Source organism: Eubalaena glacialis, chromosome 9 (assembly GCF_028564815.1).
Source record: "Eubalaena glacialis isolate mEubGla1 chromosome 9, mEubGla1.1.hap2.+ XY, whole genome shotgun sequence".
Lineage (NCBI taxonomy): Eukaryota > Metazoa > Chordata > Mammalia > Artiodactyla > Balaenidae > Eubalaena > Eubalaena glacialis.
In genome coordinates this window covers 48,911,318-49,055,496 of record NC_083724.1, presented here as the reverse complement: position 1 = coordinate 49,055,496, position 144,179 = coordinate 48,911,318, and the positions used below count along the sequence as shown (strand labels likewise).

Here is a 144,179-nt window from a genome sequence, read left to right as displayed (position 1 = left end):
ACTACAAGCAACTGTATGCCGATAAAATGAACAACCTGGAAGAAATGGACAAATTCTTAGAAAGGTATGACCTTCTAAGACTGAACCAGGAAGAAATAGAAAATATGAACAGACCAATCACAAGCACTGAAATTGAAACTGATTTAAAATCTTCCAATAAACAAAAGCCCAGGACCAGATGGCTTCACAGGGGAATTCTATCAAACATTTAGAGAACAGCTAACACCTATCCTTCTCAAACTCTTCCAAAATAAAGCAGAGGGAGGAACACTCCCAAACTCATTCTACGAGGCCACCATCACTCTGATACCAAAACCAGACAAAGATGTCACAAAGAAAGAAAACTACAGGCCAATATCACTGATGAACATAGATGCAAAAATCCTCAACAAAATACTAGCAACCAGAATCCAACAGCACATTAAAAGGATCATACACTATGATCAAGTGGGGTTTATCCCAGGAATGCAAGGATTCTTCAATATACGCAAATCAATCAACGTGATACACCATATTAACAAACTGAAAGAGAAAAACCATATGATCATCTCAACAGATGCAGAGAAAGCTTTTGACAAAATTCAACACCCATTTATGATAAAAACACTCCAGAAAGTAGGCACAGAGGGAACTTTCCTCAACATAATAAAGGCCATATATGACAAACCCACAGCCAACATTGTCTTCAGTGGTGAAAAACTGAAACCATTTCCACTAAGATCAGGAACAAGATAAGGTTGCCCACTCTCACCACTATTATTCAACATAGTTTTGGAAGTTTTAGCCACAGCAGTCAGAGAAGAAAAAGAAATAAAAGGATTCCAAATTGGAAAAAAAGAAGTAAAACTGTCACTGTTTGCAGATGACATGATACTATACATAGAGAATCCTAAAGATGCCACCAGAAAACTACTAGAGCTAATCAATGAATTTGGTAAAGTAGCAGGATACAAAATTACTGCACGGAAATCTCTTGCATTCCTATACACTAAAGACAAAAAATCTGAAAGAGAAATTAAGGAAACACTCCCATTTACCATTGCAACAAAAAGAATAAAATTCCTAGGAATAAACCTACCTAGGGAGACAAAAGACCTGTATGCAGAAAACTATAAGACACTGATGAAAGAAATTAAAGACGACACAAACAGATGGAGAGGTATACCATGTTCTTGGATTGGAAGAATCAACACTGTGAAAATGACTATACTACCCAAAGCAATCTAGAGATTCAATGCAATCCTTATCAAACTACCATTTGGCATTTTTCACAGAACTAGTACAAAAAATTTCACAATTTGTATGGAAAAACAAAAGACCCTGAAGAGCCCAAGCAATCTTGAGAAAGAAAAACAGAGCTGGAGGAATCAGGCTCCTTAACTTCAGACTATACTATAAAGCTACATTAATCAAGACAGTATGGTACTGGCACAAAAACAGAAATATAGATCAGTGGAACAGGATAGAAAGCCCAGAGATAAACCCACACACACATATGGTCACCTTATCTTTGATAAAGGAGGCAAGAATATACAATGGAGAAAAGACAACCTCTTCAATAAGTGGTGCTCAGAAAACTGGACAGCTACATGTAAAAGAATGAAATTAGAACACTCCCTAACGCCATACACAAAAATAAACTCAAAACGGATTAAAGGGCTTCCCTGGTGGCGCGGTGGTTGAGAATCTGCCTGCCAATGCAGGGGACACGCGTTCGAGCCCTGGTCTGGGAGGATCCCACATGCCGCGGAGCAACTGGGCCCGTGAGCCACAACTACTGAGCCTGCGCGTCTGGAGCCTGTGCTCCGCAATGGGAGAGGCCGCGATAATGAGAGGCCCGCGCACCACGATGAAGAGTGGCCCCCGCTCACCGCAACTAGAGAAAGCCCTCGCACAGAAACGAAGACCCAATACAGCCAAAAATAAATAAATAAATTTATATATTTTTAAAAAAAAACGAAAAAAAACAAACAAACAAAAAAACGGATTAAAGACCTAAATGTAAGGCCAGACACTATAAAACTCTTAGAGGAAAACATAGGCAGAACACTCTATGACATAAATCACAGCAAGATCCTTTTTGACCCACCTCCTAGAGAAATGGAAATAAAAACACAAATAAACAAATGGGACCTAATGAAACTTAAAAGCTTTTGCACAGCAAAGGAAACCATAAACAAGATGAAAAGACAACCCTCAGAATGGGAGAAAATAGTTGCAAACGAAGTAATCAACAAAGGATTAATCTCCAAAATATACAAGCAGCTCATGCAGCTCAGTATCAAAAAAACAAACAACCCAATCCAGAAATGGGCAGAAGACGTAAACAGACATTTCTCCAAAGAAGATATACAGATTGACAACAAACATGAAAGGATGCTCAACATCACTAATCATTAGAGAAATGCAAATCAAAACTACAATGAGGTATCACCTCATACCAGTCAGAATGGCCATCATCAAAAAATCTACAAACAATAAATGCTGGAGAGGGTGTGGAGAAAAGGGAACCCTCTTGCACTGTTGGTGGGAATGTAAATTGATACAGCCACTATGGAGAACAGTATGGAGGTTCCTTAAAAAACTAAAAATAGAATTACCATATGACCCAGCAATCCCACTACTGGGCATATACCCTGAGAAAACCATAATTTAAAAAGAGTCATGTACCACAATGTTCACTGCAGCACTATTTACAATAGCCAGGACATGGAAGCAACCTAAGTGTCCATCAACAGATGAATGGATAAAGAAGATGTGGCACATATATACAATGGAATATTACTCAAGCATAAAAAGAAATGAAACTGAGTTATTTGTACTGAGGTGGATGGACCTAGAGTCTGTCATACAGAGTGAAGTAAGTCAGAAAGAGAAAAACAAATACCATATGTTAACACATATACATAATCTAAAAAAAAAAAAAAAATAGTTTTGATGAACCTAGGGGCAGCTAGGGGCAGGATAGGAAGACGCAGATGTAGAGAATGGACCTGAGGACACGGGGAGGGGGAAGGGTAAGCTGGAACGAAGTGAGAAAGTAGCACTGACATATATACACTACCAAATGTAAAATAGATAGCTAGTGGGAAGCAGCTACATCGCACAGGGAGACCAGCTCGGTGCTCTGTGACTACCTAGAGGGGTGGGATAGGGAGGGTGGGAGGGAGGCGCAGAGGGAGGGGATATGGGGATATATGTATACATATAGCTGATTCACTTTGTCATATAGCAGAAACTAACACAACATTGTAAAGCAATTATACTCCAATAAAGATGTTAAAAAGAAAAAAAAAGAGCCAAAAATAAAAAACCACAAGCAAAGAATTGTGCCAATTGGCCTGTATGAACCAACAAATTCAAAGATGCTTAAAATATCTATCACAAACCAGGATGTTTTGTGGTAATTGAAGCAAGTAAAAAAAGAAGGATCACAGTGTAAGCCCTTTGGAATTTGGAAAAAAACCATGAACTTTTTAGCAAATTACTATTTTCCTTCTAAAATAAAATTTCTGACTTGGTCCTGGACCCTGAGAACATGGACAATGAAACACAAAGTAATCATGAGATCTGAAATACATATGATAAATTGGGGTTATTGATCCACCAAGCCATAAACTTGAGTGTGCCCAGCAGCACCTCATAATCAACGAAGTTTTATATTTAATATCAGGCTCAAGTACGTCATGAAAGCACGAATAAGTTACATGAGCATATATTTTTATATAAATACTTCTAATATGCCTACTTCTCCTATACTGCCACATATATGACCTGGTGGGAAGCTGCCTTTCAGCAGTTTATCAAAGAGGGGAAAAAAGAAATATTAGCTTGACTCACAAATGGTCTTGTGTTCAATATACTGGCATCAGCCATAAATGGACTACTGCATAATTACAGCCTTAATCAGGCCTGGCCCTAAGGACAGCAGATGGAAAATGCCTAGAGGACAAATGCCTGGGGACTCAGATCTACAATAATTCACAGAAGGTTGTGGCTAATGGTTTGTCTGGATGGTCATGGACTTAAACTGATGACTAGGTATCAGGAAATAAGTATATATATGATATTTTCAGAATGAACCAAGTATTATTACACCTGTATACCAATACTCATCCAAAATCCCCTCCTTATAGCATTGAACAATAATTATGTGGACAGGATGACTTACTCTCTAGATGTCAGTTGGCATCTTTATCCAGACACTTTTCAATAGGCTCATCTATCAAGTAACAATAGTGGCAAGAATGGAAAGCATGCACTGGTATAACACCACCAAGGTTTATCTGGCTAATACCATTGACGACTATCCAAAATTCCAATCACAGAAACCAGCTGCTAGCACCATACCTCTGGGAGATCAGCCAGGCACCTGGTGGAGTGGAGGAAGTAATTTGTCTTCTCTGAAATAGACATTTATCCTGGACATGGATTTGCCTTCCCTGCCACCCATGCTTATGCCAACATCACCACCCTTGGACTCTCTCATTAAAGGAGACCACAAAATATTGCTTCTGACTAATGAATTCAATCTTATAGCAAAAGAACTAAAGCAATGGGTGCCACTCACAGGAGTCACTGATCTTATGATGTCCTCCATCACTCAAAAACAATTGACTTTATTAAGTAGTGGAACTGCCTACTAAAGAGTCATAACATTAGCTGGGAGTTTGGGTTTCTCTTCTACAGTTTGTTCTAAACAAGTAAATAATATATGGCACTGTTTCACCCATAGCCAAAATCTATGGGCTGCCATCATAATGTACCATATAGACTGGGTGGCTTAAACAACAGAAATTTATTTACTTGTAGTGCTGGAGGTTAGAAGTCTGAGATCAAGGTGCTGGCAGGGCTAGTTTCTTCTGAGGGCCATGAGAAAAGGATCTGTTCCAGATCTCTATCACTGACTTGTAGATGGCTGTCTTATCCCCGTGTCATCACATTATCTTCCTTCTATATGTGACTGTGTCCAAATTTCCCCTTCTTATAAGGACACCCATCATCTTGGATTAATGCACACCTTAATGAATTCATTTTAACTTGATTTCCTCTGTAAAGATCCTCTTTCCAAATATAGTCACATTCTGAGGTACTAGGGGTTAGGATTTCAACATATAAATGTTTGAGGGGACACAATTCAGCCCATAACAAGGGTTAGAGGGGTAAAAGTTAGAACGGAATTTCTCAACATTACCTCTAATAAACTCCTGACAAAATTTTTGTTTTCCATTCTTGTGTCTTTGGGCTCAGTTTGTGTACTGATCTTAGCACCTAAGGGAAGGACAACTTTTGCTGGCAAATAGTTCCACTGATCAAGAAGGTAAGAATGCTACCTGATCATTTTGAGTTCCTCCGTCTCCGCAATGTGTTGGAGAAAGGGCTGGGGGAATACTTTGTTGGTTGAGGTAACAGACCCTAATAATCAAAAGGGAAGAAGGTTGTTTCTCTACAATGTAAACAGAGAAGCACATGTCTAGAAGCCAATGATTCCTTTGGATCCTCCTAGTACTGCCATGTTCAGTAGTAATAGTCAATGAGCAACTGCATAGAGACAGGACCACTGAGGCTCAGACCCTTAAAAATCAAAGCATGGGTTATTCTGCCAGGGGTATTATACACTCACTGAGGGTAAAAGAATGGGAAGTGAGAAAAAGAAACTGTTAATGTGTTGTAGAAATGATGACCATAGCATACACTCATATTGCTCAAATATGTTAACTAAGCTTTTCTTTTTAAAAAAATTTCCCTTTCCCCTTTTATTTCATATATGGTGCATTCATGGTAATTACTTTAACAATTTAGTTATGGGATATCAAGACAGGATTACAATTAGCTAGAATAGGGGTCAGCAAACTTTTTCTGTAAAGGCTCCAACAGTGAATATTTTAGGCTTTGCAAGTCATACTATATCAACAGCAATTACTCAACTCGGCTATTGGAGCACAAAAGCAGCCACAGACAATATTTAAACAAATGAGTATGGCTGTGTTCCAGTAAAATTTTATTTACAAAAAAAAATGAGTGGTAGCTGAATTTAACCTGGAAGCTGTTGTTTGCCAAATCCTGAACTAAAGGATAAATGTACATCAAAATATTTGCATTAGGGACTTGCCTGGTGGTGCAGTGGTTAAGAATCCGCCTGCCAACGCGAGGGACATGGGTTCGATCCCTGGTCAGGGAAGATCCCACATGTTGCAGAGTAACTAAGCTCATGTGCCATAATTAACGAGCCTACACTCTAGAGCCCACGAGCCACAACTACTCAGCCTGCGTGCCATAACTACTGAAGCCCGTGCACCTAGAGCCCGTGCTCCGCAACAAGAGAAGCCACTGCAATGAGAAGCCCATGCACCGCAACGAATAGTAGCCCCCGCTCACCGCAACTAGAGAAAGCCCGCACGCTGCAACAAAGACCAAATGCAGCCAAAAGATTAATTAGTTAATTAATTTTTTAAAAGGTATTAAAAAAAGATATTTGCATTAAACTGGTGAGACCTTGATTCCCCCCTTTGGGAGGAAGGTAAGAAACAGTTGCATTACGTTTTTCAAGAAAGTGTTCTTGTTGCCATTATTGTTTTGAAGTTTAATTATAGGTCTTTGTGGACCTAGCCAAAGAGGTACACTGTGGAAGGTATTACAAACTTGCTCACTAAATTCCTAATGCCAAGCCCTTTATCATGCTTTTCTGTGTAACAGAGGGTGGAAAGCTAACACTTCATTTCTATGAATCCCTTTTACCTGGGGCTTTACATGTGACCTAAGTTCTACCAAGAAGACACATTCATTCAAGATCTGAGAATAGAAATGAATAAAGGTAAGTACACAGTACTCAAGGAGATTAGATATTCAGACAAGCACAGCAGCAGGACTGTTTGGTTCTCTTAGGGCTAAAATGGTGAAGATTACTGTGTGGTCCCAGAATCACTGGAGTTGAGCAGAAAGCAGCAATGGAGGAAAACTAGAATAGTTTTTGGCAGGATCGGAGGTTTCTTTAGATGGCATTCTTTCCAACTGTTAGCATCCAAGGTTACTTTACTGCCTTCCAGGAAAGTAGAATACTAAAAACTAATAGTTTTTATTATATGAATCTCTCCTCTTCTGAATCAGAACTCTGTTTTAATAATTTTTTATTTCCCAGAAATTTGTATAATGACTAACACATAGTTGGCATATATTAAATTGTAGTGAACTGAAATTAGTGCCTCATTATTATCCTAAATAGAAGGGATTCTTGCCTGAAGCATGTAGGGCTGGAGAACGCTGTAGTGGTATGCCAACTTTCTTCTCCCCATACCAACCAACTTCTGGGACCCTGGCAAGGGACACTAATGACACAAAAACTTTTGAAATAAGGCTCAAAAGTGGAAGGCACAGATTTTGTTAGGTTAAAACTCCACCTTTCACAAACAAAACAGATCTCTAGAGGTAGCAATGGATATCCACACAACAGCACAGAGCCTGATACATAGTAGGCCCTCAGTAACTATTTCTTGAATGAATGAATGAATGGATAGATGAATGAATGACTACCCTGTGCCAGGAATATTGCTAAACACTTTACCTTAATTATCTCATTCAATCCTCACAACAAACCTATGAGTTATGTCCCTATTTTTAATCCCCATTTTGCAAATAAGGAAGCTGAAGAGCAGAAGTATAATAACTTGCCAAGGTTTACATACACAGTGAGTGACAGAGCTGAGATCAAAGTCTGGTAACTTTCCACTACACCATACTGCTATTACTATGTATTTCAATTAGCATCTTCAGATAGATTTTTATTACCCTTCACATGAAAGTGAAGAATAGGCACTTCAAGACAAGCAAACAATCACAAACATCATTTTATCACTTGTGAAGGCTGCTACAGATGGATGAAAACACAGTATCAGGGTCAGACTTGAGATTGTTTTCACACTTTTATGGTAGGAGGCAAAACCTGGGTATTGCAGAAAACAAACTTTGCACTGTTTGAACTTTAGAAATAGCTCAATAAATCCTACTGTATACACTGAACTTCTATAACACCATAATTTAAAAGAGTGGTCATTTTAGGCTTTTGCAAAAAAAAAAAAGTCACTAAATAAAAAGCTATAAATAGATGAGTGTTTTCCATAAAATTTTGCTTTTCTGGGAAATTATCTTCACCAATTCCATCATCTGGATTACTTACTTGTAAATTAACTTTTATTTATGGATATGTATATATTCAGACAGGATTTTTATGTAAATGCATAAATGTAGGATGCTTTTGTTGTTGTTTGACTTTTTCAAGCTTTTATCTTCCCTCTATACACATCAGCCCTTGTTCCCACCCCAAGGGAATTCACTTTTAAAACTTAGTCCATATCCTTTCATATATTATTTATGCTCACATAATTCTATTTAATCATATATATATTTATACATACACATCTATACATCATAATGACAAGTTTGGGGGGCATTGTTTTACAAGAGGGAGTGCACATTATTTATGCTTTTTGCAAGTTGCTTTTCTCCCTCAGCTCCTCATGGAAATCCCTCCAAGTCCACTGGGATTGCTCTCATTCATTCATACATAGTGAAGTCAGTCAGAAAGAGGAAAAACAAATGCCATATGCTAACACATATATATGAAATCTAAAAAAAAAAAAATGGTTCTGAAGAACCTAGGGGCAAGATGGAATAAAGATGCAGATGTAGAGAATGGACTTGAGGACACGGGGAGGGGAAGGGGAAGACAGAGTGGCACTGACATATATACACTACCAAATGTAAAATAGATAGCTAGTGCGAAGCAGCTGCATAGCACAGGGAGATCAGCTCAGTGCTGTGTGAACACCTAGAGGGGTGGGATAGGGAGGGTGGGAGGGAGACGCAAGAAGGAGGGGATATGGGGATATATGTATACATACAGCTGATTCACTTTGTTATACAGCAGCAACTAACACAACATTGTAAAGCAATTATACTCCAATAAAGATGTTAAAAAAAATAATAATAATAGAAAAATAAAATTAAATGGCTGCATCGTATTCCATGGTCTGCATATATTGTATAATGTATTCAGTCCCACTCCTATTGATAAGAAATGTTCTTTTCCTACCGGCCACTAGAGAGCACCAGTGAAGCAGTGTCAAGTTCGGCAGTCTAGTTTGGGGTGGAGATTTAGGGAGAGATTTGTTATTAAATTTGCCTCTTTATTCTCACTGTCCTGATCAAGGTTTTATTCATCCTCAGCTCAGGGAGGGAACCCAGAACTCTCTGGCTGTCTCCAAGTAGTACCTTACCATTCCACCCCAGGGGATGTAACAAATTCACCAGGATTCTTTTTCAGATTCCCTGCAGTTGTACACAGGCCCAGAGCGAAAACACTCTGCAGAAATACTATAATCGGCATAACCAACAAAAATAGCCACTATCACTGTTGTCACTGCAATTACTACAATTTATGGAAAGCAAAAAATTGGCAATAATCAGGCTAAGACCTTGACAAGTTATCTCACTTTATCTTCACAGCAATCCTATGAAGTAAGCACAACTGTTATCCCATTATACAGATGAAGGGTGGGTATAGAGATAACACACACACATATCCAGACCCTTCAGAGAACCCAGGGATTTTCCTCATGCCTGTGTACTGAGTCTGTCACTGGGTGGCCCCTCCTGGATCTCTGTCTTCAACTGCTGGCACCAACCATCTCAAACCAAATCCAATCCAAATTACCTACAGTTTTCCAAAGGCTGCAGCATTCCTTGGAATTTGCATTTGCTATTACTGCTGTCCTGTAGGCCTTCCTCAGCTTCGCAAGGGGCATCACCAGACCCCAGTCAACCCCTTATCTTCAATGCAAACTCCTCCTCCTAAAAAGGAGCCAGACTACATTTTGCCCTGTCTGGGGAGCTTCCCAGGTAGACTTAAAAAGGTTCCTCGTACCTCAAGATAATGGAAAAAGTTACTTATCTAATTCCCCTTCTAGAAAGAAAGTTCTAAAGCCGAGTTTTACTGTTCTTAGTAACCCTGTGCCTGGCACATTGGCTGGCACGTAGCAGATGTTCAGTATATGTTCATAAATGAATAAATGACTAAATGAATGATCTGTAAGGGTTCTCTCTTAAAAAACTAGAGTCAAGCCCAATTCTTAGCAGCATAAAATAAATAAATAAAAGCCAATAGACTTGGGTCACTTCCTTTGAGGGAGGATTTCTGTGACAAATCCATTTACCAAGCCAATCAGTATCAAATAAAGAGCCCCTGGCTTTTGTTCTGCAGCTGAGCCTGCAGTGCTTCTTTGCCTGTGGATCTAGACAGTTAAAACTGAAGAAAGAAAGAGTGTGTCAGGCTATTCACATATGCCGAGGGTCTACTATTAGTTGCTGCTGAGAGATAAGGCACAATTTTTATTAGAACAGAAGTACTGCAAGCTCCAGAATTACAAAGCAGTTGTTGGGGAGTGGGGGGCAGAGAGAAAATTCATCTTTCATCAGAAAAATTTGTGGTCAAAGTGAGTATTATTTTTCTCTTAAGAACACATGCAGAAACTGGCTTGGTTGCTCTATTTCCTCTTGCAAAAGACTTACCAGTCCTCCTGGGGAAAGAAATGAAGACCTAGCAATGTGAAAGTCACTGGGACCGCTATTAGAAATGTTCCTTTTCATACAGTGTTTTCTTTTCTGTAAACTCCAGATGCCACTAATAAGAACACCCAATTATTACATCTGTTGACCAGGGGCAGTGCTCTTTGCTGCCCAATAATACAACCTTCTCTGGCAGCTCATTCTAATGAGAAACTGGGTTATTGCAGGATTCTTTATCCAGGAATACAGTTGGGAAGTTACAGTCTAAGTTGAATTTGCAGCCACAAATGCATACATTCAGAAGTATTACAAGGAGACGTTTAGAGTTTTTTGCATGTTTCAAGTCAAATCAAGTAGAAATACATATACAGCATTTTTCCTTTTTGTACCTCCAAATTTTAAATGCATTTTTAATATCACACAATCAGAGATTTGGAAGAGGAGCTCTAAACATTATCTGCCCCCCACACGCAAAACTCTACTTAACTCATCAATGGAAGCAAACCACCCACCCCTTCCTCAGGAATATCTCAAAGGGGCATCATACACTGGTGCATCCTGCTATCTCTTGGCACAATTTGCTTCCTTGAGGCTCAAATACCATTGTCTTCATTTCCTCTATAGCTCAAGTAGGAGCTTATCTTTTCCACTGCTTTCATTTCCTCTCCTGCTCAAGTAGAAGCTTTGTTTTTTTCATCGCCTCCAGAGTCACTGTGGGCTTTTAGACTGTAGAGAGAGCTGTCTACAGACAGGTCCCTTGTACACTTTGTGCTGTTTTATGTCTCTGTGTCTTTGTATATACTGTGCCATCTGCCTGGAAATCCTCTCTTTACCTATGATTCACCCTCTCCCACATTAAGCGCTCCTATTGAACTTGCAAGACCCGGGTCCTTTGTGAAGAGCCTCCTCATATGCATGTTATGCCACTCTCCAGTCTAGGATATTAATTACTAGTTCTGATGCTGAAAACTTGGCCTCTGTGCACCAGTGCTGAATCGAATCTCGGAGACAGAGTTTTGGGTGAAGTAGAAAAGGACAGTTTTTATTGCTTTGCCAGGCAAAGGAGGACACAGCAGTCTCCTGCCCTCAAAAACTGTGTGTCCCCAACCCAGGAGGATTTGGTGAGGAATTTTATAGCAGTGGTTCAAGGGCGGGATTGCTGAGAAGGATTAGGGTGTGTGCAGGGCTTGCACTCCTTTAAGCCGGCTTCAGGTAGTCTCTTGAAGAGTTTCTCTGGTTCCTTTAATCTGAAATGAAGAATGCTAACATCTTCCATTCTGGGGGGATTTTAGTTCTATAAAGAGCTTAAAGATGTTAATATGTGTATCCCTTGAGGAGGAACCAGGACCCTGCCCCAAGGCTGAACTATTGTTTCTTGGCTGCTCCTCTCTTGTCTCTGCATCCCCTCCTGAACCTGCCCTTCTGGGACTCAGGGAAGGTCATGGAGGCTGGAGTCTCTTCCCTACAAATAAGAAACGAAGGACACAGAAAGGCTTCTGTGCCCAGGAGCCCCACAGGGTCCTGCGCAATTTCAGTTCCTGGGTGCTACCAACAGCTCTTCTAAAACTGTGCTATTCAAAATGTGGTCCTTAGACCAGTGGGAATAGCATCACTTGGGAGATTATTAAAACCAAGCCTTCATAGGCCCCACTTCTGACCTACTGAATCATTATATCTAGAGGTGGGCGCTGGGAATCTGGGTTTCAACAAGCTTGCTTAAATTTAAGAAAGCACTATTCTACAGTAGTTTAATCTCAGATAAACTTTGGCAATTGTGGATTTAATATTCTTGATTGACCAGAAGAAGGTCCATGACATGGAATTATCATTTTACTGAACAAAATTGGAACAGTAGCCTGTGGAGGTCATTTAGTGAAAAGGAATCTATAAAAGCCCAGACTCTACGTCTCACTGAAATTGTTGCTCTTCACTCTCAATTACAAACATATTTGGGGGGTGGGGGGGTTATATGGCAAATTTGGAAAGCCACAGATACCTCCCTTGAGAATTCCAAGGGTCAACACTTTTGCCCTTTTGACATTATATTGCGATTATTCCTTTGCACGTTTGTCTCATTTCAGCCATAAAGTCTAGATCCATCTCTCATTCATTTCAGAATGAATATGCACAGGCCCTGACACATATATAACATTTAAGACGTTAATTGAAACAGTGAATGAATGAATGTCCTCATGAAGCATTTCTTTCTGAAACTTCACTGCCTATTTTGGATAACACAGCCGCCAAACTTAGTTTTGGTTTGGTGGCTGCAAATAGTTTTGGCTTATGCTACTGTTTTTCAAACTGAGGTCCCTGGACTGACCAGCTGCATCAGCATATGGGATGTATATCCTGTGCAGATTACTAGACCCACCCTATAATACTGTAGCTGAATCTCCAGTTTGTGGGATCTAAAATCCAAGGTGATTCTTACGTAGACAAAGTTAGAGAACCAATGGATTATGTGGTTACCCTAACTTGTAGCACTCTAATATTGGTCACTAACCATGAAATAAGGGAAACACATCCCTAACCAGAAGGTTCATTATCTAAATTCAGCATGAGGAGGAGTCCTAATGGGATAGGGAAGAAAGCAAGAATCCCACAGACAAACTTCATTATGCAAAGATGCCAAACAGCCCCATGAGTTCCACTGTATGTTTGGATTGAAATCCATACCTTTGTCAACAGTTGCTTTGGGAAGTGGGAAAAGAGTTTAAGAAGTTTCTTTTGCTAAGCCACCTCTTACATAAAAAAAAACAGTGAAATATACTCTCATGGAAGGAAGGAAATCAAGGAAGGAAAACAAGTGGAGGAAGTAGGGGAATTGTTTAAAAAAAAAGAAAGAAAAGAAAAAGAACTAAACATAGAGTTATATATTCTTCCCAAGCCCCCTTTCTCAAAAGAGTCTGATGCAAAGGCCCAATAAATACCAATTTACCATGGTATGATTTCAAGGGGTTGAAAACTTGATACCTGTTCCCTGAGAGCTCTGGAGATGTGTTTTCCTGTTCTTTAATTTGAGATAATACCTAAAACATAAATATCCTGAAAAATAATACACTGGCTTAAATTCAAAATAGAATATAGGAAGACAGTGGTGAGAGAGTATAGTTTTTTAATCTCCCTGAATCGCCCCATAAAAACAGAGCCAAACCAAAAAGCCACAGACAATATCTACAAGTTAAGGAATAAATTACTCTCATGAACCCAAAATAGGAATAAGTGCGAACAAGTCACAGACCCATATAGTATCAGCATCTATACAGGAAGAAGCCAAGGAAAGTAAGGAGGCATCTATTCTCATGAACCCAAAATAGGAATAAGTGCGAACAAGTCACAGACCCATATAGTAACAGCATCTATACAGGAAGAAGCCAAGGAAAGTAAGGAGGCATCTAACAGATCTGAGAACAAAATAACTCCAAAACTGCCAACATATATTGACTGGAAAGCATGGGTAGCCAATTTGAGGACTGCAGCTGAATTGGAAGGGGTGTTTGCAGGTAAGTGCACTGGGATGGCAGTAAGAGTTTAAGAGGCTGGATTAATCTGAGACTTACAAACTGTGGAAATGAATTTGCCGAAGTGTTCTTCCAGAGCAAAGCTCTACACGAGGAAGAAACTGCTGGGAATAGAACCTAAATTGACCAAGAGAGGGAAGAAAAGAGCAGGTCCAAAGAAAGTGGAGACGAGGAACAAAACCAGGAGATATCCAAAAGTATGAGACCATGTTTTTGAACAAAAACAATAATTAGCGCTTGCCTGGTGGTGCAGTGGTTTGGAGTCCACCTGCCAATGCAGGGGATATGGGTTCGAGCCCTGGTCTGGGAGGATCCCACATGCCGTGGAGTAACTGGGCCCGTGCACCACAGCTGCTGAGGCTGCGCTCCGGAGCCCGCGTGCCACAACTACTGGAGCCCGTGCTCCTTAACAGGAGGGGCCGCCGCAGTGGGGGACCCGCGCACCGCGGCGAAGAGTGGCCCCCGCTCGCCACCCACGTGCAGCAAAGAAGACCCAGGGCAGCCAAAAATAAATAAAATAAATTAAAAAAAAAAAAAAAAACAATAATTAACAGAAAGACAGAACTCCACAGCAATGGAGCTAGAAAAGTTATCCTAACTCATCCCTTCTTCCTAAAAGTTGAGGAAAACTAATCTCATGTAAAAAATAAGCAACAGAAAAGAATCATAGTTGAATTCTATACAATACTTTTATAAGAAATAGAAAATTAGGTGCAAAAAAAATCCCTATAGATAATTAAAGCACTCCAGAAAAATGACCACAGAACAGATGAAAGCTGTAACTTAATATTTTTCAAATTAACTAATGGAAATTTTTTAATGATAAATTATATGAAATAACAGCATAAATCAGAATTAGAAAAACTCAGAAATTCAGTGATAGAACTAAGGACAAAATAAGAAATTTTTTTAAAAAATCATTTCAAAATATAACATGAATCACACCACAAAAGACATCCAAATGGCCAATAATAATATGAAAAAAAGCTCAGTGTCATTCGTCATCAGAGAGGCAAATTTAAACCACGAGATATCCCTACATACCCATTAGAATGCTTAAAATTGAAAAGACTGATAATACCAAGTTCTAGCAAGGATGTAGAGCAACTGGAACTCTTATACACTGCTGGTGGGAATGTAAACTGTTACAGCTGCTTTAGAAAACTGTTTGACAATTTCTAATACAGGTAAAAATGCATCTGCCCTATGATCTAACAGTTTGGATCCTAGACATTTTCTAAGATAAATGAATGCATATGTTCTCTCAAAGGTTGATAGAAGAATGTTCATCACAGCTATAATTTGTAACAGCCAAAATCTGGAAACAACACAATGTCTATCAACAGAAGAAAGAATAAATTATGGTATATATATATATATATATATATATATATATATATATATATATATATATATATTTATATGAACTGCTGATGTACACTACAATGGATATTCTATTGGATATTTTGGATATATTGGATTTTTTAATGCATTTCAAAAAACATTACCTTGAATGAAAGAAGTCAAACATGAGAATCATACTATTATGGTTCCATTGATTTGAAATTCAAGAACAGGCAAAAGCAATCTGTGGCAACAGAAGTCAGAAAAATGGTTAGCTCTTTTTGGAAGTAAGGGTTTTTACTGGAAAGAAGCATGAGGAAACTTTTTGGAATGATAGAAATGTTCTATATCTTGATCTGATTGATAGTTACACAGGTGTAAACATATGTGAGTCAGGGGACCACAAGACCACTCTCAGTTCAATGATTTGCCAGGAGGACTCAGAGGACTCAGCATAAAGTTAGACTCATGCCTGTCATTTATCACAGAAAAAAAAGATGAAAAGTAAAAGCAGAGAAAAAGCACATGAAGCAAAGTTCAGAGTAAACCAGGAGCAAGCTTCTAAGAGTCCTCTCCCAGTAATGTCACACAGGATGTTCATTCCTGCAGCAATGAACTATGAAATTCATTTCATAGGCTATGTTGTCGCCCAGGGAAACCCATTAGAGACTCAGTGCCAGGGTTTTTACTGGGAGCTAGTCACAGAGGCAGCTTCTGCAGAGCATGTACTAAAACTTCACACTTCCAGAAAAAAAGTCAAGTGTTCAGCATAAATCTTATTGTTCGCATGCACACACAGTGAACCATTCTCATCAGGGAAACAACACAAACCCTCCTGAAATTGAAGTTCCTAGATGCCAGATGAGGGCCAACCTTACAAGCAGGGCTTTCTAAGGATAGAATTCAGGCCTGCTATGTTAACTCTTTACTGCACAATATGTAGGAAAAAACCGCCAAGCTGTACATTTAAGATTTTGGCATTTTACTGCATGTAGATTATGTATCAATTTTCTTAATTTAAAAACATAGATAATATGAATGACGGGTCCACAGATTCTCTTCTATGAGCAGGTTGTCATGAGTAGTTAAAGTTAAACCACAGCAACTTTTGAGGCCTTCAAACAGGGTGAAGTGAAGAGGCACAACCTCCCCCAACTTGTTACAGCTCAACCCTCTATGGGGCATGAGTAGTTCCTGTTCCTGTTCTTAAGCTGCACAATGTAATAGAAAGAACATGGACTTTAGCATCAGACCAAACTGGCTTTAAAATCTGTCTCCATCATTTGCTGCCCGGGAGATAAGTCAAGATAGTTCACTTCTCTGAGCTCCAGTCTCTTCATCAGCAAGATGACAATGTTCATATTTTTCACGGAAACGTTTTAAGGATTAAATGAAATAGCACACGCAGCTAGCACTCAGAAAACATCAAGTTCCTTACAACAAGAGCTAAACCTCTAGAAGAAAAGATAAGATATATATATATGAAAAATTATAAGATAAGAGAAAAATGGGTAAGAGCCATGAGGGTTGTTCAAAGGTTCAACATCTATAGGAGGCCAGATGGAGGAGTTCCTGATGGCCTGAAATAGAACTTTATGAAAAAGGTAGAATCTGAACTGGTGGTTAGATACTTGGTAGGATTTCAAGATGAAGAGGAGGGCATTTTAGGACCAAGGAAGGGTACATTCAAATTAGCAAGTTGGATTTGTCTTGGGCTTTTGCCATCTCAAAATTTGCTGAAAGAACTAGTATTTATTTTATTTACCTACATGACTTGCCATGACCAGGCCATTATGGGCATCAAATAATGCTATGCTGAATGGGGTGACACAGTGGGATCTTCCAGTCTGGATCTAAGGCAGATTCTACTTTTTGCCTCTTGACACATAGCAACATGGAGCATGAGTATGACCTCAAGAAGGAACACTACAGAATCCACAAAGCAAAATGATGTCTTCTAGAGAAACATCAAATACATGCACAATTGTCCCGTTGTTTGTTACAGTCTGGTCAGACTCTTTTTTTTTTTTTTCATTTACTCAATAGATATTTATTGAGTGCGTAGTCTGTGCTAGGCATTGTGCTACATCCCAAGGATGAAATATAAGGGTCCCAGCCCCAAGAACTTCACAGACTGGCCAGAAAAGCTACATGCAAATGCATGGTTTTCACTACAGAACAGTAGGAGCTTTAGGTGAGAGATGAACAAAGGACTTCAGGATCATACAGGATAGGACTGAGCCCTAGTTTGATGCATCTGGTTTCTACTTTGACAATATACTCACTGCTGACTGTTAAACTGAAGAATGGATATGATAAGCTAGCTCTTTTCCAAAACTGGGCAAATGAAAAAAACACTGGGCTCTAGGTAAGGTCAGAGTGCCCTCTGCTGAAACAGAAAGCTGGAATTAGAAGACAAACTACTCTGAGTTGGTCTATGTAAAAACACTCTCCATACCCTTTTATTTGAAGAAATGAATAAATACCTTCCTCTCCTAACAATAATCCATCTTGAGCATTGTTGGATTCTTATGTTTATTGAGTTGGGAGGCAATAAAAGAGAACCAAACAACATCAAACAGTTCTGAACATCCCAATGGCAAAAACAGACAGGCAAACAGGAACATAAAAACTTTCCAGATTGACTGGTGGGTTATCAAAATCCAACGTGTGTTAGCCTAGGGTGTTTTCACAGAATGACCACAACACTGGAGGTCCAACTCCTGGCAAGCTACCATGTGTTTTCATTCTCCCCACCCCAACACAAACAAAAAGAAATGTTTACATGAATAAAAAGAAATTCAGCCAGGAAAGACATGAAGGAAACTTAACTTCAAATTACTAAGTGAAAGAAGCCAATGTGAAAAGGCTACATACCATTTTACATTCTGAAAAAGGTAAAATCATGGAGACAGTAAAAAGGTCAGTGGTTGCCAGGGGTTGGGGGAGAGGGAGAGATGAATAGGTGGAACACAGAGAAATTTTAGGGCAGTGAACACTACTCTGTGTGACATTATAATGATGGATACATTTGTCCAAACCCATAGAATGTACAACACCAATAGTGAACCCTAGTGTAAACTACCGACTCTGGGTGATAATGATGTGTCAATGTAGGTTCACTGACTAACAAATGTACCACTCCAGTGCAGGATGTTGATAGTCAGGAAGGAGGCTACGTGGCAGTGGGCCTAGGGGTATGTACATAGGAACTCTGTGCTTTCTGCTAAATTTTGTTGTGAATATTGCTCTAAAAGAAAATCTATTAAAAAATTAATTCTGGCTAAATTCATTCTAAAGGCAGGTCTCAGAAGGCAAAAGAGGTAATCTGTCTTGCCATATAAAGGGGCTGTAGATAGGGAGAGAGGATGTGTGTGATGGAATGTATGGTAGTATGAGCTTCGAAGCAAGCCACCTTACTTCTTTCCTCTTGCCCAACCTCCCTACAAAGCAGCAAGTCCCAGAGATAATGACCATCATTACATGTGGTTTAAATTCCAACTCATTTAGTAGAAATGGAAGCATTCGCTCCAAAGTCACAAGGATTATAATCTTAACTTTTATTTTTAACATACATCTCAAACTGTAGAACTCAAACAAACATTCAGATTAAAATGTGACACCAAAAGAAAAGTGACTTGTGTAAGGACCCACCTCCAACAACCTGGGAGTGCCTGGCCCCAGTGACTGGCATGTGCTAAGGATACAACATCCATGTAACAGAAAAGAAGGGGCAATCTTGTGCCTTATAAAAGTAGAAGATCTACAATAAGTGACTCTTCAGCAAATGAGTTACCTTATAACAGCAACAGGGGCTGCTAAATGTCAATATCTTTCCTTTGGGTTGGATTATTTGGTCTGAAGTCCTTTTTCTACTCTGAATTAACTTGCTAAAGTGGATCTCATATTTTGAAACAGTGTGATTAATAAATCTTCAAAAATATCCCAAGAGGAGCTCTATAGTCATTTACTTAACTGGCATTTAAAGTAATTAACACTTTTAGAAATTTCGTAGCCTCTTTTATTATGTTGTGAGACTAAATATTTTGTCACTCCTGCATGATTAACATGCTAGAGCACATGAAAAGGTAAGGGGGCGGGGAGGTCTCTTTGGACAGGTGTTGAATACCTTACTTGCAATAAACATCTCCAGCCAGTTTGGATATCTGGTAGAGATTTTGTAGTGCTGAACATCTAGAATTCAATTTGCTACATGTAATAGAAACTCCTTCCACGAAAAAAACAAAAAACAAAAAACTCTTCTTTATTCAAAGTAATTTGCAGTCTCTTAAAATCCACTCACACCCCCGACCCAGCACCTTGGAAAAAAAAGTCTCCACAATGCCTGTTGTTGAAAACCCTAGGAGTTTCTTGGCTTTCCAAAATGGTAACTTAATGCAGTTCAAGCAAGGTTATTCCAGTTCTTTCGCCCTCATTTCAATCCACTGATGAGCTCTGGCTTTATAATTAAAGTGACCCCTTACAACACTTCAGCTTAATTAGTCAATGCTGTCATCTATTCCATAGCCTGTGGATTCAACAACACGTATGAAGACGTGTTAAGAGGTGTGGGGAAGAAAGGCAGCAGGGAGTTTATTTGTGTTTACTGCATACAGTGTTCTTCTCCTGTGGAAATGGGGTTTTGTGACTGTTCTTTTCATAGTTCATTAGACCGCTTGCTCCACTGCAAATGACTGCTACCAATAAACACCCTTACTTTCATTTATGAGACCCAACCACCATTTCCGGAGATAAAGATGGCTTAGATTTCAGCACAATGTAAAACATATTCCAAGACATTTCTTGAATGGAGTCAGGATATTTAAAGAAAACCTAACAGACAGACTTTACGTAAGATGGCTCTTCCTCTTTTATTTTTTGCCATCCTCAAATGCGGGGCAAACCCACCTCCAGAAATCAAGAAGGAGCCTTAAGATAACGTCAGCCTCTTCTTCAATCTCAAGGGTGACAGGCTGCCCCACAGGATGAAAGGCTAGAAGCTGACATTTAGATCCTGATTGTGTCTTTCCCAATCCTTTCTAAACTTGGCCTATGGGCAGTTTCATTTGCAATATAAGCCAAAAAGTACTTCTCAGGATGATTTCCTCCTCCATTGAAACAGATCCCAAAAGGAAACGTTAACTCTGACTGTTCCCTCAATTATCCATATTCAGCATTTCATTTCCTACCATCACTAACACCCATCTCATTAAATGGGAACTGTCCTCAGTTATGGCTGTTACAAAAATTTTATGTTCCATTCTTTCATCTATTTCTCCTTATAACAAATTTTCTCTTTAGAGCTAAAATATCAGATTCAATCTGCTGAAGCCCTTATTATTTTTTTAATAATTGAAACATGAATTAATTGCCTGTGAAAAACATGTTCAATCCAGAAAAACACATCCCTGTAACTGGAACCTTTTGAAATGTAAAGTCATATGGGAAATATACAATATGGGAACAGTTTAAGTGGGTTTCTCTAAGTCGGTACCAGATGAGCTTCCCGTAGTCTTTAGCTTTAAAACAAAACGAAACCTTTACTCAGTCCTTGGCTGAGTAAAGGAGGACTTGTGGTGGTGGGTTTTGTGTATATATATTAGATTGGGAACATATGTTTTTAAGGAAAAGAACCTTGACACAGTGAAACCTTTTCACATGACAAAGGAAGGAAATCGATCTGAGTGTCTTGTCTGTAATGTGCCATTTGCTACGATCAGTCTCTCATCCAACCCTGATCTCTGGTGTCCCTGTTTGTATTGGAGCCATTTCCTGAGTGATAGTACATTCCTGTTTGACACACCATGCCTGGGAAAAGGCAGTATCACTTACCCCCACCCAGCAAGCACAAGCTGTAAGACGTCATCAACCCTCTCTGTTTCCGTTGCTGGGCGTGGGTTATTCTGCAGGGTTTGCATCTTTCTCTATTTACTTCCTGCTCAGTTAAGGGAAAACTATAGAAGTGTCCAAAACTTGGTTTCAAAATGAATTGACAAAGCTCAGAAAAGGAAGGTGAGAAGGAGGAGGAAATATATTTCAAGGGTCAAGATTTTATAATCAGAATTTTTAAGCCTATAGAATTTATCTCTTCCTTGCTACTCAAATATGATCCATGGACCAGCAACATCAGAATCACATGGTTGCTTATTACAAATGCAAAACCTCAGACCCCACCGAAGACCTGCTAAACCAGAATCTGCCTTTTAACAAGATACTCAAGTAATTCATGTGCATGCTAAAGTTTGAGATGCATTGATCTAGTTCAACCCTTCTATTTACAGATAAAGAAACTGAGTCTCAAGTAAGTAGCTTGTGCCAAACCACACAGATGTACATCAGAGTGGCTAGGACTAAAACCTTAATATGAATGTTCCGTCTAGTCTATTTTCATTGTGTATGAAAAGAAGACATGCAGCTCAAATGCCCAGGGACAACATTCCTTCAAACTGGTCATCTTTCAACCCACAGGCCAAACCAATTTCTCCTTACCCATCAGAGGCTCCTCACTTCTCTCCTCATCCATCTCAGATTCCACTACAATCCTTCTCCTGTAAATTCCTGGACTTCCCTAGGACCCTTGTCTCAAAGTACCCACCCTGAGTGAGTTCAACCACTCACTTGCCCCATTCCTGCACCCAAACAGCTGAGCAAAGCTAGAGAAAAATCATTCAGCTTTATAGATTGCTATCACTTTACATTTATAATCAGCAACATCAACTGAGCCCTCGAGTGCCCATTAATCTTATTATTTTTCTCTAGTAGTAGCTTTTCTATTTTATACCTTTTCAATTTCCGCCAACTCCCATACCCATTCTCAAGTGATGACTTGTCTCCAACTTCCCTGAGATAATAAAAGTAATTAGCTATCAAACCCCTCAACTTCCTATCACTGATTCTAAATATATATACCATCCTGCATCTACCTGCACCCACCTTCTCCTTTTTCCCCCTTTTACAATAAATCGCCTACCTCCTAATAAAGGCTAGTTCCAAATGGGCTGTGAAACTCATTAACTCTACTCTTCTCTTGATCCATAGATCATCTCCCTAAATATGCCACATGCACACATCCTTGCTTCTAAATCCATTTCATCTACATTCAGATATATTCTAGTACCTCTCTTGTTAAACAATAAGCAAACTAGCAAAGTTTTAGAGAAAACCTCCCTGGTTTCATTCTATTTCAATTCTCACCTTCATAGTTAGCTTCTTGGGAGAGCGTGTTCTCTACACATGTAGTATGTACTTTTTCATCTCCCATTCATTATTTTTCAGAATGACTTCATTTTCCATGATTTTTTTTTATGTGAGCAACAGGGGGAAAAAATGAAAGAATAAAATCACCAGAACTCTCACAACCCCAAAATAATCATCTCTTTTCTCTTTATAACATTTTTTCTATTACTATATACCAACAAGAGGGTGGATAGATAGGGGGAAAAGAATGTAAAATAGAATTGTATTGTAAATGCTGTTTTTTAAGTAAAATTTAATTGTTTTTGAATTTAACAGAAGAAATGTTTAGAGTGAATGAACTGAAAAGATTGACTCTATACTTTGAACAATAAGGAAGTTAGCCTTTTATAATTCCCTTCACATTCTTAGTTTTATGAGTTATATTGTGGTTTTAATGCTGTCAAGATTTTTAATACTTAAAATTTGTTTTGTAATTATAATCCTCCAAGTGTTTACCCTTAGTTTTCTATTTAAATGTATTTGATCCTCAACACTGATCATTTTTACCATAGGTTTTCCATTCCTGAGTATATTCAACAAATATATTTGAGGCATCTAGACACTGGGGAGATAAGACTGAAAAACAGGTAAGATTCTTACACTCATGAAGCTTACCTCCTAAAGGAGGAGAGAAAAAATAAACAAAACACGTAAGAAAAAAGCCCACAATAGTTTTCAGATTGTGTGTGATTGGTGCTATGTACATAAGGACACATGGTAAATAAGTGGCGAAAAGGCTATTTTAGCCAAGAAAGACCTCTCTTTAGATGTGACATATGAGCTGAGTCCCTGAATGATTAAAAAAAGTCAGTCAGAAAACTTCTTTAAGGGGAAACATTCTGCATAGAAGGAACAGAAGATGCCTCAGGCAAAAATAAGTGTAGCATGTTTGAGTACCAGAAAGAAGGCCAATGTGGCTAGAGTTTACTGGAGATCAGGAGAGGAGAGTATACGGTTGGAGAGGTAGACAGAGTCATTTCACACAGGGAATTTTAGGCCAACATATGAGATTGAGACTTCATTCAAAATATAATGTAAAGACTTTAGAAGGTATAAGCAAGAGGAGGAGAGAAGGACATGAACTAGTTTACATTTTTAGAAGACCAAATTTTGATTCCTGTGTAGAGAATGAATTGAAAGAGATGGTGGAGTGAAAAAGTAGAAGTAGGAAGTCCAGTTAGGAGATTACTGTAGTAAGCCAGGCAAGAGATGATGATGGCTTGGACTAGAGCAATAACAGCGAAGACATAGAAGAGTAGCAGATTTGGGATACACGTTACAAGTAGAGAAGAAGGGACTTTCTAGTGAGATGGAATTCGAGGTGGAGGAATGAGAAAACTGGAACCAAGGACAAATTCTAGTGTGTGTTTGCTCATTTGGTTGGTTGGTTGGTTTTGTTTTACTCGAGCAACAAGTTAAAATTAGTGCCACTTATTTTTTTTTTTTAGCATCTTTATTGGAGTATAATTGCTTTATAATGTTGTGTTAGTTTCTGCTGTATAACAAAGTGAATCAGCTATACATATACATATATCCCCATATTCCCTCCCTCTTGCGTCTCCCTCCCACCCTCCCTATCCCACCCCTCTATGTGGTCACAAAGCACCGAGCTGATCTCCCTGTACTATGCGGTTGCTTTCCACTAGCCATCTATTTTACATTTGGTAGTGTCTATATGTCAATAGTGCCACTTATTGAGAGGGGGGAGAGGCTGGAGAATAGGTTGGATTGGGAACAGGAGTTCAGGAATGTCTCATTTGAGATATCTGTTAGAAATCCAGTAGACAGAGCTATCTATATCTAGTCTAGAGTTCAGCAGAGAGAGAAATTTAGGAATAGTCAACATATGGATGGAATTAATACCAAGGGGGAAATCACCTTGGGTAGACAGTGGTCCTTAGTCCTCCCTCTGCAACAAAACCACCTGAGATGCTTTAAGAAATACTTGTGCCCAGTTCCCTACCCCCAAATAAATGAGCGTATGTGAGGATGGGATGTGGCATCAGTGTAGGTAGAGAAGTGGACCCAGGACCAAGCCTTTGAATACACTCACATCTGAAGTGGAAGGAGGAGAATCCAGTAAAGAAGACTGAGAGAGAGTAGCAGGGAGGGATGAGGAGAACTAGCAAAGCCCTAGAATAGAAAGTGTTTCATGAAGGATGGAGAGGCCACTCTGCTGCTGAGACATTAAGAAAGATAAGGACTGCGTAAATATGAAGGAGGAAGTCAAGTCACCATCTGTTTGCTTTTATCAGTCATGTAAAGAGAAAACATCAGCTAAGAGAGTGCAGAAAGAGAGGGATACTAAAGGTTGGAGGAGAGAAAGTGTGTAAAGGTTATTTTGAAGAATCAGAGAGTAAAAAGAACACACAAGAAAAGCCAGGAAGTATCAAGTGCTCTTTTGAAAATTATGAGCACAAATTTATAGTGGGACTAGTCATTCCATTTGTATTAGTAATTTCAACACCATTCAAGTGCTCAGAGTAGAAGATAGTTGGGTTTAATCATGCAGGGTTTTTGTTTTGACTTTTAATTTTTGTTTGTTTATTCGTTTTGCCAAATGAATATAATGAAGGGAGAAGAGGGGAAAGGGAGTTAAACTCCTGGTTTCCCAGGGGCTGACTGCAGCAACAGACCATAGCATCAAAGCTTTCAATATGTGAAATCTTTTGCTCTAAACCAAGCACCATCCATAACAGAAGGGCTGTCATTCCAGTGGGAATTTGCCAAAAAACAAAATAAAAAGCATTATGCAGATTTTCAAGGAATGTGTTTTTAAGTAAATCTAAGCTGGATAAAGAGGAAATAAGACTAGACAGCTTGACGAATAATGAGAAGTGGTAGGATCAATGGACCGGGGATCCCAATGAGGTAGAATTCGTAGAATGTGAACATGAGCATGAGCAGAGGACCAGTGGCGGTGAGACTCTTTGTTCTAATTGCTTTCAACTCTTGCATTTTTCCTCTGTGCTCACCATGATTTCCTCCAGCTTTTTCTGTGTGTAAGTAATCTGATTTTCAGCTGTGTGTACTCTGTTCTTTGTTGTCTCTAATTTATGTGTAAGTTTGGTAATGATGTTGTTTCGGTTCTTAATTTGTTCCCTTAGCTCTGAAATCTTCCGCACTTCAGGCTGTTGTTTTGTACCATTCTATCCTTGAATTCTTATTTCTTATAACCCTGTTCTTAATAAGGAATTCCTGTTCATAATTCTTTTATGACCCACACTACTCATAGAAATATGGACTGAACTATTCATCTGTGTTTTGCCCAGTATGTTCCCACTTCCTTCCCTCCTTCACCCTCTTCTTTCCTTCCTTTTCTTCTAGTCTGCCTTTTCCTTCCTTCCCCCCCTCCCTTGCTTTTTCCTGCCCTTCCTCCTTCCCCTTCCTTCCCTCCCTCCTCTCTTCCTTTCTTCCCCTTTCCTTCTTTCTTTCCCTATTATCAATCTATTTAACACTGCGGATTTTTTTTTTTTTTTTTACACAAGCTTAAGGTAGACAGCTCTAACCAAACCTCTCTTTGCTCTGACAGAACGCAAATCAATTCTTGGTGACACTATTTGCAGCTCATCTGAACCTGCATGGTTTTCTCCTCTGACCTACAGGTTAAAGAGAGATTATTGTATTAGATTCATTTTTCTATAGTCTGTGGTGCAAGGGGAAGGGGGAAGCTCTGCTGGGGCTCTGGGCAATAGCCCAGAACTCACGGGCTATTGAGTGTGTTCTAGTTCTTCAGAGATTCTCTTAATATCTTATCTGAGAATTCACATCACATAGTTGTGGGTGCCATTCCTCTAAAAATATTCCCATGGGTCAAGGGTGCCCAGAGTCTTCAGATTATTGTTCAATTTATTTGAAGCCCTGGAAAATGTAAAGCTCTGGAAGCCCTTCTTTTCTCTACTGAAACCCTGTAATGATAGTTAAGGGTTTCTCTTGACTTTTTCCAAAGCTGCCTACTGCTAAGCCTAGCCATGCTAGAATCTTCTGATTTTCTTTAGCTACCAGGTTTTCACAGTTCGAGAGTGAGACTGTAACTATTTCCTTGTTTGATCACTGCTGGTGAACTTACTGCTGGTTTCAACTATATTTGCTGTTTGAGAGACAGATTTTTGTGATCCTCTTTCACACTACGGTCTAACCAGGGAGCACCAAAAATGAAGTGTCTGTCTTCATGGAGCTCACATTCTAGTGGAGGGAGACAGACATTAAATAAATACGTAAACAGGAAAGTTTCTAAATATTTCAACAGAAATAAAATGCAGAGAAAATAGCATTTCTTTAGAATCCTCTCACTAATTTTAACCTCTGTTACTCCCTGGATCTACCATTCATAGGGATCTAGCCCTACAAAGAGCACATTAAAGGCAGTTCCTTTGGTTGGATGCACTGAAGCTTTAAGTGAGGCTGCTCTTAAGTGAGTTGTGATGTAACATTTAATTGAAACTTTGTTATTTGGGATAATCAATGGGAGCAATGACAGGTCAGACACACTAAACCAGTTCTGTAAACCGGCTCTCCACAGGTGGAGGGAGCCCTCACTTACAGTGTTTGCAAATTCCTGTGATAAAAGTACTTACACCATGCAATTTCAAACTATTAACAACTTAATAATCAGCTTGGAAAGTCCTCAATATTTAACAATGGGCTCTTGTGAGCCAATACAAAACAGGAAAAGGCAAACCTTTCAACCTGTGACCACCAGGGCTGCTGCTCCCGAACCCAAGCTCCAGTCCTTATTTTCCGAGTGGCCTTGAACAAGTTATTTGGTCTTGTTCAAAGTCTCCATACTTTCATCTTTATTAAAGGATCAATGATATTTAACTGATGGGAATTTGTGAAGGTTAAATCAGATAATGTTTAGTCCATAAAATCTTCCTAATTCATCAAGCACATACATTGGGGGTCTATTGTGAGCTGAGCTCTGAACCAGACATTTTGAGAAGCCTCATAACAACTGAAGACAGGTTTCTGCACTCAATCTCTATAATAACTCAGTGGCGAGGGTGCATTTCCCTCTCTTGGGCCCTCTTTCTCATACACATAAATATCCAGTTTAAGCCACCTGAATGTCCAGTGGTAGAAACTCAGCTTTTAGTGCTGACTTCTTTGGGGACTTTGGACAAGTTATTCTGGCTCTTGGCCCTACCACTTCCCCATGTGGAAGGGGAAGCTCATTCTCAGCACTCATACCCACAGACCTCACAGAGAAACTTTCCATGGTAGGTGGTATTAAGTAAAAATGTTTACCTCCCTCCATAGCCTCTGGTCCATTATTATATGTGACCTTGTGAATCCTTTTCCTCAAAAACTCCCTAATAGGGAAATCTGCAAAAGGCAACCAAGAGGACAGGAGGGAAATGTGTCTTGGCTGTTGTGGCCCAATGGAGGACAAGCCCTGTCTGTGCATTACCTAGAGAGCCAAGCTCTGTCCCTCGAGGCAATAAACCTCCTTCCTGGAAGGCAGAAAGCACTAGGTTTGGATCCAGCAGATCTGGCTTTTAAAAAGGGCTTGGTTTTTCTCATCAGTAACCTGGGCATAATAATTATATAGACTTCATAGTGTTCTATAAACATTAATTGAGAGCATGAATGTAAAATACTCAGTATAATACCAGGTGCCCCTAATGATCATAAATGTTAGCTAAAATTATGATTAAGTGTAGCTTCTTATTATTAAGGATATCTTTCCAGTCTTCGAGAAGTTCTGCCTATGACTTTCTTAAAACATGTGCCCTTAAGTAAATTTCAAACTTGCTGTTTCAGGACTTGTTTCACTATGTTGCTACTTTTTAATTTATCCAAAAAAGTATTCCATGATCCTTTATGCCATTTTGCCTGATAGGAATTTTTCTGTCTTTCCTTTACATGTCAGTTTTGACTGTTTTAAAAACCCTATTCAAGATTTGTTCAACATTCATTTCTAGCTTCTTTGAGAAATCTTTTTATCTTATTTCTATTACTTCCCTCTTTTCTTTAGTTTTATAATGAAGACTGAGAAGCAACCAGCACCATGACAGCCATGGGGAAAGTTCTTTGGGAAGGCTAGATCCATTTATTCATTCCATACACATCTCTTGAGTACATGTCTTATGCCTATGTGCGAGGAACAACCCTAGGATCTGAGGCCACAGAGAACAGAAACACAGTCCCTGGCTTAGGGACCCCAGAGATTAAGTAGAGATACAGACAGGCCAACTGGTAATAAATGTATGGTGTGATAAATGCTAGATCCAAAAATTCTATGATGCTACAGAGCCTGTGGGTCAGAGTAAGCTAAATTGGGAAAGGAGGAGACAGGGAAGAATTTTTGCAGTTTGAAAGTAATAACTAGGTGACTGAGCTACAGTCAGTTAAGAAAGGGGACAAAGAAGTTCCAGGCAGAGGGAACAACATATGCATAAGCACCAAAACATGAGAGAGATTGGTTCGCTCAGGGAACCATATGTAGCTTGATTTGTTGGAAATTAGGAACAAGGAGAGGAAATTCCAGAGATGATGCCTCTCCCATGAGCCAGGTCAACCAGTTTATATTGCATCCTGATGTCCATGGGGAGTGATCAAAGGACCTTAATCAGAGGAGTGAAGAGGCCAGCTTTGTGCTTTGAGAGGTCACTGTGGTAGTGATAAGGAAAAGACTGAAAGACAAGTCTTTAAGTCTTTAAAGAGAAAAAAGCCTGAAGATGGAGAGACCTGTTAGTAGGAGAATGCAACAGGCAGAGAATGAGGAGGGTCTAAGCTAAGGCAACAGCAATGGAATTGCTGTTGAGAAGTAGATAGCTATAAGAGATATGAAGTAGCAAAATCAGTAACTCTTGGTGACCAAACAGACATAGCAGAATGAACTCTTAAATGCTTGGCTTAGGCATCTAGACAGATTATAGTGGCATTCACTGATAGGAAGCATTAGAGGAAGGATATATTTAAGGAGTTAAAAAAATTATCCATTTTAAGTGTCTTAGGTTGAATTGTCTGTAAAATTTCCAGACCAGACAAAAGTGTTTAAGAATGGTACAGTAAACATTTCTCAATATATATGTGTATCAGATCATCACATTGTACACCTTAAACTTACACAATGTTACATGTCAATGATATCTCAATAAAGCTGGGGGGGAATAAGGGTATGCAATATATCTAGCTTGAAGTTTAAGAGACAGATCTAGGCAGGATACAGCTGGTAGTCAAGGACACAGACATACACAGAGAGTGAGTAGAATGAGAAGAGAATAAAGAGCCAAGGAAGGAGGACTGGGGAACACAACATCAAAAAAGGAGAGGTGAAAAGAAAAAGCCAAAGAGATAGGCAGGAAATAAGAAGAGTTGGAAACCACATTAATACTCAAGTTTTAAGACTCGGTTCAGGTACCACCTTCTGCAGAAAGGCTTTCTCTCGGTCTCTCTGAAACTGAGCAGGACCCTGTGGGGCTCTTGGGCACAGAAGCCTTTCTGTGTCCCCCGTTTCTTGTTTGTAGGGAACAGACTCCAACCTCCATGAACTTCCCTGAGTCCCAAAAGGGCAGGTTTAAACAGTTGCTAATCAGGGAAGGGAGGAGATGCAGAGACAAGGGAGGAGCAGCCAAGAAACAACAGTGCAGCCTTGGGGCAGGGTCCTGGTTCCACCTCAAGGGATACGCAAAACAACATCTTTAAGATCTTTATAGAACTAAAACCTCCGAATGGACAATATAGCATTCTTCATTCCAGAGAAGACCACCTGAGGCCAGATTAAAGGAACCACAGAAGCTTATCAAGAGATTACCTGAGACCAGATTAAAGGAGTGCAGGCCCTGCACACACCTTAATCTTATCAGCAACCCCACCCTTGAACTATTGGTATAAAACTCCTCACCAAATCCTCCTGGGATGGAACACACAGTTTTTGAGGGCAGGAGCCTGCTGTGTCTCCCTTTGCCTGGCAAAGTGATAAAGCTATTCTTTTCTATACTTCACCCAAAACTCTGTCTCTGAGATTCGATTTGGCGCCAGTGCACAGAGGCCATGTTTTCAGCATCATCTCCCCACCTCAGCACACTAACTTCTTTTCCTTTTTGCTCTTAAGCAGAGTCATAGCCCAGAACCCATGACATTCTAATGAAGCAGCATTTACCTCTCTCCCCCCACCCAAGCTCCAGCCTCTGAAGCTCTCAAGGGCAGGTCCAGGTCCTACTTATCTCCACACCTCTAGCACCCAGGGTGGCTTCTGGCACATTGTAACTGGTCCATCAATAAATGCATGTTCAACACAATTGAAGTCAAGGGCAGAAAGACGTTCAAATAAGAGGAAATAATCAACTCTATGAACTACTTCCAAGAAGCCAACTCAAAACATTATACTTACAAACAAGATATCAGTTGGCAAATTCCTGGCAAGAGAACTTAATGGACTAAGAGGGGCAGCAACCAAACAACCATGGAAGTCGGTTGAGACAGTAGGGAAAGGAAAAGTAGATCTCTCCTTCAAGAAGTGTGACAGTGAAGCATTATGTTACCTCATGTAATAGATGGTCAGGAAAGGATTTTCACCATAATGGCTCTTCACTTAGCAATAGTTTTCAAAAATGAACTGAAGTTGTTGAGGGAGGAGTAGACGTAGTGGAAATGAGAGGGTCAAGGGGGAATTTTTTTTTTAAGTTAGAAGATAGTTAAGCATAATTACACACCAAAAGGAAACAAAAACACATAGGAGAGAATAAAGACACAGGAGCCAGAGGCACCTATGATAAAGTGATATTCTGAGAAAGTAAAAGGAAAGGAGGTCCACAACACGGATGGATGAATTAAAGTAGAAGAAAGGCCATTTTTCTCACAGAAACTAAGGGGAATAGAGAGAATAAAGGCTTCAGATTCAGATCTGTGGGTCAGGAGAAAGACGGGGAGAAGCTCAGGGAGGAATGCCTACTGACCTCTTTTTCCCTGATTAAATGCTGGATGGTATCATCTGCTGAGAGTTTGGGTGCTGCTGAGGAAGGCTGGATACTGGTGAAGGTTTGGGCAGTTATTGTGGACAAGCCAGAGGTTGCTAATTGGAAATGTGCAGAAACATTACTGGACATTTGTATGTAAAAGATACTGCCGGCTTGAAGCTGCTAACAGCTGACTACTACCTATGGGCTCCTGTTCCTGGAGTTCTTCATGTTTGCACAGCATCTATATGAATAAAAGAGTTGATTTTGGGGGATGGGGGGAATGGGGAAGAATCTTCTGTGTGTAACTGGTTTATAAGAATTATGTATATGAGGGAAAGAACACATTTTTCTCACATATTTTTTACCCATGTTCTATAACCTAAATAAAAATACATGAAAGATTATCTTTTTAAAATCTAAGTATCCAAATATCCAAGTACTTACCACCTATATTTAAAAAAAGTTATTTTTGCCATATTTTCACCATTTGTTTTAAGAAATAAACATGACGTGGTGGTTACCAGGGGCTGGGGAGTGGGGGAAATGGGGAGATACTGGTCAAAGGGTAAAAACTTCCAGTTATAAGATTAACAAGTTCTGGGGATCTTGTTAATATACAGCATGGTGATTATAGCTAATAATACTGTATTATGTACTTGAAAGTTGCTACGAGAATAGATCTTAAATGGTTCCACCACAAAAAAAAAAGGTAATTATGTGACAGGATGCAGGTGTTAGCTAATGCTAAGGTGGTAATCATTTTGCAAAATATACGTCAAATAAAAATACACATGTACACCTTAAACTTACATAATGTTATATATCAACTATATCTCAATAAAGCTAAAAATGAAAGTAAGAAATATGACAGATATCATTGAAGACTCTTGGTACCTCTCACTTCCTCTCTCCCCAGAAATCACCAGATTCTTTGACTACCCTCCATGTTTTCATAATTTATCACCATGGCATGTTATCTATAAATAATATTGATATTTACTTGATACCACAGTTTCTGGTAAAAAAAACATTATATGGAATACATATAGCACTGTTTTGAATGTTTTGTTTAAATAAGTGTCATCTTACTGTACATATTCACCAATTTGCTTTTTTCACTTTACTTTTTGTTTTTGAGATTTACCATGTTAATACATGTAACTGGAAAATTAGATTCAGCATTAGAGTTTTAAGTTAATATTAGAAGCACTAATTTATCTTACTTGAAAAAAATCTTTTTGCAGGGAGGAAGGTTTTAATTACACTTTCCTAATTTAACTGAGCAGTTTTTATATACTGGTTGTATTAATTAAAACAAGAACAGAATGACTAACATAGTTTATTTCTTTCAGTAATAAATGTAATTCTCTATTACAAATATTTGAACAAATGTAGTTTCTTAAAGCATACAGACATTGTCTCAAGTTTACAAGTCAACAGTCTTTGGACAATAACTATTAAATAAACTTTTGCATATTATAGGAAAGTTCTTTGCCCTTTTAAGTAAACAGACTTATGTAGAGACAATTCTGTGGTAACAGAATACAAAAAAAGTGTAGATTTATTTTAAAATATGATTACTGGAATGTAAATATTATTCAGCCTTCTGTGTTATCGTTCTAATCTTCACAAAGAATAATGGTTAACCCAGTGCTTTGGATTCTCAAAATCACTTATGTCAATACACTTCATTGAAGTTTCTTATTTATCACTGAAACATTATAGTTTCTACTGTAGTATTAACTGATGCTGATTCAAGGTATTGGGGGTTAATAATGTTATATAATATATAACATTAAAGAATCTGTAGGCAGAATTTACCTCCGCATAGTACCAATTAATTCTAATTCTTCGGAGTACTCCATTTTATGAAGATCCTACATTTTTATCACTCCCTAGTGAAAGAATTAGGTTATTTCCAGCTTTTCATTATCACAAGCAATGTTTCCAGAACATTTATGCACACACCTCTGTACACACATACATGCAAGAGTTCCTCTGGGTTCCTCGTAAGCAGAACTGCTGGGTCACAGAGAATGTGCATCTTTACTTTGATATAACATGAGGATTATATCCTTATTAAATACAGTCAAATTGTTCTCTAAGGACTGTATCAATGCACCCTCTCACCACCTATGTGTGAGACTTCTGTCTTGTTTCTTCACTTTCCCCACTCACATTTAGAATTATGAGACTTTTAAGTTTTCACCTATCTGTTGGGTATGAATCCATGTCTTAACTTTGTATTCCCCTGGTTAGTGGTGAGACTAAGCACTTTTCATATGCTTACTTGGGCATACTGCTTTTCTTTTTTGTGAATTGCCTTCATATCCTTTGCAAATGTTCTCAGGTTTTGTCTTTTTGCTTTAGATGTTTGCAAAAATTCTTAATATAGTCTGGACATAAATTCTTTTTCAGTTTTATGTGTTGCAAAGACTGTCTTTCTGTCTATGGGTTTAGTTCTACCATTTTAACTTTTGCTTAGCAATCTTTTTCCTCCTTATTCTCTTATGTTTTCTCCTAACCTGCCTTCTGTTGTACTGTACAGTAATTTTTTAACCTATGGTTTTAAAGTTATACATAGTTTCTATTCTATTATCGGTCACCCTTAATTTTTTGATCTACAGAGTCAGCTACAATATTCTTCTAATCAAGTCTGGAGGACTGGTTCTAAAAGTGTGGACCCCAGGCCAGCAGCATAGGCATCCTCTGGCAATTATTAGAAATGCAAATTCTCAGGTCTCACAGACCTAATGAATCAGAAACTCTGGGGATGGGACCTACAACCTGTGTGCACCAAGCGATTCTGATAGATGCCACAGTTTGAGAAACACTGGCCTAGAATTACTTAACATCTCTATCCACCGCCTAAACAACCAAAGTCTTCTTTTTCTACCCAATGAAAAGACCTTGACTCCCACTTCTGCCTCCACCCTCTTTCTTGGTATTCTTATCTAGAATTTTGAGTGTGTGTGTGTGTGAACAATGTCAATGGTTAAACATAACAGCATTTTAAGAATATCAGTTTCTCTTGTTTTTTGCATCTTGATCCTTGCATATGTGTTCATGGTTCTTTCATTGAGGATCTTAAGTGGTAAATTTTTCTAATGATGTCTGATACTGTCTTTATAAGGTCCTTATTTTTGAGTCATAGTTTAACTGTATTTAGAATTCAATGTTTGCAGTTATTTGCTATCAGCACCTTGAAAACATCTGTTGTAATCTGGCATCTGTTGCAGACGAAGAGTCTGCTGTTCATCTATGGGTATTCATTAACAGGAATTCTGTTTTTCTCTCTTGTGGCTTTTAAGACTCTTCTCTTTATGCTTGGAGTTCTGCAATATTACCATCTTGGATCTACATGTGAACTTATTTCTATTTTTCCTTTTCATTATTCTTTGTGCTCTTTAAAATGTGAAGATTTGTGAATTTCTTTAAACTCTGAAATGTCTTCACTCTCCTTTGAATATTTTTTTCACCATCCCTTTTTTCTTTTGAACTTCCTGTTGGATGTATGCTGACACCCTCAATCTGTATCTTCAAGGTCTCTTCCCTGCTTTTCCATATTTTTTCTCTTATTCTCTTTGTGCTGCATTCTTGTGGAACTGCTAATACAACTGTCCAGAGCACTATATTTTCTTCAACTGTGTCAGCCTAGAATATATTGTGTCTCTTATTCCACTGCCTACATTTGTCATGTACAAGATTTTTATTTCATATGCATCTTTTTGTTTCATTTCTGCCTGTATGAAAGTTTTTCTTTCATTTACCACTCTGATGATCCTAAACACATGTACTAAAAGACTTTTTCATATTAATCTATTATTTTAATTGTACCTAAAATGAATGTCTCAAATTGTTGGCTGTCCTTCTAAGACTAGATTTCTTCATATGTTTTAGAGTTTGTAGTTCAAGCTCATTTTGGTAAAATGTCTTTTTTTTCCTTCCTTTCCAGCCACTCCCAGGTATAGCGGCAACCAGCAACTGCTTCTCTTCCCCTATGTCCTTGACGGTATTGCAGATATTAAAGATTTGCCATTGTGTGGGGCTTGCCTCATTTTCAGGTTGTGAATGTGTACAAAGTATCTTTCTTTCCTGGGCACTAAGTTCACAGAAGTGACAGCCCTAAGGGGCTCTCCAGCCTCCTTTCTTAACCAGGAGAACCCCACTCAAGGCCCTAGTTTGAAGAAGCTTCTGCCTGCTTTCAGACATACCTCTCAGCATGGTCCAGCACTAACCCCCAATGATAGCTTTGTTGTTCTGTTGTGCTTCTGGTACAGGGAAATGTTATTCTTTTTTATTAGTATATCTATTACTTTCATTTTCTCTTTTTAAACTGCTATATGTTTCAATCAAAGGTGGAACTTCAAAAAGTAAATTTATAATGGCTCCTTGACACACAAGATCTGACAAGGAATCTGCTTTGTTATCTTTTTAAGACCCAGGAAAGTATACAGAATGATGTGGACTTAAAAGTCTCTGGTCCAGCATGTAAAGAGTTTGAAAGTTGCCATACCATCCTAACAACAAGTAAAATGCTAAAATAAAATTAAAATTGACAATTCTTATATTTATCAGAGAAGTGAGGTCAAAGGGCAAACCACTGCCCCCAAACTGGAGAGACAGACAGGTAGATACAAAGAAATCACAACTTAACCAGAGCAAAAACCACACAGGAACCAATACCAGGGTAGGAAAACCTAAGCTGTAATTGAAAAATTGCTGGAGGCTCAGTCTGGACAAGTCTGAAAGTTAAACCTCCAAGGGGACCCAGTCATCAGGAGGGCCTGACACTTCTGTGAGTTCTATCTACCAGGTTCTCACAGTGAATATTGGAGAAAAATTCTCTCATGCTTCCAGGGAGGGGAAAGGGAGCCATTCTGAAATACTCTATTCTTTTCTTAACAAGGTCTACCCTCAAGAGAAACTATTTGACCAGAGCCTAACAAATTGGGAGAAGGGAAATATCCAACTCCAGCCTACTCTGGCTGTCCTGTCCCACCTATGGGGTAGAGTTGGGGAACTGAGAAGCACTTGTGAAGTTCACAGTCCAGAGGCACAAGCTCACTAAAAGACTGAGACTTAATCATGGGACTATAAAACACTTCCCCTTCCCCCAACACTTTACCACTATACCACTAAAGTCCTATTTCCTGGAGTTTCCTTTACCCAATACATCATGACTGACTTTCAACAACAACAAAAAAAGCACAAAGCATACTAAAAGGCAAAAATCAGTTTGAAGAGCAAGCATCAGAACCAGACTCTGATATGGCAGGAATGAGACCTATTATTAGACTCATTATTATGAGACCAGAAATTTTTTAAAAATTATGATTAATATACTAAGGACTCTAATGGAAATAATTGACAACATGCAAGAATAGATGAGTAACATAAGCAGAGAGATTTGTTTCTAAGAAAGAATCAAAAATAAATGCTAGCAATCATAAACACTGTAACAGAAATGGAGAATGCCTCCAATAAGCTCATTAGTTGACTGGACATGGCTGAGGAAAAAAAATCTCTAAGCCTGAGCATATGTCAATAGGAACTTCAAAATATGAAGCAAAGAGAATAAAGACCAGAAAAAAAATAATAATATCCAAGGACTGCAGAACAACTACAAAAAGTAACACAAGTGAAATGGGAATATCAGAAGCAGAATAATGTATAATAATCAAGTTTGCATCTATATGACCAATCAAATTTCATCTTCTAAGCAGTTCTCTTGGAAGATAAGACAAGTACTCTCACTGTAATTCTTTGTGAAATTTCTTCATAACTAAGTTATAAGCCACCCAAGAAAAGCATCCTTGAAGTCACATCTCATGCAGCACGGACCAATATAGAAAACTGCAAAGACCATAAGTGTAAAGTAGTTTGCATAAGGTGTAAACAAGTGTCGGAAAATGCTCAGCATACACACCATGGCTGACCTAGGTAATTAATTGCTGTACTCTTCCCCACTGTGCCTTGGCAGTACCTCATGACCATTCTCAATGCAATGCACTGGGCAGTCACTTCCAACTTCCTGGAGTTAGCATGCAAAATGAATTCTGTTCACCAACATTTCTTAAGGTGTTTATGGGCAACTTCCTTCTATAAAACATTAACTGGTGAGAATAATAAGGTCAAATGAATTTTAAAATACTGAATCAAAATTATACAAGTTCTTTTTTTGTCAGACTTAACACTATACATTATAAATTTCTATTTTCTGAACTTCCTAAACCAGGAACAGCTCATAGAATTAGTGTTCCCTGAAACATACTTTGAGAAATAGGGCTCCAGGAATATTCATGGACACACTGTTTAGGGGAAGGTAGAAAAGTTTAGCGGTAGAGAAGGGATCGGCAAATTTTCTCTGTAAAATGCCAGATAGTAAATATTTGGGACTTCGCAGGCCAGATGGTCTCTGTCACAACCAATCACCTCTGCTGTAGTAGCAAAAAAGCAGCGATGCTCAACATTGACTGTAGCTGTATTCCAATAAAACTTCATTTCGAAAAAGAGGCCTTTGGCTATAGTTTGCCAACCCCTACTGTAGAGGAAAATGAAGATGCTTTGCCACAAAACATTCCTTCATTCAACAAATACTAACTGAGTGCCTACCATGTGTGTTCTAGGTCCATAAATATTGTTGGATGCCATAGTGTTTAGGGCACAGAGACTACAGAGTCCTGGAACCTTCATAGTTTACATTTACATGTGGTTTTTCACTTGACTTTTTTTTTTAATCAGTATTTTTAGTATCACCATTGCACAGAGGAGGACACTGAGAACTTCTTTTGGTGGCTGAGCCAGAGATGGCATCTAGGAATGGTAGGTGCATAGGCATACCCTCAGTATGGCATTTCTAAGTCACTTATGCTTCCTGTGTCAACTTGACATTGCCCCCAACTTATAGTGTAAGTCCTGCAACTACTGAACCACAATAAAAACATGAAATATTAATTAGCTTTTTCCTCAGGCAGTGGAAATCAATCCAACCCTGCAGTGTTGTATGTTCCAGGATGGGATAGATTCTTGAACTGCTCAAAGAAACTGACTGCATCTTTTGCCACATCCAACTCACTACTCCTCTAACTGAATTCAAAACCTGGCCAGAAGCAAGGAAAGATAGAGGCACCCTCTGTTTTTTTCAATGTTTTGTTTTGAAATCCTGATAGAAAAGCTTTATTTAGAGCTGGCTAGCCTGCAAAACTTTCCAAACAAAGGCTTCACAGCTTGGTTCTTTTCCTCTGTTGACTCCTGTAAATCAAGTTAACTTCAGTCGTCTTTGGGCTTTGTTCAAATCACCAGCAGCCTCCACGTCCATGCCTGTTTCCCATGCCAGCTGTCTGGACTACAGCATTCAAATATCTGCTTCCCCCGGTTACACTCTGCCCTTCCTAGGAAAAGAGAACCCAAGAAGATTCAAGCATTTAGCATCTGACAACTACAGAAGCAAGGAAGAGGAAGCAGTTTATAGTGAAAAGAGAGATTGGCGCCCATGATCACTTTCTCAAGCTCTGTTCCACAATCTTTTCTAATTGTAACCTTTTTGAATAAATGCTAGCCTATATTTGACAAAAGAAAACACTGATGTCCCCACAGCACTACATATCAAGTTGCTGATGTGAAACAATGAGCATTATGTCCAGACATAGGACTCCAATTTTAAAAAGAGCTATGCTTCTTGAAATTCCTTAGGTTTGGCTGCCCTGGTGGCCACAGGCCCAGCCACTGGAATGTTTAATAGAGCAAATGTTGCTCTCTGCCTAAGCCATTTGTTTCTCTTCCTAGGTTCTCTATGGAAATTTTCCTATGAAACAGATTTGAGAGTCAGGATGAACAAAGAACCTCCTTTTGAACAAATGACTTCTACTCCCCCACCCCCAGTCACACCAGATGAAAGCAAAAAGTGTTCTCAGATTGCACAAGTGAAATTTGGGCCTTACAGGACTTATAAGAGCTAGAAAAAGTGGGGGCCATTCTTCACTGGGTTCAAATGTCTGATCTACATGAAAGCAAATTTCTGAGATTCCCTTTCAGCTGGCATCATTCAGTATAGCTGTTCCCAAATAAATGTACTGCTACTACATTGCCTACAGGGATTGTCACCACTCATAAACATCTGTAGATTTAACTCACACCAGAGCTCTAAAGAGTGGGAAATCAGGCATTAATTATTTCCATAAAACAAACCTACCTTGACCCAACAAGGGACAAAAACAAAGCAAAGCAAAACGAAATGACAAGAGACAGGTGTGACTAATGGAAGGCAGAATACAGAGACAAGGGAGAGGGCTTGTTCTTGGAAATGTGTAATAGACAGTAAAGAATGCCTGACCAGCTTTTAGAACCATGCCTTCTTTTAAAGTCATTGAACAAGGAGACCATTAGGCCAAGATGGTTCTAATGCTCTGGTGGCCTACAGAAGCAAACCAAATCTAAGCCTATATTTGCCTCAAGGTTACAAAATCAAAATGCTAAGGACAACCAATCACAAATGGCCAACTAGGCTTTAAGCTATGGCCAATCAGTAATTTCCTTACTTTGCTTCCATGTTTTCTCTATGAAAGCCTCTCCCAGTTCCTGTCAGTGGAGCACTTCTAACCACTTCTGGTTTGGCAATGCTTGATTTAAATAATTATTTGCTCAAATAAACTCTTAAAATTTTTAATATGCCTCAGTTTATCTTTTAACAGTTCTGATGTCAGAAGAGGGGACTGAAGAAGCTCCCCCACCCCACAGTGTCTAGGGAGCAATGGGCAATGAGGCGGAGATACCTGCTGAGTCCCTTCAGCTTGCTGCTTTCTTGCTGCCTCTGGAGGTGGTGGGTAAGTCCCTTTTGGATCCTAACGCCACGCTTTTTGCATTATGAGTTTTCGAACTTTATTTGACAGTTTCCTTTTCTGAACTGGGTCTGACTGAGAAATCACGCTGAGTCTGGGGTCAGACTGAAACCTAGCAGGACTCTGCAGGGCCCTCCCAAGGACAAGTCCCTCCATGTCCCCAGCTTCTTATTTGGCTTTCCCAAGAAGTGAGGCAACACAGAAACAAAGGAAAAAGAGTCGAGCAAGAAACTAATGATAGCTTAAACAACAGTTCAGCAATAAAACAGAGTCACAGGACACCTAGTTCATCCTCAAGGGATATACATAACAGTCTGACCCATATCTTTGAGTAGCTCTGCAGAAACTAAGATCCCCATCCAGGTGGAGGATGGTGACTACATGCTGACCACAAGCACATAGACCCCAGACTAGTTGGAACCAGAAGGTTGATGATTAAGATTCCCGAAACATCACCTGTTACCTCACCAACAAGCAACCAGAAGAATGTCCATGAGCTGATCACACACCCTGCAACCCTTACCCCTAATGTTATCTTTAAAAACCCTTGCCTGAAAGTCATCAGGGAGTTAGGGTCTTTTGAGCATGAGATGCCCATTTCCCTTGCTTGCCAACCTGCAATAAATGCTGTACTTTCCTTCACTATAACCCAGTGTCAGTAGATTGACTTTGTTGCACATCTAACGAGCAGACCCAAGTTCAGTTCAGTAACGGGAGTGGCTCTTGGTCTTGGTGTTAGGGGAAACACTGACTGAAAATGCCCACCCTGGCCAGGCAAAGACAGTAACAATTTGCATGAGTTATTTTACAACAGGAGCTCCTGGTAAGGAACACAGAACTAACAAGCCACCACCAACCAGAAGAATACAGGAAAGGTCAAAAAGAGAGAGGAGACGCCGGTCCACATGTCCTAGCAACCTCCCAGAATCCTCCTCACTGGAATCCATCTTGGCTGAGTGGTTTTACACGCCACCAGAAAGGACCCTGAGTCAGAATGATTGGCCAGAGACAACCCGGAAACTAATCCCATCACCATAAAACCCGAGACTGCAAGCTATGTGGCGGAGCAGTCCTCCTGGGTTCCCTTACCCTCATGCTCTCCGCCCGGGTGCCCCTTCCCAATAAAGTCTCTTGCTTTGTCAGCACGTGGGTCTCCTCAGACAATTCATTTCTGAGTGTTAGACAAGAGCCCACTCTCGGGCCCTGGAAGGGGTCCCCCTTCCTGCAACATTTCGAGGATAGTATCTTCAGTACTTCTTTGGGAAATGCCTCTTTCATTCATGAGGTTGTTCAATACTCCCAGGTATATTTATTGTTTGTCCTGGCTGAAGTCTGACAAGATACTCAAAAAGATTTTTTTTTTAAGTAGCTCTATAGCAAAAGTTAGCCAAATTGGAAACTGATATTCAGAGCCTGATAGGAAGTTCTTTTTTAGGCCTTCTCCCCTAAACTAAATGAAACTATGTACCCAGAGAGAAAGAAAAACATTCCAAAGACAAACAGTTCTAAATCTAGAACATAGGAATCTTTTGATTTCCATCTTAGTTGAAGCTCTCCCTTACATAAAAAAACAAATTAAAAATGTTGTAGTTGAATGAATCAGTCAGCCTTGTTATCATTCAGGTTGCAATTCAATTCTTTGAAGAATTAAAAACTGTACTTGCCTTACAAATCAAGTCTTTACAAGAACATAAATTGCCCACCTAACCTTTTTACTAATCCCAAAACCTCCCCTATTCACTTCAAAATTCTTGTAGGTACTGCAAAATTCTGGATTTAGGAAACAAAAGTCCTTCTTGGAGGAACCTGCATTCTTTCCCTGTGCCTTTGAGATGTAAATGTTCTATCCAGTCTTCTCTAGGAGCTGTGGAACATCTTTTTGACATGCAAATTTCAAGAGGTAATCCTTATCAGAAGGGAAGAAAAAGAAAAAATGGGGAAAGACTATTTGAAAGCTAGACAAATGAAAAAGCTTAACAAAAGCTGAAAGATCTCTGTTTTCATCTGTCTGTATATTTGTGTGTGTCTGTGTACACATGTTATGGATGTGTTATATTTTTCTACCTCTGGATGGTATTGCGAAAACTAATTTAATGTTTTTGTTTTTTTAATTTTTGTTTTATATTGGAGTATAGTCGATTAACAATGTTGTATTAGTTTCAGGTGTACAGCAAAGTGATTCAGTTATACATGTATCTATTCTTTTCAAGTTCTTTTCCCATCTAGGTTATTACAGAATATTGAGCAGAGTTCCCTGTGCTATACAGTAGGTCCTTGTTGGTTATCTATTTTAAATATAGCAGTGTGTACATGTCAATTCCAAACTCCCAATCTATCCCTCCCCCCAACCCTTCCCCGCTGGTAACCATAAGTTCATTCTCTAAGTCTGTGAGTCTGTTTCTGTTAATTTTTAAAGAGCTCTATTTGTTAGGGAACCATGGAATGAAACCACCTGTCTCAGCCAGGTATGATAATAACCACTGGCAAGAGTTGTCTCACAACAGGAGGTCCCAGTAAGGAACACAGTGCTGCCACCGAAAACTAACCAGGAGAATTCATGAGGGACCAAAAGCAGGCAGGAGACCCAGCCCATAATATGTCCTGCCAACCTTCTAGAAACCCTCACACTAGAATCCATCTTGGCTGAGAGAAGTGCGTGCCACCAGGAAGGACCCTTCAGTCAAACCAAACAAAGACAAGATGACTGGCCAGAGACAACCCTGAAACTAACCCCATTACCATAAAACCTGAGACTGCGAGCCATGTGGCAGAGCAGTTCTCCTGGGTTCCCTTACCCTACTGCTCTCTGCCCAGGCACCCCTTCCCGATAAAGCCTTTTGCTTTGTCAGTACGTGTGTCTCCTCAGACAATTCATTTCCAAGTGTTAGACAAGTGCCTACTCTCGGGCCATGGAAGGGGTCCCCCTTCCTGCAACTTATTTAATCGGCTAAAGGTCAAATAAATGCTATATAAATTAAGTATGCTCTCAGAACTATAAACACTAACCCAAACGTTTTTCAAGTGCATGTGATCTAGGATAATCTTCAGTAAATAAAAGCTAGTTTCAGTTTGCTGCTTTAATTAAAACAAGCATGTCTTCAGAATTACCAGCATTAAATTTAATGCAGACATGCAACTTTTATTCTCCCTGGATTTACTAGTCAAATAAGTTATCTCTGTTACAAATTTGCCAGCAAGAAAACAACTTTTAAAAAGATGACGGTTAGCTCTTTAACATCTGGTAGAATTTTCTTGACTTATGTAAACATGATTGTTACAAACGTGTAAATCAAATAGATGTAAGTGGAGTAAAAGTTTATAAAACTTTTCAACAGTGATGAGATTTTATAAAATATGTCTACTTAAAAATAGTTTCTAAAGTCTTTTGGTAACTTGGAAGCTTAGCGTTTCACCAAGTTAAGTGATGGAAATTCACTGACTCTCTAGGTCATTTTCAAATAAGATAAAAATACTGAAACATTGATTAATCAATATAGGTTTATCTACTTCCGGCTCCCTATTACAGAAAAAAGAGCAGTTATAATTAAGTTTGAGGTTTATTTGAAAATTTTGATTACCTATTTCTGTAAAAATTTTAATTTGCATATTTCAGCAATTCTAAGGTACACTTCTTTTTTTTCAAATTTAATACATTGAACTTGGATTTTCTTACAATCCAAGGAGTTGCATTCACAATCCCTGCCAGCCAGGCACCGTCACAACTGAGCTGTCATTGCTGGCATATGCCCCATTGGTCACAGTTGTTCATATGAATGTCATCACCTCTGTTGCGTTATATGCAGTCTGGCACTACAGTGCTGAATTTAACTGATGTCTAAACGTTTTCAAAAATCTTTCACTACGATTCAGCATTTAAACAAAATGTTTGGAGAATGCAGAAAGGCACAGAAACACAGCAGAGGAATATAAATTTGACATGAGTGAAACAAACAGTCTATTGTATACGCAGAAAGACATGGAAACTGAGCAGAAAATATTCCTTGTAGGAAGAATGACCACGCTTCCATATTTTCTTATAAAGGAATAACTGACTGCTTTATAGGAACTAAGAAAAAAGATGTTTACAAGTAGATAATGTTGTATTTCATTACTGAGATGTGTGCAAAGGACTATCACAAGTCAGCGAATACCACTGGAAGCAGGAGAAATTGCCAAACACTCAGAAAAGCTGAGAGACATTTCAAAGCAATAATTGGCTTCTGAACCAATTCATATGGAGTTGTTCCTTTCTTTTTTAGTAGTACATAAAATAATGGTGAGTCTTGCAACTGATGGAATCCTAAAGTTGATAAAATATATCTTCATTATGGCTGAGTATCAAGTAAACATTGATAAGAGTTTGAAGTAATATGTTGTACTGTACTTATGACTCATGCACAGAATCTCTTCCTCTTCTTCAAGACCTCCAGGCCTACAAACCCTCAGAGCCATAACACACACGTCCAATCTTGCAAACCACCTGAAGGGACAGTCTGCAAAGCATATCTGTGCCTAGCCAGCTACATGGGGAATTGTGTGTTGCCTTTCATGCCTCAGGCCTAGAGAGCTTCTAGAAAACAGGTTCAAGTCATCAATCAGGTTTACTTACTTAATGGAAGAGATGAGTAGAACATATCCACCCCATAGCATAGCCTAAATGTCAGCCTGGAAGAGTGTTAGGTGCTACAAGTGAATTCCCCAACCTCACAAATCAGATTAATCACTCTTACTCCTGTGCAGAGTGGCGTAACTGGAAATATTATTCTAATGCTGTTCCCTCTTGAGAAGTGGAGCACAAGTCTGCTATTAATTTTCTAGGACTACTATTAAAAATTACCACCAGTTTAGTGTCTTAAAACAACAGTAATCTGGCAGCGTGGGCCGGACAGAGGCGAGCAAGTGGCGCAGCGCCAGAGCAAGTGGAGCGCTCAGGCCCGGAGGGCAGCGAGGAGGAGGAAGCCATGTCCAGCTCTGGCTCAAGTCTCCCGCGCCCAGACCCGGGGCCCTTGCATCACACCAAGGCCCGGCCAGCGGTGCCCAGCTCAAAGGGTCGCAGGAGGGGACAGGGGAGGGCTGCTGGGTGACCCTGGTGGACAGGGCGACCTGTACAACTGGGAGGTGGCCATTTTCGGGCCCAACACCTAACAGGAGGGCAGCTACTTCAAGGCGCGCCTCAAGTTTCCCGACTACTACCTAACTCCCCCAACCACCACCGGACTTTCGTTTCCTGACCAAGGTGACATCTACAGCGACATCTACAAGACGCTGATATGCGTGTCTCCATGCTCCACACACCGTGCCGGGTGAGGAGCCCCGGGCGGGCAGCTGCCCTCGAAACATCGGAACCCCACCTGAGCCTCAGGACCACCCTCCTGCGCGTCACCTCCCTCCTCAACAACCCGACACCTCCTCACCAGCCGTCATCATGTGCAGGAAGTGGAAAGAGAGCAAAGGCAAGGACCCGGAGCACAGAGGCTGAATCATGCCGAAGCACTTCCTAGGACCAAGGCGGACGCGGAGCGCGGCGGCACGAAAGTGCCCGTCACGCGGGCGGTGAGCGCTGCGTGAAGACCAAGGCGCAGGCGCAGGCGCAGGCGCAGGCGCAGGAGGAGGCTTTGAGCTCTTACACCAGCCCCGCTGCTGCGAGGACAGCGAGGCCGAGGCCAGGCCCAAGGCTGCTAACGGGAGAATGAGGATGACTCCGCAACCAGGAGTCCTGACTCTGAGTCCTCCACCGAATAAACTTACAAGTTTTACCTAAAACAAACAAAACAACAACAACAAACAGAAATGTACTTTGAAAGTTCTAGAGGCCAGAAGTCCAAAATCAAGGTGTCAGCAGCATTGGTACCTTCTGGAGGCTCTGAGAGAGAACCCATTCTTTACCTCTTTTCTACTTTTTTCATGGTTGATGGCAATCCTTGGCATTCCTCAACTTGTAATTACATAACTCTAGTCCCTGCCTGCATCTTCACATGGCTTCCCCCTGTAACCCTGTGCCAAACCTCCCTCCCCTTTCTCTTACAAGGATACCAGTCATTGGATTCATAGCCTATCCTAAATCTTAGATACTCGCATCCCAAGATCTTTAATTTAATTACATCTGCAAAGATCCTATTTCAAAATAAGATCACATTCACAGGTACACATTCACAAAGACTTGGACAGATCTTTTGGGGGAATACTAAACAATCCTTATGAAAGCATGAAAACAAGGATTCTCCCCCTACCTCTCTTTTATTCCAGGAACTGTGCCAGGTACCAGAGATCCATAAATGGGTAAAATCAATTCAGTCCCTGTCCTCATTCTTCACCTTCCCTACTGCCAATGGCCTATTAGAACGGTCTCCTAATTTTTCTCCCAGCCTCAAGTCTAACTGATCTGTCAGATCTGAAACAAAACGAAGCAAAACAAAGAAACCCTATAATAGAAGAAACAGGCAAGATTATGCTGCAATAACCACTGTATCTCAGTGTCTTATAACAACAAAGATTTGTATCTTATTCATGTCTGTGACAAATAGCTGAGGGTTTTCTTTATGTCATTCTCCCTCAAGGACCAAGGTTCATGCTTCCATAAGACCTAAGGCAGGAAAAGACTCAATGGCAAATCAGATAGTGTCTCTTAAAGTTTCTGCGCAGATGTGGCATACATTAGCATTGGTCAAAGTAAGTTATGTGGCCATGCCTAGATTCAAAGGCAGATGGGGAAGTATAATCCTAATATAGGCTTAGAAGTGGGAAGAACTGAAAATATTTGGTGAATAGCTCAAATAACTACCATAATCATTCTACCGTTTAAATATTTTTAATGGATTTATCTCACCGACCAGCTCAAGTTTACACTCTTTAGCGTGGCATTCCAGGCTCTGTAGAGGGATCCCAATCTCAATTTTCAGCCTCATTTCCCCCTCCTTCACTGCCACATATATATGCTCCAGCTACACTAAATTTGACTACTCACAATTCCTTGCCATGCCATGCTCTCTCTAGCCTCCAGGCATTTGTTCACACTGTTCCCTTTACCTGGAACAACCTTTGCCTTAATTCATTCTCCAAGTTTTTTCTTAAAGGTGTCTTCCTCTTTGAAGCTGTCTCCTTAGGTAGAATTAATCCCTCCATCTGCGAACACATTTCATTTTTACTTATCTCATTCCTTCACTGATTTATTTACTCAAGAAGCAAATCATGTGCCAGGCACTGTGCTGCAATAAGAGAAAAGTGCATAGCTCCAGTCCTGGAACAGTTATCATGTAGTGGGGGAGAAAGAAAAGTAACAGGCAATTATAACTCAAATTTGTACGTGCCACTCTAGGAGAAGTATGAGGTGCTATGGGAACCCCTGGCACAGTGGCAGTTTCCCAGAGGATAGGATGGTTAAAATGAGATCAGAGGTATTATAGTTAGCCAAGAAAAGGAGTGGGGAGGAGAAAGATCTGGGTAGAGAGAAAAGCCTGTATGAAGCTCAAGAAGAGAGAACACGTGGTGAGTTTGGAGAACTGAAAATATGTACTTAAAAAATACAGGGGAAATATGTGGCATACACTGTAAAGCAAATTGAAGACTGAACCACAGTTCCTGAATTGGAGAACAAGTGAGTGCCTATTTCCTACTTTTGTGATTCAACATGGGGATTGGTTCCTTAATTTAGCTTCCTTGACCTATCAATTTTTCTAAGAGAGATATTTCTCTTTGTCCCTTAATGCTACCTCCTATCATTATGTTTCCTTCTTTTTTCACTATGCATTTTCTTGCTTAGTATTTTAGTAGTATTCTATTAATATTATTCAATATTAATATTGTTACATCAACTTTTTTGTATATAATTTAGTATATAATTTTCTCTTTTCACTTTTAATCATTCCATATCATTTTGTGTAAGGCATGCCTATAAACAGCTTATATTTTATTTTTTTAACCAGATTTTTTAATCCAGTATTAGAAAAGTGAGTTTAATCTGAGGCTATTTACTGTAATTATTGATATATTTGGATTTCTACCATCTTACTCTATATGTATATTTTTTTTAATTTGGCTGCACCGGGCCTTAGTTGCGGCACGTGGGATCTTTGTTGCTGCATGTGGTATCTTTAGTTGAGGCATGCGAACTCTTAGTTGCGGCATGTGTGATCTAGTTCCCTGACCAGGGATCGAACCCAGGCCCCCTGCATTGGGAGCATGGAGTCTTAGCCACTGGACCACCAGAGAAGTCCCTATATCTTATTTTTTGCTATTTATTTGTACTGTTTTTCTCTTTTTTGCTATCTTTCATTAAACAGATTTCTCAAACTTCTTTCTTTTTGCTTTCCAGTTTGGAAGTTATGCATTTTGTGCTTGTTTTTTTTAGCAAGCATTTATAATATGATGACAAAGCCAATCAGTATCTCTTTTCTCTACTGAAAAAGACAAGGACCTTAGCACGTAATAACTTCCTCTGCCTCATAACTTCCAAGTTATTATGTGGTATTTTATTTCTAGTCTGTTTTCAAACACAAACACAAATATGATTATGCTTGTTACTTTATGGAAAGTATTTTTTAGAATTATATTCTATGTTTTACTGCTTCCTTTGTTTATCATCACTTCTTTTACCCCATAGCTTCACTCTGCAATAATTTTTCTTTTTCCTGAAGTATATAGTCCACGTGGCTATTTAGAGTACCACCCTCAGACTTGGGTATATGGCCCTGATGTCTGACCTAGCACTTTAAAGGGTCCCTCTGGCCCTCCATCCAGTGTGCCCATCTTTAAGAACTGAGGAATCCAGGAGCCGAAGAAGATATACCCATCTGGGCATGTACGTCTTGTTTTCTTCTGGACCATTTTCCAAAGATTCAGGATGCTGGAATTTCCTGCCTGGGTGGCAAATGTTAGGGGCAGACTTTTGGTCTAAGTTTCTGGTCCCCATGGAACTTTAGCTCCTGCTCTTTGTTACTAGTTCCTTTCCAGTTTCCAATATGTTTAAGTTTTCCAGTATTCATTTTGAGCTCAGCTGTGTGTGTGGGGGGGGGTGTATGAAAAATATGTTACTTAATAAATCTATATATTTTGAGTAGAAGGATTGTTGAGGGCGAGGGGACACTGGACTTTGCAAGTGCTAAGTGCACTTCCTCAACCTTAATTTTAACATGTAAATTAAGTGTAAAATTTAAGTGAAGTAAAATTAATTGAATCACATTGATTAATTTTAAAATTAAATTAAATTGCTATACATTAAGTGATCCTCTTACTGTGGCCCAAATCATACCTTGGACTAGGTATGATTAACTGTATGACCTAGGGCAAATTACTTTATCATTCTCAGCTTCAGTTTCTCTTTTTAAAAAGGAGATTGGTATGAGCTGCACATCATGACTTCCTTCCAAAGAGTACAGCATGGAAAGAGGGGACAAAGGGATAACTTTACAGCTGAGAAACCTGACAAACACTATTTCTACCAGGTGATCAAGGTTACCATCAAAGGTGGTAAGTAATGTTAATAATAGGCACTCTTGATACAACGTGATGAGAATGGTACTTTACCTCTATTGTCTTCTTCTCCAAAACCGAATCTAATCATGAGAAAAATATCAGACTCCAATGAGGGACATTCTACAAAATACCTGACCAGCAACTCAAAACTGTCAAAGTCATAAAAAAAAAAAAGTCTGAGAAACTGCTACAACCTGGAGGAGCCTAAGGAGACATGACTGATAAATTTAATGTAGTATCCTAGATGGGATTCTAGAACAGATAAAGGAATTAGTTAAAAACTAAGATAATCTGAATAAAATATGAACTTTATTTAACATATTAGTTCATTAATTATAGCAGATATACCATACTCATAATGTAAGATGTTAATAATAGGGGAAACTAGATGTGGGGTATATGGGAACTCTCTTCACAAATTTTCTATAAATCTAAAACTATTCTAAAATTAAAAGTTCATTTTAAAAGATTTTTAAAAACCAATAAAAAAGGAAAAGATTGGATGAAATAATCAAGTATGAATGATAAAGCAATTTTAGCCTGAATATTCTGATATCAAAATATAAAATAATAAATCTCCAAGGTTAGCAAGAAGAGAAAGAAAACCTCTTGTTAGAGATAGGAAATTGGATCATGCAACTTCAACAATATGTTTGTATCCATAAATATTATGTTATTGTTTCATATGTATCAATTTGTACCTTGTCTACCCAGCATTAGATGTACCTATACTGATACACTAAGACACAATTCATTCATTTTGACTGGAGTATGGTAGTCCCGTGTATGAGTATACTATAATGTATTCATGCAGTCCCTCAATGATGAGCGTTCACGTTCTTCCCAATTTTTCACCTATATAAGCACAGCAATAAATATCTCTGCACGCCTCCTTGCACATATGAACAAGAGATTCATAGGCATATATATAATTAGTATAGCATACACACAAAGCTATTAGATACTGCCAATTTGCTCTCCAGAGTGTTTGTACCTGTTTACATCCAGCCAACGTGTCCAAAAGCTTCATTTGTCTGCATATTCATGAACCCTTTGAATAGTATTTCACTTTTTAATTGAATTCCCCTTAAATAATAATACAGTTAGACATCTTTTCATACATGTATTTGCCTCAGATTTCCTGTTCTATGAGTTGGATATGATTAAAAACTGCCCATTTTCCCCTTGGTTTGCTTTTATTTTTCTTAAATGATTTAGAGACGTTCTTAGGTTTGTGATACTAATTCTTTGCTGGTTATACTTGTTAGAAATATTCTATCCAAGTTTGTGGTGTGTCTCTTGACTGCTTATGGTATTTTTTGTCACACAAAATTAGTAAACTGTAATCTAGTAGAATTCTTTTGTATTTTTTAATGATTTGTGTTTTTCATGTATTTAAGGTCATTCCAACGTCAAAATTATATTCTTCTATATTTTATCTAAAAGTTTTATTTATTTATTTTTTGGCCACGCCGCACGACTTGCGGTATCGAACCCGGGCCCATGACAGTGAAAGCGCTGAGTCTCAACCACTGGACCGCCAGGGAATTCCCACTCTCTAAAAGTTTTAACAGTACTATTTTCCACATTTAAATATTCAATCTACATGGACTCTATTTTTCTTCATGGTATAAGGTAGGGATCTAACTGCATTTTTTTCTATGTGGAAAATCAACTTTTCTCATATTATTTATTGAATAGTTTATTCTTTACTCATTGATTGTAATGCCATCTTTGTTACAAATCTATTTCTGGGTTCTGTGATACATTCCACTGGTTATGTCGCTTATTTAAATGCAGACTTCTGGGTTTTAAGCAAAGATTCTAATTCAACCCATCCAGAATGGAACCCATGAATCCACAGTTTTAACAGTAAACCCCATGGTTCTGATGGAAACAGCCCACAAAATGCATTTTAAGAAGGATAATCCTGTACTTTGGGAAACAATAGAGAATGGCAGAATCCAGGACAGGGATTCCTTCCTCTTTATTTATTTATTTTTAATTAATTAATTTATTTATATTTTATTTTTGGTTGTGTTGGGTCTTCGTTGCTGCCCGCGGGCTTTCTCTAGTTGCGGCGAGCGGGGGCTACTCTTCGTTGGGGTGCGCGGGCTACTCAGCATGGTTGCTTCTCTTGTTGCGGACCACGGGCTCTAGGCCACGCGGGCTTCAGTATTGCAGCACACAGGCTCAGTAGTCGTGGCTCACGGGCTCCAGAACGCAGGCTCAGTAGTTGTGGCGCACGGGCTTAGTTGCTCCGCGGCATGTGGTATCTTCCCAGACCAGGGCTCGAACCTGTGTCCCCGACATTGGCAGGCGGATTCTTAACCACTACGCCACCAGGGAAGTCCTGATTCCTTCCTCTTTAAAACCTGTTCATTTTCTATGTGGTATCTGAAACCTTTTCATAATTCAACAGCCCATTTCAAAGCAATTTGACTCACAGAAGTCTAATCAGAGGGAAAGGTTAAACCCTCTTTCCCTAGCTCTAAACTTAATACCAAGCAGGTGAGTGTATCTAAATAGCTAACTTACCCATGGTAATTAACAGTAGACTTACCTTAACCCTTGAACCACTGACAAAGGCTCTGTCCTTGACCAAGCTTGAATCAGGCTCCTTTGGGTCCTTTTTCTGACGAGGCCCCTGACCTTGGGCTCTGTCCTTGGCCTTTTTAATTCAGTTTTCACAAAACTCCAGTTTAGTGAAAACTCCCCATCCTTGATATCTAATCAAATTTCTCATCCCTCCTCCCTATTCTCAGGTATCCTATTACCCTGGCCCACCTGCTGCAAAACTCCCGTCAAGCCAGCATCCCCCTACCCCTGCTGTTTTCTTAGTCACTTTACATCCACCAATCCCCACCCTGCTCCTTGGGTATAACTCGTCACTTCTCCTTGGTGTATTTGGAGTTGCACTCCATCTCACTCCCCTACTACAGAACTCCATCATAACAGCCCCCTTGAATAAAGTCTGCCTTACCATCTTTAACAAGTGTCCTGAATATTTCTTCTTTAACACCATACTCACAAGTGTAATATTCTCTTTGTAGCTAGCCCTCACCAAAATAATGATATTGGTACAATGAATAAACTTTCAGACATGAGAGCAACACACACACACACACACACACACACACACACTAACAAGGAGGGCAGGATTTGTTTAAAATAGTATTATCTCACTAAGCAAACTCAGAAATTCAATGACTAGATAGATTCTACTGGCTCTGACTTGCTAACTTAAGTATGGAAATAGTTAATGTAAAAAGTTAAAGAAAGCCGGGGTGGAATCATTCTTCTCCCTCCTCATCCTTTACTTCCAAAGTTACTAATCTTTAAGTCTTTCATTGTTTACCCTTATGCTTCATATTCATCATTTACCTTCTGTAAACAGATAAAATAAAGGACCAAATAAAATTTAAAGGAACTCTCGGGTTATTTCAATCAAATAGGTAGCAACCATATAGGTATTAAGTTGATAAATTAGAAGTTGACTGTCCAAAATACCCAACAATTATACTTGTCAATAGATTTTAAATATAATATTTTAGATATCACATTAAAAATTTATAACTGAAATCAACAAATTAACTCATTGCAAGGAATTGGAAATAAGACACAGAAAGTATAGATCATCATTATAATAAAATCATACTCCCACCAGCAAAAAAAAATAATTTGGGGTTTGTAATTGACCTTTTTCCTCTGGATAAAACTGCACAGGAAGCCCCCAATCCTCATGATTCCTAATCTTGTTTATATATCATCTATCCACTTGGATTCTTTCTTAACCTTGCTGGCATATGTTTTCAATATAAAGCTGCAACAAAGGAAAGCTATAATTACCAAATCTCTTCCTTTCAGCTATTGCAATAAGGTGATTTACAGAAATGCAGGACACCATCAACAAAAGGGATTTTCCAGTGCTCACAGAGCACAGCTTCCAGGAAGATGCTGGAACAAATACACTTTTTTGCAGCCAAGACCCTGGGCCTGGAATCCAAATGGATTATATGTTTCAGAGCCAGGTAGAGTTACTCATCTAGTCTCCATGTTCTGAGAACATTGCTTAAGCAGGAGGAAAATCACAGTATTATCCATAACCTTCCTGAAGATGGTCAAAAGGGACTCTATTCAAATACAAGTATTCATATCCTGTAGATGGTAGTGACTCCATTACCCAGGGAATGATTATCCAGTTTGTTAATTTTCCAGATTCGTAACTTCCTCCAGGCTTCAATGGAATCAGCCTCATATGTAGGTGAAGTATGTAGGAGGGCAAAATTGCCTTAAAAACTAACCAGATCAGATAAACAAAACTTCCAGCACCATATTACTTTTAGCATTATGGGCACTGTGGGCATATATTAAATGGCCTTGCTGCCTGAGAGGGAATATGTTTCAGACACGAGGACCAATCTGACTTTGAATTAGTTTACAAAGGGCTAGCTAAGGATGCCGAGGATTGGACGTGGAACACGTGAGCAATGACAGGGAATGAAAGGTACAAAGAGGGCTGGGAACATGGTGTTGCCCAGTGTGACAAGGCTGCAGCAGTGGACCCTGGGCAGTGACGAGGAGGTGGGGGTGTGACTAGAAAGAAACGGGGTGCAGAAACATAAGAAGATTTGTTGCCAAAGGCACTCATTTTCCAAGTCCTCTAACTCAGCTTCAGCTCATCATATAAACCTTCACTCTGAACCATTGCATTGCATGTTAGCATTTTTCCTACTTGGTAAGAAGGAAGAACGAAATGTGGGTAAAGTACTGAGAGAAAACCAGAAATGAGTTGTTTGCATTCCATGTTAGTTTACGCCAAAAAGGATTGGAAGAGGCAAACCATGAACTGCAGTTTTCCCTCACGAGAATGGAGAGCAGGAAACTGCACACACCAGCTGCAGAACAGGGTGCAGCACATGTTTTCACTTCATAGTTGTCTTTCCACATTTCATAGCTTGAGTCCGTACACAGCTGTTTGCTGAGTTACGGTGCTAGTGCAAGGAAGGGCCTAAATGCAAACCTCATTCTGGATGCTCAAACCAATTCACTAAACAAGCACTGCCTGGCCTGAGGGCCTCTCTTCTGGATACAAACAACTTAGTATGGGAAGTGTGTTAAAACTAGGGCAGGAGCTTCCATAGGGCATTCTCAGTGGTTCCCAAATCTTGCACTATCTCTGAAGTTTGTTTAAAAGATACAGATTCCCTACAGCAGAAACTAACACAACATTGTAAATTAACTATACTCCAATAGAAATTAATTTAAAAAATACAGATTCCCTAATCCTTAGCCCTCGAAAAAGACTAAATTAGAATACATGGTGTAAGCAGATAAGGTAGGGGGTCCTGGGAGAAAGAGAACCAGGCATGGCTTTCTTGATATAAGAGAAGCCATTTTGGGCCTGTCATTTTGTGATCTGAGCCTGTCCACAAAGCTTGCCCTTGAACAGGTCTCAAAAATAATGAACTTAAGGGAACAAAAGAACTAACTGTTATCAGGCAAGAGAAGTAACAACAGCAAAGATAACAAGTCAGTTGTAAAAACTCCCAGATTTGTTTCAATGGTGAAGACTAGCCTGAAGCGCTTTCTTGAGTTGTTTTGCAGGAATTAAACCCCTCTCAGGCACTCAACCTAGGTCAACTGGAACCTACAGGACGATGATGTTGACCTTCTCTGACCTTTGTGACTTCAATCAATTAAAGCTGGGGACTCTGTCAGCCGCCCAAGCCTCTTCATGAATATACATGTACCCTTAGCTTAAAACTTCCCCAATTTTGCTGTTGGAGGAGACACTGCTTTGGGAAAGATCCCCAGTGTTCTCCTTACTTGACTCAAGTAATAAAGCTTCCTTCTCCCGATCTTTGGCTTGGTTGTGTCTTTTAGCTCAACACCCAGCAAGAGGCAAACCCAGTCTTCGAGTAACAAATTGCCTGGAAAACTGATTTTCTTTGTAAACAAAGCACCCAGGTTTGTTGGCTACTCTCATTTGACCCCTTTTGTAATTTTACAAAAGTATTAGTAGTCCCATTTTATATATGAGAAAACTGAGGATCAGGAGTAGGAAACTGGTCGAAGTAACACTGCTAGTAAAGAGCCTTAGGTGGCATCAGACAAAACACCCACCATACCTTCAGCAACGAACTGCATTAGACACTTCAATCTGTCTGGAATCTACTAACTACTCACTGAGCCATTTTCCTTAGAAGAAGACTGTTCACATGCACATTTTTGAAGGAAGCAACAAGTTCTGGCATGGTCTTTCCCCTGTGAGAACTCCCTCCTCCTCCCACCCATATTGGAGCTAATGATGTTCCTTGCCTCCTGAGTTTGTAGAGCCGACATTCTCCCACATCAGAAACCTATCTGGAAAAATAAAAAAGAAAGAAAAGAAACCTATCTGACCAAAGCCTTCCTCCCTCAGGAACTAGGTGTTCTGATCAGTGTAAGCTGGTGGGAGAAAGTGGAAAAAGATAAACCTCCCATGCCCTCCCAGAGTGTACCACCCTCCTTCCTGGCAAGGACCAACTTCATTATCCCCCTAAAATCCACCCAACCCCCTCCAACCCCCTCCAAGAAGCTCATGTATTAAAAGGCTTTTGTGTACAAAGCAAATTGCTTATATAAAATAATTCATTCTACCTTAAAAAAAAAAAAAGACCTGCAATTGCCAATCAGTACTTCGATAAATGTGAAATAACTAGGGTGAATGCAGTTCCACCCAAAAGCAAAGAAACTTATGTTGTTAGTCTGTGCAGCCTGATTGTGGCTTATTGTACATTTTCCTTTAAACTCCTTAAAATAATAAAAAGAACTCACAAGGATGGATGGGATTTCACTGTAGGAATAATTGTAGCCAAAGGAATAATTCAAACAGTGAGAATTTCAGACAGTGGAGAGACTTTATCACAGGCTCCAAACTTTTGCCCCAGAAACAGCCAGGTACTGTGTTGTGCACCAGATCCGCCCTGCATTAGTGACCAAAAGTTGTGGGGAAGACAGTGTAGATGGAGCTGTTCAAGTTAAAAAAAATAACCTTCACATTTGTTCAGATGTATTGTGTTAAAGAGGGAGAGAGATAACAGGGGCTTACTACCTGCTATGGGGTTCTCAAATGTTACTGCTCATAAGAAACACCTGGGGAGCTTGTTATACAATTATATTCCCAGCTGCAATTCCCAGAGATGCCAATTCTCTGGTCTGAGTTGGGGCTTGGGATTCTGCATTTTCATCAAGTACCTCAGGTGATTCCGATGGAGGTTTTTCCCTTAACTTTTTATTTTAAAAATTCTCAAGCCTTAGGAAGGTTCCAAGAACAGTACAGTGAACACCAGTATACCCTTCACCAAGATCAAGGGTCAGCAAACTCTTTCAGTAAAGGAACACTGTTCAGGCATATGTCAGAGATACTTCAGGTCTGGTTCCAGACCACTGTCATAAAGCAAATATCACAGTGAAGCAAGTCACATAAACTTTTGGTTTCCCAGTACATGTTATGTTTACACTATACTGTAGTCTATTAAGTGTGCAATAGCATTGTCTAAAAAAACAATGTACATTCCTTAATTTAAAAACTTTATTGCTAAAAAAATGCTAATCAACATCTGAGCCTTCGGTGAGTAATCCTGTTGCAGTGGTAACATCAAAGATCATTGATCACAGATCATGATAACAAATATAATAATAATGAAAAAGTTAGAAATATTGCAAGTTATCAAAATGTGAGACACAAAGTGAGTAAATGCTACTAGAAGAATGGCACCGATAGACTTGCTCCACGCAGCACTGCCCCAAACCTTCCATTTGTAAAAAACACCATATCTGGGAAATGCAATAAAGTGAAGCACAATAAAACAAGGTACGCCTGTAAATATTTTCAGCTTTGTAGGCCATATAGTCTCTGTGGCAACTACTTAAACCTGCTATTGCCGTATGCAAGCCATAGTCAATATGTAAGCAAATGAGCATGACTGTCCTCCAACAAGACTTTATTAATGGACACTGAAATTTAAATTTTACATAATTTTCTCATCATAACGTATTACTCTTCTTTTGACTTTTTCCAATGTGTTGTATTTGAAGATGTGAAACCACTCTTAGCTCAAAATTAGTACAAAACCAGTCTGGGGGACAGGTTTGTCCTACAGGTCAGTTTGCCAATTCCTGACTTATCAACTTTGATTGTAAAGTCTAAGCTTTTCTGAGGATGAATTTTAAATGTTATTGCTTTTCATATCCAGACTAATCACAATGTCCACCTTAGAAAATTTTTTTAAATGTATCTATGAAGTTGCCTTCTGACCCACTACTTGTTGGATTTTCAGATATAACATTTTCACATCTTGCTATGGCTGATATTTTTGGATGCCCTGTGGGGCACAGTTCCTCATTTAGAAATCATCATAGTTCAATCAGTCATTCTCTAATTTTATCACATAAAAATAAAGTGGTGTGTGCCCTTCCCTACAACACCAGTGCCTAATTAGCATCCTTTTTGCAGCTTCTCTCTCATACTGAAGATAAATATGAGTAAAAGACCCTCAGTCTTCCAAATGACGCCAAGAGTCCAGCAAGATGTGAACAGCATTTAGTTATTTGTTATTTTCTTGATTTTTTTTCCTCCCTGAATTTTTGTTGAAAATGAGCTCCAATCCAGTGTGTGCTCATATTTCTAAAAGCCTGGGTTATTACCAAGTTAAGACTAACTATAGTGATACAAATCTGTTACCCAATTACTCCCATTCATGGTCTTCACTTCTAGGGGAATTTCTCAAGTTATTAAACATGATTTCATAAGTATCTGAAAGCCAAACAAGAATTCTGGAGGGTAAACTCCAACTCTGCATCATGAAATCAACAAACATTGTCACAATGGAATCTAAGTACTTACCTATTAGGACCAAATGAAACAAACAAACAAAAAAACACAAATTAGGCACATTCCTGCTTATTGAAATGCCTTTCAACTGGACTTATCCAAACATTACTTCATCCCTTAAGGAATGAAAACTTAGTTACCTGAAGTATTCAAGCCTCTATCCATCACTTCATTGCCCACCCCTCCTCCCAAACCAAATACTCCATTTAATAGCATGAGGATATGTTCTCTTCTGATGGAGCCAGAGAACAGAGAAGTCATAAATACCTCCTCCCCACACCCAGGTCTAAACATCAGTTTAGCGGCTGCTTTGGAGTCATAGTCTACAAGACTATGAGCCTGCCTTTCATCTTCTCACAAGCACTCTCTTCCAGCCTCTGAAGATAATATACGGCACACTGATTCAGGTGGAGAGGCAGAAATCTCACAGGAAAGACTTAAAACCCAGGTCTGTCGACATATGAGAAGGTCCTGCGTTTCTCATCAGCTGGCTGATTTGTGCACGGCCACATTTCTGGAGCTCAACCAATTGCCTCCCCTGATGGAAAATGCTTACGAACTTATAAATCATCTTTGAACACATTTTCTCTGTAGAAATAAAACAGATTGCTAGCTCCCAACTGCTGAAATGTGTATATCAGCTTCGATAACCAATTTAACAATTTGAGACAATTAAGGAGTAAAAACTCTATTTGAAAGTTCGATTGAAAGGAGACCATAGCGAAATGCTTTGTTTAGGGCTGGGAATTCTGTAAGTAGTATAGGAACTGCAAATAAAAATAACAGATAATCTTAATTTTGTTTTCCTCACAAAAAAATTATAGACTGAAGTTAAACAGTGGGCCTATTATATTAGTGCAGTGGTTCTTAAACCTGGCTACATGTTATTAGCATCACCCAGAGAGCTTTAAAGAAAATTCCAATGCCCAGGCTGCACCCCACACCAATTAAATCTGAATGTAGGAGCTGGGGGGTGGGGCCCAGGACTTCACAGTTTTTAAAGCTCCCCAGGTGACTCCAATGTGCAGCCAACATTGAGAACCTCTGCATTGGCCTTATGAAGATTACTTAGTTTTACAAAATCTACTTAGTGGAGGACAATTTCCCTTTCTTATGTCTGCCCATAGGTTCTTTACAGCTGGGATAGGGAATAAAAAATGACAGATTGACTGATTGACTGCTTGCTAGATAAATAGAGTCACACACACATATAAAAAAATATACATGCACACATATTTTTATTTATTTAACTTAGGCCCTGATCATTAGCATATAAATCAGAAAAACTGAGTGCCTTAGAACGTACATATCCTCTCCAAATCTTTAAAGAGCCAAACTCTAAAAATCACATGTAAAAGATATTGGTCATAAAACACACACACGCACACACACACAAACAAACTTTAATCACCTTGAGGAACGATGATCCAATAATATATTTAATAGGTAAGATTTCATTCATCGATATACAAAAAAAAAAAAACACCCCAAAACCTAAACTTTGATTAAGACATGTGCCCTTAGCAAGAGCACTTACAGTTAGAAAGGTTTATTGGTAGCACTTTGAGGTAGCATATTTTATAAAGTAATAGAAGTCACAGAGCTGCTCTGCAGTTTCTCTTGGACATAAAAGGACAGGCCATCAGCCGTTGCTCTTGGTAGAGAAAAGTGAATTTGTCTGTACTCACTGCCAAAGTCAACCTGAACATATTCCCTCCCGTCTTGCCATGGCCATCCCTCCACTACACTTCATGCATTGTGGGTTTAGGAAAAGGTAAAGGCATTACAATGCTTCTTTCCTCTTGGTGTGATGACATCCCAGGCTGTGGCACCAATCTTTTGCTACATGCAGTGCTCACTGGCAGGAGATGCATGCACCTAGGGGGAAGAAAAATATGGCATCACAGTGCCTTTTTTTAAATTGGCTCTAACAATTTAATTAAGAGTAACGGATTCCTCTAAGGCTAAAAAGAGGTTTCTGAATATTCCTTCCATGATTCTGGCCCTTAAAAGGCTCTCCCTTTTTTCTCCCCCTGAGTACAATATTTTGGGGGTATCATTAAGCTTTCTGCAATTGTCCTGCCAGGTTGGTGGGCAGTAAAGCTTAAAAAAAAATCCACACACAAAAACAACAAAAAACTGGGTGCAGGAGAAACTCCAAGAACAGACTTCCTTTGTGCAAGTTGAAACGACCCAAGTTTATAGTTCAGGAAAATGGCCTGCTTCTTTTTTAAAAAAATGTAAATATTTAGCTCAGCTCTGCATTTTAAATACAAATATACAGTCAAAACAGGCTAAGGATTAAAGCTGCAAAAATGGTCCCACCAACATCAGACAATGGTGCAGGTCAAATTTTTGCCCAATGGTCACAGATTAAAGGGATGTCTAACCCCTAAAAGCCCTTTGTCCCAATATATTCCATACTTCTTGTTTGAAAGTTGAACCCTTAGAAGGAATCAATATACAAATGAATAAAAATAGCACACGTCCAGGCAAAAAAGGGCATGAGCTGGGCCTGAGTTGCCACTTAAAACTCTACCATTCAGTATCATACCAAATCCTCAAAGGCTGCCTGGAACCAGGGCCCAAGGCATTCCTGAACATGCCAGCCACGCAGGTCAACTGCTGATCCAAAGTCAACAACACAACTGAGCATTAGACTTCAAGTATCCAAGGTGCTACAAGAGCTGGTCCTCTCAAGGACTCAGGCTGACTCTCAGAAGCCCCCTCCCTCCCCCAAGATGTCCCATTGTACAAAAGGTGAAGCACTGCTTATGGTCACTACAAAACACAGGAGTGGGAGGTGAGGAATAAGAGAACTGATCTCTGAAATATACCAGCCTAACAAATACAAATAAATTCTTTAACATTTTGTACAACTAGAAGGTGCGTGAGCCCGTATTCAAGCAATCACTTTAAATTCTTTCTTTTCTCCCCTTTCTGTATCAAACAGGAAAATAGTTCCGTTGGGTTAACAGTGTCATTTTAAAATGCCATAAATTAAATAAGTTAGTTCACATTTTTTTCCCCCAGCTAAGTTACAGTTAGTCTCTAATGTGCTTTTGAAGTTTGCTTCAACAGCTCCAAGTCTCTTCGGCGGACCGTGCCAGCTCTGGGACAACCATATCCATCCAGCTGCAAAGGTATGAATTGTTCAAGCAGCCCAAGGCCCTCTCTAGCAGGACTAGTAAACAGCTTAGTCCATGATGGTTTAAAGTTTCCACTGAATCCCAAAAATATGGTACTCCCTTAAAAAAAAGAAAAAGAAAAAGTTCAATTTGTACCTCTACTAGTTCCATGCAAGATAATGTGGGAGGTGAAGCGGAGGTGAGCAAAACAAAGATGGCTGTGAAACAAAAACAAAAAGAACTGTACTTCCTTACGTCAGAGAATGAACTCTTACCACCCACCTCTTGCCCCAAATAACAAGCCACGTCCCAACACACTTCCTCTAACACTGTCTCCTGATTTAGAAATTATCTTCATGATACCCACCCCAGCCAAACAAGCTCATGAAAACAGTCTGGTAGCTATACTCCACCATAAAAATGCATATGTTGCCGGCCTCCTAAGAACTTCACAGAAGAATACAAATACAAACCTTTGTTATAAAGATTGGCTGGTTTGGCTAATCCCAGAGATACTAACGAATCTGAAATATTCAACCGCTTTATCTCTCCTCTTGTGCTCAACAGGACAATTGACCTGTAAAAGTTAGAAAATCAGAGCAAATTTCAGTAATTCAGCATGTATTTATTGAGTACCGTTCTGAACTAAATACAGTATAGAAATACTAGATAAAAGCAGAACTCAAAAAACAAACACAAAAACACCCCACATGCCTTTTCATCCTTGCTGTTACAAGTGTCCCCTTCAATGCCCCACCTAGAACTTATGTTGCTATTACAAGGGGTCTGTAAATGTAGGGAAAGCAAAAGTCATTTAGGTCAGTTGACCTAGTGGATGGCTTCGGACACAGCTCTGTCATGGAACAAACTATTTTAACAGAGGAGGTTAGTTTTGTTAGTTTCAGATGCTCTATATACCTACTTACGTTCTATTATCTATTTACTAAGTAAATGGATAAATGCCAATTCTAAAAAAAAATGAAATAAAATCTGTTCTCCATGGTTTGGTTTAAATTGCTACTTTTATTGTGAGTATATCAACACACACATTCAGATCTTTTTGTGGATTCTCTCTTCTGATCTCTCTATCCTCTGCCACTACTACACCGGCTTAATTACTATGGCTTTATGGCTTATTTTAATACCTTTTGTGTCTGCCCAACACAAAAAAAGAAAGATTTCTCTCCTGTGTACCTTTGTTCAGAAACTAACAAAGAAAAATGAATCAGACTAGGGCTCCTAAAAGAGAGACTACACACTCATTCACTTAAAAATCAATTTACTCCTGGGGAATTCCCTGGCGGTCCAGTGGTTAGGACTCCACGCTTTCACTGCTGAAGGCGAGGGTTTGATCCCTGATCAGGGAAATAAGATCCCGCAAGCCACGTGGTGCAGCCAAATTAAAAAAAAAAAAAAAATCAATTTACTCCTTTCCAGTCACTTCCAAGTGACCCAGGTGACAACTTCCTATACCACAGTCATAGCACAATGCTGTCTGAGGGTTCATCAGTGGGACAGATGGCTGCAAAGGTAAAATTGTCTATAAAATTATCTATAAAATTGTTTTAAAATGATAATGAGCCTTCTGAGTGCGTTGGGTACCATGTAGACTAACTTAATACTAAAAAGTGGGATAGGAATGATCCAAAATTTTGAGCCTTTCTCCTTCCAAGAGCCTTCCCATCATTTGCAAACTCTTCTAACATCCAAGTCCTCACTTATCAATGACAAGCAACTTGGATCACACAGGCATCAACCTGAGACTAGGAAGGAATCACTATCTTTCAAGAATCCTAAATACCCTAAATGGGTAAAAGGGCAGGTAGACAAACCAAAGCTCAGAGTTAACCAGATGTCATCTTTAAGGTACCTTATCCCTCACACAGAGCAAGCTTCACCTACCTTGGAGGGATGCTTGTTTTTAAATACTCTTCCATGAGACTGACATCAGCAAAAGAGAAAACCTTTTTTTCCGTCAACCGGAAGGGAACACTGCAGGCATCCACAATCAGGAGGAGGACGCCCTCACTTCGGAAGGTAAAGTCAGTGCCGTTGATCTGAGAATACAAAAACATCTGCGGTCATCACCATTTCGGCATTTCCAGGATGACTCGTCTTTCCAGCCCCTTTCCCTCAGTCTTCTAAACCCATGAATCAAATAATAATTCCCAAACTCAAACTGCATATTCCACTACTCTTCCTCTGCCAACATTTGAAATTGAGCCTGTGTTCTCATAGACTTTTGCCTTGACTGGTCTTTTCTGACTGGCTAAGTTGCTACAAGCAAGGCATGGCAGCCCACACTCAGCTGAGCAGGGTGACTCTCTCTGCAGGCTCAGGGCCTTCATTCTTACACACGTACTCTCTCATTGGGGTCAGAGCTTTCCAACTCAGTGATCGGGTGGCAGCCTCTATACTGCATTGGTTCAGGAAAAATACATGTATCTATATGAAATAGATATCTAGTCAGATAGATAGATAAATAGAGAGCATGCTTTAACCCACATAAACCCCCCCATTATAGTTTAGATTTAGAACATCAGAGAAGCCAGATTGCTTCATCTCCTTTGTTCCATATATAGCTCTCCTTTAAAATCAAAATGGAAAAATGGTAACTTTACCAGGATTTAAGCCACAGGGTATTACTATATCTTGTTCACCATTACTATGAACTGAAATTTCCAGTTGTCCTCTTTAAATTAATGGTTGGAGACCTTTTCAAGAAAAAGGAATTCCAGATACATCCAAATCTCATTAATTCCTCAACCAAAAAGGAAGGGAAAAAAACTTACTAGACTGAAAAATGATTTAACACTAATTTAAGTCATAGGCACTGTTTCTCTTTAAAATGTATGAAATTATAAACTATGTTAAAAGTTAACAAAGGAGAGATGCTCTCTTCACTACACCTGTCCTTGCTTGGAGAAGTGATACTTAAATTTTATTTCTAATCACTAATGATCTCATAGGAATCCAAATGGCTTTTTGCCTGTATTTAAATAGCCCTAGTCTAGAGAATAATTCTAGAAGTGCTTGACATAAAGTGCCATTTTATATTTAGAAAGACTGAAAGTGACTCACTTATTTTTAAAAATCCGAATACTTAGAACTGAGACACATTTGATAAAAAATATACATAATGATCCTTAACACACCCAAACTGTCCCCTTGAAAAGTACCCGCCCAAAAACCTGTTACTTAAAGGAAACATAAAATTTTCCATAAAAACTAAAGCAAGGCCATGTCCAGCAAAGACTCTTCAGGTAATGCATGTGAAAAGTATTGGAGGTAAATGTGACAAAACACAGTCCTCTGTGATCTCTTTTAGGGTCCCAGGCACCCAGTGTGCAGCAATGGAGTCAAACAATGTCTACAGACCCAGAGGAATACCCTACCTGAGATTGTCTGGGCAAAACAATATCTTCTTTAATTATCTAGTGAGCTAGTAGAGCAGAGAGACTCAGCACCAACTTGCTTCCCTTTGCAACTGACACCCACCAGATTCCACGCAAGTAGGCTGGGATGGGTTCTTCATGCAGCTGACTGCATTGAGATGTTGAGCTAACAAACTTCATACCAATAAAATTACATCATGAACATACTACAAAATGAAGAAATGCTAATGTAGGGCAATAGGTATATATACTTGAGAAATCTTTGAGTTACATAGGGATCTTTCACTCTTTCTCGCTTTCTTTCTAATTGTGGTAAGAACACTAACATGAGATCCATCGTCAAACATTTTAAGTGAACAATATATTATTACTGACTACAGGGACAATGTTGTACAGCAGATTTTCAGAGTTTATGCATTTTACTCAACTGAAACTTTATGCCTGTTGATTAATAACTTCCCATTTCACCCCCCCCCCTTAAGTAGCAGTATTTTTAATTCAGGGTTGTTAAAAAGTTCTTAATTCAGAGTTAAGTTCTAGAGATGGATGGATAATGGTGATGGTTGCACAACAACATGAATGTATTTCATACCACTGAACTATATACTTAAAAATGGTTAGGATGGTGAATTTTATGTTATGTGTATTTTAACACAATACAAGAGACTGGGAAAGAAAAAAAAGAGTAAGATTTAATTTTGCTCACATATATGTGGATTTGTGAATGTGTTGTCCACCACTTAAAAAAAAACCGAGCTCCTAAGGAGACCACATGAGACTGAGCCCAGACCCTAGCTGGGTATTAGCTGGATGGCTAGATACCTCCTACCCAAAGAGCTGTTTATATAGATGCACTCAGGTCAACTCGATTTTGGACAGGCCACATGCCTAGAGCTGGTTACCTTGCGGGCTAGCTTGGCTCTTAGCCCAAATTCCAGTATTGATATGAGGCTAAGGCTTTTAACTCCCATTAACCTACTTAAAAAAGACAACTAACACTTTGCATCTTCACTTTCTTCATCTGAAAAAAATGGGAACCAGGCAACTTCAAAATAAAATGCCGAGGAAATTTTAAAACCTTCACTTCCCATATTTTAAACAAATAACTGGGGAGCTTCTTTTAAGTTTCAAAATCCAAGGTTAAAATTTCTGCATATTGATTATCTATGACAATTTTTTTAAACCAAAAACGCCTTGTCTCCAACAGAAAAGAAATCTGAATAATTACCTGAATAATTTTAACATTCACCTAAAAGTAATCAATAAACATAATTGACTGAGAAAAAAATTTTAATAAATTTATTTTATTTATTTAAAATGCAAATGTTTAGGAGGTATTTACACCTCTACTGTATTGCTCTCCACTAATAACCAAAATGTGATTATAAACAAGTGAATGTTGCCAGAGATAATTCATGTTACCAGGATAAAATGTAAAACCGAGAAGCTGAGGCAATGTACACACCAGATGGTACTCACAGAAATAACAGACAGGTCTCCACGCTGAGTCTCTGCTTGACTGGGTGACTGGAATTGCACAGGGAGGTAGCTTTTATGAGGATCACTTGTAAACACCACCTAGACAGGGAAGAAGTTCCATATCTATGTCAACTGCATCTTCCTCCAAAAAGATCCTTCAAAATAAACTCAACTATACCAAAGCCAGTGAGTGGGTTTTTGTTTTTATTTTTGTTTTCTCTGAACTTTCTGTACATATTTCATGACCTGGAATTCTATCTTTTGATACAGGCTTTATACGAGAAGTGTATGTTCCTAACTTTCTGGAGCAATCCCAGTTTCAAATCATTGTAATCTTGTTAATAAAATCAGTTCTACAAATGATTACATAAATATGCTTTATATCTAAATCTCTGTAAACATTTCATGCAAAAACAGTCACAAATCTTTTCAAAGGTCCTTTTCAGACCAGTTATCCTGAATTGGGACTCAGTCACTCCAGGACTGAGGAAAGAAGTGTAGATGACAAGGACTACCCTGTTTAAAAACTTTCAGGGGACTGTACATCACCAGGTCTAAATTCCTCCACCAGACCTACAAAATGTTCCACAAATAGAGCCACGTCTTATACACGCAGGACACTATTTCCCACTATTCTATCACATTCAACATGCAGGGCAGTTCCCTCACTTTCCCACAAGCGCTTTACCTCCTCTGCTGCTACCCTGCCTTTTCAGATGCTGTTCCGCTCCCAAGAACACCCTTCCCTTTTTCCTTCTACTCCAAATCACTTCCAGTCTCCAAATCCCACCACCCACCTCCTCCCTAAAGGCTGTCTTTTCATTCAAAAGCACTCTTAACTCTTCACACAATTTAGCACTTAAAAGTATATGTCCTGGGGAATTCCCTGGTGGTCCAGTGGTTAGGTCCAGCGTTTTCACTACCATGGCCCAGGTTCAATCCCTGGTCAGGGAACTAAGATCCCGCAGGTCACGCAGCGTGGCCAAAAAAAAAAAAAAAAAAAGTGTATGTCCTTATAAATCAATGCCAACAAGAGCAAATAATCATGGCAAGAGCAGATAATCATGATATTAAGCATCCAGAAGCTAGACATTGCTTTGAAGTCTCAGGTCTGAAGTCAAAAAATTCATGTGAACTTTCCTACTTATTCCTAATACACATGTGTCTTTGACATTCAAAACAAAAATTCCCCTCAAATTTCCAAGTAAAAGTGATGTCCCCAGATGCATCAAATAATTCTCAACTGCCAGGTCACTTAGTCGATACAGTTTTAAGAAATGAATTCTGATCAATGTTTTAAGCCCAAAGAATAAAGAATGCTAAACGTCAATGCATGGAACCATTTAACAAGATAGGCCCAGAATAGTTGTGAAGATGATTAAATTATTTTATAAATTGTAGTATTTCTTATAATAATTATAAATTATTTGAAGTATTTTCAGTAATGAAGGACTTTCTTAACAAATTCAACTTAAGAATTAGGCTGGAAAATTTACTTCCCCACAAAGACTATCTGAAAATTTCACTTTAACAGTCAAAACATTACATAGGATAGGCAAGGATTCATATAAACTTCTTCATGTACCTGGTTTATTTTTTTGTCTGTTCGTTGGTTGGTTGGTTTAGCTGAATTGGAGAATAGAGGTGGCTCAAGGGTATGAGCAACAAGACTATGACAGTGAGTTGTCATCAGAAACATACTTATCATATATCACGATAGGAAGCATAAATCCCCCTTCCTTTCCCTGTTCTTACTGCTTCCAATGGACAGAAACAAGAAAAATTAGAAATAAAGAACCTGTGCAATGGAAGAATTTTTGTTTTCTCAAATCACTTATAATGATAAGAAATAAAAATAAAGATTTAGAGGTTTTCTCCATATTAATAGTAAGCATTTCTGTGGCAATAAGGACTTTTTAAAAACTCCTCTAGGCCAGTGAAACTAAAATGTGAACATGTATCAGAATCACCTCCAGGGCTTGTTAAAGCACAGGCTGCTAAGCCCCACCCCTGAAGTTTCTGATACAGTAGAACTGGGTGGGACCCAAGATTTAGAATTTTTCATAAGTTCCCAGGTGATGCTGATGCTGCTGGCCTGGGGACCACAAGTTGAGAACCATTCTTCTTTTTTTTTTTTTTTTTTTTAATTTAATTAATTAATTTATTTATTTATGGCTGTGTTGGGTCTTCGTTTCTGTGCGAGGGCTTTCTCTAGTTGCGGCAAGCGGGGGCCACTCTTCATCGCGGTGCGCGGGCCTCTCACTATCGCGGCCTCTCTTGTTGCCAAGCACAGGCTCCAGACGCGCAGGCTCAGTAATTGTGGCTCACGGGCCCAGTTGCTCCGCGGCATGTGGGATCTTCCCAGACCAGGGCTCGAACCCATGTCCCCTGCATTGGCAGGCAGATTCTCAACCACTGCGCCACCAGGGAAGCCCATAGAACCATTCTTCTTGACCCATGTTTGTTTATATAAAGGTTAAAGATCAATTAGGGCAATATTAATTCTGTATTTCTTTTTCACCTGGAATTAGTCTAACTTCCTTCGGAAACCCCATGCCTGATTTTAGCTCATACTTTGGATTTACTTTCATTGCCATGTTTTCTCAAGATCTAGAAGGAGACCATCTCATTAAGAATATGTCACAAGAAGCATTTCACTTCTAGCCAAAGTCAGCTTGTACTTTTAATTACAGGTAAACATAATAGCACATGCTTCAAATTAATGGCTTCTCATCTTGAAGGAAACAATTTTCATACGAGTGCCTTTTCTGAAGATAAATTTCACACTTCCAAGAAAACAAATTATTTTTTGATAACACTGACATGCAAATGTAATAGCGATACTGTAATGGAATCACATCTGAGAAAGAAAAGATGACAACCAATAAATCCACAATCATCCAGGGCAAACTGATATATCACAGGGGGAAGGTAGTTTTATTATAAATTTGGACTGGTTTGCTTCTCATGAGCATCACATTCTAGAATGGGCCAAAATTCAGGAGAAACCATGCAATATTTATAAATTGGCAGCACAGATGTTTCAAAAAAAAAAATGTGCTGATTGCACAGAACCTTTTGACTTTTTCTCCTGGACCACAGACCACTTTTATTCCCTGTTTACCTGACGGGTTCCGCAGCCTTGACAGAGTCCCTTGAGCATGGATGGCATCGGCTTGAGTGCTGATGGCTTTCTGTAATACTGGGGATACGCTTTGGCCATGCAGTTACTGATGTCTTTTGAGTCTGTTGCTGCCTGTATCTTGACTCTTTCGCATCCCTGAGATGAACAGTAACTGTGACCATCCCTGTGGCTTTTGGCTTTTAGATACAAAAACAGCAACCTGCACAAGACAGAAACCAGTCCGACGGGTGTTAGATTAACTTTCAAAAACTTACAAAAATTCCTCAAATAAACTCATGGCCAGAAGGGATATTCCTCCAATAAATTAATTTTTTTTTAAAGAAAAATAAACTACAAAACCAATAAAGTTGTTTCCTTTTCCTTTCTACCCTCCTAGGGTTCTAAGTCAAATGCAATACCACTTTAGAAAATATTTTGATAAACTGATTCAGTAGTTATGGGCAGTATCAAAGTCGATTTCTGGTTTGAATTAGTTCAATAGGTAATTTAGGAGGATGGAATTCGGCTTGGCTCAAAAATTCCTTGGAAAACTTTACACTTGTGTTGAGTTTAGGATTTGGTAAATTAGTGTGGTTTATTCTTTTTTTTTCTTTTGGTTTACAAATTGTTTTGGTTTAAGGCACAAAACTAGAATAATTAAAACAGCAACTGTGAGATTTGTTTGGTTAAGGCCAAGATATGGTCTCAAATCAATTCCTGTGCTGTTTACTAAGAGCAGATGGGCCTGGGGTCCTTCTGTCTGTACTTTGGCCAAAATCAAGCGAAATGAACAGTCCTACCCATTCTGAATTCTCCTCCTACTGCCAAGATGAATGGAAAAGCAACTTTCCAGGCAGTAGTCCAATGTCTGTCAGCAAACCTAGGCCTTCTAAACCAAAGGAAGTCAAGATTCTAAAAAGGACTTGATCAAATGCAATTGATTACTGGAGTTCAAGAGTTCACATTTTAACATGAGGTCAATGAACAACACAAAGTTGTGATGAGGTGAAAATCAGCCACTGTTCCAACATCCAGTAATTTTAACATATATATAAGGAATGACAGGGACTTGATTAGGCATGGGACTTTTGATATATAATTTAAATCATCAAAATGAATAGAATTAAAAAAGAAGTTGAACCTCAAAAGCTGAAGGACTCCAGAAATATCCAGAAATATACTTCCCATCTTTTTACATATCAATCATTAATTCGTGATCACCAGACTGTCCTTACAAATTTGGGCGTTCCATTTATTTTTGTGGAAAGTCAACTGAGAATGTGGCAGTTCTATCATCTATAGAATAAAAGCCCAACTAGGTTGTTGAAGTTGAAATCAGAGATAATGATGATAAAAAAAAGATTTAAGCTGATAACACTGGCTGCTGCACCAGCCCTGAAGGGCAAATGAGTTGCATCTTATTCAGAGGCTAACAAGACACTTGACTGAACCCTAACCTCATTCCCCCACAGTCTATCTTGCCACCCTTCTCTCCAGTAGGAAATTTTGTCTTTCCCCAAACATGCCATGCCATGTTCTTCATGCCTCCATGCATTTATCCACACTGTCCTTGGAACACCTTCCTCGTCTCCTCCTAGTCACTCCTCAAGAGTCAGCCCCAGTGTTATCTTCTTGGGTTGTCACTGGCCACCCAAGGCTGAACCTCTGGGTTATCTCAAAAGGCACACTATAGGACTTGCAGCATTTAAACCTTTCGCCCTCTGATTACTTGCTTTACATGCCCACATCCTTCAATGGTCAGTGAATTTGCAGAAGAAATGTGCCTTATTTACATTAGTATCTTTATAGTACCTAGACAATGGCATAGAGTAGAAATGCCAGCTTAAGGGATGGATATTGAAGGAGCATGCTACTTTCTGGAAGAGTACAGGAGAGAGAGCCTACCATAACCCAAAGGCTGAGAGACTGTAACTGGATAAAAGCAGACAAAGCCAACAGGACCCCAGCTGAACAGGATTAGAACTAAAAAGTGGAAAGATGCAGCCTAGAGAAAGTTGAAAGCAAATATGCCATGGTTACACAGTGATTTTTTTAAACCCCAAGGTCAACTTGAGAGATAGTCTTAAAGGAAGAGAAAAATGAGCTTTCACTAAAATATGAACTATATCATATGGAAATAATCATCTTTAGAGTTGTTATGGAAAACATTATTTTAATTTTCAATTGGGCCTACTGGTTCTTTATTGACAAGGATAATTTCTCTTTCTAAATCGCCTTAACAGGTAAACAGCAAACATCTCACTCGATTCCTACTGCCAACTGTAATTACGGGTCATTCTAGTTCTCTTCTAAACCTCTAATGGTGATGAGCAGAGAATTACCCACATCAGCTGCTTTTCTAAGCAGCCGTCACATCACAATCTATTCTTAGTTACACCGAAGAACTAGTAATTTCACCACTAAAGAAAAACAGCAATAATTCTCATTCATTGGTTGCCCCGAATTACCCTGTGCTGGAGTCAAAATAGAATTTCCTCTCAGACTGTTTCCTCTGCAATTCCTCCAGCGAATGCAAGGGCTCATACTCTTCCATTTTGGATAATGAGCCATTATGCCGCTGTAGAAAGCCAAAGGTAACCTGAAAACTTGTGTTTGACGGATAGCAGAGCCCAACTCGAATCCAGTCATTCCTATAAAGGAGAGACAATAAAAACATGAATTCACATTTGAGCCAGTACATTTTGAGTATTACAGCATATGTAAATTTTAGCCATGGTCTTCTCCTCCTTAAATTTCTGCTGTGTATGGCGCCACTAACAATGAAAGTCCTGAATCCTAACACACTAATGAATCATCGACTTTTACATGTTACCCAAATTTCTCTCCTCAATATACGTACAACAATGATATGGCTTATAAAAAATTCTTGGTTTCAACAGGACTTCAGGGAATGTGAATAGAAGCTGGATAAAATGTACTTAGATACTGCAAGCAGATAATAAAATTGAGACAGTTGGGTATGGGTATACTAAAATGGAAGAAACACTAATAGCTTGATAGTGGAAGTGTACACCGGTAAAGTCTTTCCAAAGAATTTTTTTATTCATAAATATATTTTTATCTTTTATAATTACATTAGGATAAATTCTTAGTGGTAAATTTGTTAGAGATAAACGTATATGCATTTTTAAAGTCTTTGATGAATATTACCAAATTGCCATAGTGTTTTTTCTTACCTAATGTCCTAAGATATAAAATTAATACTTTTTGAAAACCATTAAGAATATTTTCCCCTTTTTTATCATTTCTTTTTTTGGCATTCTTTAAGTTGTGGCAAAATATACATGTGGTAACATATAAAATTTACCATTTTAGACCTTTTTTCACTTTACGGTTTAGTGACATTAAGTACATTCACAAGGTTGTACAACCATCACCACTATCCATTTCCAGAACTTTTTAATCATCCAAAACAATTTTAAAACAATATGTAACAATGCCTTAAAATTGTTCACACAGATTTCATCCAGTAATCCCACTAAGAAATTAGAAATACAGACCAAAAATGTATAAGAAAAGATGTTCTATCCAGTATCATTTGTAATACCAAAAGGGGGAGAGGGGCAGGAGAAAAACAATCTAAATGTTCATAGGGGAATGGAGTAGTTAAATAAATTTTGGCATATTTATATGCTCAGAGAACACTTGAGGGTGGAGAGACACGAGAACCCTATAAATGTTTATAATGCCTCAATTTGATTAGAAGAATTATAGGTAATTGCAATTTTTTTAATGTTTTTCTGTATTTCCTTATTTTGTTTAATGAATAAGTACAGCTTTTATAACTTTTAAACTGTTATTTTCAAAAGTGCCACTATGACAAAATCCATGACCTCTCTATTATTATATTAAATTTGGAAAAAAAATTATCCATCTCCTCCTCTTGCCTCTGCCCGTGATGTAACTTTTACAAACTTTTAGATAATTAAACAAGGAAAGTTGGACTGAATTTCAAGCCCATATGGAGTTTTGAAACTTCTGGGCTCATCCTTTTTTTCACTTTAAAATCTTTTTACTTTCTTAGTATGTATTCAAAAGTTATGCCTTGTATGTGCAGAACCCTGCATACCATTTGATTATAATACCTCACCTCAGATTCACAACCTGCCAGATACAACTTTTTGGATTGCGGATCACTCTTCCACATATCTCCTCCACCCTCTCTGACAATCGTTTGTTCCTTCATTGACTTCTAGGCAGCTCACTGATGGGGGTGACAATATCAGATTGGCTTTTAGAACCCGCACCCTGGACACAATGTGGACCAAGGATTGAAGGTGGAGGGAGGTGGGGAGACCGAGTAGGAGGCTGCTGCAGGGATCCAGGCAAGAGAGGATAATGACCTAAACTCAGTCACAAGCAGTGACAGTGGAAAGAAGTGGAGAGATTTGAAAACATTAATTAAGCAGACAGGAACAACAGGGCTTGGCCACTGATAGGATGGAGAAATGAGAGAAAAGAAAGAGGCAAGGATGAGTCCTGAGATTTTTTTGGCTTGGTTGACTCAGTAAGTGAAGGTGCAATTGTCCAGCAAGGGCATAGAGAAGCAGCAGCCAGTGTTACAGGAAAATAGTAATGGTTCAGTTTAGAGCATGTGCCAGAGGCCTACCATCTCAGAATAAGAGCATCTACCATGATGTTCAGCCATCCTTAGAGGGGAATTCCTACATGTTCTATGTCCATCTCTGTTCATTCCAATTGGGTATTTTAAGAGAGTTCTGACGAGTCAACCTTTATGACCAGTCAGGTGAACAAACCAATTTTTCAGGTAGATATCGGAGCAGTTTCATGGAGTCCCATGGGTTAACCATCACACGTCTAGATAGTCCCAGCTCTTGTTTCTAGTCTCATCTTCTGTCACTTCCCCGACCTACGCTCCCATCACACTCAGTCCATCAGTCCCTGAGCAGAACTAGCCCTTTCCCAACTCTGCTGCTTTTGTAACAAAACTGATCACTTGCTATCACTTCTCAGTGCAGCCTGGCCCAACTCCCTTCGGCAGAATAATTGCTCTTATATTTTGTCCTTTAAAAAACAGTACTGGTTTATTTACTTAAATTTTGTTCCACCTGTATACTGTGAGCTCCTGAAGGGCAAGTACTTCTCTCAGTCATCTTTATATCAACTGGCACACAGTAAACGCTTAAATAAATTAATGTAAAAATAGAGCCCTTGATTGAAAGTAATATTATTAGAGCAGACAACTGAGAAATCAAGAAGGGATAGAAAGATGCTTTCACATTCTGGCAGGGATGGCAAATACCTGGCATTATCCATGCCACAGTTCTTCCACTTCTTGCCCATTGCTGACATGATTAATCAGTCATACTACTCTCTTCTGTCAAGTCTAAACTTGGCCTCAAAAATCTTTTTACTTTCTAGGTAACCAAGTGCTCAGCTGGAACACCAGATAAAATTTATTCCCATCCCAGATACGGAGAATTAAAGTATTCAGCAGACGGTATTAAAACCTACTGATAAATGGCTTTCTGCCCACAATTCCTTGACCATAGAGAAAAAGACATGCTTTTAATAGGACAGAATTCAATTTATACAATCTCTTAATTCCATCAATATAACATATATAGCCTCCCCACAGGAGGAACAAAGTACATAAAGTTGGAGTTCTTTACTTGCTACAAAGGAGATAGGTTATTGTTTTTCTCCGCTAAATTACTACTTGCCCAAGTATTTGAAATAACAGTAATAGAAGCATACTTGTTGAAGTTTATGAGGTATAGAAAAGCAGTCTTCGGTGCTGGCCCATTCCAATGGATGGTGTAGCCCTTCTCCAGCATGATCACAGGCTGGTACTGCGGAAAGGCTGCCTTCTGGTTAATTCCCCGGAGCACCATAGGGTAGGCTGGATACTCATCTCGTGTGATGGTCATAGTCAGATTCTGAGTGCTCCATGTCTGCACATAGACCTTCAAAAAATAATTAAGGATTAAAGGGAAGAGAATGAAAATTTAAGTAGCTAAAGAAAACATATCTAGCACAAAGTCAAATGTCTCTACTTTCAAAAGAGAGATTCTGTGATCCGTGCCAGACTAACTGAGTAGTAGCCAACTTCATCCTAAGCTCCACTTACAATGAAGCATGCTTAAACTGAAATAGTAAAAACAGACCATGTGTTCTGCTAGCCAAGATCTTCATCATCTCTTCCACAACAGGCCAGCTTATTTGTTAGAATATAAAACCTTTGTGGTTTACATAGCTTGTCAAAGAAATCCCTCAATCTGAAGTACACACATACAAAAAATTAGTAAATTAATGTGAAAACTGATACCCTCTAGTCAAATCTGAAAGACTTTCCTCTGAAATAAGAGATGGAAATTTAAAATATCTCAGAGCTTTGGCTTTCTATTTTCCATGACCTACATCAGCCCAAGAAGTCATTTTCCACTCATTAAAAAAAAAAGTTATAAAGAGTTCTGCAAAAACTGGAAAAACATATTAAACTGAGGCAAATTTGAAAGCCCTGAATTTATTCCAGTGGCGTTTGAGCCCCAAACTGTGCCCAAACAAAATCTTCCCCAAATGCATCCTCCAAAGAACAAACCTCAGAACAATTTCCTAAAACAAATCAGTATCCTGAACAGAATTCCCCAGAAGTATTAAAACATTTGCAGAATGTTGCATTTAATCCACGCTACTTCTCTCTGTTTTCTCTTTCTCTGATTTCTGCAGTTTTATCCATATTGATTCCTCAATTATAAATTCTTTGAGCCAGAAAGTCTTAACTCTCATTCATGTTTGACTATAGTACTCTTCTCTACTGACACCACTTAAAGATTAAAATAGAGATAGGAAATATATATTTTGAGACTACATTTAAATATATATGTTTAATATATTATATATATTTATTCTGTATTTAAATGTTTATATTTGATCTATATTTCATTATATAATAGGTTAAAATATAATAGAATACACCCCCGCCAAACACACACATATATATATCCTGCCTTCTTCCAAATCCAAGAAGGATTTGAGGTGGCACATTCTCCTTATGTTACCACCTTTCTTCCCGAGCACCTTTACCCTTGGGTCAGCAAAGAGCAGACATCCCATTAAAATATATTTACAAATAGCTAAAGCATGATTATTCTATCTTGAGATCCAGTTGCTTCTATCTTTTGCTAAAAAAATACAGTATTATACATCATCCAAGAAATAACAAATGGCTACATATCTGGGTTCCCAGCCCATATTCCAAATTCTCAGGAGAAAATTTCTGTCCTACCATTCCCAGAGCCCCCTGGGCAGTATTAGACACTTTTTTCTTTCTTTATCTTCAAATAAAAATAGAATTACTACCTTGCTTTTTAAGATAGAAGTTATCAGGTTCACATTCTCAAATAGAAGAAAATCCAAAGACTATATAGAGACATTTATAATAAAATATAAAGTTTTCATGAGTGAGCACATACCACTTTAAGACAGACAAATACATGTACCTTTGAATACACATGGCTACCAATTTAACTAAAACTGTAGCTACTAAACAATTAAAAGCTTTTTATCTTTGTTTTATTTTAATTCTAGAATTTCTATATCTTCTTAGGCATTAATGAGTCAACTTAATTTTAGAGGGCAATTCTGGTTAAGAATAAAATGAATGGAAGAAGAAATCACATTTTCAACCACATTCTTTTCTTCTTTATTTTACTATAATTATTTCTCCATCCTTTCCTTGTCCTTCCCAGAACTTAGGCAAGTATGACTCCTCTCGCTCCCATGGGGATGAGAAATCCCACAACAAAGAAGCTAATACTCCATTAAAATAAACCAGAAAAAGCTCTCTAATCTTTACCCCTCTTAAGCCCTTTGTCTTGTCTATAAATGAGAATCTTTTTAAAGTTGTTTTTTTTTTTAATTTAAGAATCATAGCATTCTTTAACAGTCATGATTCAAAGTCTGAAGAGTAATAAAGAATTCTGCTCCAAGAAGCTCCCACTATAGAAAGCTTAGATGGTTGAAACCACATACAACTCAGGGGGCTCAAGAAGTTGAAAAGCAGGAGCCACAAACACACCCTTGATGGGCAAAGTAGCCAGAGCTCAGTGGAGGGGCTCCATCACAGAACTGGTCCTTCCCCAGGAAGAACCCACCCTGCAAATAAGAGCACTCAGCAGCACATTAACAAGGGAGGCTTCTTTCCTGCCTTTCAGGCTATCAGAGCCCAGTCTGCCTTGGAAGATACTTTGCTCTTCCTCTAATTCTCCTCTCCATGCTCCAATTATCGTTTTCCTCTATTATCTCTCTTAACATCTATTATTAAATACGACCATGTAATTGTCTAAAATATGGAAATAAAATTCTGCTCTCTTCAAAATTCTGGGCAACTGGTACCTCCATTCTGCAATCTTTCATCCATCAAATACCACTATTAAAATCATCTTTGCAACTTAGAGCCCTGCTCTTCAAATAATACTAATTGCAGCAAGCACTTCACTATGTGCTAGGCCACGGGTGAAATGCTTTACCAATACTCGTGCATTCTATCCTCACAACAGCCATATACGAGAGGATCTAATATTATCCTCACTGAGCAGAGGCACAGAGCAATTAATTAACTTACCCATCTCATATTTAAGGAAATAACAAAGCCAGAATTCAAACCCATGCAATCTGGTTCCGGCATCTGTGCTCTTAACATATTACCTCCCTAATTATTCCATCCTCTTATACTGGGCATCCAGTTAATAAATGCACACTAGCTTAATGTTTTCAAAGAAGTGTTTCCCAATCTATATCATCCCCTTCATATTTTCATAGACATTATATCATAATATAATTTGCAGAATTTCCTTGGTTTCCTTCCTTGTCCACTCATTCCAATTCCTAGCTCTGTTTCTGAGAACATCTCACTTTCCCTGTGATCTACTGATATTCTGCCTCACAAGTCAGAGTCCCTAATTTAGAGATAAATTAGAGATAATAACCCTGAAAGCGAAGAGTGAAACGCCCTCGCAGGGGACACAGCTGTAGCACAGCAAAAAAACCTGGCCTAGGAATTCAGGAAATATGGGTTCTCACCCCAACTACATCCCAACCATATTTAACCAAGGGCAAGTTATCTTACTTCTCTTGGGCTCACTTTTTCACTTTTAAATTGGTTTGGAGTGGGGGAACTTTAAATAAAATTCTGTGAGTCTACGATTCCTAATGAATTTTTTTCTTTTCTTTTCCCCTAAAAAAAAAACAAAAAAACCCATGCTTTGGAAAGTATCAATCATCCCAAAGAGCTGAAGAGTACTCCTCACAGAAGCAGTGTTGTCAGGAGCTGGTAAGGAATCAGGCATCACAATGCGTTCTGGCCTACCTGGGCATAGTTCCCACTGCACACCACTGCATTCCATTTGGTAACATTTACACAGCTTGGATGGCGGATCAGGTAGTTGTCAATTCTTCCCACGTAAGCATCCTTGTATCCTGTCACAGAGCCATCAATGTCATGGAATATGGAGTTCTTATCACCATCTAGCTCACAGTCTTCAAACCAGGGACCAGGCTTTCCAAAGAAGACATTGAGAGACACCTGAAAGCAATGAAAACCAAGGATATCATAAAATGAGGGCTCCTGCCATGTTAGCCAGCATTCCCTGCAAGGACCCAACTTCATATCCATTACAATTACTTTAAGGTTAAAGCAGTTCTGAGTCACAGCATAATTGTCAACCAACATTTTTGATTAATTATGACATGCACGGGGAAAAAAATTTCCCAAAGCCTTGTAGAGTTCAAGCAGCAAGCGTTCAACTTCATCTTTGGTGTTTTCCCTTATTTCAACTTAAAAACTATTACCTGTTCCCCAGATAAAACTAATCCATGGTAAGAGAAACTAGAATAGTTGTGGGAAGGGGAACTATGCAGTCATATGTATTTGTTAAAACTTATGAACTTTATACTTAAGATCTCTGCGTTTCCCTGTAAGCAAACCATACCTCAATTAAATAAAAATCTATTATAAGTTCTATCTCCTGAGCTAATCATTTTATTTCACTCCAAATGCTTTAGTTAGCTTGTTAATGACTCCTCCCACCAAAAAATAAGTACAGTTCCAAACTAAAACATAATCTAAGTGTTGCCTTGGTATGGTTGCATGACCACTGGACTCACTACAACTTGTTGAAAAGTGTGTGTTACCTTCTCTCTCCTCAACATAGACCAAGTCCAGCTCAGTAATTTTCATGTTGGGTAATGTTAATTCAATGCCCTTATCGAACACATAGTACACAGCTGCAAAGCAGGCTGCAGGTTACATGCTTTATAATCTTTAGCTGCTTCTTATTAGTGGTAAGTTACTAATGTTATTCAAGCCATGCAGATACACCTCTACAATGCTTTTATCGGGAAGTTTTAAAATCAGCTGAACATCTAAATGATAAGCGGCTCAATGGAAAATCAGTGATGTGTGGGACAAGTGGCTCTAAATTCTTAGTTCTAGGCTCTTTTCTCTTTTTCCTTATACCTCCTATGGTTAATCTAAAAGAAGTCTAGGGCATATTGTCCACCTCTTTAGGAATAACAAATATGACAGACCATTCCCTTTATGAATGGTTTCAGAGCATTGCCACCTTAGAGAATTCCAGGCTGATGAAACACTAAACTTAAACAGCATGGATTCTCTTAGGCTGTTAGAACTCTAGAACTCTGCAACAAACGAAACATCTAAAAACTGTTTTTTCAGTATGACCATGTCAGTGATCACCAAACTCTGTGCATGGGGAGAGCCATGTGGGCAGTAAGCGAACATCTAACCTCTACACTGGAGAGGTAATCCAAGACCCACCCTATTTATTTACATGGGACCCTATCCACAGTGTAGCTCTTCCTCTTCCCCTGGAGTTATGTGGCCTAGAAGAGAACCAGTCAACCAAGCTGACAACCCAGTTTGCACATGTGCCTCTGTTCCACGCCTCAGCTATTCACGAAAACCAGATAGAGACTTTGGTAAACTATCTTAAGTTCTCTTTAAACTGGGCAACCACAGAGTTTGCCTGTGGACGTGAATGAGAGAACTATGAGCCACTTTCCAATTGTGGCTGCCTGTGGGAGCAGAAAGCAATACAGTCTGAGACTCAATCTCTACACCACTGTCATCTTAGAAGTGGAAAGATGGGGAGAGGCCGGGAGTATATAATCAGATTGTCCTGTGTATTAATGGTTAAGAGGGTACTGACGAAACTACTAAGAAAACTATTTCTGTGGCCTGCGGCATTGTAAACAATTATTTCTAAGTCTTCTTTGCAATATTCATAAAAACCTTCCAATAGTTCATATAAGAAATAACCTAATTTGTTTCATATCACCCCACTATTCCTCTTCTTTCCCAATCTTTTATCCTCTAGTTCCCCAGAAGAATAGATCCCAGAAAAGTAAAATACCAGGTAAAACCCAAATCTCTTCACGGATTATTATACTGAATTTCACCAAATTATATGTCCTCTTGTTCCTATGAAATTCTACAGTTCCCATCCCCGTGTCATCACTTTAAGTCATTTTCCCTTTGAAGATATAACCAGAATATCAGAAATACCCCAGGTCACATGGCACTTCTGTTCTCACCTTGAACTCAGCAGGACAGAGTACATGGAATTAGGAGTTGCTCTTGCATAGATTTCTCCTCCCAATCGTAAAAACTCAGTACGAACCCTTCGTTTGTGTTTTCGTCTTTGGAAATGTGCCATCCCTCCTCTTCCCACCATACTCACTGTGTAGGAACCATAAGAACATACTTACATGTGGGCCAAACTTCACAAGGGAGATGTTATTCCTGGGGGTTATCTGCCAAGAATTCTTCATGAGGAAGCCAATAGCACTGGTATGCCTATCTGGAGTTGGCACATATTGTTTGAAAGTGCACCTGGTGACATGAATGGGCCCATCATAGATCTGAAAGCCTCTAATTGGAAATGTCCTGTTGAAATACAAGATTTTGTTTAATGCATATGGGCCCGTCCCTTTAACAGCACTTCACTTGTGTACTTGTTTTATAAATACTGTTGAATATCCCATATACACTAAGCACAATTCTAGGATACAGTGGTAACCAAGCAAGATCTCCAATCAAATGAAACCTACATTGCAGTGAGAAAGGCAAACAGAAAAACAATGGACAATTTCAGATAATAAGTGCTTAAAGAAAGTAAAGACATAGTAATACAATAGACTGGGTAGAAGAGAGATGCTATTTTGGATAGAATGGAGGCTTGTCTGAAAAGGTGACTTGGCTTCCTTGAATCAACTCAGTTAAGATCTTTTCTTTGATAACTCATATACTTTAGCTTTAGTTCCAAAATCTCTAGCATGAGAACAAAAGACAAATCTGTGCTTAAACAGAGAGAACCTCCTTTCAGGCCACTAAATGATAGTAATAAGGAGAAATGATATGCTTAAAAGTACAAAAGTGTAAGTCTGCAAGGCTTACTATGTCAAAGGGGATGGCTAGATTGAGAAATTCGTTTTATTCATTTTACTCCTTTCTGTTCCAACACAAACTCCTTAACCTACTAATCATATATTATTAACCATAATTAATGTACAAAACCCATAATATTCTGGATCCCTTAGGTTTTTCCCCTATTACGTTCTTAATGGCATTGCAGAAGACCTCTATAGCAACTAATTAGTTTACAACTTGGTGGTGTTTTACAATAAAAACATAGATGCTAGCAAGCAAATCAAATAGCCTAGTTAAAAATCTATGCCTCTTGATGTGTTTCCAAGGATACATCACAAAACGGTCCTCTGCCATAGAAAAGGTTGTAAAGATACAGTAAAATAAAAACTGGATCCATTGACCAACTAGGAATCTTCATTTCGAAAATTCCTCCTTAGCAAAGAAGCAATAGCATTTCGAAATAAAACTAAAGGCCAGTGTAAAATAAAAATAATGGAATTGAATTGGCCACCATTTTTACTGCAGCCCATACCCAACTAATACAGCTTTTTTCTTTAATTTACATATTAGAAGAGGCAGCTTTAGCCTAATTGTAAAGAGCAGAGCACTGAAGCCAAACTAACAGTGTTCGAGTCCCACCTTAGCTATTTTTCGTAAGTTACTCACTTATAAAGCAGGATGATGACAGCACCTACCTCACTGGGCTTTGCAAGGATTAACTGAATAATAAAGTATTTTAGAACAGGGCCTGATACATCATAAGCATTTAATAAATGTTAGCCATTAAAAATCCATGAGGGCTTCCCTGGTGGCACAGTGGTTGGAAATCTGCCTGCCAATGCAGGGGACACGCGTTCGAGCCCTGGTCTGGGAGGATCCCATATGCCGCGGAGCAACTGGGCCCGTGAGCCACAATTACTGAGCCTGCGCGTCTGGAGCCTGTGCTCCGCAACAAGAGAGGCCGCGATAGTGAGAGGCCCGCGCACCGCGATGAAGAGTGGCCCCCGCTTGCCACGGCTAGAGAAAGCCTCGCACAGAAAGGAAGACCCAACACAGCCAAAAATAAACAAATAAATAAATAAATAAAATAAAAATATTAAAAAAAAAAAAATCCATGAAGTTCCTTTCCTAGTGGCTTCCACGGTCTAACAGGAGTTCTACACATCGCGTAGCATATAGTAAAGACGTTCAATTTTTCCCAACAACAAACACAGGCAAGAAGAGCCAAGCATAGGCTGCCCTTTGCCAGAAGCTAGTTAAGCCCTTCGGCCAACACTCATTTCCTGTCCCCCAAAGCCAACTATCTGTTTGCCCCATCCCCCTGACCTGTCCTAGCCCAATATCCAGACACAGTGTATAGCTTTCAGGGAATTGATGTTTGATGAATTCTGACATTAGCTCCAATGTAAGTCCTTTAGAACACTAGTTTTTCTCTACCTGGTTTCTTACGAGTAAAATGACAACTCCAAACTGTGTCTCAGAACTGAGGTACAGATTAATTACATAATAGTTCCCTAAAAGTTCTGAAGAATCTTTCTAGTACTAAGTACTATTTTAATGACTATGATTATTTTGGCAGAAAACATGCCCAAAGTCTACCCCCATACCCTTTCAACATCTGAAACATTGTTAATTATACAGCTGTGGTTAGGTTTTGAGTCAGCTTTGGCATCTATCACCTCATTTTCTAGGACTCTTTTCAATAAGTAATTTCCTTTTTCCAGTGGCTATTTCTGAAAACTAACATCACATATTGAGGGAAAACTGACTCAATGCCTGTAGTTTATGGTTTGGCAATTTTCTCAAGAAAGAAAAAAAAAAAAAGATTACCAGCTTATATAAGGCCTTATACAGGAAGGATAAATAAGATAGGTTCCTTCATCATAAAACTGATAATGAAATCTATAAAGTGTTTAATAGTTAATGCTCCAGAATTCCAGAGGATAATACACACAATAGTAATAGCAATAATAACAATAAGAATAATAGTTTTAATAATAATAAGATAAGGTGGGAAAAGTGTCACAGTGAGAACCAATCGATACAGGATTATTACAGAAACTTTTGTAAGGGTTAGGTTTTCATTTATTGTTTAAATTTAACAATCCTCTGATAAAGCAATGCTTACCTGTTCCTGGGTAACGTCCGAGGCTTCTGGTCTATTCCTCCAGTGCCTACATACTTGTTCTGACCACCCTGAAATCCGTAATTCCTGCTCTCCCCAACAAAGAGAGATTCAGATACCTCTTGGCTGGAACCTTCATCACTTGGGAAGCTTCCGTCACTGTTAAAATGAGAATAATCATTAACCACACATCTCTAGGAAATTTAAATTGACCCTCAAATGAAGGCAAGCTATAACTTTAAAAACCTAAAAATTTTCAAAGTAGCCAGTAGCTTTTTCTGATACATATTAGTGAGTCATCAAAAGGTGCCTCAAAATTGAACATACCTCTTATAAATTAATATGTGCTTGGCAAATTAGATTTAAACAAATGAGATTTAATTTAGCAGCAACAACTAATTATTTCAGTCCCAAGCAACAATACTGCAAATGAGGAGAATAAAACGTGCCCTGGACAATAATTAGTGGACAAGCATGTTTAAGACGGCAATGAGAATAACTGCTATCTGGAGAAAAATATATAACATAAAAAGTTTAGTTCTTAAAGACCATTGTGAAATTAGACCAACTTCTAAGAAAGAAAATATTTAATCTGCTCCCAACTTTTACTCCCTTCCTCTTTATTCCCCTACTTTTTAAGATCTTTAATCTAAAGCTCAAGTGTTTTCTTTTAAGCAAAAAATATGGTGGGCCTACCCTTCTGTGTCATTGCAGCTAGATTCATCTCCTACTTTGGTATAAGTTCAATTAATCAATAAAAGTGTATTTTTGGCCCTCAAGTGGCATCAGGAAGTGAATGCTAATTTTTTTAATGTTAATAAATGATATAACATTCCTGTGTTATCAAAAAATATATATCAAGGTTATTTTACCTTACAGCTTTAAAATAATCAGATAAGTATTTTTAAAAGTAATTACAAACCTGGCAAAGGTCAGTCCTATTCCATTATCTGCAAATCTATAAGAAAAAAGAGAATGAGGGAACATTTTAATTTATCACATCATATAAGAAGAGGTAATTCTCTCAAAATATTTAATTGTCATAAAATCCAGGAAGTTCCAGTAATGTTTACTGTCCAAGACCACACAAAAATTTCACTTTCCAATAATGAAAAGCATAGGCTCCACAGTGAAGGCACCTGGTTCCAATCTCAGCTTTGCCAATTACTAGCCGTGTGGCAAGTTATTCAACCTGTTTGTCCCTCAGTTTTCTCACCTAAAGGTTGAAATAATAATATAAGCTTCCTCATAGGATACTTGAAAGCATTCAAATGCTAATTAGTGTCAACTATTTAGAACAGTGTCTGGCACAGAGTAAGCAGCAGGTAAGTGTTAGCTATAATTATAATTTTTATCATTATACTTGGCCCCCATATCTGTGGGTTCTGCACCCACAGATTCAACCAACTGTGGATCAGAAATATTAAAAAAAAAAATTCTGGAAAATTCCAAAAAGCAAAACTTAAATTTGTCCAGTGCTGGCAACTATTTACATAGCATTTACATTGCATTTACAACTATTTAGATAGCATTTACATTGTCTTGGATATAATAAGTTATAGAGATTATTTAAAGTATACAGGAGGATGTGTGTAGGTTATATGCAAATACTATGCCATTTTACATAAGGAACTTGAGCATCAGGATTTTGGTACCCATGGGGAGTCCTGGAACCAATCCCCCACGGATACCAAGGAACGACTAATTTTTAACAATTAGATCACGGTATTCTCTTCAAAACTTTTCAACATTAATACCCAAGCTATTTCTACAGATTTTATACAATATCCATTTTTTTTGCATGATAAAAGTCAGAGATGATGGTAAAATGCCAAGCAGCTAATGTCAGTACCAGCCAGAAAAAAACATTTTTCTAGACTCCTGAACACCAAATCTTACCTCAACATACATCAGACTTCTCCTAAAATTATACAAATGGAAAAGAAGTGAGATGCTTACTGCCTCAAGTCATGTTAAGACATAAGTCAACAGACTTATTAAGGGAAAATTCAAAACTTTTGTTTTGAATGGCAGTGGAAGAGCATCAGGAAACTGAGTTTCCAAAGGAAGGAAAAAAATGCAGGTAGTTTCAAAATCTTTATTTAGCTCTCTGACATAGACCATGTTTGTTACATAAAGTTAAAAGTCCCAGTTTCTGTTTAATCTCATCAAAAAGCTCTCATGTCACCAGACAAGTTCAGTTCCAATAAAAGCAGCAGAATGAGACGATTCCAAACATTTGCAGTCAGTTAATGCTAGCATATTTCCTCAGAGCTTGTTCTATTAGTAATGATACTATGATTCCAGAAACCACCACTGTACTTTCAGTCTACTGGGTTTTTAAAAATAGCCTTAAAAAATAAATACATCAGTGTCATCAGATAATAATTTCATAGAGAATACCCACGCTGAATTCTGAACGACAATGTCTCCCCCTCTGACCCAAGCTCCGTTATCATTATTTTTAAAAGCAATGAGCCTGTCAATTAAAGCAGCAACACGTGGCTTTTCAGGGTCTGCATCCTGATGAGGCCGAAACCTTGGGGTTAGGAGAAAAAAAAAAAAAAAAAGGACTTTTAAAAAGAGTAACGAAAAGGCAATGTAAATAAGCTGTTTACGATTATAAGCTTAAGTGTCAAAAAGCAGAATTTAACTTTGAACAAAACAAAACTAAAAAAAAAACTTCTTAAGACACAACTTAATTATTTGCATTTCAAATATTGAAAAAAAATACAAATTTGCAGACAACTGCTTTCATATTTCATAGTTTATTTTTAATCAATTTATATTATAAAAGGGACATTATAGAACACTCTAAGCACTGAAACCATTTCAAAGATAAACAAAAAAACCTCAGACCACGAAATATAGTATGTTTTCACAAATTCTCAAGCTACATGATATTAATATAAACTTACTGAGTAAATTAATCATATATTTCAACATACATATATGTGAACCAGAGCATTATTTGAGTTGTGTGCTGGTGAAATGTTTTAGATAGAGAGAAAACTGGATTCAATATCTTTAAAAAGCCTAAATTTAAAATAGATTATATTTATGGAATATTACTCAGCCATAAAAAAGAATGAAATTCTGCCATTTGCAACGTGGATGGACCTAAAGGGTATTCTACTTAGTGAAATAAGTCAGACAGAGAAAGACAAATACTCTACATTATCACGTATAAGTGTAACCTAAAAAATAAAACAAACAAATGAATATAACAAAACAGAAACAGACTCACAGACACAGAGAACAAACTAGTAGTTACCAGTGAGGAGAGAGTAGATGCGGGGGCAACATAAGGGTATGGGATTAAGACATACAAACTACTATGTATGAAATAAATAAGCAACAAGGATATATTGTATAGCACAGGGAAATCTAGCCATTCTTTTATAGTAACTTTAAACGGAGTATAATCTATAAAAATATTGAATCACTATGTTGTATACCTGAAACTAATATTGTAAATCTACTATAATAAAAAATATAAAGAAAAAAAGTATCAGCACTTAAAAAAAGATTGTATTTCATTGACTTATTAATTATAAAGACTGAATGTTACTTCTTCTTTCTCGTCCTTGTAAAACATTTACAAGGACCTTAATGAAAACGCAAAAAAAATTGGTATCAAAAACTGTTAACCAGGGAGATTGGTTCAAGATGGCGGAGTAGAAGGACATGCGCTCACTCCCTCCTGCGAGAGCAACGGAATCACAACTAACTGCTGAACAATCAATGACAGGAAGACAATGGAACTCACCAAAAAAGATACCCCACATCCAAAGACAAACAAGAGGCCACAATGAGACGGTAGGAGGGGCTCAATCACAAAAAAATCAAATCCTATAACTGCTGGGTGGGTGACTCAAAAACTGGAGTACACTTATACCATAGAAGATCACCCACTGGAGTGAAGGTTCTGAGCCCCACGTCATGCTTCCCAACCTGGGGGGCTGGCAACGGGAGGAGGAAATCCTTGAGAATCAGACTTTGAAGGCTAGCGGGATTTGATTGCAGGACTTCGACAGGACTGGGGGAAACAGAAACTGCACTCTTGGCAGGCACACACAAAGCAGTGTGCGCATCGGGACCCAGTGGAAGGAGCATTGACCCCATAGGAGACTGAACCAGACCTACCTGCTAGGATTGGAGGGTCACCTGCAGAGGCGGGAGATGGCTCTGTCTCACCATGAGGACAAGGACACTGGCAGCAAAAGTTCTGGGAAGTACTTCTTGGCATAAGCTCTCTCAGAGTCTGCCATTAGCCCCACCAAAGGCCAGGTAGGCTTCAGTGTTGGGTCGCCTTGGGCCGCCTCAGGCCAAACAACAAACAGGGAGGGAACCCAGCTCCAACCATCAGCAGACAAGCAGATTAAAGTTTTACTGAGCTCTGCCCACCAGAGCAATACCCAGCTCTACCCACCACCAGTCCCTAGCATCAGGAAACTTGCACAAGCCTCTTAGATAGCCTCATCCACCAGAGGGCAGATAGCAGAAGCAACAAGAACTACAATTCTGCAGCCTGTGGAAGGAAAACCACATTCACAGAAAGACAGACAAAGTGAAAAAGCAGAGGACTGTGTACCAGATGAAAGAACAAGATAAAACCCCAGAAAACAACTAAATGAAGTGGAGATAGGCAACCTTCCAGAAAAAGAATTCAGAATAATGATAGTGAAGATGATCCAGGAACTTGGAAAAAGAATGGAGGCAAAGATCGAGAAGATGCAAGAAATGTTTAACAAAGACCTAGAAGAATTAAAGAACAAACACCTAGAAGAATTAAAGAACAAACAAACAGAGATGAACAATATTATAACTGAAATGAAAAATACACTAGAAGGAATCAATAGCAGAATAACTGAGGCAGAAGAACGCATAAGTGACCCGGAAGACAGAAAGGTGGAATTCACTGCCACGGAACAGAATAAAGAAAAAAGAATGAAAAGAAATGAAGACAGTCTAAGAGACCTCTGGGAAAACATTAAACGCAACAACATTCACATAATACGGGTCCCAAAAGGAGAAGACAGAGAGAAAGGACGCAAGAAAATATTTGACGAGATTATAGTCAAAAACTTCCCTAACATGGGAAAGGAAATAGCTACCCAAGTCCAGGAAGCGCAGAGAACCCCAGGCAGGATAAACCCAAGGAGAAACACACTGAGACACATAGTAATCAAATTCACAAAAAATAAAGACAAAGAAAAATTACTGAAAGCAACGAGGGAAAAACAACAAATAACATACAAGGGAACTCCCATAAGGTTAACAGCTGATTTCACAGCAGAAACTCAACAAGCCAGAAGGGAGTGGCATGATATATTTAAAGTGATGAAAGGGAAGAAACTACAACCAAGATTACTCTACCCCGCAAGGATCTCATTCAGATTCGACGGAGAAATCAAAAGCTTTACAGAAAAGCAAAAGCTAAGAGAATTCAGCAACACCAAACCAGCTCTACAACAAATGTTAAAGGAACTTCTCTCAGTGGGAAACACAAGAGAAGAAAAGGACCTACAAAAACAAACCCAAAACAATTAAGAAAACGGTCATAGGAACATACATATCGGTAACTACCTTAAACGTGAATGGATTAAATGTTCCAACCAAAGACACAGGCTCGCTGAATGGATACAAAAACAAGACCCATATATATGCTGTCTACAAGAGACCCACTTCAGACCTAGGGACACATACAGACTGAAAGTGAGGGGATGGAAAAAGATATTCCATGCAAATGGAAATCAAAAGAAACCTGGAGTAGCAATACTCATATCAGATAAAATAGACTTTAAAATAAAGAATGTTACAAGAGACAAGGAAGGACACTACATAATGATCAAGGGATCAATCCAAGAAGATATAACAATTATAAATATATATGCACCCAACATAGGAGCACCCCAATACATAAGGCAACTGCTAACAGCTATAAAAGAGGAAATCGACAGTAACACAATAATAGTGGGGGACATTAACACCTCACTTACACCAATGGACAGATTATCCAAACAGAAAATTAATAAGGAGACACAAGCTTTAAATGACACAATAGACCAGATAGATTTAATTGATATTTATAGGACATTCCATCCAAAAACAGCAGATTACACTTTCTTTTCAAGTGCACACGGAACATTCTCCAGGATAGATCACACCTTGGGTCACAAATCAAGCCTCAGTAAATTTAAGAACATTGAAATCATATCAAGCACCTTTTCTGACCACAATGCTATGAGATTAGAAATCAATTACAGGGAAAAAAAATGTACAAAACACAAACACATGGAGGCTAAACAATATGTTACTAAATAACCAAGAGATCATGAAGAAATCAAAGAGGAAATCAAAAAATACCTAGAGACAAACTACAATGAAAACACGATGATCCAAAACTTATGGGATGCAGCAAAAGCAGTTCTAAGAGGGAAGTTTATAGCAATACAAGCCTACCTCAAGAAACAAGAAAAATCTCAAATAAACATCTAACCTTACACCTAAAGGAACTAGAGAGAGAAGAACAAACGAAACCCAAAGTTTGTAGAAGGAAAGAAATCATAAAGATCAGAGCAGAAATAAATGAAGTAGAAAAAAAGAAAACAATAGCAAGGATCAATAAAACTAAAAGCTGGTTCTTTGAGAAGATAAACAAAATTGATAAACCATTAGCCAGACTCATCAAGAAAAAGAGGGAGAGGGCTCAAGTCAATAAAATTAGAAATGAAAAAGGAGAAGTTACAACAGACATCACAGAAATACAAAGCATCCTAAGAGACTACTACAAGCAACTCTATGCCAATAAAATGGACAACCTGGAAGAAATGGACAAATCCTTAGAAAAGTATAACCTTCCAAGACTGGAGGAACCAGGAACCTTCCTTCCAACCAGGAAGAAATAGAAAATATGAACAGACCAATCACAAGTAATGAAATTGAAACCGTGATTTAAAAACTTCCAAAAAAAAAAAAAAAATCTTCCAACAAACAGAAGTCCAGGACCAGATGGCTTCACAGGTGAATTCTATCAAACATTTAGGGAAGAGATAACACCCATTCTTCTCAAACTCTTTCAAAAAATTGCAGAGGAAGGAACACTCCCAAACTCATTCTATGAGGCCACCATCACCCTGATACCAAAACCAGACAAAGATACTACAACAAAAGAAAATGACAGACCAATATCACTGATGAATATAGATGCAAAAGTCCTCAACAAAATACTAGCAAACAGAATCCAATAACACATTAAAAGGATCATGCACCATGATCAAGTGGGATTTATCCCAGGGATGCAACGATTCTTCAATATACGCAAATCAATCAATGTGATACACCATATTAACAAATTGAAGAAGAAAAACCATATGATCATCTCAATAGATACAGAAAAAGCTTTTGACAAAATTCAACACCCATTTATGATAAAAACTCTCCAGAAAGTGGGCATAGAGGGAACCCACCTCAACATAATAAAGGCCATATATGACAAACCCACAGCAAATATCATTCTCAATGGTGAAAAACTGAAAGCATCTCCTCTAAGATCAGGAACAAGACAAGGATGTCCACACTCACCACTATTATTCAACATAGCACGGTATCAGAGAAGAAAAATAAATAAAAGGAATATAAATTGGAAAAGAAGAAGTAAAACTGTCACTGTTTGCAGATGACATGATACTATACATAGAGAATCCTAAAGATGCAACCAGAGAACTACTAGAGCTAATCAATGAAATTGGTAAAGTAGCAGGATACAAAATTAATGCAGAAATCTCTTGCATTCCTATACACTAATGAAGAAAAATCTGAAAGAGAAATTAAGCAAACACTCCCATTTACCATTGCAACAAAAAGAATAAAATACTGAGGAATAAACCTACCTAGGGAGACAAAAGACCCGTATGCAGAAAACTATAAGACACTGATGAAAAAAATTAAAGACGATACAAACAGATGAAGAGATATACCATGTTCTTGAATTGGAAGAATCAACATTGTGAAAATGACTATACTACCCAAAGCAATCTACAGATTCAATGCAATCCCTATCAAATTATCCATGGAATTTTTTACAGAACTAGAACAAAAAATCTTAAAATTTGTATGGAGACACAAAAGACCCCGAATAGCCAAAGCAGTCTTGAGGGAAAAAAACAGAGCTGGAGGAATCAGACTCCCTGATTTCAGACTATACTACAAAGCTACAGTAATCAAGACAATATGGTACTGGCACAAAAACAGAAATATAGATCAATGGAACAGGATAGAAAGCCCAGAGACAAACCCACGCACCTATGGTCAACTAATCTATGACAAAGGAGGCAAGGATATACAATGGAGAAAAGACAGTCTCTTCAATAAGTGGTGCTGGGAAAATTGGACAGCTACAAGTAAAAGAATTAAATTAGAATACTCCCCAACACCATACACAAAAATAAACTCAAAACGGATTAGAGACCTAAATGTAAGATCAGACACTATAAAACTCTTAGAGGAAAACACAGGAAGAACACTCATTGACATAAATCACAGCAATATCTTTTTTGATCCACCTCCTAGAGTAATGGAAATAAAAACAAAAATAAACAAATGGGACCTAATGAAACTTAAAAGCTTTTGCAAAGCAAAGGAAACTACAAACAAGACGAAAAGACAACCCTCAGAATGGGAAAAAATATTTGCAAACGAATCTCCAAAGGATTAATCTCCAAAATATATAAACATCTCATACAACTCAATATTAAAAAAACAAACAACCCAAGCAAGAAATGGGGAGAAGATGTAAATAGACATTTCTCCAAAGACACACAGATGGCCAAGAAGCACATGAAAAACTGCTCAACATCACTATTAGAGAAATGCAAATCAAAACTACAATGAGGTATCACCTCACACCAGTTAGAATGGGCATCATCAGAAAATCTACAAACAACAAATGCTGGAGAGGGTGTGGAGAAAAGGGAACCCTCTTGCACTGTTGGTGGGAATGTAAATTGATACAGCCACTATGGAGAACAGTATGGAGGTTCCTTAAAAAACTAAAAATAGAGTTACTATATGACCCAGCAATCCCACTACTGGACATATACCCAGAGAAAACCATAATTCAAAAAGACACATGCACCACAATGTTCATCACAGCACTATTTACAATAGCCAGGTCATGGAAACAACCTGAATGCCCATCGACAGACGAATGGATAAAGAAGATGTGGTACATCTATACAATGGAATATTACTCAGCCATAAAAAGGAACGAAATTGGGTCATTTGTAGAGAGGTGGATGCATCTAGAGACTGTCATACAGAGTGAAGTCAGAAAGAGAAAAACAAATATCGTATATTAACGCATACATGTGGAACCTAGAAAAATGGTACAGATGAACCGGTTTGCAGGGCAGAAATAAAGACACAGATGTAGAGGATAAACGTATCGACACCAAGGGGGGAAAGCAGGGGTGGGGGGTGGTGGTGGTGTGATGAATTGGGAGATTGGGATTGACATATATACACTGATGTGTATAAAATGGATAACTAATAAGAACCTGCTGTCTAAAAAAATAAATAAAATAAAATTCAAAAATTCAAAAAAAATTTTTTTCTTAAAAAAACAAAACAAAATCTGTTTACCAGGAATTCCCTGGCAGTTCAGTGGTTAGCACTCCGCACTTCCACTGCAAGGGGCATGGGTTTGATCCCTGGTCGGGGAAGTAAGATCCCACATGCCATGCAGCATGGCATCCCCCCCCAAAAAAACAAAAAAAAAACCTGTCAACTGTAACAACTCAAATAATTCCATAAGGCCACCTAATTTAAAAAAAGATCATTTCCATCATAATCTTACAAAGCTGGGCAGGTGGGGAGAGAAAAACTACACAGCTTTACAAAAACCAATTCAGCAGGTTGAGATTTTCAATCACACGTTAAAGAAACATCATTTGCACAAATGTCACTATGAAAGTTGCTGGCACATGGTAGGTGCTCATCAAATATGTATGATTTGAGAAGCAGCTATGTCCAGAAAACAGCAAGTGCAAAGGTCCTTAGGCATGAGTGAGCTTGGCATATTCAAGGAACAATAAGCAGATTGGCTGGTAAGTAAGAACCAAGAGGGAGAGGATAGACAGGAAGGCATGTGCCAGGCAAGGGTGTGGTTCTTTATTTTAAATGCAAAGGTAAAAGTAGAATGGTGGTTGCCAGGGGCTGGAGGGAGGAGGAAATGGGGAAGTGATAGTCAAAGGGCACAAAAGCTTTAGTTATGTAAGATAAATAAATTCTAGAGATCTACTCTACAGCATAGTGCCTACAGCTAAAAATACTGTATTGTATACTTAAAATGTGCTAAGAGAGTAGATCTTCAGGTAAGTGATCTTTCCACAAAAAATTGAATTTTTTTTAATTAAGAAAATAACGACCATAAAGGAGGTAGAAGGAAACTTTGGCAGGTGATGGATAAGTCTATGCCCTTGATAGTTCATGGGTGTGTACTTATCTCCAAACTTACCGAGTTCTATACATTATATATGCACAGCTTTTTAAATGTCAATCATACCTCAATAAAGCAGGTGGATAAATAAATAAGTGTGATGGAAAGTCATCAGAAACATGGAGTCAGGGCAGTGATATAACCGGATTTCACTTTTTAACTGGTCACTAGCTGCTACTTGGTGAAAGGATAATGGAGAACGGATGGTAAGACCAATCTAGAAAGCGCTACATCCACCCTTAGATTGTGAACATAACCCCTTACACTAAATGGCTCTGACCTAAGGGGTAAAAAGTCTGACTCTGAGCCATCACCCACTCTTCTGGCATTGTAGTTGCTGCCAAACAGCTTTGCAGTCATCACATAATATCAAGCAGATGGAAGAGTTCTGGTAAAGAAACTACACAATGTTCTAAAAGAAAGCCAAAAAGAAAAAAAAAAAAAGTACAGTAAAGCAACATCTGATTTTCTGCTGTAGCCATCTCATTTTTTCTGAAATTTCTATCCATATAAATCACTGACCACTTGCTCGGATAACCTTTATTTTTCAATCTCTTTCCCACTTGGTATGTAGAAAATGCAGTTAATTTTCTATCACCTTCATGTATAAGCCTTCAGCCCACTTCCCAACTCTCCCTTAATTGTCCTCTGCTTTAAATGCACTAGTTGGTTCTCATGCTCTTTTACCCTTTTAGATGAAATTTCCCAATCTTAAACTGGGAGCTTTCTGGATTTAAAATATCCCATCTTTGGATTCCTGTAATTTCATATCTTGAAGACACAAGGAAAGGCTCATCTGATTAACTATTAGGTCAACTTCCCCTTTGATGAACAGACTAAATATCTTCTGGATCCCATGAGCCTGATGTTTAATTCATGGGCTGCCTTATTACTCATTTGTGTTTTGAGTTTTATCATTTTTACTCATGTCTGAACTGCATGAATGCATGAGGGCATATCTTATACATTAGTTTATACAAAATTAAATGTATATACTAGCTGCCAAATGTCTTGTTACTCCTCTCCTATAATCAGTTCTTTTCAATAACAACTTCCAAATGGAGTCTAATTCCTTACCAATATGTATGTATTTATAAACTAGTAATAAAAGTAATAGAGAGCAGAGGAAAGAATACCATTATCATAATATCATACACTCACACACGGTAAAGAACTTCTTAGGCCACTATGAACAAGTTGTTTTATTGTCAAGTATAATGAAAATATCAATAGATTCTGAAATATATTTTCTCATCCATCCATTTATACACACACATGTAATTTTTTAAGGCAGATAAGAGAGTCAATTGTGCTGTGTATAAAGATTTTTCTGTTAATGCTAACTTAGCAAAGTACACATTATTAGTTCTACCAGTTATAACAAACTCTTTTAAAAAGCAGCAGCAATCTTCTAGCAAAGATTTCTTTGTTTTGTCAGTTAATATTCTCTTTTTGGTTCATAATTTGTTGTCATCTGTATGCTCCTTTTTCATCTCAAGTTTATCTCCTCTTTTTCCATGTCATATCTTGCTCAGCTATTAGGTGTCCAGTACCTTCCTTGTGTTTTATTTAAACAATGCCCACAATTTCTCCACTTCTCAAATGTTTTCTGATCATTGCTTTAATATATTTCAGGCTCAACTTGACCTTTAACAATGATTAATTTTACTAACTTATTTGCCCAGTTTTCTCCCAACCTTTATTACTGTGTCACAAGGATTCTGCTTTACCGACCTCCAGTGTGACTCCTACTTTATTCCCTTGTGAACAATAGCGCCTGTCATCCTTTTCTTAAATAACTGTCAACAGAGCCTATTAAATCTAGCACCCTTTCAGATCCTTTAGTTGGTCAATCAACTTGAAATATAGAAAAATAACATGTACACAGCTTCTACTGACTATGACCTTAAGTTGCCATCTTTTCCAGAAAATTTTGTTTCCATTGGAGACATTTTATTTATTTTGGCTCATATACAGCATGTAAAAAAAAAACTTTGTTGAAATCCTGATCCATATCCCAACCACATTTTGTGGTTATAAAGGAGTAACACATAGCCCAGCTATGATATGAATCTGAGACTATGAACAACTGAACCAGAACTAGCTTAATCATCAAGTTTGAGACTTTTCCCTTTGAAATAGATTTAACGCAACATTCCATTTTGACCACTAACAATAAATTATATATGCCTTGGTTTTCAGGGATTATATTAAAACATCTTAGCTTAACTTGTTTTTCAATGAATCACATTCTACTTTTGGCAAAATTTTGAACCGTTTTTCAACATATCTCTCTTCTTTTTCTTTCTCTTTCTACAACTCTCTCTAACATCAATTTACAACTGTCAAAAAGAGAAAAGCATCAATTTCTTTGGCATCTCAATCAGATGAAAAGCCCAGCCACAGGACCTAGAACAGCAAAATAAATGTTTTTCCAAGACCCTCCTACAAACCCTGAAAACTTCAGTTTAAATATGTTACTGGAGAACGAGCACAACAGCTTAACTCAGAAAGTTTTACTTTGGCAAGATATGGCTTGAGTGTGATTTAAAAGGACCAGTTCTACCTTGCACTGTTATCCAAACAGAGGTACTCCCTTGGGTCAGCAGCACTAGCACTGGTTGTTTTGACACCTTTGTCAATAAATAAGCCAGCCTGGAAAATATAATAATGGACTGAAATGAATATGAATCCCAAGATATAACTATATATATAATGATTCATGAAATAAGTTTTAGCTTATCACATCTACCAAAAAAGGAGGGAGAAGGGAATAAACAGCAAAGCAAAGGTATTATGAAAAGAGCTACTTTACTGTATTTTTTTAATACTTTTACTCATTTGGTCATTCAGCAAACATTTATTTAGTGCCCACCTTAGGGTAGGCACCAAGCATTATACGTCAACCAGAAAACTATGGTCTTTGCTGTTACTGACACATAAACTAGCAGGAAGACATGCAATTAAATAAACAATTACCATCCAATATGAAAAGCATATAACAAAGGAAGTAGATGATGCTTTGGCAGCACATAAGAAAAGCACCGAGATAAGACCTTTTGTGAAGGTAAGAGAGAGAGAATTCAGGGAATGTCTCCAAAAAGAAGTGACATCCTAAAGCTGAAACTTGAAGGAACTAACCACACAGAACAGGTCAGGGATGAAGGGCAGGGAGTGGGTGGGAAACAGTTGAAGAACCCAGCAGAAAGTACTCAAGGGAATCATTTGTACAAAACGTCTGGGGATGAGAGAAAGCATGGCACATCTGAGGGAAAAAAATCTTAGCTGGACTAACAGGAAATGTATGGAGGGAGGAAAGGTAAGGAAGAAGACTAAAGAGAAGCAAATGCCAGATGGTGCAGAGTTGATACACTAAAGAATCAAGACAATGGGACTTTTAATAAAGGCAATGTAATCAAGTGCATTTTAAGAAAGAATACTGTAGCTACAAGATGGATAATGAATTAGAAAGGGGCAAAAAGAGAGATAAGAGAAAAAATAGGAGCTGACTACAGTAATCCAGAAGAGAAATAAAGGTGATCTAGACTTGTGACAGTAGTAACAGGTAAAATAGAGTGAGAATTCTTTACTAGGTAGAATTGATACCATTTAGTAATTAATAAAATGTCTAAGGATAAGGGAAAGGAAACAAACAATAAAGGTTCATATATTTCTAGTCTGGGCAATTAAGTGGCTAATGGTTTCATTCACTGAAATGGAGATGCAGAAATGGGTCTGGGGACAAAAATAAGAATTTTCGTGTTGACCACATTTTATTTATGTGTCCCTGAGACATCCAGCAGGCTGGATGTCTGATATCACTCTGGATAGTCATTCCCAAATTTAACAAGTTAAAACCTAATAATCCACTCATTATTTAGATCTAATATCTTTTATTTTAAATTGATACAGTAGATTACTACATGTCCTCATGGTATATGACATTAAAAAAATTAATTAGAATAAGGTGTTTTTTGTAATACCACTTATAATAAGAAAATTTTGAGGATTTCTGCTTTGAAGTGCTGCTTTCAACAATTACTAGCCTTAATCAACTATTCAGTTCATAAAAACCACAATTCTTTCTAAGTTTTTTCCTCTCTCAAGTCTTCATCAAGTGATTCTAAGCTCTTCAAATTATATCACACTTAGGTTTTTAAAGGATCCTCTGAGTATCATAAATGGAAAGTATTAATTCAACTTTGATGGGCACATCAGAGTAAAGAATCTGGGCATTGTATCACATGATGAAAATATCAAGATGCCTTGTGAGCATAAAATGAACCAGATGCATTTATCACCAGGGAGGTGGGGACAAGTGCCAAATATCATGAAAGTTAGAGTTCTTAAATGGCCTTTTGTCTCCTTGACCTATATATCATTTTAAATTAGGTCAAATATTCTTAAACAAAATTTCACTATTTACATAACTAGTATTAAATGTCCAATAGGACACCCTATTAGCACTGAGAGAAGAGAGAAAATATGCTTTTTAAGCTCCAGAAGCATATAATACACTAATGTGTACAGCCTTAGAAACATGTAATGATATTAAAGATTGGAAAGAAGGCAAGGGGAGGGAAGGAAGAGGATGAGGATTCATAAGTCAAGTCCATTATTATAATTATTCAGATTGTATGTACATGTGTGCCGTAGCATATATTCCTATGTGTGTATAAACAGAAAGCTGTCTATACATCCTGAATGTGGCAAGGTTAGGAGTCTGCTTATTTAATCACAAATTACTTTCTCTGATGACAAGTTCTACCTAATATTAACATTTCTCAGTTGTAATCACAGTAGTCCATCCTCTATCCTGCAAATCGTATGTACTGATTGTTAAAATTTAGGAACCTACCTTAAAACTTGAATGGACCCTGTTGTTATAAAATATTCCCAATGGAGTGAGTTCTGGTTTCGCTAAGAGCTGCAATCCACTGGATTCCCCCGTAGGTTCCTTGTGGAATAAATACCATATTCCAGCATCCTATAATTAAAAGGGCAAGATTATTAAAAAGCCTCCTTTTATAAAGCCACTCTATGAAACACTCTCACATAACCTAAGCATTTCACAAACAAGTTTCATCTTTTTAACACTAATTATTCATTGGTTCAGGTTCAGAATTGACTCTAAAGAGTTGTGCACTCATCTAGCACCCTCAAAGCAGTGTATCAGGCTTTAAAAAAAAAAGCAAATTTAATTTTGCTTGTAAGATGGGACGAAAGGGCTTCCCTGGTGGTGCAGTGGTTGGGAGTCCGCCTGCCAGTGCAGGGGACACGAGTACGAGCCTTGGTCCGGGAGGATCCCACATGCCGCGGAGCAGCTGGGCCCATGCGCCACAACTGCTGAGCCTGCGCTCTAGAGCCCGCGAGCCACAACTGCTGAGGCCCGCGCGCCTACAGCCCGTGCTCTGCAGCAGGAGAGGCCACCACAATGAGAGGCCCGTGCACCGCAATGAAGAGTGGCCCCCGCTTGCTGCAACTAGAGAAGGCCCGTGTGCAGCAACGAAGGCCCAATGCAGCCAAAAATTAATTAATTAATTAATTTTAAAAAAAAAATGATGGGAACGAAAGATAGAATTGGCTGATACCAAAATTTATTTTCGAAGTAACTTTCCCATCATTATCTACTTTAAAAACTCATGCAGCCAGGACATGGAAGTAACCTAAATGTCCATCAACAGAGGAATGGATAAAGAAGATGTGGTATATATATATACACATACATACATACACACACACAATGGAATATTACTCGCAATGAAAAAGAACAAAATAATGCCATTTGTAGCAACATGGATGGACCTAGAGATTGTTATACTGAGTGAAGTAAGTCAGACACAGAAAGACAAATATCATATGATATCACTTATATGTGGAATCTAAAAAAAAGGGTACAAATGAACTTATTTACAAAACTGAAGTAGAATCACGGATGTATTTGGTTGGCCAAAAAGTTCATTTGGCCAATCCAATAGAAAAGAAACTTTTGGTTACCAGGGGATAAAGGGGGGTTGGGGGGAAGGAGGGATAAACTGGGAGATTGGGACTGATATATACACACGACTATATATAAAATAGATAACTAATAAGAACCTGCTGTATAGCACAGGGAACTGTACTCAGTTCTCTGTAATGGCCTATATGGGAAAAGAATCTAAAAAAAAAGAGTGGTTATATGTACATGTATAACTGATTCACCTGAAATTAACACAACATTGTAAATCAACTATACTCCAATAAAAATTTTTTTTAAATCAAAGTATTAAATAACAGCTGGGGGTGGGGGGGAAGTCATACAGAACTAGAACCAAACAATCCTCCCCTTCCCTTCCATGTGACCAGGACAGCATAGCCTTTTAGCAATACGGGTTTTTTCCTGTTTACCTCCAAACCTGATCAATAGATGAGTCATACCTATTAAACAACTATCCACCAACATGCAGAGATCACTGACTTCTTTCAAACAACTCCAGTGCCCTTCCTGTCCCGAGGCAATTTTTGCCAAACAGAAAAAACCACCACATGCATGAATCAGGATGCTGTCTAAGGCTGGGTCCTGTCTGTTCAATTTCAGTGTTACTTACCTTAACCAAGGCAGCAGAACAGTTTGAAAACTTCTGACACTCAAAATAAGATATAAAAATCGAAATGAAATGTTCTTAATCTCTGTGACAATTTTTTATTTTATGATTTAATTACAAATCAGCCCAATGTGAAGGACAACTTCACATTAAGGAACTTTGATTAAACAGATTGTTAAAACTCAAATATATAGTCCAAAAGTATGGTATCAATTCAAATTTAGCAAACATTTATTTAGTGCCAGGTCTCAAAGAATTCATACTCTAATGGGAAATACAGAGAGAACTAAAATATAATATATGTAATAAGTACTGTATTAGCTGTAACGAAGTCCTTTAGGAGCATAGAGAGATGAATTGTGGAAAACATATCACCAAAACGAATGCAGTATGTGGGATTTTTCCATGATAAAACTTTACAGATGGGTCTTAGTAAAACAAACTACTCTGAAAAATGTGTTTGCCACCTCTATTCTTTTGGGCACAAAACAGACTTGCAGGGCTGTGAGGAAGGCTCCATACCATAGCCCTATAAACTGAGGGCAGAGTAAACCGTACCAAGATGCAATGGAGTTTCAGGTTGGGGGATAGAAAAAGGGGAATAAGGAGGTAGCAGCTGTTTCCTGTTAAAACTCTGTGGTGTCAAAATAGGTAAAGGGAGCTTTGTAAAAGGCAGTGGAAAGGTACCAAGAAGAAAGGGTTTGATTTACTTTGGGCGGAAAACCCTTGCCAAAACATGAGCTTTACCGGAACAATTTTTCTAGAGAGAAAAAAAGAACTCACAGAATGAATAGGAAGAAGAACATACAGGAGATGGAAAAGATAGAGACCTGCTTTCTTCTTTTCTCACATGAGGCCTAGTAAGGATGTCTGGCAACCTCACCTTACATTTTTCATGGACTATTTGCAATTTGCTTTGATCTTCAACCCATGACTTCTGAAAACAGCTGAAAGGAATCTCTGCTCTGACTGTTCATTTGTAATGTAACAGATCAGAAGATGATCCTGGGGTAAGACTGCACATCAAACCCTTGGTCACCTTTACCCAAAATCTCATCTTCCAATCAGAAACTCTCAACACAAATCCCATGGGCTCAACAAATATTTGATGAAAAATGAATGAATAGAAGCCTGAAATGATTGAATGTCCAGGTCTCTGCTCTGTCAAATGAGAATTTTATGTTTTATGTTTTTAAGAAAAATCACAGATGTGAATTCCACCATCACCCAGTGATACCTGTTTTCTGGTAATCTTGAAGAAATACTCCCTTCAACTAATTTTTTATTTCATCCTGGAAAACAATGCTAAGTATTTCTTTCCTTTTTAAAATGTTAATAGCCATGATGTATATATATGAATATTCAGGTTTTGCTGCAAAGCTCATATTTCTGTGCTATAGTTTTCAGCACAGATATACTCATAATAGTATCATGTCTTAAAGATTCATTTTTATGTTATAAATTAGCAGCTCTAAAAACACACAATTACAAATGTAAATTTCCCCAAGCTTATCCCGGAGATATTTCTGTCATCCAAAAACAGTTCATTTATACTCTTAAGTTATCCCTGTGTATGTGTATGTGAAACAATTTAAGGCACATAGTTAATTTAAGGCACACAATTGAGTCCTTGCTTTACCAAGGAGATGAAATCCCTAAGTGTATACAATCCCTGTATTTAACAAAAGGATGTGCCCCTTTGACCAGAATGACCATTGTCATAATATTCTACAGAATAATCCACTCTCATAAGGCTTTCTTTGCTCATTAATATATGACTGAAATAGGGAAGCCAGAAAGATCGTACGTAATACACTAAAAATACACTCTGGAGATGACATGATAACCCTAGATATGAGCCCACCTCTTTTCTGGCATTTAGCACCTGTCTTACTACACTCATAAATACTAACTGGCACAAATGATTTAGAAGAAATAGAAGAACCATCTCAACCATAGCCTGCTCTCAATGAAATAAGCTGCACCAGAAAGCAAGGTGCTTGAGTTAGATTACCACAAACTACATTGCATATATATAAACCAGAATACTTACAAACTTGAATACAAAAAAACTGAAGCACTTTAATATTATTTACCTGTGAGCCTGCAGCTGCATTATTAATCAGATTATTGTTGGGATGAGCAATCCAGAAAGTTGAAACAGCCCTGAAAGGCATTTATTAAGGTGATTTAAACATTCATCAGGAAAAATCCCATCTATTAAAAACCTCCCCCAAAACATCTTCCCCAAAAGCCAACAGCCCTTGACCATCACAAGTGAGTTTTTCACTCCGCCAATTACTCACATACAGTCAGTGGCAGGCACAGGGATGTAATTTCCAAACACTTTTTCCCGCATGGTGGTACACATGGAGTTATTCCTATCAGTGGGAAGTAGGGTGCCTGGTTTGGTGAGGAGTCCCAGATTGTGGAACAAAGTGTTTCTCTGTTCAATACCATCTTCCAAAAAGAAACAATGACCTAGTGTGTCAAATCCGATGGTGTCTTTTATCTGCAGAAATACAAGTGTATGATGTCATTGGTAACAAGATTGACTGCGGTTTAAGCGACAAGTGCTATTCATGAGGCATGCTCAGTACAAAAGCAAAAGGAAGTTTTCATCTTAGCTGATGGGGCAAAGTCAAATGTCAGGGTTCATTGATCTCTTAAAAGAACAGAGAAAAACAGCAGAACTCTCAGTAAAGCAGGATAGAGTAAGACATGTGGTATAACAGCTTACTTATATAAAATTGAGAAGTCATGAGAATGAAGGAGAGTTAACTGTTTCCATAATATGCATCAACATAATGTGAGGCTACTTACCAGCAAGCCATTTGTCCCATGCACAGTGATACACCTTGAGAAGCTGTGATGAATAGATAGGCCGTCCACAAATGTTGCATGTCTGTACCCTCCTTTATAATCCACGTCTCCACACAGGTGAAAATGAACAGGATACCGCCCCAGGTGCTGCTGACCCATGTGTTTCAATTCCACATGAGAAAGATGGACTGAAGTAAAATTTTTCTTTATCTGTAAGACAAGATAACCAAAATCAAACTAATACGTAAGCAAAGTAGCTTCAGCAAAGTAGCTCAGAATAGCAAAGTAGCAAAAAATATTGTTTTAATAGAAAATATCTGAAGGAGACTAGACTAGACTGTTTTCCTGGATCGTAATTTAGCAAATGCTTCCTTACATAAGTGAATGCTTTAAAGAGCAATAAAAATAGCCTCTCATTAGGAATAAAGGAAATGTAACAAGGAAAACTACAGAAATGGTTTCTGTATATATGTTTGGGTTTGTTCAAATATTTTGGCCATTTCCAGTCTTGTCTTATTCTTTCATTTCTATAATCTCCACCAGAGTTTGATAAATAATTATTTCTAAATCCTCCGTCAATGTTTAATTAGCACATACTGTCGTTTACTTGAGTCCTTTTTAAAAACGCCACTGTTGATCCACCACTTGAGCGTTCTCAATATTTACAAACACTGGATTTTTTATCACACTACTAAAAACAAAGAAATGACACTGACCAACATTTTAGAAATCAGTGCAATAGAAACGTAGCCAACAATAGCCTACTCAATGCACAAAAACTGATTTTAAGACACATGTAGCCAAAATGCGGCCCAGGAGTCCAATACATTAGTACAGAAAGCAATGCTTAGCACACAGTAAGTGTTCAGTACTTTTACAGAATAAAAATCTGCATACAAAAAATATCTTTACAGAAACATATTTTGAATGTGTACTGCTTACCGTTTCATAATATGTTTTTTTAAAAAAAACTGATTTGGGGCTTCCCTGGTGGTGCAGTGGTTGAGAATCTGCCTGCCAATGGAGGGGACACAGGTTCGAGCCCTGGTCTGGGAAGATCCCACATGCCGCGGAGCAACTAGGCCCGTGAGCCACAATTGCTGAGCCTGTGCTCCGCAACAAGAGAGGCCGCAATAGTGAGAGGCCCGCGCACCGCGGTGAAGAGTGGCCCCCACTTGCCGCAACTAGAGAAAGCCCTTGCACAAAAACAAAGACCCGGGCTTCCCTGGTGGCACAGTGGTTGAGAGTCTGCCTGGCAATGCAGGGGACACGGGTTCGAGCCCTGGTCTGGAAGGATCCCACATGCCGCAGAGCAACTGGGCCTGTGAGCCACAACTACTGAGCCTGCGCGTCTGGAGCCTGTGCTCCGCAACAAGAGAGGCCGTGATAGTGAGAGGACCGCGCACCGCGATGAAGAGGCACCCCCGTTTGCCGCAACTAGAGAAAGCCCTTGGGCAGAAACGAAGACCCAACGTAGCTAAAAATAAATAAATAATAAAAATAATAAAAATAAAGGAATTCCTTTAAAAAAAAAAAAAACTAAAACCTTAAGAAAAAAACAAAACGAAGACCCAACACAGCCATAAATAAATAAATTAAATTTTTTAAAAAAACCAAAAAAAAACTAATTCTTTCAGAGATTGCATGCATGATACTGAGATTATTTGGTTTTTTGTCTGTATAATTGGTTCTTCCCAATGTAAATTGATTTAATCCTTCATGGGACAATTCTTAAATGGTTTAACTATAGGTCCAGATCAACTAAATAAAGATATAACCTTATCTTTTAATCATCTAAAATCTCATTGTTATTGGATAAAGAAATAAAATATGATTTCAATAGCCATACAGATCTCATTCCAAAACTTGAAAGTTTTTTCAACATGCACTTAGCAGCCAGGGTTTCAAAGAGTTCATTAAATTCTTTTGCCTACCATGACATGTCCCCCAAAGGTATCATAATCAAAGAATTGGCACTGGTTTTCAGCGTAGCATGAGTCTTCCATTTCTCCTCGGATTACAATATTCTGGGTAAGAATTCCAACCTCAGCTCTCATGTCTACACCATCTATAATCTCACCCATGTGCAGGAACTGAGGCGTTTCTGGTTGATGACAGCAAAGCAAAAATAACATTAGAACAATGAAAACATAAAACTTATGTCAAAAAGATAGTCCTCTTTATTCTGTAACTCCAAGACATTATTAAAATTTATTGTTTTCTTCCATTCTTCAATACCTCAGAACCACAGAATCCCAGGAAGTAAAGATTTTAAGGATTATCTAGTTTAATCCCTTACTCAATGCCTTAACCCTCACTACCAACTATCAAACCCACACACAGAGAGCTTACTCCTCCCTGAAGTAGTTCAGTCCTCTCTTGAACAGCACCAATAATCTGGAATCTAACTAAGAATCCATGCTGTCTCTCTCTCGCTCTGCTTCCTGTCCATGTGCTCTTGTTCTACTCCCTTGAGGACACATGAAGACCCAGATGCATGTTGGATCTAGGAAAACGAATGGTTTTGTACATGTTGATAACAGAGTGTCAAGTTGTTTTTGCTTCTACTTCAAAGCTAAAGTAATCTGCACTTGGACATTAACAGTACAGAAATAACCATCTTTCCTTTCCCACTTCTTATTGTAATATTATTATGCACTTTTAAATTCCCACCTTTATTGGAAGCTTAGAAACACTTTAAGAACGAGCTTTTATCTGATCTTTACTATATAAACTCAGGAAGGAAAAATACAAATAAATCAAGGAGTTGAGATTATGGAGACTCATTATCATGTAGACTTGTTAACAAGAGTGGGAATTTCCAAATGAAATTAATGCCAGATCGTATCATGGTTTTTTAGCTTTTTGTTTTCTGCTTATGCCCTGTATTGTCAAGAAAGAAAAGTACAACACTGAATGAAACAAGAAAAAACTGCTAAGTGGGCCAATCCCATTTTTTTCTAAAGCAAAAAATTTTCCTTTAACCTTCAAAGCTCTAAATTACCCATTGAGTACTTATTAAATAGTTACTATAAATTATTTTGTTTTGTTTTTATTTTGTTTTATATCATAAATGTATAATTTTTATTACAGAAGCAAGGAACTATAATGAGTGAAATGCACAATGAATCCCATAATTGAGGCAATGAAGGAAGAAGCTTTGCCTATTACTAGGCTCAAAATAAGTACCTGGTAAATGTCAGTCATCCTTTATAAACACAGTTTACAGTAAGAATCTTATTGTACATTGCTCTCTCTCAAAAAATATATTATTCAAGATTATGATAGGAAATGTAGTTTTATGAAAATACCTTTTTGGTTCCATTTTAAATATATTAGTGAGATCTACTTTTTGCCAAGAAAGTAGACACTCAAAAACCATGAGTTTCATTTTTTTAATTAAAAAAAGAAAGACTTCTATTAAAAAATGAATCTGGTTTACTATTATTTAATAGTGGAAAATTAATAAGAAAGAAGTTGGAAAGGATCTTGAAAAAAGAAATCAATCCATCTAGTCTGCATCTTTTTTTTTTTAACATAGAAACTGGCACAAAAACACTGATTTGCCTATAACACATCATTAACAGCAACATTATTGCCCAATGACTACTTTTATCTAACATCCTCTGGGACTCTAGTGTTCAAAGCACCCCACTGCTAATAACTTCAATATTGATGAAGATGATGATGATGATGACGACTGAAGGGAAAACAAAGAATTCCAGGAGTCATATCTCAAAAAGAGTGTTTCCCAAGAAGCCTTCTGAGCAGTCTGATACCTTTGACTTTGACCTGGAAGCGGTTGCACTTGGGACAGGGGAGAAGAGTGAACTCCTCTGCTTGGTACATGGAATAGTCCGTGCTTGCGACCACAATCTGATCTCCAGGTTTCCAGCTACTAACGTCATCCAGCAGATGAAGTTTCACTCCATCCACGACCTCTACCCGGAAACCTGAAAGAGAAACACCTAAACCAAAAAGCAAGAACGAAAGTGATTTTTTTTTTCTAAAATCAACCCCCTCACTGACTCACAAATCAAAAGTTAAAATAAACACAAGTCAGCAATGCTTCAATTTGATCCATGCACAGGACGAGACAGGACATTAGCACACACATAATCTTAATATTAAGAATAAAAGCTTGCCTTAGGCAATCTCTCATTTCTGTGCCTTTTTTCATCCTTTAGTCTTTATCTACAGCATCCTTCCACTCTTAATTCGTCAACCAAGATACTATTCATCTGATAAAGTTCAGGCGAACCTTTAAGTACTTCCCAAACATCCTTGCTGGAAGTAACCTTTATCTCCGGTATTCTCATTCTGATATTCTCTCTGGTATGATTCATATCATTCCAATGGGAAGACAGCTCACCTCCTTGGAAGCTACATCAGTAAAGGCAGCAAAGTACATGCATCTGTGTATTCACTGCTCTGTCTCATAGTGCAGACTCATAAATGTCTACTGAAGGGATGAGTATTCCCACTATTATCTGCAATGTGACCTAAAGGCCACATGATAGTGCCCCAGTCCAACTCAGCTCCTTTCCTGGGATAACGTCAGGCTTGCAATCCAGGGACTACTAATTATTGATCTCTCCTAATACCTCCTTTTGAAATTCAGAGTTGGTTCCCAACTAGGCAGATGAAAACTGAAAAGTTGATCCAGCATCTCCATAACTTATACTCTTTAACATGCAACCAAGTGAAGAAGTGTTTCCTGCTTCTAAACTGTCCATGAAATAATCTGTCATGGTTCAAAAAGTGATTTAATGCAAATGAATATGGAATAGATGGAAGCTATGGAAAACATGGAAATGTGGGAAAACACCACATTTCAAAGGTATCTGTTTACTAACTGTATTTCACTATCATTCTTCTAATTAACTGGCAAACTACTCTGGGGCTACTTTAAGATACTGACTCTAAAAGTCGATGAAAGGAGTAAAAAAAACTCATTTACTCAAGTTAGGGGAATAAAAAAGAGGGAAATTTAGGCAAGGCACAAAGAGTAACACAAATATCCTTACAGTCTTGAGGATATCCTGATAAAACCTAACCTGAGCAAGTCTTGAATTCTGCTCCTTTAGACTCTGATCCACCATGTTTTCCTGTTTCTACAAAGCACCAAAAAAAAAAAAAGAAAAAAAAAAGAACCTAATAAATGTAAAGTGTTTTCTTTTTTTATATGTTTCTTGCATATAAATACTAAAGCCTATAATGGAATTCTGTCTAAATAATAATAATAACTCTAACAATAACGATAGCTAACAGTTGTGGGATTTCACATACATAACAACTTTTCATCAGAACAACTTTGAGGGCTTCCCTGGGTGGCGCAGTGGTTGAGAATCTGCCTGCCAATGCAGGGGACACGGGTTCGAGCCCTGGTCTGGGAAGATCCCACATGCCGTGGAGCGACTAGGCCCGTGAGCCACAATTGCTGAGCCTGCGCGTCTGGAGCCTGTGCTCCGCAACAAGAGAGGCCGCGATAGTGAAAGGCCAGCGCACCGCGATAAAGAGTGGCCCCCACTTGCCGCAACTAGAGAAAGCCCTCGCACAGAAACAAAGACCCAACACAGCCATAAATAAGTAAATAAATAAATAAATAAAATTAAAAAAAAAAACAAAAAAAAAAACTTTGAGATATAGGAACTATTATATGCATTAAAGATAAAGAAACCAAAGGTCAAGGAGTCTGACTGACAGCTGAAAAATGATAGAGCCCACAAATGAATGCTAATTTAATTCCAGAGTCCAATTTCCTAAACTCTACATCATTCCGCCTTCCCAAGAATCAAAACAGGCAGGTTAAAAGCAAAGGTAAACAAAAACCTCATGGTAGCAATGACAATCACTACCCCAAATTTCAGATTTTACCAAAAAGAATTATCTAAAAAAAGAACAACTAAGAAACATTAATTTTTTCATATAAAATTTCAATAATGCTTTAAAAAAGATTTCTAGATAAATAAGTTTTGGCTTAAAAGACCATCAGAATTTGTTTCTGTTTAAAGAAAAAAAAAAGCTAGGTTACATGGAAAATATCTGTATTGTTCGATTATTCCTCATTTTTTTCTGGCTGTAGAAGAAAATCCTACCTGAGATATCTCCTATTAGCACTACTGAATTGGAAGTATGAAAGGACGTAAGTTTTATCCTCCTTGCTTCCTGGAGACAATTTCTACCTCTTCCAGAAAATAGGAGCCACTGAGAACATAGAATACAAACAATATCCTACAGTAGACAGCTAGAATGTATCCTCTTCCAGAAGAGAGGAGTCATTGGTAATGTGGAAATGAAAGCAAAATTTCCCACAAAGGAAATGTTGACTCAAGGTTTGTCAGTGTTATTCTCTGCCTGGAGTCTCCCTGGAAGCAGTTCCACTAAACTCTTCATGCAGGCCCAATTTCCTGCTTAGAAATACTTCTCATCTACCTATGCTTTTTGCCAGAGGCAACCATGACGTGGTCAAAAGAGCAGTAGTCTTGGAGGCAGAAAGCTAAGGCTTGATTCCAGGTTCCTTATCCATAATAGAAACCATCTCCTCACCTCAGACTCAGAAGGCTGCTTAGATGGAACATGTGAAAGTCCCTGTTACATACCAGGAACTCTGTTTTAAAGCAAAAGACGTTCTCTCTTTAATTACAAGGACACAAAATACACCCAGGTCATGTTTGCATTATTGTTAAAATAGCTAACCTTTATTTAGTGCTTACTATATACACTGTGCTAAAAAACTTCATATTCTTCGCATTTGATACTCACAGCAGCTCTATGTGGTAGTTTCCATTATTATCCCCATTTTTCAGATGAGGAAACTGAGGGTTAGGAAGTTAAAGTCACATGCCCATCATCATATAGTAAGTAAAAGAGCTGGGATATGAACCCAGGCATTCTGTCTCCAGAAATCCTTTTCAGTGAATACTTTGCTACAGTGCTGCTCAAAACAGAGTTATAAGCTCAGTCTAAAATAAACCTTTCTGGCTAATTACAGATGTAATAAAGCACTTTTTAATGACTCATTTCACATTAATTTTGGTTGGAAAAAAAAGCTGGTGGGCAAGCACAGACAGAAGGCTGCCTATCTACCTGGAGCCAAAAAAATCTAGCAGCAAAGTCGGTTAAGTACAGAAATTCTGCAGTGAACATCCTTAAGAGAAAAAAATCAGAGCATCAGTGCTAGACATGATAGTTCTTCTAAAAGGTGGATTATTATTTTTAAAATATGCTGAAGAAAAAGTAAAGACCTAAGGTAACTTTACAATACATTATTTAAGGAGAGGAAAGCAGGTTAAAACAAAATGAACACTAGGGGAGGCAACATAGATTGAAGAGTGCTAATTAACTCTGAATGATAGGGTTAAACATTAATTTTAACTTTGTACTTTTCTGTGTTTTCCAATTTGTCCATAAGATAAATGTAGTAGCTGGATTATCAAGGAAAAATTGCTAAGAAAATGAGTAATTTGTTTATACAGCATGTGTTCAAAGGTAACATTTGCCAACACGTCTATGTAACGAGAAAATCTAAAGTACAAGATCATTTCACTGTCACAGAACATAACCAAAGACAGCTCACCCGATCACATCCAGATTGGTTCAACTGGTACCAAATCCAGGAAGCAAATCCATTAACTACACCATATGACTCAAGAATGAAGAACAAAAGTCCAATTGGGGGGTGCCTAAACTAGATCATTTTCTAGTCCAGAAAAAACTCTTGAGTCTAAAAGATTATGTACAGTAGGGAAACTATAAGTTTCATCTTTAACCAGTTGAGAAATCTAAACAGACTGTCATTTGAATACAATACCACTTTAAAAAAAAAATCTGTCACAATACTTACCAATGTCTTACAAGAGTATAAACTGTACTCGCCTACCTTCAATCCATTCACTATAAGCAGTCACAGAGAACTTCTGACCATCCACAGTATAAAATTCTCTTTGGGCAAGAGCCTTTCCTCCACTACTATGATTCTCATAGTTTCTCACAGATTCATTGCAAGAAGTACTTCCACCATCAATGACACCAACCAAAGCCCAAGCTTGCCTAGAAGGAAAATAAGCAGGTGCATTTGATTATTTGTCATGGTACTGACCCAAATCCCCGACACAGATGTTATGACAGGTGCTGTTAATTCTATTTCATTTTTGTCAATCCCTCCACCTCTTTTTCCATGTGTGGTTGCAAGTCCAAACTTGACTGAAATAACTGACATCACAGAAGAAAATGCACCTGAATTTTAAATCCTTGTTTGTCCAGCTCTGTAACAGGTGAAACACTGATGACTATGACTTCAATTAATCATTGACTTCCTTCCTCAATGCACACCCATTTCATTCCTATATCATTCTGGGCACAAACCCATTTCTTTTTAAATGATTATTACCTGCTCTCTTTTCCACTCTCCTCTCTGCTATGTTCTCAAATCTAGCTGCATAATAGAATCACACGGAGCTTTAGGAATACATCCATGCTTAGACCCAGCCCTCGCTGATGCAAACAACATCTCTACAGGTGGGGCCTGGCATTAGTCTGTTTTTAAAGTTCCCCAGATGCCACGATTGTGCAGCCACACTGGAGAACCACCAAGTTAGAGCAGTGGTTCTCAAACTCTGTAGGCATCAGGATCACCTGGAGGGCTTGTTAAATCAGATTGCTGGGCCCCACCTTCTGATTGTTTGAGGCGGGGCCATAGAATTTGCATTTATGACAAGTTCCCAAGTGATGCTGATGCTGCTGGTCTGGGAACCACACTGAGAACCTCTGAGTCACAGGTCAGAGGTTAGAGCCTTAGGTATCAACCTTAACTGCACAAATTGCAGGGGGGTGTGTCCTAGCCTTCAGAGATCCTGAGGTAAATGATGTAGGGTGGGCCCTGGGCGTGGGATTTTTTTTAAGATCTCATGTATGCAAACAAGGCTGAGCACCACTCAATTATTGGTTTCTTAATATTCTTAAATTAAAACCGTAGAATCACTATCCAATAGATTTAAATTTTTACATGCTTTATATCTATTTGTTGAAAGCAGTACGTTTGAAAAACACCATTTTATTTCTGTGATACTGTGATAAACATCCCAGGGACTTTGCTCAAGCTTGTGGCAAAATCAATCAAAAAAAAAAGAAAGATAAAAAGTCAGAAAATTTGCCTTAAGACTCCTGGTTTAAAACATGAGAAGAAAAATGTCAACTTCCTACTGTAGAAAAAAAAAAAAGCCAAATGTAATCTATGCTAGACAGATGGCTGGATATTCACGGATGAAAGTTAACCAAAGCATGCCTACAACCTTACAGATTCTACACCCACCCCTGCGTGGATTAGCTACTCTTTGGCCGACTGTGCTTTATAGCTCTATTTATATTCCTTGATACAGCAGAAAGAATCAAACGAAGAATGTCTCAATTTATTATCTCCTGTGTGAGAGGGAAGAGGAAGAATATCAGAGGCTTCCTTTATTTACCAGAACTGCCTCAGCAACTATAAAACAATGTTCTATTCTATTGATATGATCTCCAAAACACTCCTACTTCCCTCCTCCACTTGAGGAAAATTTCAGCATGCCAGAACATTATCTTCAAAGGGGCATGTTTATGTACCCTGGAGATAATGTCAATGCAATGGAATGTTGGCAAAGGATCACAACTCTAATTCCTCCATCAAATCAGCAGCAATATTTCTAAATTCTAAAGGGAATTTAGAAACAGTAGGGAGAGGAACCCAAAAAAAGTCAAACAAAATATTCATAGCTAATGAACACACAAACCTAGAACAATAATGACATAAAGAAACAAAAGTTGTAATCTCCGGTATTACTGGATAGTGAAACAAAGTAGGTGTCTGACTTTGAACAGACCACACTTCCATTCATAGGTCTATAAATTATAGAAATATGTGTACATGAGCATGAAGAGATGGATAAAAGAACACTCAGAGAAGCACATTTTATAAGAGAGGTCCGAACTGGACAAGCACCCAGATGTCCAGCAGTAAATACACTGTGCTATAGTCATACAACAGAAAATAAACAACGATGAAAATAAGCCACCCTGCATGCACCTGCATGCACCCATGCATGTCGTTTATGCAACATAAATGACACTCAATAACGAGGCTGAGCAAAGAAGCCAGACACAAAATATAACATATTGTCTGCTTCCATTTATATGAAGTTCAAAGACAGGCAAACCTGAACTTGAGTGTTCTCCACAAATCCAGGGGAGTGGTTTACCTTTGGTGAACAGAGGGAGTGGTCAGTGAACAGGATGGGATAGGATGGGGGCTTCCAGGACACTGGCAACGTTCTCTTTCTTGATCTGGGTGGTAGCTACCCCGATATCACATGGTGATAAGTCATTAAACTCTACATTCTTGTTTTTAGCACTTTTCTGTATATGTATAATATTTAATTAAATCACCACCACCCTCCCCCCCCCAAAAAAAACCACCTCTAAGCCCTCCTTCTCTACAGCCTACACAGTATACTCCTAAACTTCCCTCGGGCTTCTCACCTTTGGGAAGCCTCTACTGATTCCCCAAGGCTCCTTCTATTTGCACTCCCATCATACCCTGTAGCTGCACTAAGTGTCTCATTGTATGATCCCTTTCTACTTAGGTCTCTGTTTATCCACCAGATTAAAAGAGGACTCTGAAACAGTGTCCTTTCATCTAAGCATCTATGGGTACCCGGCGCTTAGAATCCCCTAAATATTCCCTGGGTGAGTAAAACGCATTTTAAGAACATTACAGATGCTTTTTCTTCACTAATTTTTGTCTTCTTAACTTTCTCTACAATATCTATAGATAATATTCCATTCCAACACTGACCAAAGAAAAAATAATAACTAGATCAACCAACCATCAAAGGAAAAAAATAATAACTAGATCATTTCAACATGGGAGTTTTGAAGTCCTCTTGCTTTTCACTGCAGATATTCCCTGACTTTATTGTGAACAGTAAGCAGAATTAAAACTTCTGTTTTTTTTTGAATTAATTGTTGAGCCAGCTGCTTCCCCAGAACCCAGAACTGCATTAGGAAATCATGATTAACTAGACTATGGTATAAGAACACAAGAATAAATTGTAGGAATGAATCCTACTATCTGGATGAACCTCGTAGCCCTCCAACTTGTGCTTCCTCACATGTACCAGGGCCCCAGAGGCCTGTGCCAATCAGATTCAAATTAAAGGATTCAAAAAAAAAAAAAAAAAAAGAAAGAAAGAAAAAGAAAACTGTGCATGTTCCACCCCTCCTCAATCTTTTCAGACAACTTTTACACCTTAGCACGGAATTGGGCCCTAACCTTTCAACTCATAAGGTGCCTCAATTAGCCTGAGTTTCATATGATCTTCAGAAGATAATAAAAGAAGGAAGTCAATCTCCTTAAACTGCCTGATTGCTTTTCAGTACGTTTCTGTTCTTAATTTTTCACAAGCCCAATGCTAAGGTTCACAAAGTGCTTCATAAACCAAAGCCAAGAAAAGAACTTTGTAAACAGTCTTCTGTCCTCCAGTTCAAAGCAAGAGGCAACCAGACTTCCAAATGGTAGTGGCCATTCTGGCCCCGGAAGTCAGACTGTGAAGTGTTTTGTTTCTTTCTCCATCCCGCTCTCCTCTCACACAGACACAGATGCTAATACATAGCAGGAAGGAAAGTAAAGAGATATGTATGCCCACCTGTAGCCCAGTCCTTGGATCAGCTTACTTCCCAGCCGGTCCTGGATCATTTGTATGGTTCCTTGTAAGAGGCTTTTGACTGCTGAATCTCCAACAGCTATGGCAACAATCCGTCCTGGATCCTGGTCTCTCAGGAATTTCTGAAGTCGCCTACTTTCATTGTGGTATTCGTGGGTATCAAACCTCTCAATTTCCAAAATTTTGGCTGTGTCTTGGTCAATGACCCTCACATTGAGGCCCCTGGAAAAGTCCTTTTCAAAGGCATGGGAGCCAAAGGTCAAGCCTGAGGAATTCAGAGTTCTCACCAACAGCGTCCACGATGCCTTCTGTGCCCCGTGTAATTCCAGTGTCCCGCCGGCTTCCACACCAATAAATTTTTTGCCAAATGTTGGCATACTTTCACCTTCATCTGACTTGCCATACAAGGCAATTGTCGCTTTGGATTTATAGCGGCAATTTTCTGCTCCAATATGAAGCGCCCCACCATCCTTGATCAGGATGTAACGAGTCCTCAAAGTAATATTTCTGGATCCATCTTTATCATCCCCAAATACAAGCAGTCCTGCAGGGAATAACACTAAGTAAGCCAACTTCTGAAACATCTTTCTGAGGTACAGAGAAATAAATTTCATCTTAAGAGGGGAAAAAAGCACTTCCGCATTTAAGTTGGGAAAAAGAATTTACTAGAAGTCTGCTTAGAAAATTGAACCTGTTTTCAAAACATATTAAACGAAGAAATGGAGAGTTCATATCTCAACACCCTAAAAATGCCCATGTGTATGAATTTCAATCAATTCACTTTAAAGGTAAACCATTTCTAGAAAAATATCTAAGACTCCACCAATCTGAATCTCACTTTCACATATGTTAACCCACATTAACTCTCTCATCACTGTCCATAGTTGTAACAAAGATTTAGCTATGAGAGATGACCTTCTGGACTATTCCCTTTTCTATAAATCAAGGGTCTTGACTTGAGTGATTTCTAAGGCCCTTCCAGCTCTTGAATTCTACTGTTCTACCTTAGGAACTTTTCCTGTCTCCATGGTTAGAGTGACACCACATCCTAAAAGCTAAGAATAGTTTTCTACATACAGAACATCAAACGTTGCCCTGTAGTAAAGAGCAACCTTGCTGTTCCCATAGACAGGGACCGCTACTTACCTCCATCCTTAATGACTATAGAATTCACTGTGGCATCTGAGGTCAGGCGGAACATATCTCCCTCCTTGATAACAACTTGTTTTGCAGAATCTTGTCCTGGATCCCAGTTCCTGAGACGGGGGTTTTGATCTGGGCAATTCTCTATAAAACAATGCAACATCGATATCCCATTAACCAACAATATGCAAAAATACCTTTAGCCAAATCCAAGTACTACCATCATTTATTGCAACCTGCAAGTAATGGGCTAACATATTTTAATTTCCTTCCATAAGGATGGAAGTCCCATCCATCCCACCAAGCAGAGATGTGTCAAATCCTTTACTTCCTCAACATATAAAAAAGGTTTCATCACAAAACCAAGTCGCCATCCTCTAGTTTGGGTCAGAGTCCACAAGGTGAAAACAGAGTTCGCCTGAACTATCTACTCTGGAAATAAATCAACAGTAAGAGGCAAAACTCTGAATTGTTCTTGGACCCACTCTAGAAAGCCGTTTTAGAAAAGAAAATATGTTCACAACACACTGATAAATAAAAAATAGAAATTGCTAAGCAATATGTATATTAGGTCTTCCCAGGTTCCTTCCTATGCACAGTGAATCATAAAGTAGGTGATAATAGCACTTCTTTCATTCCAAAGGCAGCTGCTGATAAACATCACTATCTTCAGACATGTACACTTTCCCAGCAAAGCTGCAAGAGCCAAATGGCCAAAGAATGACTTCTCATTTTCAGAGATGAGGAAACGGCAGATTAGAGAAGCCAAACCCTAGATTACTCAGCAAGTTGAGTGATATGGAAGTTCCCCTTTAAGAAATGAGGTTTACTTTCCTTGTAGCATTTCTTTACTAGAATTAGAATTTTCCTCTTGAGGGACTTCCCTGGTGGTACAGTGGGTAACACTTCGTGCTCCCAATGCAGGGGGGACTGGGTTCGATCCCTGGTAGGGGAACTAGATCTCACATGCATGCCGCAACTAAGAGTCCGGAGGCCGCAATGCCGCAACTAAGAAGTCTGCACACAGCTAAGACCTGGCGCAGCGGAAATAAATAAATAAATAAATAAATATTTCTTTAAAAAAAAATAGATGTGTATAGTGTACATAGTACGTTAGTAACGTGTAAGATATGTTAAAAAAAAAGAATTGACTTCCCTGGTGGCACAGTGGTTAAGAATCCACCTGCCAATGTAGGGGACACGGGTTTGAGCCCTGGTCCGGGAAGATCCCACATGCCGCGGAGCAACTAAGCCCGTGCGCCACAACTACTGAGCCTGCGCTCTAGAGCCTGTGAGCCACAACTACTGAGCCCATGCACAACTACTGAAGCTCGCGTGCCGCAACTACTGAAGCCTGTGGGCCTAGAGCCCGTGCTCCACAACAAGAGAAGCCACCGCAATGAGAAGCCCGCACACCACAACGAAGAGCAGCCCCCACTCGCCACAACTAGAGAAAGCCCGCGCTCAGCAACGAAGCCCCAACGCAGCCAAAAATAAATTAATTAATTAATTTTAAATAATAAAATAAAAAATAAATGGACTGTTTAAAAAAAAAGAATTTGCCTCTTGAATAGATGATGAAGAAAACATAAAAGTATTTTGCATTGCCACAGCTATTTAATGCATGAGACATTTAGTTTCTGCTATAATTTGGAAGAAAAGAGAGGAAAAAAATCACACCAATTTTGACCAACTAATGACCAGGTAGTTATTGAGGATCAATTTGTCCACTCTGGACTAGATAGTGTAAAATTTATAAAGTATATAATTTATAAAATTTAGAATGAGCTCACAGCTCTCAGAGCATATAATCTAGCTTGGGAGAAAAAGCCGCCGTGTATGAAATAATACTGAACAATGTGGTAGCTACTTTAAATGCAAAAGAGCTCACAGAAAGGAGGGGTGGGGCTAGAGTAACTGATGCAGCTTCAATGGAGCAGATGACACTAGACATAGATCCCCAAAGGGTGGATAGTATTTAAATAAGAGGAGCATGAAGGGGAGATAAGAATACCAGTGATACAAATATCCCTTACTATCCAAGTCCATTTGGTTGCTCATTTAGAATACCAAGATATAGCCTACATTTAAACTAAGCAAAGATAAGAATGGACAGGATATGCTTGCAAATCATATGAAGGTGGAAGGTATATGTTGGGGGATAATATGAGAAAAAGTAGAGACACTGGGTACATAACAAAGATATAATTTTTTATAGGAAGAAAATTGTGATTCCTCATTTTGAACTTGCACACCACTAATGCAAGCATCTATTTCTAAGCATTCATGTTGGCTCACGCTTTCTCTGAGGTGATAATAACCACTACAGTTAAAATTAGTCCCACTAGCTAAGACCTTGGCAATTATTTCATGGAATTAGTTCTTCTCCTAGCAGTTTCATAATCATTGATATTTAATTCTGATAAATCAATGATCATCACTATTATACTAAGAATAATCCTTAAACTTTTATTCCCATCGAAGAAACAAAACACGTCTTGAATTCATTCTGAGGATTTCTTGAGCTTTTCTTCTACCTCCCTCTCTACCCATAAAACATTTAGCTGGAATGCTCCATGATATCATAAGCAAATGTAGGCCCCAGGTAACAAGCACTGTACCCAGGTACAGAAGGAAATCCCGAAGGAATCTAAGTCTCAAAAGATCTAGAGCCTACTATAATAGTTATATAATTCCTCTTAATTGTTTATAATTATTCCCCAGGAAAGCATGCTTCATTAGAAATTTTTTATCACCAAAAATTCCAGTCTGTTTTTTTCCAGTAAAGTACACTTAATGAGAAAATATATAGTCTGCAGAAAGCATCAAAAAAATAGCTTAGCTAGCCCCACCTTCTCAGCTACCCATTTGTTGAGTAGTGGATGCATTATCAAAGTTACACAACAGCAATAACCACAGTGAGGCTGATCCTGAAATATTTCAGCATACCAGATCTTTCCACTGATATTCTGGCCTTATACTGCCAAAATGTGAAACTAAACGATGTTGATTCAAGGAACCACATCAGCAATTCAATGTCTTAGCTGGAATATGAAAACACCAATTAAAGCCACAGATTTCAGCTCTGATTTTCCATAATCTAGCATCCCTTTACTGTAGATTACTTGGAAAGAATGAATCAACAGCAGTGAATTTGGTTATTCCTCTGGAGAAAAGGGGAGAGAAAGTCAATGCTATGTGCAATGGAAAGCAAAGTTGCAAGTTCTTTATGTGGTCTACTGGCTTGGCCAACAAAGATGTTGAATGAACATCTCTCTTACTTTAGGTCTCTTTTCTTAGAAGTACTGATATTACCTCCCCCCAAAACCTTAAAGTCTATAAGACCCCTAAATCACCCATGAAAACTAAATAAACTAATATTTCTAAGTCTTATAACTGGTAAAATGCTTCTCAAACATTATACCCATTTAAGGAGGCACTAATTCAACAAAAATCTGTTGCAGACTATAAAAAAAAATGCAGACCAGTATGGTGCCAATCCAGTGGCCTGGTCTGCTTTCTCCATAGTGCTGAGCCCTTTGATTTTCAGAGAGACGGATAGGGTATATTATGAGGCCATTCTTCATTGGTACTATATTGAGGTTGACTGACAATAAACTTTTCAAAATCATTCAAAGTACTGCTATATTACCAACTTGAAAAGCAAAGGCCATTTAAGAAATTAAAATCTCCCTAAATGATGTTTAACTATGAAGACAAGTGTATCAGAACTTATACCTACTAATGGATGTTTTTCTTTAAGGATATACCTTGTTCCTCAAAAATATTGGAAGCTTCTCTTTTGGAACTGTCTCCCCAACTGGTTTCAAATGGCAGAACACAAATCTTATCACTTTCACTTTTTTTTCAATTAAATATACTTTATCACTGCATTTAGTAATTTTTATTACTAAAAACTTGTGCCAGTCTGAAAATCATACCTACCACAAAAGATGAAATTGTGCTACCACAGGATTTCAATAAAGACTCTTAAAATTACTATTTTGAAAAGAAATGCTCCAAGAAAGTCTTGAGTCCTGGGACAAAGTGGGAAAATGGAAAGGAAGAGCAATCCTTTAATTTTATCATTTCCAGTGGATTCCTTTAACAATTGCTCTCATTCATAAGAAGATACACCTCATATTATCTAATTATATATTAGTAAGCTAGAGCCAAGTTAAAATAACAAAAGATTTTTCAGAATTTATTCTACTATTTCCTTCCCTTCTTTCTTCTCCTAGAATGGGTTCTGTATGCACACATGCACACATACGCACTTACCATCTGGAGCATATTTTGAGGATATTCCTAAAATGACTGCAAGTGCAACAAAAAATGAAAAACTAGTAATAGCAAAGCAAATGAAAGTATTTTTGTGCCTCTTCTGCTTTCGGCTTTCTCTCTGGGCTTGTTGTTCCTCAGATGAGAAAGCAAAGGTGGCCCGGGCTTCCGGTCTGGTAGAGGTAAATTTGGCTGAAGCTTGGCTCTTTGGAGGAGGAGGGGGACGCAGTGGGACAACCTTCCCTGGAACATAGCCAGATGAGCGATGGCTGTTTCCATTCTGAGGTTGCAGGAAAGCAGGGGGGTGGCCCCTGGAATTAGTGGCATGCATGATATACTGTCACTGTGAAAAGAAAAGAAAATTAAGGCTCAGAAATGTGAGAATTGTAATGGCTTTTTTTTAGTATTGTGGTAAAATATACATAACATGAAGCTTACCATTTTAACCATTTTTAAATGTAAAATCAGTGGCATTAAGCACATTCACAATGTTGTACAACCATTACAACCATCCATTTCCACAACATTTGCATCATCCCAAACAGAAACTCTATAGCCATTAAGCAATAACATTCCCCCCTTCTCCCCAGTCCCTGGTAACCACTGTAATGACTTTTTGAAAATATCAAGTCAGCTTACATCCTGGTATAATAAACTATGTCAACAATCACCTTCACTAATCGTCTTCTAATGCCATGGCTCTTCCACCCTGCACATTATAATCACCCACTAACGTTAATGCCCAGTGCCACACTCCCAAAATTAAGTCAGGAGCCAAGCATCTGTATCTTTTAAATGCCTCCCAAGTGACGCTAATGAGCATCTAGGTTGAGAGCCACTGTTCTGTGGCAACTGTTCTCAATTGTGCATAAGAATCACCAGGGAATCTTGTTAAAAATGTAGATTCCCAGGCTCTCCACCCCAGTGATTCTGGCTCACTTGGTGGAAAGAGTGCCCTGGAGTTCACATTTTTAAAATGTACCTTGGTGACACTGAAGCAGGTGGTCACACCTTGAGTATCATTACTGTAAATTTCTTCAAATTGAAGTTGGAGTCCATGTGTCATATGAAGACCATAAGGTGGCCCTAACAAGTTCCAGTAGGCAAGCATGCATGTTTAGGTGTCTAATTTTTCCACAAAATTTATCTCCTTGTAAAGCAACTGAACTATTTTTAACCATGTTATCACTTAACAGACTGTGAATTCATTTAATAAGAAAGTCTATATTATTTCTTTAAATCCTCAAATTTTGTTTAAAAAATAGTAGCATTCAAAGATTATGGTTAAGATGATTTTTAAAAATAGCTAACATTCATAGAGCACTTACTGCCAGGCCCTGTTCTAAACACCTTACGTGTGTTAACTCATCTAATACATTTAATTTGTCGTATTCATCTAACACGACAAATCTATGAGTAGGTGCCATTATCCCCATTTTACATATGAGAAAACTGAGGACTAGAAAAGTTGATTCGCTAGTTTACAGAGAACCAGGACTTGAACCCAAGAATTTTGAATCTAGAGTTCAGGCTCTTAACAGTTACACTCATGTGTCTTCCAAAACAATTGAGAGGCAATAATTTCAAAGAGTCAGTTCTGCAAGGGTATAACTAGAACTGTGTAGAGTCTGAAAGGGCACCTTAATATTCTCAGAACTTCTTCATGCAGAAGTTTACCAGACTCTACATGATTCTTTCTTATCTAAGAGAAGCTGACATACACACCAAATGGCAGTCCTTTTTACTTTCTATATTCTTTATAGTAAGCATTTACCAGTTTTCAAATAAAAGAATAAGTTTTGAATGAAACCTTACTCTGTAACTTTGCCAAGTTAAAGAAAGAGAGGGAGGCTAGGAGGTAGGGAGAGAGAAAAAGAGAAAGAGTGGAAGGAGGGAAGGAAGGAAAGAAGGAAGGAAGGAAGGAAGGGAGGAAGGGAGGGAGGAAGGGAGGGAGGAAGGAAGGGAGGGAGGGAGGGAGGGAGGGAGGGAGGGAGGGAGGGAAAGAAGCGCTGTCATTTAATGTTCTTATTTCAGCAACTGTGGATAAATAAGAAACATGATGTTCATTACTTCCCTTCCTTAACAACTGCAGCATCTCAGAGTCACCTGACTTCATTCAATACTCTTATAATTAATCCCCCTCACCTTCTGCCAAAACAACAAAAAAGGATACTTCCAAACTACTCTAAACTACAGCAAATCCATTAAACACAAAATGTGGCCATTAAAGAAGCCACAAATAAGTGTTCCCAGGACCCAAATGACCTGGAAATTAATGGGGACAGAAAGGGAATCTAATCAGGAATTGATGCTGATTTTACATGGGGCAAAGAACATTCTCAGAGTGTGTCTGTCAAAAACACTTGCTTTGTGGGGTTTGATTTCTGAACAAAAGTAATTATTTAGATGAAGCTTAAGCTCTATGACAAAGGGAGAACAACATGATCGAAGGTGCTGTTAAAGAAACTGCTGTTATGTGTCAAGCAGCAGACCAAAATAATAGATACATCCTGCTGGAACAAATGAGAGAGTATGACAAAGACCCCTTTATAATCATCTATTAAGAAGAAAGGACTAAACTAGATACTCTTGAGTGCCAGGCTCACCAGGGTGAGAGGGGAATCAGACTATAATCTCCTCTGAAAGGGAGTGGAAATCTTTTGTTTGAAGCTGAAATCACTTGATACTTGATTGTTTCAGGGTGAGAAAGGTTGTTATTACTTAACAGCCTGGAGGCCCCTTTTGTGGGAGATAATGTCTCCAGATGTACCCAAAACAACAGGAAAAAAGGCAGTGAGAGCCTAAATGAAGTCACCATCCCACTGGGAAAAATATTTGTCTTCACATTCACAACATGGTATCCTAACATGAAAATTCAGATGGTGTCTGCCACAAACTAACAGGATCAATAAATCAAAAATAATCATGGTATGTTTTCCCCAGGACCCTTCTGCAAAACTGTACATATATTTTTCTATATATTATGAGTCCATTAGCTCTATTTTACTGAAAAACATGTAAATACATAAGCAACAAATACAATCATTATTTTCCTAAGTAACACATTATTGAAACTATGTTAGAATAAATTTACAAGAAAATAATAATATGCAATTTTCCTCGCAATTTATTACAATTTTTTAATAAGACACAAATACATTGCTTTAGGATTTCACTTTACATTTATGAGCTTGCTTTAGTAGTATTATAAATCAATTACTTTAAAATATATTGATTGCTAGCTAGATTTCAATTATTCATGGGGAAAAATTGTCATTTCACTCATTCAATAAGCAATTGCGAGCTCTTACTGTCATTAGAGAATTGTGGTAGGGACTATGGGGGATAAAGATAAAAGATATACAGCATCCCCAAGAAATGCAATTCCTAAATTCAATTTTATGATTTATTTATTTTTAATTATTCCAAGTATTTATTTTAACAGTATTTATGTCAATGAAATAGTATAAAAAGTTAAACAGTATTACACATAGAGTCCTAAATTCAATTTTAAATCACTTGCTTGAAAGAAGAGTGAAATTGACCAAGGAAATATCATGAAATACTGTGATAGGTTCCCAGGCTGCTCAGTCCATAAGGTTGTTATTACTGGTAGCATTAGTTTGAACATTAGTTTATGTTCCCAAGAACAACGGAGAAACCTAATAGAGGAAAGAGGATGAAGAGTTTCCCCTGGCTTTCAAGCTTTATTCAACGCTAGCATTAGGTGTCATTTTAAAATTTTTACTACAGATGGAAGTTTTTACTTAATATACTGTTAATTTGTTTATATCACCTGTCATTTTTAAAAGGGCTGTATTTCTAGTGGAAAGCACATAGTATACAGAAGGAACACACCAGTATTTTAAGATATATTTTAAGAGTTATTTTGGACTGTGCTAAACCCCTAAACACAGACAAACAATCCAAAATGAGGAATAACCCAAGTCATTGATATCAAATTTGGAAATACACTCTACAAAGCTTTTGGAGCATAATTTTTGGTATTTAGCTGTTCCTTAGAAGAATTATCTTGTGAGTATTTATTTCCTGGATGATTAAAAACCTAGTAGCCCAAAAGGCTTGGTAATAATTAATTTAAAAACAAAATCACGCAATTAAAAATTTGCACCAGGAATTTAGGCAAAATTTAAAGTAGATAATGAAAGAAATTACTAAAAGTACGAAAAAATCATATCAACTTAAAGATACACAAATGTTGAAAAAAGGGGTAGCATTCAAAATCTAGTACTTTTGTCAAATTCTCAGTTGCCCTCACAAAAAAAAATACCTTAAAAATTTGTGGTTATTTTAAATAAAATTCTTCTCTTGGATAAAAAGAGTGTATAAACTCAAACAGTAACTGTGGGAGGGGCTTACAGTTGGTAAGAGTATTCAATTAATTAATTTGATTATAAATTACAATAATCACAGAAAGTAATTTATTTTGAAATTTCAACAACATTAAAGGAGATCATAGTTGGGGTTTTTTGACCTATTAAAAAGGGGCATGATTTTAAGAAAACTGAGATAGTCTCCTATAAAGTTTTCAAATACTGTGCTATTTCATCCATGAAGGCTTCTCAGGATTCCACAATAAGTTCCCTGCCTGTTTTTCTGCCTTATGTTTCAGTTAATTTAAGTACGTGTCCATCTCCTGCAGTTGACCAAAAGCCTCTTGAGAGCAGGGACAACACCTTACTCTTCTTGGTATTCTCACAGGAACTTACACCCAGTAGGAACTCAGTAAGTGCTTACTGAACTTAGAACTTACTGTTTTCCTCTCTCTCTCTCCTCTCTCTCTCTCTCTCTCTCTCTCTCTCTCTCACACACACACACACACACACACACACACACACAGATTGGAATTTCCCATTTACTCCTTTTTCAACATCCTTGAGGCTCTGGGAAATTTGTCTAATTTCCATATTAGTTGCCCTAATTTGGGAAAAATTGAGAACATTTACTACTTCAAGCAAAAAAGTCAACGCACTAATTTTTACAAAATGCTAATATGCAATCTAGTGGGTGACTAAAAGGGTATTATTAACAACTGCAAATAGAAATTCTAAAGATAAAGAACAGCAAACCATCTAGACAAGTTCAACTTTTCACAATATTTGTAAGTTTTAACCACACATTATGAAATGCAGTAGGTACTTAGGAAAAAGGAAATGTTCCATTCCACTTTATATTGTTATGCTGACAGCAAATAAATGCTATGATCAAAGGAAAAGTCTTCCCAATACAGAGATAGCAGCAATTAATTCAAAACTCCTAAGAACTCTTTAAAAGGGCTGAGTTTTCATTTTCTTTCTACTGCTGAGCTACTAATACAGAAGGCCAATTGCCTACCACAAGTGCTTATCACTTACACAGTGGTTGAGGACACTTGCCCTATAGTGCAAAATCATCCAGCCCCTCCAACCCAACGTAGGGGTGTCCCACAGCCCACTGCTATGCCATGCATATTGGCCCCATCATACTGAACACCTAATGAAAATGCAATACTTTTGACTCATTTAAGTTCTTTTAAATCCTGCCTACACTTGGTATAAAAACTTATTTTTGAATGGAAAATTCAGGCTTGTAGGAACAGTCAAGAAACTGGCATGATCTCCTCACGTTTATCTTTCTTTGATGAAGGACATAATTCTTGAAACAGTATCCAACCTAAAGGTCAGTTCCACAAATTAGTCTACTTTCTGAGAGTTTCAGTACAACTGGCCAAAACCTGGCTAAGGAAACTTTTCCTTTTATTAAGATCTTAGTAGGTCTTTGTACCACACTGACTGGTATGCTCAGTCACAGCAAAAATAAAAGTAAATTATGTCAGGAAAGAGAGGTGTTCGCGAATTATCATGAAAACAAATGATAATTTTGTTTATAATTACTAGTAATCATGACCTAACAAAATTCTTAACCAGCTCCTAATGGCCTTGAACTTTCAATTAATGGTTCTAACTTCCAATCTCCTATTTTTAAGAGAAGGACAAGAGAGAATAACATCAAGGTGATTTTCAGGTTTGGGTTTTTTTTGTGTGTGGGGCGGGGGAGTAGGAGGTAGGATGTTTCATCTAGTTTTGTTTTAGATTCAGATTATGTCTGTAGTTGATAAACAATGAGCTCAACAACTCAATCATTCAAAACTATTCAGTAAGAAACAAACTTAGCAAAGTTGACTTTTAGGATCTTTAATTTCACAAACTGTCAAATATTTAAGTGTGATCAATATTCTCATATAAAGATTTTCAAATGCAAAGGATAAAACAGAGAGTTTCGGAGAGGGGGAATTCTCTTATACATAGTTTAGCAGAATATACTTTATTACATATTCTATTCCCAGACCAAACAAGATAAAACACATTTTTCTACAACAATGACTGCAAAGGAATTCAGCATAAATCCTAGGTCTATTCCTATAGCTATTTGAGAGAAAATAGACAGATGGTGGGGAAAAAAATAAGTTCACTTTCATTCAGAGATCTGCTTGGTTTTGTGTAACCAGACTCCCAAAGAAATGAATACTCTGAGACTTCTAAACAGGACAGTGCCTTCACACTGTCACATTCACACATTCTCCATTATTACCCAGCACTTGTCATAGCCCTTCTGTCTCTGTCCTTCAACTCTCCAAATCAGGATGAGTCACTAGCACCTGCAACTGTCTGGCACATTCCCAAGAAATAAGACACTTTGCAGAGTTAGTTTACCAGCATTGATTTCTGCTCATCTTACTAAGCTGATCACACCGAGGCCAATGCTCAGAAATAGAAGGGGAATGCACCAACCCTGAATCATAAACAGCTCCCTATGAAGTGAAAGGATAAGGTACTGAGACACTTTAATTCTAATCTTCTACCTTCTTTTCTCCACTTGGTCAATTTAGACACATATGATGAATGATATGCTCAAAAGTTAACCTACTATTATATATAAAGACCAATATGCACCTGACTTCCAGTTTGGTACCATATATTGTTCACATTATCTCCCCCCTCAAAAGGAAGTAACTCTCTCAATACACACTAACTCTATTAAACCACAATACTGAGAAACCACAAGGAATATTTCAAACATATAGTCCTAAAAAGACTAAATTTACTAAAAAGAAAATTTTTCCCACTAAGCATTTGAGTTGGAATAATTATTATTTAAAGTTAGAAAACATTTTTTTCCCTGCTTAGAAATTCACTTTTCATCTAATCTATACTCTCTTTGCTAGAAAACTATAGTCAGGAAACAGTAAATCCCTGGAAAACAAAAATTAACTACAAATACCAAGAGTTTGCTTTCGTGGAAAACAACGAAACAATATATGCTCATGGGTCTGTATTTAAGGATTTCAGATTAGCAAATTAGCTACAATTTCACTGAAGTGTATATATCCTTGGCAGATTCTATTGGAATCTCCTGTTAAAATACGGTCCCTCAAAACAGAGTCTTTATTTATATCTAATGCCCAAAGTAAACCCAGTGAACACTTTCCCACTTTAAAGTTAAGTAAGTGACCTTTAAGAAATAGTTTAATTCATTATTTTACCCCTCTCATTTATGCAAGGTATAGGAGGCAGATGTCTGATTTTTCTGCCACCAAATATACTCATTAATCCTGTCTTTTTTCATATCTGTTAGCCTGTCCGTGAAAAGCAATGCTTGACCCTAAAGCCAAGATGGCTGATAGAGCGAAAAGACTGGAGAACATTATCCTGGGAAACAAAAGAGAAACAAAAGGGGCAAAAATACAGATCTACAGACCAAGGCGGGTAGAAAGGGTGACAACTGAACAATATCTCACATTCCTCGCCCAATCAAAAACAAAATTTTTAAAAAACAGCAAAGTACGTAGGCCTCTGGGTAGAAGTAAAGAACTAAAGGATAAGCAAAACTAGAGGATGATTGTTCTTCAACTTGGAAAATTGGAGAGAGAAGGAGAGGGTCATTTTACCTACCAGTTCTCTGCTCTTCACGTCTGTTTCCTTTCTTCCGACTATTATTCCTCAGATTCCTTTTTCTCCTTAATTCTTTCTACTGAAAGCTGTTCTTTTTTCTCCCCTCCCTCTCAAGGGTCTTTAGACCATCCCCCTTCGCCCTTTTTCCCCACTGGCTGGGAGGACACAGCAGAGAGACTCCCAACCTGCTGACAGTGACGGATGGCTGTGCAGAGGCACACAATGGCGGACGCAGGCATGTCATCAGCCTTGCAGCCGGCCTTCGAAAGAAAGAACCAAAGCCTAAGTCTGACCTGAGGGAGGCTGATTTAATTAAGGTCATAGCAAAGGGCAGAGCTGCCTGTGGGCTGCATTCTCTGCCGAGTGCCAGGGACAACGCTTTAAGATGCTTCTCCAGAAGAAAAATTCAAGAAAGTCATGTTGGTAGAATGTTGAAAGGTGGGGAAAAAAGAAAAGACAACAGAGATGTGTTTGATAAATAAGTATAGGTGTACCAAAAGTTTATGATCCAGTGAAATACAGACATCAAAATGCAGTGACAGTAGGAAACATATACCAAGTATGTTTTGACATGCCTTTCAAACTAAGAAATATTCCAGATGAATAATGAGATGCCCAGACTGAAGTGATCCAGGCTACTCAATCCAACATCAAAGTAAAGTTTCTATTAATGGCAGGGGCAGGATCAGAATCCAAATGTATACATATTTTTTTAACCTACAACACATAGTCTATTTTTCATACAGTATATTTAAGAGAAAAGCCTTACCAAACAGGGAATGCGTTCAGGTTTGGGGATTGCTTATGAGACAAGGATTTTGCTAGATGATTGGGACCCAGTGGTGCAAAAAAATATACATGATCTCTACCTTCAAGAAGCACATAGCCTAGCGTTGGGGGGGGGGGGTGTCAGACGATGACACAGGTAAACAAGTAATTACAATATATGTTGAGGCAAAGACACTGGGCTGGGGTGCCTAAAGGGGTGATAGCCTGATTTTATTAAATCCCAAACTTACTTACCCAAGTGTATACCATCAGACTACTACTAATACCTTCCTTTGCATGTGTGAACTAAAATCTACCACTGAACTCTGCCCCTAAAATGACAACACGCTGTCCAACAACAACCAATATAGGGAGAAAACAACAAACTCATGATGTCTTTTGTAGGCTCCAGAAGGCTGGCTAGCAGGTGTCACCTGCAGATGAGTTCCTGAGTTCCCGGCCAAAATACAAAAAAAATCAGTCCCTGTCCTCCTAGTGCTCGTGAAACCTAGGCCTACCATAGGGACCATATTACACGCCTTCCACAGTCTCCTTGACATTTGTCAAATTCAGGGGTACCAGAGAGTCAAAAGGCAGGACCCCCAGTGAACGAGCAATTACTCAGCACCGGAGCAGAGGCTGGACTTTGCATGGCTGAACAGAGATAGAATACTGCCAGCAGGAGCAGGACAGGTAAACAGGGGCTGAGTAATGAGCTCAAGTGATGAGGACAAGCACAAACAGGGAGCAAGAAGAAATGTTTTAAGGCTAAAGCCAAGTTCAGATGACATGGTAACCAGGCAGCTGGGGAAGGTTATCCATGAACTGACCACATACTGTGAAGGGTGGCCATATGGTAAGGACAGGCACTTGGGCAAGCAGCAACTAATATCCATCAAAAGATGTCATTAATCATGCGGATAAGACGATTTATCTCTCATTTGGCCTTTTCACCTATACCTTCATACACAGCCCACTTGCTACCAAATTGCTAGCTTCTCAACATTACTAGCACTTCATTCTGTCTGAGTACATGGCATTGGATGGTTGGGGAATGGCTATCACCAAGCACCTATTGAACAATTAAAGCCATATCTTTTGCATTAATGAAGTATAATATTTTTTAAATCCTCATACAACGTTGACTTTATAGTGGTGGCACTGGTGGTATTAAAAACAATGGTATGTGTGGGGTTTTTTTTTTTAGCCACAATTTTTAAAAAATGACTCATTTTTCTCATTTCTTCTGTAACCGGAATCAGGCATTTGTCCTTGTGCTAAACTTAATCTTTCCAATCTTTTAAATGTTAATAATGAATTTTCCAACCTCATTGTGTGTTAAAAAACAAACAAACAAAAAACCTCACTCATTCTTCAGGGAAGTGAGTCACCACTAGCAGAGACCATTATGATAAGAGAAGGCTTGCAGTCTCCAAGCACAAGCCAGTAATTAGGCAAGAGCCCCCAAATCAATAATAATTTCACTCTTCGGAGAGACTTAGTAATCAGACACGACATCTAGTTTGTGGTGAATATGCATATGTTTTAAGATACTAACATCAAACTCAGAGTCAATGAGGACAATTCTTTTCTCAGTTGCTCAATATGGATTGTCTTAAACTGCAACCTTTTCAGACAAAAACAATGTTCCAGTTGCACCTCTATGCAATGTTAAAGTCATTTTTAAAATACATTGAAGCTAAGACCGCCACAAGCTCTCCTAGGCAAACTTTTCATAATATAAAATCTCATCGAACACTGCCAAAGTTTTACTTATTGTCCAAACTAAGATGAAGCCCTGATAAAGTAAATAAAGTGAAAGGTTTATCACTTGTCACCATGTAATGAAAATAAATATCTTGTTACAAGTCTGGTTAGTCTAATAATAACAATTTCAGAGCAGATTTGCCTACTAGATCAAAGGACTGATTTGCTGGGAGATAGCAATTCTGAGTTTTAAGTCATACACAGCTTTGAGTCTGTTTCACTTTTTGTAAAGAGACATTTTAATAAAGACCCTATGCCTCACACATCTTTGTATCATTCACAGCAACTTGCACAGTGCCTTGTACATCTTGGGAATGTAACAAAATATTTGCTGGGCATAGTTTCTAACAACCAGCATTAAAGGCTTCCCAAAGCAAGTACAGGAAAAACAAAAGAACATGCAAACCTATTTCTAATATGCTTTTATCATGTTTCACAACACAAATCTGAGTAATGTTTCTTACTCAGAAGAACTTGCTTCTTTTAAAAAATGTGCACTTCGACAATATTTTAAATTGGTAGACTATTTATAGAAAATGCAAGTAAAGTTAACGCTACTTTTACACTTAGTTCCTTATCTGACAAATTTATTACAAGTAGCTTCACCCCACTCTGTGCACCATATCATATCTAGATTCTCCCAAACAAAACAGAAGATATAGTGTCTACCTAAAACTTGGGCGCAGTGGGTTTCTAAGCCCGAATGCAAATTATTTCACTATTAAAACATTAAAATAACTAAATTGCTAACAAAACCAAAGAGTAACAAATTAGAGTATACTGGAGAAAAAAAAAATGCTGGCTGGAAATAGGGACAAAGGGGTTCTTGTCCCTGCTCAGCCATTACTTTACTACATGACCTTACCTAATTAGTTAGCCTCTCTGGGTCTCAACTTCCTCATTTTAATATTATTTTTGAGGCCCATTCAAACTGCATGCTAAGATTCAGCATGTGTAACTGTCCTGCGAACTGATTTATAGTCATACCACCCTTCCCCCAAAAAGTCACATTTAACATGGCACTTTTAAATATCTGAGTATGGATTTCTATCAAAGGCAATTTATTAAAATGTCAGATGAGCTTAAGTCCATTTCAAGTGGAGAATTAAGGCAAGTATATTAAAGCAAGTACTGCTTACAGATTCAAGTTTCACCTAGACAGCAGCTGTTGCTATTGAGAGCACAGCCTTTCTTTAATAGTGTAGTTGAAAATTACACCTCTATACAAATGGAGAAAACTATTAAGGGTGATTTTCATGGTCTCAAAAATGTAGATGTATAGTTTTTCTTGTCTTTTCTTTTTCCTTTTCTATATTCATTTTGTTAGGATCAAGACAAACAGAAGGACTAGCCTGACTTGGGAGGGAGGGAGGAGAGTGCGGAAGTTACAGTACAGACCCAGACAAGCCCCTCTCAATTGATGTACTGTACTAGACAGCCCATCCTTCTAATTAGTGTTCACAACCCAAACGCGATGAAAAGATTTCCTATGGCTGAGATGAAGATGCCTGAACAAGTGAGACTCACCATATGACAACAGCTGAAGACCTGCACTCAAGATGGGATTCAGCACACTCAGAAAAGGGCCAATAAAATAGAAATCTGTGACTGAGACCAATTAGACTAAGTTATAAACTGTATCTATTTACAGCTTTTAAAAAGAACATATTTTGAAAGTACCAAACAGCATTAGCTTGTATGGTACTTTATCATATACACAGCAAATTAAATCAAAGTTAATCCTCAAAGAATTCCATAAAGTTATTTTACAGATGAAGAAACAATATGTGAAGAATTTGGGGATCTGCCCAATAAGCAAATGGTTAACAATTGTCAGAGCTCTGTTTTAAACTCAATTCTGACTTCAAGTCCTCCAATCTTTACATTTCAAAATGGTACCTCTAACACCAGTTTTCAGCCCCTACTATTATGTCTGATTTAGTAAATTTTATTTTTCACTAAATTGCTTCCCCCTCCCATTCCCAATCTGATCCTCCTCTGGGTTCTTAAAGCATTCTATGCATAATTCTCCAAACACTTACTGGGCTTTCTAATTGTTCATTTCCTTTTGTACCTGAATAGACTCATTTCTTCAACAGCAGAGATTGTTTTATCTTTCTTTATAGATGGAAGCCACTGGGTTATCTTTGCTCCTTGTTTTTTGTGGGGTTTTTTTTTTGGCCTTGAGGCATGTGGGACCTTCGTTCCCTGACCAGGGATTGAACCCGCGCCCCCAGCATTGGCAGCAGGGAGTCTTAACCACTGGACCCCCAGGGAAGTCCCTATCTTTGCTCCTTGTGACCTCTCGAATTTCAACCACTTCATCCAACTCCCTCTCCCTACCAAAAAGAACACTCCACAAAGAGAATGGGCAATCAGATTGCTTCCAGAAAGCCTGACACACAATAGGTGATTAATAATTGTTAGCTGAAGGGATGGTGGGTGGGTGGATGATGCAATACTCATAAATATTTTACAGCACTTTACAAGGTACACATTTATATACAGCATCCCATGTGAGTCTAAAACTGTTAATTTGACAATGATAATTTAAATTTTCTCTGTCTGACATGTGGTTCATCATTCTCAATTTCAGAAACTTGTCCAGAGGCACATAGCAAGTAAGTAGTAACTTTTCAAATTCAGAAATGGCCCACAAGACTACCTTACTCTCTGCTTTGTTTCCTCTTCATTTCCAAGATAGCTGTTTGAGAACAGGCTTGATTATGTCTATTAGAACATGAATGAGGTGTTGCCCCATTCTGGTTTCCTGTTGTTAAAGTTTCCTGACTTTTGAAAATTTGAGGGGTTATAGGCCAAATCAAGAAAAGAGACTTTATGGGACTTCCCTGGTGGCGCAGTGGTTAAGAATCTGCCTGCCAATGCAGGGGACACGGGTTCGAGCCCTAGTCCAGGAAGATCCCACATGCCACAGAGCAACTAAGCCCGTGCGCCACAACTACTGAGCCTGTGCTCTAGAGCCCACGAGCCACAACTACTGAGCCCACGTGCTACAACTACTGAAGCCTGAGCGCCTACAGCCCATGCTCCGCAGCAAGAGAAGCCACCGCAATGAGAAGCCCGCGCACCATAACGAAGAATAGGCCCCACTCGCCTAGACCCCGCTCGCCGCAACTAGAGAAAGCTCGCGTGCAGCAACCAAGACCCAATGCAGCCAAAATTAATAAATAAACAAACAAACAAAACCCCAATAATCCTTAAAAAAAAAAAAGAGACTTTTACTCAATTAGCTGTGACAAAGGAAATCTAAACAAGTACCATGTAAGAATTTACTGATTCAATTTTCCTGTCCACACACACACACACAGTGCCCAGTCCTCACCTTGCTTTCTCATTCACAGACTGTTAAAGGGAAACAGGTGATGACTCAGAATTCACTTCTAACCTTACTTTTCTGGGCCTGTAAACACATTCAGATAAGACAGCATCAGGTGGACTGAACTGAAAACCACAAGACAAGACTTCCAGTTACACACACACACACACACACACACACACACACAGATCCTGTAGTGCAGGTACACAGAAAATTGAGAAGTGGTTTTAATGTAAAGGATAAAGCACCAAAATGTGCTACCCAATGTTTACTAAGCAGAGGAAGTGCACTATCTTCTGCTTTGCCCAGAAATGCAAACTCAAAAGAACCCTTTGCATAGCTAATCAAAGACACAACCAAAGTATGATGCCCAGACCAATTTTGAAAATAGCAAGTTTCCTTCAAGGGTCAAACAAACATTAATAGCTCCTTTCTAGATAACCAAAGAACCATAAGGCTAAATATTTTAAATGTATTTGTTTTTATTTTTTTAACATCTTTATTGGAGTATAATTGCTTTACAATGTTGTGTTAGTTTCTGCTGTATAACAAAGTGAATCAGCTATATGTATACATATATCCCCATATCCCCTCCCTCTTGTGTCTCCCTCCCAACCTCCCTATCCCACCCCTCTAGGTGGTCACAAAGCATCGAGCTGATCTCCCAGTGCGAGGCAACGGCTTCCCACTAGCTATCTATTTTACATTTGGTAGTGTATATATGTCAATTCTACTCTCTCACTTCGTCCCAGCTTACCCTTCCCCCTGCCGGTGTCCTCAAGTGCATTCTCTACCTCTGCGTCTTTATTCCTGTCCTGCCCCTAGGTTCATCAGAACCTAAATGTATTTGTTTTTAAAACAGAGACATTTCCAACAGGTAAGCCTGGCTGCTTTGAGGACTCAGTCCTCACTCAGCTCAGATGAAACCTCTCTCCATCCCCCTTCCTCTAAATTCTTCTCACTTTGTACTGGGAAGAGCTCACGAAGATAGTATCTGCACACCCTCAACACGTGCAATTATGCAACATCGCATCACAGTCACACTGAAACAAGGGGAGTGAACACAAGCCAGTGAGTGGCTCCTGTGCGGAATGAAAGTTCTTAAAATTATTAAGCACTCTATCCTTAACCCTTACCGCTGATGAAAGGAGACATATATCAAAGTCTGTTTTCCTAACCTAATGCGGAGAATTTAAGTGAGCGGCTTCCGCTCCACGGGAAATCTGGGGACACAAATCAACCCTCAGCAGAGAGCATCCAGGGACGTCAGAACCTTGGTTTTATTACAGGGGGTGTAGCAACCAGCATTAACCGCAGCACTTAGGGGTCCTCACAGGGCTGGACCCCCTTCCTTTGCCAAGACCTCCCAACTTTGCAGAGGAAAGCTGGAAGTGGGGGCCAGTGCTAAGCCTTTCCCCGGCTTTAAAGAAAGCTGCAAGAGATCTTAAAAGAGTCGCCTTACCTTAACTAAAAGAAACTGGGGTGGGAGACGGGGAGGGGGGGGCCACCAACCCAGGGTAATAAAGAGACAAAGATCACCCCAAACGCGTACGCGCGCGCTCACTGAACCCGAAACTCTGCAATGCACATTCCACCAACCTTTCACTGTAGTCGGCTTCCTGTGGGGTTTATTCCCCCAAGCCAGCCCTCTCCAGAAAGTTTAAGACTGTTCACATCGACTTTCAAAGGTCCATTGTTTGCTTCCCCGTAGAAGCAATGAAAAGAGCGAGGGAGAGAAAGAAATCAAGATGTGGTTCCCAAAGACCCTTTCTTATGGACAGTACTTACTCAGGGGAGTCCTGTTACTCCTAATCCAAAGAGGAGAAAGGCGGCGCGCGGGGGGAGGGCGGGAGGGTGCTGTGGGAGGCGGGAGGATTCTGCCGTTTCAATAGAAATGCCCCAATGCCTGACTGCCGGGAGCCGGGAAGGAGCGGAGGACCATGGTCCGCGTCCTGGCAGTGGCCCCCAGCGGGCAGCAAGGGAGGCAGGGCGGAGGGGGGGGGGGTGCTGGTGACCCCGTTGCTTCTTACCTTCCCCTCCCCCGCTTAGCGTCGGCTACTTCAGGTGCCTACACAGCAGTCCAAAGAGACAGAGCCGAGCTCCTGGCGTCCCCGGGTCTGGATCGTCCCTCCATGGCCAGGGAGCCCCTCCAGCCCCGGCCCGCCGCCGCTGCCGCTTTTACGCAACTGGCAGCCGCAGCCTCTGCCTGGAGGTGAAACACTCTCCTCCCGGGAATGACGCGCACTTCCCTCCCGCCTCCGCCTCCTCCTCCTCCAGTCCCGAGCCTCAGGGGCAAGGGCCTCGGCTCGCTCTCTCCAGAGCAGCTGCTCCGCCGTCTCCGTTCCTTCCCCTCCGGGAGGAAGAGGAGGAGAATCGTGGCCCAGGCGGCTCGGGCCGAAGCGTCCGCGCGACAATGAAGAGGGGGCGGCCGCGCAGGGCAGAGCGGGGTTCCGGGAGTCCCGCCTGTCCCTGGTCGGCGGGCGCCGCGGCTCGCTTGGGTCGCGCTCAGCCTCCGCCACCCAGACAAGCAACCCGGCTCTGCGGGGCCCAGGGCTGCTGATTGGGCGCTCGGGCAGCGAGACGAAGAAGGCGGGGGGAGAGGAGGAGCCTGCGGCCGGAGGAGGCGGTGACCGCCCAGGGCTCCTCCCGCTGCCCCAGCTCAGTGCGAGCTGCGAACGCCGGCGCTCAGCGCCTCTCGCTGCGGCGCCCAGGAACAGCACCTGACCGCCCGGTTGCCGGAGCAAGCCCCCCAAGCAGCGCCCCACGCTGCGGCACCCATCAACTCCAGGTTGAGCCTAACCCTGAGCCCCCATAACCTCCCAGCTGAGCTTGACTCTGTACCTTCATCACTTCCCGGCTGAGCCTGACACTGCGCCCCCCATCACTCCAAGGCTGACCTGGACATTATACCCCTATCACCCCACACGTTGCGCCCCAACATCTCACGGCTGAGCTGGACATGCCCCTTCATCGCTCCTGGCTGAGCCAAACTGCGCCCCAGCATCCCCAAAGGGACTTCCACAACTCCCGAAATTTTTCTGTGCGTTCGGCCACCGCATCACGGCTGCCCCCACCTGGCCAGTCACCGGCGCTGGTTTCTTAGCCTTTCCAGGCAGAGCAGCCTGCTCTCGACTCAGGACAGCTCCTCCGGCAGCGTAGAGCGGTCCCAGCATCCTGCTCTCAAGCCAGAATAAATATACCTACGTCTCCCCACGCCCCCTGCCCGCGCCACTCTGGAGTGGCTGCCACTTGCAGGAGTGGCACTGCAGGCCACTCCCCCGCCCACCCCAACTCCGATGTACCTCTCCATGGACACCCACACTAGGGCTGGAATAGCCTGGCCGCCACCACAGCTGGAGCTGCTCTCACCGAGGCAAAGCTTGGCTCCCGCTGAGGGCGCGGCTGGGGCTTTATCACTCAGGCCTACGAGGTCCCGGGCTAGTGACAGCAGCAGGACTGCCAAATCCAGGCTGTCGCCATCCGCCACTTAATCCGGAATTGGAAGTTTTCCCGCTAGGGAGCTCTTTCAGGGAATACTGTACAGATAGATTGTTCAGTTTTCAGGGTTGCTCTTTTCTTTTTTCTCCACCCTTTTCATAAAAACTCAGTCCTGTAACCATGACACACCCAGCAGGCGGGAAGGGGAATTCTCTATTTCGAGGGTTTTGGTTCAGGACTTTGCTGGAATCAATGTTTCTAAATCTTGGCTGATAAAATTCCTGTGGGGCACTTTGAAAATTTTAGATTCCCAAACCTCGCACCACCTACGGAATTAGAGGTGCTGGGAATATGCAAGTTTGAGAAACAGTGCTAGAGTGCATCCCGGAATTAAATAAAACCTTGGAAAGATGCCTCTAAAAGAGCAACACGGTCTAGTGCTGAGACCTTAAAGAAACCACCCAACTCTGGGAGCCACTGTCCCCTCTGGGAGAAGGAAGAAGGTTCTTAAAATAAGGCAGATGGTTTTGAACCACAAACTGGGGGGAACAAAGGACTATTTTAGTAATCTAAAGGTGAAATGTCCAGGACCATGCCTTGTAAGGACAGGACAGGAACTGTGTGACCCTGTGTGGTAGGCTAAAAAATAGTCCCCCTAAGATATCAGATCCTAATCACTAGAACCTGGAAATGTCCCCTTACAGAGAAACAGGGCCTATGCAGATTAAATTAAGGATCTTGAGTTGAGGAGATTTTCCTGGGTTTTCAGGGTGGCCCTAGCTGCAATCACATGTACCCTTATAAAAGGAAGGCAGAGAGGAAAAGGCAATGTGTCCAGGAAGGCAGGGATTGGAGTGATGCAGTCAAGGAATGCCAGCAGCCACCAGAAGCTGGAAGAGGCAAGAAAGGATTCTCCCCTAGAGCCTCCAGAGGGACAGCAGTCCTGCTCACACCTTGATTTCAGACTTCTGGCCTCCAGGAGCCTCAGAGAATAAATTTCTCCTGTCTTAAGCCACCAAGTCTGTGGTAATGTGTTAGAGCAGCCACAGGAAACAAATATACCCTGTGACCTGTGCAGTGCCAACTTTATGTTAAAATGCCCATTTTCTGAAGCTTTTTTATGTGCCAGGCACTTTGATTAGAGTTGGGACATCTCATTTAATCCTCCCAATAATTACTATTCCAATTTTAGAGATGAGGATACTGGGACTCAAAGTTTAAGGAGCCTGCCAAGTTCACACAGCAAGAGCCTATTGGAATAAAGTCAGCCAACAACTCAAACATCAAAAATAACAATGAAAAGTTCACATAAACTATTTTAATGAAAGTTGTGGTTTTAAAGAGGTCTTCCTTCCATAACCTATATCTATTGCCTAAACCAAAGCAAATGGATGTTGCTAGTAGGGGAGACTGTGCATGTGGGAGAAGGGCAGGGGATATAGGGGAACTCTCTGCACCTTCTGCTTTTTGTTGTGAACCAAATACAGCTCTAAATAAATTCTATTAACAACAACAACAATAACAACAAAAAAGTGGGGGGGTGGGAGACTGAATCTTTGTGTAAGCTACCTTTGAGAATTTTAAAACTTCTGTTCTTAGATATTTGTCTGGAACATGGAAAATCAAAGGTCCTTTAAAAAAAAAAAGGCGCATGGTTTTGAAACTAACATGAAAGGAAGTTACAAAGGAGACAAAGTGAGAGGTCACAGAATGGAATCGATGTTGTCACCAATTGGGTCCCCAGGGAAGCAGGCTCTGAGACAGAGTGGTGGGATGGTCATTAAGGAATGCCCATGGGGTGGACACCTGTGGAGGGAGAGACAGGAAGCAGGATGGGACAGAAGGAGAAGTGGAGCTTCAGTGTAAACCCAACAACAGGCTCCGCAGACCTCCCCTAGAGGCCTTGCAGCTAGCCTGACCCATCAGAGTTTTGGGCCTACATGGCTGGACCTTTATATCGCTTCCTGAATTAGTCATTGGATGTGGTACATCCTGGGAAGTAGTACGACCTTGGGAAGTGACTCAGCAACTGAGGCAGTCCCTGAGAGGGCCAGCTGTCGACAGCACTCAGAGCTGAGCAGCACGTCCTCCCTTGAAGGCAGATCTGGCTGGCGAACTCCACGTCACCCACTCACACGGTAGGTGACACCCTCACCCTCACCATTGTGCTGTCTTTTCCATATGAGGAGGGAAAGCCCCAGGCTGGGTGGGATGCTCATAGGATATTTTTTGATTCCTGGTGGTGGCAGTGCTCACACTTTTGAGGCAAGATAGCACACTGACTAAGACCTGAGTCCCTTCGGTCAGATTGCCTGGGTTAGAAGCAGGGTGCATAGCTCACTTGCCATATAACTTTGAACAAGATGCCTCTAAGCCTCAGTTGCTTTATTTAAAAATGGGAAAAATAATAGTACTTAGCCCACAGAGTCATTATGAGAATTAAATATGGTAATGCTGTAAGGCAGGGGTCCCCAACCCCGCGTCCACGGCCTGGTAGGAACCGGGCCGCATAGCAGGAGGTGAGCGGCGGGCTACCGAGCGAAGCTTCATCACTCCCGATCCCTCGCCTTACCGCCTGAATCATCCCCACCACCACCACCCACCCCACTCCACTCCACTCCACCCCCCTCCCCTGGAAAAATCGTCTTCCATGAAACCGGTCCCTGGTGCCAAAAACATTGGGGACCGCTGCTCTAACGGCCTTAGCTGCACACCTCATAAATGTTCAGCAAATTGCGTTACGGGTGCCTCAGGTCATCTCTTCTTTAGCCCTCCGTAATTCGCTAAATTGGAAAATATATCAGGTTACACTCACAACCTGGGGATAGGAAACTGAATGCTCTTTGGATCCATGTTGGAGGTGAAGGCCATGAGATACATACAATGAGCATTACCTAAAGGAAACTAAAATTTTCTTTTTAATGGTAAGAAACAACAGCCAGACTCCAAACATGTCTTATTCTTGCAAACCTCTCTGGCTCTGTATGTGCTTCCCTTTCCCAATCTCTCTGAAATGCCAGTTCTCCCATTCTGTACCTTGGCTGGCCCAACACTTTACCACACTTGCCACTGTCCTTTTCGTCCCCTGAGCTGTATCAAACGTCACCCTCTCTGTGAACGTTCTAGGGTCACCATTTGGGGCTTCTCCTCAGCTTCAATGGCTCTGCACACACATCTGCTACAACCATTACCACACTGCACTATGATTATTAAACAGGTCTTACCCCCAGCTATTTCCATCCTGCCCACTCCCTCACAGCTGGTGAATTGGGAACCTGAAGATTCAGAGATTCATTCATTAAAAGTGAACTTCATTCATTTTTAAATCCTCAGGGCCTAGCACTGTTGTTGAGTTACACTGCTTACTGACTGGATGACAAAGGAGTTCACAGAGCCCTTCGAGAGAGGGCAGAGGACAAAATACCATGATTTGGAAAGAGTTTGTGCACCTCCGTGCTCAGCATTTTACTGCCTCTGCTTGCTTTGCATTTTCCAGCTCCCCCTTTTAAGACAGAACCTCACTTGACTATCACCCACTCTTTCCCTTCTGTTTTCCCCCAGGCTGTAGAAAGTAATTCCTACAGTGTTTAATTCTATGAGGGTCCGAACAGATCGTTTTTAAATCATGTTTTTCTATTCATACTTGCTCCCGGTTACATTTGGTGGAGGGTGTGGAAATGATTCTCCAGGTGATTAATGCTTCACTAGGAAGGTGTTGATATGCCGTTTGCCATCCTCACATTAATTAAAAGTCTTAGAGGAACTTTCCCCCCAGTGACCCAGTGCAATAACATTACAGAATGTTAGTGTGAACTTTCTCTGCTGTGGTACAGCTGAGTGTCTACAAAACCACCTTTTCTTTCTTTATGTCCTTCCATCCAGCTAACCTCATTCTCACACTTCATCAGCTTGTTATGAGGACTGTACATATTTCCAGTTCAACTCTCTGGATACTTGCTTTAAAGTATGATGTAAGCAATTCTGATATAGCTAAAATTCTGACACAGTCATTTCAGAGAAAGGAAAAAAATTATTTATTTTATTTTAAGCCTCTAAATTCTGTTAATTAAGTAGGAATTCACTGTCTTTTCTTTTTCCTGTTAAATAACTTGACATTTTACTCTGAAAAAAGTGATATCCCATCCTGATTTCTACCTTCAAATTTTGTACAAAACCCTCTTAAGTTATATACCCTTAGTATTTTTCTGTTTTAAGGACCTTTACAGGCATCTTTATATAAGTGATATTGCTTTGCTGCTGGCACCCAAACCCAAGAACTAGAAGGGACATTTCCCCAGTCGTCTTATTTCACAATTGAGGACACTTCCTAATGTTCCTAAGAAGAGAAATGAGCAGCCTGAGGTCACTCAGCTAGAAAGAAGTTGCTACTGCAAGAGTTGCCACTGTTGCTTTTGATTAAGATTTTCTTCTATGATGCCTAAGATATATACAATATTGCCACCACTATCTTATGTTTGCTGTATGGGGATTGCAAGATATATGTAAACTGAAAAAACACGTATGAGAAATGTAGCATCTTTTAATTATATTCACACATAGATGTGTACTGATAGATTTTAAAGAGTGAATTTGTATAAGAATTGAGAAAGCTGGTTATGTACATAGATTTTAATTTGAAATAATGCCAGTATCCTGAAATCATGCATTATCTCCTGGGTTTTATCCCTTCTTTCCTGTTGCTTCCTCCCAGGCAACCAGCAAAGAAGCATAAACCCACTCTATTTTGAAAGATTAAGAATCCTGTGAACTCTTCAAAGGAGCGTAATTAGAAAGAAAAAGCAAGATTAGGAGCACCTTATCTGCATAAATTTATAGCTGTCAAATTCCCCAAAGTATATTGCATAAAAGCTCTCTGCATTTTCCATAGTTATTATTAAAGACTAAGTAAACTACAAGAAAAAAAAAAAATCCCTGTAGTCTCAGGGCCACCTGGATGACAAAAGACCTCTTCAGGAAACTTGAAATCACCAGTGATTTGAAAATCCACAGTTAACAGCTTGCCAGAAGTTACCATCAGTCCAGCTCAATTCCACAAATCCCTTTTGTAACATTTCTACATTCCTCGCTAAAGAAATGAATGAGACTATTTCGAAATAATCAAGATTACTTGAGGGCTTCCCTGGTGGCGCAGTGGTTAAGAATCCGCCTGCCAATGCAGGGGACACGGGTTTGAGCCCTGGTCCGGGAAGATCCCACATGCTGAGGAGCAACTAAGCCCGTGCACCACAACTACTGAGCCTGCACTCTAGAGCCCGCAAGCCACAACTACTGAGCCCACGTGCCACAACTACTGAAGCCCGCGCGCCTAGAGCCCATGCTCCACAACAAGAGAAGCCACCGCAAGGAAGAGTAGTCCCCGCTTGACGCAACTAAAGAAAAGCCTGCGTGCAGAAACGAAGACCTAATGCAGCCAAAAATAAAT

General features: G+C 39.0%; 1 protein-coding gene and 1 pseudogene across 3 annotated transcripts; one reads left to right on the top strand and one right to left on the bottom strand.

Annotated features, from left to right (window-relative positions):
* The first annotated feature begins 40,322 nt into the window (after window positions 1–40,322).
* LOC133097326 (ubiquitin-conjugating enzyme E2 R1-like) lies at window positions 40,323–46,103 on the top strand (annotated as a pseudogene).
* A 13,999-nt stretch (window positions 46,104–60,102) lies between these two features.
* CEMIP2 (cell migration inducing hyaluronidase 2) lies at window positions 60,103–137,658 on the bottom strand. 3 transcript variants are annotated; one of them, XM_061200345.1, is made up of 24 exons: window positions 137,329–137,658; window positions 121,475–121,817; window positions 117,197–117,337; window positions 116,033–116,594; window positions 112,234–112,403; window positions 108,131–108,319; window positions 106,286–106,455; window positions 104,352–104,561; window positions 103,835–104,040; window positions 103,625–103,694; window positions 99,803–99,931; window positions 97,511–97,599; window positions 86,851–86,982; window positions 85,366–85,401; window positions 84,447–84,602; window positions 81,658–81,835; window positions 79,238–79,453; window positions 75,625–75,833; window positions 72,354–72,536; window positions 69,886–70,105; window positions 66,762–66,860; window positions 63,790–63,944; window positions 62,361–62,464; window positions 60,103–61,982 (listed from the first exon to the last, which is right to left on the bottom strand). In XM_061200345.1, the coding sequence occupies exons 2-24, from the start codon at window positions 121,803–121,805 to the stop codon at window positions 61,834–61,836; spliced, it is 4,104 nt and encodes a 1,367-aa protein (XP_061056328.1). In that variant the 5' UTR covers window positions 121,806–121,817; window positions 137,329–137,658; the 3' UTR covers window positions 60,103–61,833. The 3 variants fall into 3 exon arrangements, with proteins under 3 accessions (XP_061056328.1, XP_061056326.1, XP_061056327.1); XM_061200343.1 differs by having other exon boundaries at window positions 60,103–62,007; window positions 137,329–137,657; XM_061200344.1 differs by lacking the exon at window positions 137,329–137,658 and adding an exon at window positions 137,087–137,259 and having other exon boundaries at window positions 60,103–62,007.
* Between the last annotated feature and the right edge of the window lie 6,521 nt (window positions 137,659–144,179).

Bases quoted from the DNA above. Each gene is read 5' to 3' on its own strand.
- CEMIP2 (XM_061200343.1), bottom strand. From the start codon at position 121,805: ATGCATGCCACTAATTCCAGGGGCCACCCCCCTGCTTTCCTGCAACCT. The intron at 103,695-103,834 runs GTGAGTAATTGG...AATGCCTTTCAG, and splicing joins GTGCCTGCCACTGACTGTAT to GGCTGTTTCAACTTTCTGGA. The intron at 85,402-86,850 runs GTGGGTATTCTC...TTTTTCTTATAG, and splicing joins ATTGTCGTTCAGAATTCAGC to ATTTGCAGATAATGGAATAG.